Source organism: Zootoca vivipara, chromosome 2, assembly GCF_965207765.1.
Source record: "Zootoca vivipara chromosome 2, rZooViv2.hap1.1, whole genome shotgun sequence".
Taxonomy (NCBI): domain Eukaryota; kingdom Metazoa; phylum Chordata; class Lepidosauria; order Squamata; family Lacertidae; genus Zootoca; species Zootoca vivipara.
In genome coordinates, this window is record NC_142584.1 from 4,416,078 (window position 1) to 4,560,256 (window position 144,179).

The 144,179-nt window shown below is 44.2% G+C and overlaps 2 protein-coding genes across 2 annotated transcripts; one reads left to right on the forward strand and one right to left on the reverse strand.

The window, feature by feature from the left end:
- Positions 1-33,723: 33,723 nt before the first annotated feature.
- On the reverse strand, positions 33,724-43,546 carry LOC118081550 (gametocyte-specific factor 1). Its single transcript, XM_035108046.3, has 7 exons — positions 43,412-43,546; positions 41,879-42,012; positions 39,395-39,521; positions 38,128-38,214; positions 36,964-37,006; positions 34,733-34,780; positions 33,724-33,960 (listed from the first exon to the last, which is right to left on the reverse strand). The coding sequence occupies exons 2-6, from the start codon at positions 41,969-41,971 to the stop codon at positions 34,759-34,761; spliced, it is 372 nt and encodes a 123-aa protein (XP_034963937.2). The 5' UTR covers positions 41,972-42,012; positions 43,412-43,546; the 3' UTR covers positions 33,724-33,960; positions 34,733-34,758.
- A 4,406-nt stretch (positions 43,547-47,952) lies between these two features.
- NCKAP1L (NCK associated protein 1 like) lies at positions 47,953-120,775 on the forward strand. Its single transcript, XM_035101287.3, has 31 exons — positions 47,953-48,275; positions 55,324-55,434; positions 57,527-57,619; positions 60,538-60,594; positions 63,315-63,457; positions 64,912-65,002; positions 66,953-67,090; positions 68,196-68,244; positions 68,760-68,916; positions 69,647-69,703; positions 70,857-70,953; positions 73,072-73,181; positions 74,630-74,762; positions 75,885-75,966; positions 76,632-76,690; positions 79,580-79,725; positions 81,617-81,749; positions 82,933-83,052; positions 85,008-85,147; positions 86,707-86,838; positions 88,824-89,042; positions 89,879-90,009; positions 90,868-90,965; positions 92,289-92,382; positions 92,798-92,880; positions 93,088-93,168; positions 101,095-101,188; positions 104,859-104,975; positions 108,260-108,369; positions 114,337-114,426; positions 118,874-120,775. Exons 1-31 carry the CDS (start codon positions 48,174-48,176, stop codon positions 118,997-118,999), a joined length of 3,393 nt encoding a protein of 1,130 aa, XP_034957178.3. The 5' UTR covers positions 47,953-48,173; the 3' UTR covers positions 119,000-120,775.
- Positions 120,776-144,179: the final 23,404 nt, after the last annotated feature.

Here is a 144,179-nt window from a genome sequence, read left to right on the forward strand (position 1 = left end):
AATAAGCACCTTTGTAAAATGAGTCAAATTGAAGTAGAACACATTGTTGGAGTGTCAGACTGCATAGATAGAAGGCAAATAAGCGTTCCATGGCTTTATTTCACTTAGTTGCTTACTCTTGAGTAGAACTGCATATTCACTCCAGGAATAAGCACCTTTGTAAAATGAGTCAAATTGAAGTAGAACACATTGTTGGAGTGTCAGACTGCATAGATAGAAGGCAAATAAGCGTTCCATGGCTTTATTTCGCTTAGTTGCTTACTCTTGAGTAGAACTGCATATTCACTCCAGGAATAAGCACCTTTGTAAAATGAGTCAAATTGAAGCAGAACACATTGTTGGATTGTCAGAATGCATAGAAGAAAATTAAGCGTTCTATAGGTTAGTTTCGCTTACCGTAGTTGCTTACTCTTGAGTAGAACTGCATGTGAACTCCAGAAATAAGCACCTTTGTAAAATGAGCCAAATTGAAGCAAAACACATTGTTGGAGTGTCAGAATGCATAGATAGAAGGCAAATAAGCGTTCCATGGCTTTATTTCGCTTAGTTGCTTACTCTTGAGTAGATATGCATACCCTGTTTCTCATATTTTAAGACATACGCATAAAATAAGCCATAGCAGGATTTTTAAGCATTCAAGGAATATAAGACATACCCCGAAAATAAGACATAGTGATAGGTGCAGCAGCAATGCCGGCCACAGCAGGAGAAGGAAGAAAAAAATAAGACATCCCTTGAAAATAAGCCATAGTGTGTTTTTTTGAGGAAAAAATAAATATAAGACATGTCTTATAATATGAGAAACACGGTATGAACTCAAGAAATAAGCACCTTTGTAAAATTAGCCAAATTGAAGCAAAACACATTGTTTGAGTGTCAGAATGCATAGATAGAAGATAAATAAGCGTTCTATACGTTTATTTCGCTTAGTCGCTTACTCTTGAGTAGAAGTGCATGTGAACTCCAGAAATGAGCACCTTTGTAAAATGAGCCAAATTGAAGCAAAACACATTGTTGGAGTGTCGGAATGCATAGATAGAAGACAAATAAGCGTTCTATACGTTTATTTCGCTTAGTTGCTTCCTTTTGAGTAGAATTGCATGTTCACCCAAGAAGTAAGCACCTTTGTAAAATGAGCCAAATTAAAGTAAAACACATTGTTGGAGTGTCGGAATGCATAGATAGAAGACAAAAAAGCGTTCTATCCATTTATTTCGCTTAGTTGCTTACTCTTGAGTACAACTGCATGTGCACTCCAGAAATAAGCACCTTTGTAAAATGAGCCAACATGAAGTGAAATACATTGTTTGAGTGTTAGAATGCATAGATACAAGACAAATAAGCGTTCTATGAGTGTATTTCACTCGCTTACTCTTGAGTAGAACAGCAGATTCACTCCAAAAATGAGCACCTTAGTAAAATGAGCCAAATTGATGCAAAACACAATGTTGTAAAAGGAGCCAAATTGAAGCAAAACACATTGTTGGAGTGTTAGAATGCATAGAAAGCATGCATAGTTGCTTACTCTTGAGTAGAACTGCATGTGAACTCTAGAAATAAGCACCTTTGTAAAATGAGCCAAATTGAAGCAATACACATTGTTGGAGTGTCAGAATGCATAGATAGAAGACAAATAAGCGTTCTATGAGTTTATTTCACTTACTTGCTTACACATGAGTAGAACTGCATGCTCACTCCATAAACAAGCACTTGCAAAAAGAGCCAAATTGAAGCAAAACACATTGTTGGAGTGTCAGAATGCATAGATATGAGACAAGTAAGCGTTCTATGGCTTCATTTCGCTTAGTTGCTTTCTCTTGAGTAGAAATGCATCTGCTCTCCAGAAATAAGCACCTTTGTAAAATGAGCCAAATTGAAGCAGAACACATTAAGTGTCAAAATGCATAGATAGAAGGCAAATAAGCGTTCTATGGCTTTATTTCGCTTAGTTGCTTACTCCTGAGTAGAAATGCATCTGCTCTCCAGAAATAAGCACCTTTGTAAAATGAGCCAAATTGAAGCAAAACACATTGTTGGAGAGTCAGAATGCATAGATAGAAGACAAATAAGCGTTCTATACGTTTATTTCGCTTAGTTGCTCCTTTTGAGTAGAATTGCATGTTCACGCCAGAAGTAAGCACCTTTGAAAAATGAGCCAAATTAAAGCAAAACACATTGTTGGAGTGTCGGAATGCATAGATAGAAGACAAAAAAGCGTTCTATCCATTTATTTCGCTTAGTTGCTTACTCTTGAGTAGAACTGCATGTGCACTCCAGAAATAAGCACCTTTGTAAAATGAGCCAACATGAAGTGAAATACATTGTTTGAGAGTAAGAATACATAGATACAAGACAAATAAGCGTTCTATGAGTGTATTTCACTCGCTTACTCTTGAATAGAACAGCAGATTCACTCCAAAAATGAGCACCTTAGTAAAATGAGCCAAATTGATGCAAAACACAAGGTTGTAAAAGGAGCCAAATTGAAGCAAAACACATTGTTGGAGTGTCAGAATGCATAGAAAGCATGCATAGTTGCTGACTCTTGAGTAGAACTGCATGTGAACTCCAGAAATAAGCACCTTTGTAAAATGAGTCAAATTGAAGCAGAACACATTGTTGGAGTGTCAGAATGCATAGATAGAAGGCAAATAAGCGTTCCATGGCTTTATTTCGCTTAGTTGCTTACTCTTGAGTAGAACTGCATATTCACTCCAGAAATAAGCACCTTTGTAAAATGAGTCAAATTGAAGCAGAACACATTGTTGGAGTGTCAAAATGCATAGATAGAAGGCAAATAAGCGTTCCATGGCTTTATTTAGCTTAGTTGCTTACTCTTGAGTAGAACTGCATGTTCACTCCAGAAATAAGCATCTTTGTAAAATGAGTCAAATTGATGCAGAACACATTGTTGGAGTGTCAGAATGCATAGATAGAAGGCAAATAAGCGTTCCATGGCTTTATTTCGCTTAGTTGCTTACTCTTGAGTAGAACTGCATATTCACTCCAGGAATAAGCACCTTTGTAAAATGAGTCAAATTGAAGTAGAACACATTGTTGGAGTGTCGGACTGCATAGATAGAAGACAAAAAAGCGTTCTATCCATTTATTTCGCTTAGTTGCTTACTCTTGAGTACAACTGAATGTGCACTCCAGAAATAAGCACCTTTGTAAAATGAGCCAACATGAAGTGAAATACATTGTTTGAGTGTTAGAATGCATAGATACAAGACAAATAAGCGTTCTATGAGTGTATTTCACACGCTTACTCTTGAGTAGAACAGCAGATTCACTCCAAAAATGAGCACCTTAGTAAAATGAGCCAAATTGATGCAAAACACAATGTTGTAAAAGGAGCCAAATTGAAGCAAAACACATTGTTGGAGTGTTAGAATGCACAGAAAGCATGCATAGTTGCTTACTCTTGAGTAGAACTGCATGTGAACTCTAGAAATAAGCACCTTTGTAAAATGAGCCAAATTGAAGCAATACACATTGTTGGAGTGTTAGAATGCACAGAAAGCATGCATAGTTGCTTACTCTTGAGTAGAACTGCATGCTCACTCCATAAACAAGCACTTGCAAAAAGAGCCATATTGAAGCAAAACACATTGTTGGAGTGTCAGAATGCATAGATATGAGACAAGTAAGCGTTCTATGGCTTCATTTCGCTTAGTTGCTTACTCTTGAGTAGAAATGCATCTGCTCTCCAGAAATAAGCACCTTTGTAAAATGAGCCAAATTGAAGCAGAACACATTAAGTGTCAGAATGCATAGATAGAAGGCAAATAAGCGTTCTATGGCTTTATTTCGCTTAGTTGCTTACTCCTGAGTAGAAATGCATCTGCTCTCCAGAAATAAGCACCTTTGTAAAATGAGCCAAATTGAAGCAAAACACATTGTTGGAGAGTCAGAATGCATAGATAGAAGACAAATAAGCGTTCTATACGTTTATTTCGCTTAGTTGCTCCTTTTGAGTAGAATTGCATGTTCACGCCAGAAGTAAGCACCTTTGAAAAATGAGCCAAATTAAAGCAAAACACATTGTTGGAGTGTCGGAATGCATAGATAGAAGACAAAAAAGCGTTCTATCCATTTTTTTCGCTTAGTTGCTTACTCTTGAGTAGAACTGCATGTGCACTCCAGAAATAAGCACCTTTGTAAAATGAGCCAACATGAAGTGAAATACATTGTTTGAGAGTAAGAATGCATAGATACAAGACAAATAAGCGTTCTATGAGTGTATTTCACTCGCTTACTCTTGAGTAGAACAGCAGATTCACTCCAAAAATGAGCACCTTAGTAAAATGAGCCAAATTGATGCAAAACACAATGTTGTAAAAGGAGCCAAATTGAAGCAAAACACATTGTTGGAGTGTCAGAATGCATAGATAGAAGGCAAATAAGCGTTCCATGGCTTTATTTCGCTTAGTTGCTTACTCTTGAGTAGAACTGCATATTCACTCCTGGAATAAGCACCTTTGTAAAATGAGTCAAATTGAAGCAGAACACATTGTTGGAGTGTCAGAATTCATAGATAGAAGGCAAATAAGCGTTCCATGGCTTTATTTCGCTTAGTTGCTTACTCTTGAGTAGAACTTCAAGTTCACTCCTGGAAGAAGCACCTTTGTAAAATGAGTCAAATTGAAGCAGAATACATTGTTGGAGTGTCAGAATGCATAGATAGAAGGCAAATAAGCGTTCCATGGCTTTATTTCGCTTAGTTGCTTACTCTTGAGTAGAACTGCATATTCACTCCAGGAATAAGCACCTTTGTAAAATGAGTCAAATTGAAGCAGAACACATTGTTGGAGTGTCGGACTGCATAGATAGAAGACAAAAAAGCGTTCTATCCATTTATTTCGCTTAGTTGCTTACTCTTGAGTACAACTGCATGTGCACTCCAGAAATAAGCACCTTTGTAAAATGAGCCAACATGAAGTGAAATACATTGTTTGAGTGTTAGAATGCATAGATACAAGACAAATAAGCGTTCTATGAGTGTATTTCACACGCTTACTCTTGAGTAGAACAGCAGATTCACTCCAAAAATGAGCACCTTAGTAAAATGAGCCAAATTGATGCAAAACACAATGTTGTAAAAGGAGCCAAATTGAAGCAAAACACATTGTTGGAGTGTTAGAATGCACAGAAAGCATGCAAAGTTGCTTACTCTTGAGTAGAACTGCATGTGAACTCTAGAAATAAGCACCTTTGTAAAATGAGCCAAATTGAAGCAATACACATTGTTGGAGTGTTAGAATGCACAGAAAGCATGCATAGTTCCTTACTCTTGAGTAGAACTGCATGCTCACTCCATAAACAAGCACTTGCAAAAAGAGCCATATTGAAGCAAAACACATTGTTGGAGTGTCAGAATGCATAGATATGAGACAAGTAAGCGTTCTATGGCTTCATTTCGCTTAGTTGCTTACTCTTGAGTAGAAATGCATCTGCTCTCCAGAAATAAGCACCTTTGTAAAATGAGCCAAATTGAAGCAGAACACATTAAGTGGCAGAATGCATAGATAGAAGGCAAATAAGCGTTCTATGGCTTTATTTCGCTTAGTTGCTTACTCCTGAGTAGAAATGCATCTGCTCTCCAGAAATAAGCACCTTTGTAAAATGAGCCAAATTGAAGCAAAACACATTGTTGGAGAGTCAGAATGCATAGATAGAAGACAAATAAGCGTTCTATACGTTTATTTCGCTTAGTTGCTCCTTTTGAGTAGAATTGCATGTTCACGCCAGAAGTAAGCACCTTTGAAAAATGAGCCAAATTAAAGCAAAACACATTGTTGGAGTGTCGGAATGTATAGATAGAAGACAAAAAAGCGTTCTATCCATTTATTTCGCTTAGTTGCTTACTCTTGAGTAGAACTGCATGTGCACTCCAGAAATAAGCACCTTTGTAAAATGAGCCAACATGAAGTGAAATACATTGTTTGAGAGTAAGAATGCATAGATACAAGACAAATAAGCGTTCTATGAGTGTATTTCACTCGCTTACTCTTGAGTAGAACAGCAGATTCACTCCAAAAATGAGCACCTTAGTAAAATGAGCCAAATTGATGCAAAACACAATGTTGTAAAAGGAGCCAAATTGAAGCAAAACACATTGTTGGAGTGTCAGAATGCATAGATAGAAGGCAAATAAGCGTTCCATGGCTTTATTTCGCTTAGTTGCTTACTCTTGAGTAGAACTGCATATTCACTCCTGGAATAAGCACCTTTGTAAAATGAGTCAAATTGAAGCAGAACACATTGTTGGAGTGTCAGAATTCATAGATAGAAGGCAAATAAGCGTTCCATGGCTTTATTTCGCTTAGTTGCTTACTCTTGAGTAGAACTTCATATTCACTCCTGGAAGAAGCACCTTTGTAAAATGAGTCAAATTGAAGCAGAACACATTGTTGGAGTGTCAGAATGCATAGATAGAAGGCAAATAAGCGTTCCATGGCTTTATTTCGCTTAGTTGCTTACTCTTGAGTAGAACTGCATATTCACTCCAGGAATAAGCACCTTTGTAAAATGAGTCAAATTGAAGCAGAACACATTGTTGGAGTGTCAGAATGCATAGATAGAAGGCAAATAAGCGTTCCATGGCTTTTTTTCGCTTAGTTGCTTACTCTTGAGTAGAACTGCATATTCACTCCAGGAATAAGCACCTTTGTAAAATGAGTCAAATTGAAGCAGAACACATTGTTGGAGTGTCAGAATGCATAGATAGAAGGCAAATAAGCGTTCCATGGCTTTATTTCGCTTAGTTGCTTACTCGTGAGTAGAACTGCAGATTCACTCCAGGAATAAGCACCTTTGTAAAATGAGTCAAATTGAAGCAGAACACATTGTTGGAGTGTCAGAATGCATAGATAGAAGGCAAATAAGCGTTCCATGGCTTTATTTCGCTTAGTTGCTTACTCTTGAGTAGAACTGCATATTCACTACAGGAATAAGCACCTTTGTAAAATGAGTCAAATTGAAGCAGAACACATTGTTGGAGTGTCAGAATGCATAGATAGAAGGCAAATAAGCGTTCCATGGCTTTATTTCGCTTAGTTGCTTACTCGTGAGTAGAACTGCATATTCACTCCAGGAATAAGCACCTTTGTAAAATGAGTCAAATTGAAGCAGAACACATTGTTGGAGTGTCAGAATGCATAGATAGAAGGCAAATAAGCGTTCCATGGCTTTATTTCGCTTAGTTGCTTACTCTTGAGTAGAACTGCATATTCACTCCTGGAATAAGCACCTTTGTAAAATGAGTCAAATTGAAGCAGAACACATTGTTGGAGTGTCAGAATGCATAGATAGAAGGCAAATAAGCGCTCCATGGCTTTATTTCGCTTAGTTGCTTACTCTTGAGTAGAACTGCATATTCACTCCAGGAATAAGCACCTTTGTAAAATGAGTCAAATTGAAGCAGAACACATTGTTGGAGTGTCAGAATGCATAGATAGAAGGCAAATAAGCGTTCCATGGCTTTATTTCGCTTAGTTGCTTACTCTTGAGTAGAACTGCATGTTCACTCCAGGAATAAGCACCTTTGTAAAATGAGTCAAATTGAAGCAGAACACATTGTTGGAGTGTCAGAATGCATAGATAGAAGGCAAATAAGCGTTCCATGGCTTTATTTCGCTTAGTTGCTTACTCTTGAGTAGAACTGCATATTCACTCCAGGAATAAGCACCTTTGTAAAATGAGTCAAATTGAAGCAGAACACATTGTTGGAGTGTCAGAATGCATAGATAGAAGGCAATTAAGCGTTCCATGGCTTTATTTCGCTTAGTTGCTTACTCTTGAGTAGAACTGCATATTCACTCCAGGAATAAGCACCTTTGTAAAATGAGTCAAATTGAAGCAGAACACATTGTTGGAGTGTCAGAATGCATAGATAGAAGGCAAATAAGCGTTCCATGGCTTTATTTCGCTTAGTTGCTTACTCGTGAGTAGAACTGCAGATTCACTCCAGGAATAAGCACCTTTGTAAAATGAGTCAAATTGAAGCAGAACACATTGTTGGAGTGTCAGAATGCATAGATAGAAGGCAAATAAGCGTTCCATGGCTTTATTTCGCTTAGTTGCTTACTCTTGAGTAGAACTGCATATTCACTACAGGAATAAGCACCTTTGTAAAATGAGTCAAATTGAAGCAGAACACATTGTTGGAGTGTCAGAATGCATAGATAGAAGGCAAATAAGCGTTCCATGGCTTTATTTCGCTTAGTTGCTTACTCGTGAGTAGAACTGCATATTCACTCCAGGAATAAGCACCTTTGTAAAATGAGTCAAATTGAAGCAGAACACATTGTTGGAGTGTCAGAATGCATAGATAGAAGGCAAATAAGCGTTCCATGGCTTTATTTCGCTTAGTTGCTTACTCTTGAGTAGAACTGCATATTCACTCCTGGAATAAGCACCTTTGTAAAATGAGTCAAATTGAAGCAGAACACATTGTTGGAGTGTCAGAATGCATAGATAGAAGGCAAATAAGCGCTCCATGGCTTTATTTCGCTTAGTTGCTTACTCTTGAGTAGAACTGCATATTCACTCCAGGAATAAGCACCTTTGTAAAATGAGTCAAATTGAAGCAGAACACATTGCTGGAGTGTCAGAATGCATAGATAGAAGGCAAATAAGCGTTCCATGGCTTTATTTCGCTTAGTTGCTTACTCTTGAGTAGAACTGCATATTCACTCCAGGAATAAGCACCTTTGTAAAATGAGTCAAATTGAAGCAGAACACATTGTTGGAGTGTCAGAATGCATAGATAGAAGGCAAATAAGCGTTCCATGGCTTTATTTCGCTTAGTTGCTTACTCTTGAGTAGAACTGCATATTCACTCCAGGAATAAGCACCTTTGTAAAATGAGTCAAATTGAAGCAGAACACATTGTTGGAGTGTCAGAATGCATAGATAGAAGGCAAATAAGCGTTCCATGGCTTTATTTCGCTTAGTTGCTTACTCTTGAGTAGAACTGCATATTCACTCCTGGAATAAGCACCTTTGTAAAATGAGTCAAATTGAAGCAGAACACATTGTTGGAGTGTCAGAATGCATAGATAGAAGGCAAATAAGCGTTCCATGGCTTTATTTCGCTTAGTTGCTTACTCGTGAGTAGAACTGCAGATTCACTCCAGGAATAAGCACCTTTGTAAAATGAGTCAAATTGAAGCAGAACACATTGTTGGAGTGTCAGAATGCATAGATAGAAGGCAAATAAGCGTTCCATGGCTTTATTTCGCTTAGTTGCTTACTCTTGAGTAGAACTGCATATTCACTACAGGAATAAGCACCTTTGTAAAATGAGTCAAATTGAAGCAGAACACATTGTTGGAGTGTCAGAATGCATAGATAGAAGGCAAATAAGCGTTCCATGGCTTTATTTCGCTTAGTTGCTTACTCGTGAGTAGAACTGCATATTCACTCCAGGAATAAGCACCTTTGTAAAATGAGTCAAATTGAAGCAGAACACATTGTTGGAGTGTCAGAATGCATAGATAGAAGGCAAATAAGCGTTCCATGGCTTTATTTCGCTTAGTTGCTTACTCTTGAGTAGAACTGCATATTCACTCCTGGAATAAGCACCTTTGTAAAATGAGTCAAATTGAAGCAGAACACATTGTTGGAGTGTCAGAATGCATAGATAGAAGGCAAATAAGCGCTCCATGGCTTTATTTCGCTTAGTTGCTTACTCTTGAGTAGAACTGCATATTCACTCCAGGAATAAGCACCTTTGTAAAATGAGTCAAATTGAAGCAGAACACATTGCTGGAGTGTCAGAATGCATAGATAGAAGGCAAATAAGCGTTCCATGGCTTTATTTCGCTTAGTTGCTTACTCTTGAGTAGAACTGCATATTCACTCCAGGAATAAGCACCTTTGTAAAATGAGTCAAATTGAAGCAGAACACATTGTTGGAGTGTCAGAATGCATAGATAGAAGGCAAATAAGCGTTCCATGGCTTTATTTCGCTTAGTTGCTTACTCTTGAGTAGAACTGCATATTCACTCCAGGAATAAGCACCTTTGTAAAATGAGTCAAATTGAAGCAGAACACATTGTTGGAGTGTCAGAATGCATAGATAGAAGGCAAATAAGCGTTCCATGGCTTTATTTCGCTTAGTTGCTTACTCTTGAGTAGAACTGCATATTCACTCCAGGAATAAGCACCTTTGTAAAATGAGTCAAATTGAAGCAGAACACATTGTTGGAGTGTCAGAATGCATAGATAGAAGGCAAATAAGCATTCCAGGGCTTTATTTCGCTTATTTGCTTACTCTTGAGTAGAACTGCATATTCACTCCTGGAATAAGCACCTTTGTAAAATGAGTCAAATTGAAGCAGAACACATTGTTGGAGTGTCAGAATGCATAGATAGAAGGCAAATAAGCGTTCCATGGCTTTATTTCGCTTAGTTGCTTACTCTTGAGTAGATATGCATATGAAGTCAAGAAATAAGCACCTTTGTAAAATTAGCCAAATTGAAGCAAAACACATTGTTTGAGTGTCAGAATGCATAGATAGAAGATAAATAAGCGTTCTATACGTTTATTTCGCTTAGTCGCTTACTCTTCAGTAGAAGTGCATGTGAACTCCAGAAATGAACACCTTTGTAAAATGAGCCAAATCGAAGCAAAACACATTGTTGGAGTGTCGGAATGCATAGATAGAAGGCAAATAAGCGTTCCATGGCTTTATTTCGCTTAGTTGCTTACTCTTGAGTAGAACTGCATTTTCACTCCAGGAATAAGCACCTTTGTAAAATGAGTCAAATTGAAGCAGAACACATTGTTGGAGTGTCAGAATGCATAGATAGAAGGCAAATAAGCGTTCCATGGCTTTATTTCGCTTAGTTGCTTACTCTTGAGTAGAACTGCATATTCACTCCAGGAATAAGCACCTTTGTAAAATGAGTCAAATTGAAGCAGAACACATTGTTGGAGTGTCAGAATGCATAGATAGAAGGCAAATAAGCGTTCCATGGCTTTATTTCGCTTAGTTGCTTACTCTTGAGTAGAACTGCATATTCACTCCAGGAATAAGCACCTTTGTAAAATGAGTCAAATTGAAGCAGAACACATTGTTGGAGTGTCAGAATGCATAGATAGAAGGCAAATAAGCATTCCAGGGCTTTATTTCGCTTATTTGCTTACTCTTGAGTAGAACTGCATATTCACTCCTGGAATAAGCACCTTTGTAAAATGAGTCAAATTGAAGCAGAACACATTGTTGGAGTGTCAGAATGCATAGATAGAAGGCAAATAAGCGTTCCATGGCTTTATTTCGCTTAGTTGCTTACTCTTGAGTAGAACTGCATATTCACTCCAGAAATAAGCATCTTTGTAAATTGAGCCAAATTGAAGCAGAACACATTGTTGGAGTGTCAGAATGCATAGATAGAAGGCAAATAAGCGTTCCATGGCTTTATTTCGCTTAGTTGCTTACTCTTGAGTAGATATGCATATGAAGTCAAGAAATAAGCACCTTTGTAAAATTAGCCAAATTGAAGCAAAACACATTGTTTGAGTGTCAGAATGCATAGATAGAAGATAAATAAGCGTTCTATACGTTTATTTCGCTTAGTCGCTTACTCTTGAGTAGAAGTGCATGTGAACTCCAGAAATGAACACCTTTGTAAAATGAGCCAAATCGAAGCAAAACACATTGTTGGAGTGTCGGAATGCATAGATAGAAGACAAATAAGCGTTCTATACGTTTATTTCGCTTAGTTGCTTCCTTTTGAGTAGAATTGCATGTTCACCCAAGAAGTAAGCACCTTTGTAAAATGAGCCAAATCGAAGCAAAACACATTGTTGGAGTGTCGGAATGCATAGATAGAAGACAAAAGAGCGTTCTATCCATTTATTTCGCTTAGTTGCTTACTCTTGAGTACAACTGCATGTGCACTCCAGAAATAAGCACCTTTGTAAAATGAGCCAACATGAAGTGAAATACATTGTTTGAGTGTTAGAATGCATAGATACAAGACAAATAAGCGTTCTATGGGTGTATTTCACTCGCTTACTCTTGAGTAGAACAGCAGATTCACTCCAAAAATGAGCACCTTAGTAAAATGAGCCAAATTGATGCAAAACACAATGTTGTAAAAGGAGCCAAATTGAAGCAAAACACATTGTTGGAGTGTTAGAATGCATAGAAAGCATGCATAGTTGCTTACTCTTGAGTAGAACTGCATGTGAACTCTAGAAATAAGCACCTTTGTAAAATGAGCCAAATTGAAGCAATACACATTGTTGGAGTGTCAGAATGCATAGATAGAAGACAAATAAGCGTTCTATGAGTTTATTTCACTTACTTGCTTACTCTTGAGTAGAACTGCATGCTCACTCCATAAACAAGCACTTGCAAAAAGAGCCAAATTGAAGCAAAACACATTGTTGGAGTGTCAGAATGCATAGATATGAGACAAGTAAGCGTTCTATGGCTTCATTTCGCTTAGTTGCTTTCTCTTGAGTAGAAATGCATCTGCTCTCCAGAAATAAGCACCTTTGTAAAATGAGCCAAATTGAAGCAGAACACATTAAGTGTCAGAATGCATAGATAGAAGGCAAATAAGCGTTCCATGGCTTTATTTCGCTTAGTTGCTTACTCTTGAGTAGAACTTCATATTCACTCCTGGAAGAAGCACCTTTGTAAAATGAGTCAAATTGAAGCAGAACACATTGTTGGAGTGTCAGAATGCATAGATAGAAGGCAAATAAGCGTTCCATGGCTTTATTTCGCTTAGTTGCTTACTCTTGAGTAGAACTGCATATTCACTCCAGGAATAAGCACCTTTGTAAAATGAGTCAAATTGAAGCAGAACACATTGTTGGAGTGTCAGAATGCATAGATAGAAGGCAAATAAGCGTTCCATGGCTTTTTTTCGCTTAGTTGCTTACTATTGAGTAGAACTGCATATTCACTCCAGGAATAAGCACCTTTGTAAAATGAGTCAAATTGAAGCAGAACACATTGTTGGAGTGTCAGAATGCATAGATAGAAGGCAAATAAGCGTTCCATGGCTTTATTTCGCTTAGTTGCTTACTCTTGAGTAGAACTGCATGTTCACTCCAGAAATTAGCATCTTTGTAAAATGAGTCAAATTGATGCAGAACACATTGTTGGAGTGTCAGAATGCATAGATAGAAGGCAAATAAGCGTTCCATGGCTTTATTTCGCTTAGTTGCTTACTCTTGAGTAGAACTGTATATTCACTCCAGGAATAAGCACCTTTGTAAAATGAGTCAAATTGAAGCAGAACACATTGTTGGAGTGTCAGAATGCATAGATAGAAGGCAAATAAGCGTTCCATGGCTTTATTTCGCTTAGTTGCTTACTCTTGAGTAGAACTGCATATTCACTCCAGGAATAAGCACCTTTGTAAAATGAGTCAAATTGAAGCAGAACACATTTTTGGAGTGTCAGAATGCATAGATAGAAGGCAAATAAGCGTTCCATGGCTTTATTTCGCTTAGTTGCTTACTCTTGAGTAGAACTGCATATTCACTCCAGGAATAAGCACCTTTGTAAAATGAGTCAAATTGAAGCAGAACACATTGTTGGAGTGTCAGAATGCATAGATAGAAGGCAAATAAGCGTTCCATGGCTTTATTTCGCTTAGTTGCTTACTCTTGAGTAGAACTGCAGATTCACTCCAGGAATAAGCACCTTTGTAAAATGAGTCAAATTGAAGCAAAACACATTGTTGGAGTGTCAGAATGCATAGATAGAAGGCAAATAAGCGTTCCATGGCTTTATTTCGCTTAGTTGCTTACTCTTGAGTAGAACTGCATATTCACTCCTGGAATAAGCACCTTTGTAAAATGAGTCAAATTGAAGCAGAACACATTGTTGGAGTGTCAGAATGCATAGATAGAAGGCAAATAAGCGTTCCATGGCTTTATTTCGCTTAGTTGCTTACTCTTGAGTAGAACTGCATTTTCACTCCAGGAATAAGCACCTTTGTAAAATGAGTCAAATTGAAGCAGAACACATTGTTGGAGTGTCAGAATGCATAGATAGAAGGCAAATAAGCGTTCCATGGCTTTATTTCGCTTAGTTGCTTACTCTTGAGTAGAACTGCAGATTCACTCCAGGAATAAGCACCTTTGTAAAATGAGTCAAATTGAAGCAGAACACATTGTTGGAGTGTCAGAATGCATAGATAGAAGGCAAATAAGCGTTCCATGGCTTTATTTCGCTTAGTTGCTTACTCTTGAGTAGAACTGCATATTCACTCCAGGAATAAGCACCTTTGTAAAATGAGTCAAATTGAAGCAGAACACATTGTTGGAGTGTCAGAATGCATAGATAGAAGGCAAATAAGCATTCCAGGGCTTTATTTCGCTTATTTGCTTACTCTTGAGTAGAACTGCATATTCACTCCTGGAATAAGCACCTTTGTAAAATGAGTCAAATTGAAGCAGAACACATTGTTGGAGTGTCAGAATGCATAGATAGAAGGCAAATAAGCGTTCCATGGCTTTATTTCGCTTAGTTGCTTACTCTTGAGTAGAACTGCATATTCACTCCAGAAATAAGCATCTTTGTAAATTGAGCCAAATTGAAGCAGAACACATTGTTGGAGTGTCAGAATGCATAGATAGAAGGCAAATAAGCGTTCTATGGCTTTATTTCGCTTAGTTGCTTACTCTTGAGTAGATATGCATATGAAGTCAAGAAATAAGCACCTTTGTAAAATTAGCCAAATTGAAGCAAAACACATTGTTTGAGTGTCAGAATGCATAGATAGAAGATAAATAAGCGTTCTATACGTTTATTTCGCTTAGTCGCTTACTCTTCAGTAGAAGTGCATGTGAACTCCAGAAATGAACACCTTTGTAAAATGAGCCAAATCGAAGCAAAACACATTGTTGGAGTGTCGGAATGCATAGATAGAAGGCAAATAAGCGTTCCATGGCTTTATTTCGCTTAGTTGCTTACTCTTGAGTAGAACTGCATTTTCACTCCAGGAATAAGCACCTTTGTAAAATGAGTCAAATTGAAGCAGAACACATTGTTGGAGTGTCAGAATGCATAGATAGAAGGCAAATAAGCGTTCCATGGCTTTATTTCGCTTAGTTGCTTACTCTTGAGTAGAACTGCATATTCACTCCAGGAATAAGCACCTTTGTAAAATGAGTCAAATTGAAGCAGAACACATTGTTGGAGTGTCAGAATGCATAGATAGAAGGCAAATAAGCGTTCCATGGCTTTATTTCGCTTAGTTGCTTACTCTTGAGTAGAACTGCATATTCACTCCAGAAATAAGCATCTTTGTAAATTGAGCCAAATTGAAGCAGAACACATTGTTGGAGTGTCAGAATGCATAGATAGAAGGCAAATAAGCGTTCCATGGCTTTATTTCGCTTAGTTGCTTACTCTTGAGTAGATATGCATATGAAGTCAAGAAATAAGCACCTTTGTAAAATTAGCCAAATTGAAGCAAAACACATTGTTTGAGTGTCAGAATGCATAGATAGAAGATAAATAAGCGTTCTATACGTTTATTTCGCTTAGTCGCTTACTCTTGAGTAGAAGTGCATGTGAACTCCAGAAATGAACACCTTTGTAAAATGAGCCAAATCGAAGCAAAACACATTGTTGGAGTGTCGGAATGCATAGATAGAAGACAAATAAGCATTCTATACGTTTATTTCGCTTAGTTGCTTCCTTTTGAGTAGAATTGCATGTTCACCCAAGAAGTAAGCACCTTTGTAAAATGAGCCAAATCGAAGCAAAACACATTGTTGGAGTGTCGGAATGCATAGATAGAAGACAAAAGAGCGTTCTATCCATTTATTTCGCTTAGTTGCTTACTCTTGAGTACAACTGCATGTGCACTCCAGAAATAAGCACCTTTGTAAAATGAGCCAACATGAAGTGAAATACATTGTTTGAGTGTTAGAATGCATAGATACAAGACAAATAAGCGTTCTATGAGTGTATTTCACTCGCTTACTCTTGAGTAGAACAGCAGATTCACTCCAAAAATGAGCACCTTAGTAAAATGAGCCAAATTGATGCAAAACACAATGTTGTAAAAGGAGCCAAATTGAAGCAAAACACATTGTTGGAGTGTTAGAATGCATAGAAAGCATGCATAGTTGCTTACTCTTGAGTAGAACTGCATGTGAACTCTAGAAATAAGCACCTTTGTAAAATGAGCCAAATTGAAGCAATACACATTGTTGGAGTGTCAGAATGCATAGATAGAAGACAAATAAGCGTTCTATGAGTTTATTTCACTTACTTGCTTACTCTTGAGTAGAACTGCATGCTCACTCCATAAACAAGCACTTGCAAAAAGAGCCAAATTGAAGCAAAACACATTGTTGGAGTGTCAGAATGCATAGATATGAGACAAGTAAGCGTTCTATGGCTTCATTTCGCTTAGTTGCTTTCTCTTGAGTAGAAATGCATCTGCTCTCCAGAAATAAGCACCTTTGTAAAATGAGCCAAATTGAAGCAGAACACATTAAGTGTCAGAATGCATAGATAGAAGGCAAATAAGCGTTCTATGGCTTTATTTCGCTTAGTTGCTTACTCCTGAGTAGAAATGCACCTGCTCTCCAGAAATAAGCACCTTTGTAAAATGAGCCAAATTGAGCAAAACACATTGTTGGAGAGTCAGAATGCATAGATAGAAGACAAATAAGCGTTCTATACGTTTATTTCGCTTAGTTGCTTCCTTTTGAGTAGAATTGCATGTTCACGCCAGAAGTAAGCACCTTTGAAAAATGAGCCAAATTAAAGCAAAACACATTGTTGGAGTGTCGGAATGCATAGATAGAAGACAAAAAAGCGTTCTATCCATTTATTTCGCTTAGTTGCTTACTCTTGAGTAGAACTGCATGTGCACTCCAGAAATAAGCACCTTTGTAAAATGAGCCAACATGAAGTGAAATACATTGTTTGAGAGTAAGAATGCATAGATACAAGACAAATAAGCGTTCTATGAGTGTATTTCACTCGCTTACTCTTGAGTAGAACAGCAGATTCACTCCAAAAATGAGCACCTTAGTAAAATGAGCCAAATTGATGCAAAACACAATGTTGTAAAAGGAGCCAAATTGAAGCAAAACACATTGTTGGAGTGTCAGAATGCATAGAAAGCATGCATAGTTGCTGACTCTTGAGTAGAACTGCATGTGAACTTCAGAAATAAGCACCTTTGTAAAATGAGTCAAATTGAAGCAGAACACATTGTTGGAGTGTTAGAATGCATAGATAGAAGGCAAATAAGCTTTCCATGGCTTTATTTCGCTTAGTTGCTTACTCTTGAGTAGAACTGCATATTCACTCCTGGAATAAGCACCTTTGTAAAATGAGTCAAATTGAAGCAGAACACATTGTTGGATTGTCAGAATGCATAGAAGAAAATTAAGCGTTCTATAGGTTAATTTCGCTTAGTTGCTTACTCTTGAGTAGAACTGCATGTGAACTCCAGAAATAAGCACCTTTGTAAAATGAGCCAAATTGAAGCAAAACACATTGTTGGAGTGTCGGAATGCATAGATAGAAGACAAATAAGCGTTCTATACGTTTATTTCGCTTAGTTGCTTCCTTTTGAGTAGAATTGCATGTTCACCCAAGAAGTAAGCACCTTTGTAAAATGAGCCAAATTAAAGTAAAACACATTGTTGGAGTGTCGGAATGCATAGATAGAAGACAAAAAAGCGTTCTATCCATTTATTTCGCTTAGTTGCTTACTCTTGAGTACAACTGCATGTGCACTCCAGAAATAAGCACCTTTGTAAAATGAGCCAACATGAAGTGAAATACATTGTTTGAGTGTTAGAATGCATAGATACAAGACGAATAAGCGTTCTATGAGTGTATTTCACTCGCTTACTCTTGAGTAGAACAGCAGATTCACTCCAAAAATGAGCACCTTAGTAAAATGAGCCAAATTGATGCAAAACACAATGTTGTAAAAGGAGCCAAATTGAAGCAAAACACATTGTTGGAGTGTCAGAATGCATAGAAAGCATGCATAGTTGCTGACTCTTGAGTAGAACTGCATGTGAACTTCAGAAATAAGCACCTTTGTAAAATGAGTCAAATTGAAGCAGAACACATTGTTGGAGTGTCAGAATGCATAGATAGAAGGCAAATAAGCTTTCCATGGCTTTATTTCGCTTAGTTGCTTACTCTTGAGTAGAACTGCATATTCACTCCTGGAATAAGCACCTTTGTAAAATGAGTCAAATTGAAGCAGAACACATTGTTGGATTGTCAGAATGCATAGAAGAAAATTAAGCGTTCTATAGGTTAATTTCGCTTAGTTGCTTACTCTTGAGTAGAACTGCATGTGAACTCCAGAAATAAGCACCTTTGTAAAATGAGCCAAATTGAAGCAAAACACATTGTTGGAGTGTCAGAATGCATAGATAGAAGACAAATAAGCGTTCTATAAATTTATTTCGCTTAGTTGCTTACTCTTGAGTAGAACTGCATGTTCACGCCAGAAATAAGCACCTTTGTAAAATGAACCAAATTAAAGCAAAACACATTGTTGGAGTTTCGGAATGCATAGATAGAAGACAAAAAACCCTTCTATCCCTTTATTTCGCTTAGTTGCTTACTCTTGAGTAGAACTGCATGTGCACTCCAGAAATAAGCACCTTTGTAAAATGAGCTAAATTGAAGCAAAACACATTGTTGGAGTGTCAGAATGCATAGATAGAAGACAAATAAGCGTTCTATACGTTTATTTCGCTTAGTTGCTTACTCTTGAGTAGATATGCATATGAACTCAAGAAATAAGCACCTTTGTAAAATTAGCCAAATTGAAGCAAAGCACATTGTTTGAGTGTCGGAATGCATAGATAGAAGACAAATAAGCGTTCTATACGTTTATTTCGCTTAGTTGCTTCCTTTTGAGTAGAATTGCATGTTCACCCAAGAAGTAAGCACCTTTGTAAAATGAGCCAAATTAAAGTAAAACACATTGTTGGAGTGTCGGAATGCATAGATAGAAGACAAAAAAGCGTTCTATCCATTTATTTCGCTTAGTTGCTTACTCTTGAGTACAACTGCATGTGCACTCCAGAAATATGCACCTTTGTAAAATGAGCCAACATGAAGTGAAATACATTGATTGAGTGTTAGAATGCATAGATACAAGACAAATAAGCGTTCTATGAGTGTATTTCACTCGCTTACTCTTGAGTAGAACAGCAAATTCACTCCAAAAATGAGCACCTTAGTAAACTGAGCCAAACTGATGCAAAACACAATGTTGTCAAAGGAGCCAAATTGAAGCAAAACACATTGTTGGAGTGTTAGAATGCATAGAAAGCATGCATAGTTGCTTACTCTTGAGTAGAAATGCATGTGAACTCCAGAAATAAGCACCTTTGTAAAATGAGCCAAATTGAAGCAATACACATTGTTGGAGTGTCAGAATGCATAGATAGAAGACAAATAAGCGTTCTATGAGTTTATTTCACTTACTTGCTTACTCTTGAGTAGAACTGCATGCTCACTCCATAAACAAGCACTTGCAAAAAGAGCCAAATTGAAGCAAAACACATTGTTGGAGTGTCAGAATGCATAGATAGAAGACAAATAAGAGTTCTATGAGTTTCTTTCACTTACTTGCTTACTCTTGAGTAGAACTGCATGATCACTCCATAAACAAGCACTTGCAAAAAGAGCCAAATTGAAGCAAAACACATTGTTGGAGTGTCAGAATGCATAGATAGAAGACAAAAGAGCGTTCTATCCATTTATTTCGCTTAGTTGCTTACTCTTGAGTACAACTGCATGTGCACTCCAGAAATAAGCACCTTTGTAAAATGAGCCAACATGAAGTGAAATACATTGTTTGAGTGTTAGAATGCATAGATACAAGACAAATAAGCGTTCTATGAGTTTCATATCGCTTAGTTGCTTAGTCTTGAGTAGAAATGCATCTGCTCTCCAGAAATAAGCACCTTTGTAAAATGAGCCAAATTGAAGCAGAACACATTAAGTGTCAGAATGCATAGATAGAAGGCAAATAAGCGTTCTATGGCTTTATTTCGCTTAGTTGCTTACTCTTGAGTAGAAATGCATCTGCTCTCCAGAAATAAGCACCTTTGTAAAATGAGCCAAATTGAAGCAAAACACATTGTTGGAGAGTCAGAATGCATAGATAGAAGATATATAAGCGTTCTATAGGTTGATTTCGCTTAGTTGCTTACTCTTGAGTAGAACTGCATGTGAACTCCAGAAATAAGCACCTTTGTAAAATGAGCCAAATTGAAACAAAACACATTGTTGGAGTGTCGGAATGCATAGATAGAAGACAAATAAGCGTTATATAGGTTTATTTCGCTTAGTTGCTTACTCTTGAGTAGAACTGCATGTTCACTCCAGAAATAAGCACCTTTGTAAAATGAGCCAGATTGAAGCAAAACACATTGTTGGAGAGTCAGAATGCATAGACAGAAGACATATAAGCGTTCTATAGGTTTATTTCGCTCAGTTGCTTACTCTTGAGTAGAATTGCATGCTCACTCCATAAACAAGCACTTGCAAAAAGAGCCAAATTGAAGCAAAACACATTGTTGGAGTGTCAGAATGCATAGATATGAGACAAGTAAGCGATCTATGGGTTTATTTCGCTTTTTTGCTTACTCTTGAGTAGATATGCATGTGCCCTGGAGAATAAAGCACCTTTGTAAAATAAGACATCTTGAAGCAAAACACATTGTTGGAGTGTCAAAATGCATAGATAGAAGACAAATAAGCGATCTGACGTTTTATTTCGCTTATTTGCTTACTCTTGAGTAGATATGCATGTGCACTCCAGAAATAAGCACCTTTGTAAAATAAGACAACTTTGAAGTGAAACACATTGTTGGAGTGTCAGAATGCATTGATGCACGAGAAAATGATGGACGAGAAATAGGCGTTCTTTGGGTTTATCTCACTTGCTTGCTTGTTCACTCAAAAAATGAGCACCTTTGTAAAATGAGCCAACATGAAGTGAAACACATTGTTGGAGTGCCAGGATGCATAGCAACAAGACAAATAAGTGTTTTATAAGTTTCTTTCACTTACTTGCTTACTCTTGAGTAGAACTGCCAACATGAAGTGAAATACATTGTTTGAGTGTTAGAATGCATAGATACAAGACAAATAAGCGTTCTATGAGTTTATTTCACTTGCTTACTCTTGCGTAGAACGGCAGATTCACTCCAAAAATGAGCACCTTAGTAAAATGAGCCAAATTGATGCAAAACACAATGTTGAAAGGGGGGCCAAAAAGAGGAAGCAAAACATTTTACAAAGGTGCTTACTTCTGGCGTGAACATGCAATTCTACTCAAGAGGAAGCAACTAAGCGAAATAAACGTATAGAACGCTTATTTGTCTTCTATCTATGGATTCCGACACTCCAACAATGTGTTTTGCTTCAATTTGGCTCATTTTACAAAGGTGCTCATTTCTGGAGTTCACATGCACTTCTACTCAAGAGTAAGCGACTAAGCCAAATAAACGTATAGAACGCTTATTTATCTTCTATCTATGCATTCTGACACTCAAACAATGTGTTTTGCTTCAATTTGGCTAATTTTACAAAGGTGCTTATTTCTTGAGTTCATATGCAAGAGATTTGTAAAATGAGCCAAATTGATGCAAAACACATTGTTGGTGTGTCAGAATGCATAGATAGACGACAAATAAGCGTTCTATGGGTTTATTTCGCTTATTTGCTTACTCTTGAGTAGAAGTGCATGTTCACTCCAAAAACAAGCACCTTTGCAAAATGAGCCAACATGAAGCGGAACACATTGTTGGAGTGTCAGAATGCATAGATACAAGATAAATAAGCCTTCTATGAGTTTATTTCACTTACTTGCTTACTCTTGTGTAGAACTTCATGTTCACTCCAAAAATGAGGACCTTTACAAAATGAGCCAACATGAAGTGAAACACATTGTTGGAGTGTCAAAATGCATAGATACAAGACAAATAAGCGTTCTATGAGTTTATTTCACTCACTTGCTTACTCTTGAGTAGAACGGCAGATTCACTCAAAAAATGAGCACCTTTGTAAAAGGAGCCAAATTGATGCACACAATGTTGGAGTGTCAGAATACATAGATAGCAGACAAGTAAGCGTTCTATACGTTTATTTCACTTAGTTGCTTACTCTTGAGTAGATATGCATATGAACTCTAGAAATAAGCACCTTTGTAAAACGAGCCAAATTGAAGCAAAACACATTGTTGGAGTGTCAGAATGGATAGATAGAAGACAAAAAAGCGTTCTTACTTAGTTGCTTACTCTTGAGTAGATATGCGTATGAACTCTAGAAATAAGCACCTCTGTAAAACGAGCCAAATTGAAGCAAAACACATTGTTGGAGTGTCGGAATGCATAGATAGAAGACAAATAAGCTTTCTATCGGTTTATTTTGCTTAGTTGCTTACTCTTGAGTAGAACAGCATGTTCACTCCAGAAATAAGCACCTTTGAAAAATAAGACAACTTGGAAGTGAAACACATTGTTGGAGTGTTAGAATGCATAGATATGAGACAAATAAGCGATCTATGAGTTTATCTCACTTACTTGCTTACTCTTGAGTAGAACTGAATGCTCACTCAAAAAATGAGCACCTTTGTAAAATGAGCCAACCTGAAGTTAAACACATTTTTGGAGTGCCAGAATGCATAGATAGAAGACAAGTAAGTGTTCTGACTTTTTTTTCACTTATTTGCTTACTCTTGAGTAGATAATGCATCTTCACTCCAGAAATAAGCACCTTTGTAAAATGAGCCAAATTGAAGCAAAACACATTGTTGGAGTGTCAGAATGCATAGATAGAAGACAAATAAGCGTTCTATAGGTTTATTTCGCTTAGTCGCTTACTCTTGAGTAGAACTGCATGTTCACTCCAGAAATAAGCACCTTTGTAAAAGGAGCCAAATTGAAGCAAAACACATTGTTGGAGTGTCAAAATGCATAGATAGAAGACAAATAAGCGATCTATTAGTTTATTTCACTCACTTGCTTACTCTTGAGTAGAACTGCATGTTAACTCCAAAAACAAGCACCTTTGCAAAATGAGCCAACATGAAGTGAAATACATTGTTTGAGTGGTAGAATGCATAGATACAAGACAAATAAGCGTTCTATGAGTTTATTTCACTAGCTTACTCTTGAGTAGAACGGCAGATTCACTCCAAAAATGAGCACCTTTGTAAAATGAGCCAAATTGATGCAAAACACAATGTTGGAGTGTCAGAATACATAGATAGCAGAGAAGTAAGTGTTCTATACGTTTGTCTCGCTTAGTTGCTTACTCTTGAGTAGATATGCATATGAACTCTAGAAATAAGCACCTTTGTAAAACGAGCCAAATTGAAGCAAAACACATTGTTGGAGTGTCAGAATGCATAGATAGAAGACAAATAAGCGTTCTATAGGTTTATTTTGCTTAGTTGCTTACTCTTGAGTAGAACTGCATGGTCACTCCAGAAAAAAGCACCTTTGTAAAACGAGCCAAATTGAAGCAAAACACATTGTTGGAGTGTCAGAATGCATAGATAGAAGACAAATAAGCGTTCTATAGGTTTATTTCGCTTCGTTGCTTACTCTTGAGTAGAACTGCATGTTCACTCCAGAAATAAGCACCTTTGTAAAAGGAGCCACATTGAAGCAAAACACATTGTTGGAGTGTCAAAATGCATAGATAGAAGACAAATAAGCGTTCTATAGGTTTATTTTGCTTAGTTGCTTACTCTTGAGTAGAACTGCATGGTCACTCCAGAAAAAAGCACCTTTGTAAAACGAGCCAATTTGAAGCAAAACACATTGTTGGAGTGTCAGAATGCATAGATAGAAGACAAATAAGCGTTCTATAGGTTTATTTCGCTTCGTTGCTTACTCTTGAGTAGAACTGCATGTTCACTCCAGAAATAAGCACCTTTGTAAAAGGAGCCACATTGAAGCAAAACACATTGTTGGAGTGTCAAAATGCATAGATAGAAGACACATAAGCGTTCTATAGGTTTATTTCACTTAGTCGCTTACTCTTGAGGAGATATGCATGTGCACTCCAGAAATAAGCACCTTTGAAAAATAAGACAACTTGGAAGTGAAACACATTGTTGGAGTGTTAGAATGCATAGATATAAGACAAATAAGCGATCTATGAGTTTATCTCACTTACTTGCTTACTCTTGAGTAGAACTGAATGCTCACTCAAAAAATGAGCACCTTTGTAAAATGAGCCAACCTGAAGTGAAACACATTTTTGGAGTGTCAGAATGCATAAATAGAAGACAAGTAAGTGTTCTGACTTTTTTTTCACTAATTTGCTTACTCTTGAGTAGATAATGCATGTGCACTCCAGAAATAAGCACCTTTGTAAAATAAGACACCCTGAAGTGATATGCATAGTTGGAGTGTTAGAATGCATAGATAGAAGACAAATAAGCGTTCTATGAGTTTATTTCACCTACTTGTTTACTCTTGAGTAGAAGTGCATGTTCACTCCAAAAACAAGCACCTTTGCAAAATGAGCCAACATGAAGTGGAACACATTGTTGGAGTGTCAAAATGCATAGATACAAGACAAACAAGTGTTCTATGAGTTTATTTCGCTAATTTGCTTACTCTTGAGTAGATATGCATGTGCACTCCAGAATTAAGCACCTTTGTAAAAAGAGCCAATATGAAGTGAAACACATTGTTGGAGTGTTATAATGCATAGATACAAGACAAATAAGCGTTCTATGAGTTTATTTCACTTACTTAATTACTCTTGAGTTGAACTGCATGTTCATTCCAAAAATGAGCACCATTGTATAATGAACCAAATGACGTGAAACACATTATTGGAGTGCCAGGATGAATAGCTACAAGAGAAATAAGCGTTCTATGAGTTTCTTTCACTTACTTGCTTACTCTTGAGTAGAACTGCATGCTCGCTCCATAAACAAGCACTTGCATAAAGAGCCAAATTGAAGCAAGTGTCAGAGTTGGAGTGTCAGAATGCAAAGATATGAGACAAGTAAGCGATCTATGGGTTTATTTCGCTTATTTGCTTAGATATGCATGTGCCCTGGAGAATTAAGCACCTTTGTAAAATAAGACAACTTGAAGTGAAACACATTGTTGGAGTGTCAAAATGCATAGATATAAGACAAATAAGCGATCTGACGTTTTAGTTCACTTATTTGCTTACTATTGTGTAGATGTGCACTCAGAAATAAGCACCTTTGTAAAATAAGACAACTTGAACTGCACACTCCAAAAACGAGCACCTTCGCAAAATGAACCAACATGAAGTGAAACACATTATGGGAGTGTCAAAATGCATGGATACAAGACAAATATGCGTTCTATGAGTTTATTTCACTCACTTGCTTACTCTTCAGTAGAACTGCATGTTCACTCCAAAAACAAGCACCCTTGCAAAATGAGCCAACATGAAGTGAAATACATTGTTTGAGTGTTAGAATGCATAGATACAAGAGAAATAAGCGTTCTATGAGTTTATTTCACTCGCTTACTCTTGAGTAGAATGGCAGATTCACTCCAAAAATGAGCACCTTTGTAAAATGAGCCAAATTGAAGCAAAACACATTGTTGGAGTGTCAGAATGCATAGATAGAAGACAAAAAAGCGTTCTATACGTTTATTTCGCTTAGTTGCTTACTCTTGAGTAGAACTCCATGTTCACTCCAGAAATAAGCACCTTTGTAAAATGAGCCAAATTGAAGCAAAACACATTGTTGGAGTGTCAGAATGCATAGATAGAAGATAAATAAGCGTTCCATGGCTTTATTTTGCTTAGTTGCTTACTCTTGAGTAGAACTGCTTGTTCAGTCCAGAAATAAGCACCTTTCTAAAAGGAGCCAATTTGAAGCAGAACACATTGTTGGAGTGTCAAAATGCATAGATAGAAGACAAATAATCGTTCTATAGGTTTATTTCGCTTAGTCGCTTACTCTTGAGTAGATATGCATGTGCACTCCAGAAATAAGCACCTTTGTAAAATAAGACAACCTGAAGTGAAACGCATAGTTGGAGTGTTAGAATGCATAGATAGAAGACAAATAAGCGTTCTATGAGTTTATTTCACTTACTTGCTTACTCTTGAGTAGAAGTGCATATTCACTCCAAAAACAAGCACCTTTGCAAAATGAGCCAACATGAAGTGAAATACATTGTTTGAGTGTTAGAATGCATAGATACAAGACAAATAAGCGTTCTATGAGTTTATTTCACTCGCTTACTCTTGAGTAGAATGGCAGATTCACTCCAAAAATGAGCACCTTTGTAAAACGAGCCAAATTGATGCAAAACACAATGTTGGAATGTCATATAAGAAAATCTAGCGTTCTGACGTTTTATTTTACTTATCTGATTACTCTATAGGTTCTATAGGTTTATTTCGCTTAGTTGCTTACTCTTGAGTAGAACTGCTTGTTCAGTCCAGAAATAAGCACCTTTGTAAAAGGAGCCAAATTGAAGCAAAACACATTGTTGGTGTGTCAGAATGCATAGATAGACGACAAATAAGCGTTCTTTGGGTTTATTTCGCTTATTTGCTTACTCTTGAGTAGAAGTGCATGTTCACTCCAAAAACAAGCACCTTTGCAAAATGAGCCAACATTAAGTGGAACACATTGTTGGAGTGTCAGAATGCATAGATACAAGATAAATAAGCGTTCTATGAGTTTTTTTCACTCACTTGCATACTCTTGAGTAGAACGGCAGATTCACTCCAAAAATGAGCACCTTTGTAAAATGAGCCAAATTGATGCAAAACACAATGTTGGAATGTCAGAATACATAGATAGAAGAAAATCAAGCGTTCTAACGTTTTATTTCACTTATCTGCTTACTCTTGAGTAGACATGCATGTGCACTCCAGAAATAAACAACTTTGTAAAATGAGCCAAATTGATGCAAAATTCATTGTTGGAGTGTCAGAATGCATAGACAGACGACAAATAAGCGTTCTATGGGTTTATGTCGCTTATTTGCTTACTTTTGAGTAGATATGCATGCGCACTCAGGAAATAAGCACCTTTGTAAAATGAGCCAATTTGATGCAAAACACATTGTTGGAGTGTCGGAATGCTTAGATATGAGACAAGTAAGCGATCTATGGGTTTATTTCGCTTATTTGCTTACTCTTGAGTAGATATGCATGTGCACTCCAGAAATAAGCAACTTTGTAAAATAAGACAACTTGGAAGTGAAACACATTGTTGGAGTGTTAGAATGCATAGATATAAGACAAATAAGCGATCTATGTTTTATTACAGAGAAATTTCAGGAACAGACTGGAAAGGGAAGTTGCTGAATTGGAAATCATTACCAAGCTTAAAACCATGGAAGCACCTGGGATGAATAGAGTTATCGGATTCTTATCTCATTATGCATGATCAAGCTTTCTTTAGCACCTCAGCCCAGGACTAATTGCAGCCATCAGCAGCCATTAACACCCATCTACAGGTTTACCACTCCCATCAGCCCATCTCCCATTCCAACCACCCCCACCACCCTCTGTATAGGGTCTGACACTTCTGTTTCTAGTGTATCTGAAGAAGTGTGCATGCACACGAAAGCTCATACCAAAATATAAACTTAGTTGGTCTTTAAGGTGCTACTGAAGGAATTTTTTTATTTTGCTTCGACTCAGACCAACACGGCTACCTACCTGTAATTAAGGCTGAATGTTACTGACTAATGTTTATTGTAAAGAGCACAGAGGGTTTTCTATTTATTTTGAGCTGAAATAGTATTTAATGTGTTAAAGATCCATGTTGTCCCCACAACAACCCTATGTCAGGTTTCTAGCCTGTGTCCGGAGATACATTTTATGCCTTTAAATTATGTGATGGTAGGGACTAGGGAGACAAGACAACCATCTGTTCTGGGTAAAACGAGGGCTGCCAACATGGTGCATGGGGGCATACAGAGGCCTTTCCTTGCATCCACAGGGTCTCCTCCCTTTGCTAAAATCAAGCTTGAAATAATCATTGTAGCCAATAAAATAGGGGTGCAAGGTGTAATTGTGTGATGTCCTTGCCAGTTTCTTCAGTTTCAAATGCTCACAGGTCCAAAAATGATGGCAGCCCCTGGGCTAGGAAGTCTCCAGTTTATGTTGCACAAGTGAAATTCCTTGTGCCCTGCACAAAAAAACTTAAATGCACAGTGCAGATAACTGGATAACAACTCTTAATTGTATGAGAAACTGCTATTATATCCAGTGCTCACATCTGATAGCAAGGATGCAAATGGTGGCTTCTAAAGGCTACTTAATGAATTCATGGCTTTGCTGGAAGTTGAAGCTTGTAAAAGTCTGTTGACTACCCCATCCTTCTTTAGGCAAAAATGATTAGAAAAATAATTTTGCTGAAAAGACAATAGACAATCCAGCTGCAAAAGAGGAAGACTTTTACACCTTTTGTAATTTGTATGACAAAAGTAGCACCTGCTGAAATCCCCTTTGACACAACTATATCAAAGGTGTAAGAGACTCCTCTCTTGCATCTGGCTACCCTTGCTGGTTGTTTACAACCACACAAGTGGTACAATTGTTGTTGTTGTTTAGTCGTTTAGTCGTGTCCGACTCTTCGTGACCCCATGGACCAGAGCACGCCAGGCACTCCTGTCTTCCACTGCCTCCCGCAGTTTGGTCAAACTCATGTTGGTAGCTTCGAGAACACTGTCCAACCATCTCGTCCTCTGTCGTCCCCTTCTCCTAGTGCCCTCAATCTTTCCCAACATCAGGGTCTTTTCCAGGGAGTCTTCTCTTCTCATGAGGTGGCCAAAGTATTGGAGCCTCAGCTTCAGGATCTGTCCTTCCAATGAGCACTCAGGGCTGGTTTCCTTCAGAATGGATAGGTTTGATCTTCTTGCAGTCCATGGGACTCTCAAGAGTCTCCTCCAACACCATAAAGTGGTACAATAGCTACCCCTATAAACATTATGAGCGGATTTCAACTACTGTACAGTAATGAGTCCTGTTAGTAGAAGCCCTGTGCAAGGGCTTTTGCTGGCACATTGAGGCTTCCCTCCACACCTCCTGAAATTGGCTCTGAGGGGTTCAGGAGAGCCCCCAGAACAGCAGGCAGGGGAAGGATGTTTCCGTCTGGTAAGCTGAAATGCTTGTCCGGAGAGAAAAATTGCCTTAGGGTGGTGTTGAATTTCTTCCTATATTTCAGATTTCTTAAGATGCTGTTACCAATGAAGGACTGTGTGAGAGATCTTTAATCTGAGCAAAAGTACAGCCATGTGATTTGGTCATTGGGCAAAGGAGGGCAGGTAAGAAAATGAGGTAGATCAGCAGCCCTACAAGAAGTGAAAATGCTTTTGCTGCTCTTGAGCCATTGTTTTGACCTTCTCAAGGTTACAGATAAGTCCCGCGAGCAAATGAAAAGATCAGCCTTGGAGAGTGAATTGCTGTCTTGCTGTGGTGCACTTTCTCTCAGACTTGTGTTGCAATTCAATAAAATCTGAAACGGCGAAAGAACCTTGACAGGCGTATGTCAAAGTAAAATTACAGGGCAGTTGCTGTCTGTGTTCCTCTTTTCCACTTCACTGGTTTTAAGAATGCTCACTCTCTCTTGCAGAGAGCCTGCTGGTGGTGCAATTTAAAAATGCAAATGCCTCATAGACAGGAGGACTTTGTAAGAAGAATCACATTTAAACAAAAAGTATTTTACTTTAGAGAGTTGTTGAATTAGATTGACCACTTACAATCGATTAATCAATGACAAACAGTTTCCTCTGGCCACATGGTGGGAGTGTTGTCTAGAGGTTTGGCAGATTCTCACCCATTTTCTAAACTCTCAGATAGCCAAGAACTGGATGCAAGACCTAACACAATTTTGGATGGGAAGTACCGGTAGTCGGGACTTTCAGCTAAAAAGGCAACTTGGAACAGGCTGCTGGGATTTTTGTTGTGCTTTTGAGTCTAAAAAAGTGACTGGTTCAAAGACAAAAATGTGATATTAGAAGGTAGTTTTTATGTGATAAATGGAAGCAGCAACAGCAGCAGAATTGGCACCATAGGTGTGATGGGGGTGCAACAGGGAAGAATTTGGTGGCTGAGTCTGGTGAAAGCTCAAGTCTTCTGTTTTTTTGTTAACAGTCTCAAGATTGAATGGATGAATTTAGACTTCATTAAATCTTAATTAAGAGTATGTTCATGTTAACGGCTTAGATGCATCAAAGTCACACACTCCCACAGTGCATTTCATACTGTCTTTGCATGGTGGGGAATAATAATAATAATAATAATAATAATAATAATAATAATAATAATAATAATTTATTATTTATACCCCGCCCATCTGGCTGGGTTTCCCCAGCCACTCTGGGCGGCTTCCAACAGAAAAATAAAACACAGTAATCTATTAAACATTAAAAGCCTCCCTAAACAGGGCTGCCTTCAGATGTCTTCTAAAAGTCTGGTAGTTGTTTTTCTCTTTGACATCTGATGGGAGGGCGCTCCACAGCAACTTGGCTTCTCGCAATGAGGGAACCGCCAGAAGGCCCCCAGTGCTGGACCTCAGTGTCCGGGCAGAATGATGAAGGTGGAGACGCTCCTTCAGGTATACTGGACCAAGGCCATTTAGGGCTTTAAAGGTCAGCACCAAAACTTTGAATTGTGCTCGAAAACGTACTGGGAGCCAATGTAGATCTTTCAAGACCGGTGTTATGTGGTCTCGGTGGCCGCTCCCAGTCACTAGTCTAGCTGCCACATTCTGGATTAGTTGTAGTTTCCGGGTCACCTTCAAAGGTAGCCCCACGTAGAGCGCATTGCAGTAGTCCAAGCGAGAGATAACTAGAGCATGTACCACTCTGGCGAGACAGTCCTCAGGCAGGTAGGGTCTCAGCCTGCGTACCAGGTGGAGCTGATAGACAGCTGCCCTGGACACAGAATTAACCTGTGCCTCCATGGACAGCTGTGAGTCCAAAATGACTCCCAGGCTGCGCACCTGGTCCTTCAGGGGCACAGTTACCCCATTCAGGACCAGGGAGTCCTCCACACCTGCCCACCTCCTGTCCCCCACAAACAGTACTTCTGTCTTGTCAGGATTCAACCTCAATCTGTTAGCCGCCATCCATCCTCCAACCGCCTCCAGGCACTCACACAGTACCTTCACCACCTTCACTGGTTCTGATTTGAAAGAGAGGTAGTGCTGGTTATCATCCGCATACTGATGAACACCCAGCCCAAACCCCCTGATGATCTCTCCCAGCGGCTGCATGTAGATGTTAAAAAGCATGGGGGAGAGGACAGAACCCTGAGGCACCCCACAGGTGAGAGCCCAGGGGTCTGAACACTCATCTCCCACCACCACTCTCTGAACACGGCCCAGGAGGAAGGAGCGGAACCACTTTATAACAGTGCTCCCAGCTCCCAGCCCCTTTAGGCGATCCAGAAGGATGTTATGGTCGATGGTGTCAAAAGCTGCTGATAGATCCAGGACCAGCAGGACTAGGAAACAGCTCTCACCTTTGTCCCTAGCTCACCGGAGATCATCAACCAGTGCGACCAGGGCAGTTTCAGTCCCATGATGAGGCCTGAATCCTGAATGGAAGGGATCCAAATGGTCTGCTTCTTCCAGGCGTGCCTGGAGTTGTTCAGCAACCACTCGCTCAATCACCTTGCCCAAGAATGGAAGATTTGAGACTGGGCGATAGTTGGCCATATTGGCCGCATCTAAAGATGGTTTTAAGAAGCGGTTTAATAACCGCCTCTTTCAGCAGGTCTGGGAAGGCTCCCTCATGGAGAGAAGCATTCACCAACCCGTGAAGCCGGCTAGCTTTTATAAGCCAGGATGGGCAAGGATCAAGGAGACAGGTGGTTGGTTTCACTCGTCCAAGCAGCCTGTCCACATCCTCAGAGGTAACAGATTGGAATTGATCCCACACAACTTGACTAGACAGACCTCCAGCACTCCCCCGCCCCGGCCCTGCGCCCACGGTGGAGTCTACCTCTTCCCGAATCTGAGCGACTTTATCTGCAAAAAACTTTGCAAAATCGTTGCAGTGTAAACACAGCTTCAGTTGCAAAGCACTTCATCACTACCAGGATCCAGTGGTCTTTTCTCTTACATTATCTTGGGATGGAGATTGGGGGTGAGCATTGTGTGTGCTATTTAGGTTTTCAGGGTGAAGAAATTTCATACACTTGTTTCCTCTGTTTTTCTAAGGGACAGCACAAATTGGTGCCCTATCAGATACCATCTCCCAACTGCGTTACAGCTTCATCATCAGCTAAATTATTCAAGACAAATGTCTTCCTTATCCTCTTGTGGTTAGCACCTCAGTGTTTCTGTGTTATGAAAAAGGTTAGTTATACAGACCCAAGCTTTTCCTCTGCAATCACCCATCATGGCTGGATTAGATTAACAGAAACATATGCGGAGGAATTCCACTAACACAAATACAGTCATACCTCGGTTTAAGTACTCCTTGGTTTGAGTATTTTCAGTTTAAGTACTCCGTGGACCAGTCTGGAACCGATTAATCCACTTTCCATTACTTTCAATGGGAAAGTTCCCTTCAGGTTAAGTACTTCTGGAACCAATTGTGTTTGTAAACTGAGGTACCACTGTATTCCATTAGCACAAGCATTTTTGCTTGCCTGACAAAATGATCTCCCCTCTCCGCATGCTGATCTGGGGGCTTACCCGCACCCCCAGAACTGATTTGGGAAGCAAGTCCCATTAAGCTAGCAGGTTTGGTATTGGTTCCTGCTAGCGCAGCTACTTAGCTAAATCCGATCCATTGTATATTCCAGGGCAGCTTGCCCTATGTATGTCTCTCCTTTGGTCCATACCCAGCTTGTCATGACAGTCTGACTCTTTCTACTTGCCAAGTATTTAAAGGTACTAGGTCATTACAAACTATCACAGATCTCTAAAAATGTGTCTTGGCTTACTCTTGATTGCACTTGAAAGAGGCAGGAGTTCTCTAGCCTGCCTCAAGCAATTCTTGCACATCTTTTAGGTCAGACATATCCAACCTGTTGATCCTGATCGATCATTCGATCACAGGGTCGATCTTGGTCAATCGTAGGCCCAAGGCACCACGAGCACAACATGCTCCTCAATAGCCAGGAAGACAATGGCTCCTCTGCAGCCCAGGTGTGTGTGTGTGTGTGTGTGAGTGTGTGTGAGTGAGAGAGAGAGAGAGAGAGAGAGAGAGAGAGAGAGATGTGCTGGGTGTGAAGGGAGGCAGGGGGAGAAGGCAGGATCGGCATCATCCGCCCACCCTGCCCCCAGCCCTGGGTGGTAGATCACTGCCGGTTTTTATATTGGATCGTAGATCACACCCTACTTCTTGTTAGACATGCCTGTTTTAGGTCATTCTCATACTGCTTCCTGCTGTTGAGAATTCATCCCACTTTGTGAAATACATAGACCTCTATTGGAAAGGGAGTGGTTGCATAAAACAGCAAACCCTTTACTGCCCTGTGTTGCTGAACAGCCAGTTTGTTCTGCCAGCTATGAAATACCTTCCCAGTAAGTGAGGGAGTGCCAGAATAATGTGGTATATTGGTTGGAGTGTTGAACTTAGGACCAGTGAGAAAAGTTCAAATCTCATTCATATATGAAGCTCACCAGATGGCCTTCGGCCAGTCACTCCAAATATCATGGAGCTATTGTGAGGATAAAAGGGGAAAGGACCGTGCTTGCATGCTTAGCCACTTGGAGGAAGAGAATAAGGGGAAAATTGCAGGCAACTGGATTTATAGAAATTTTATTGGAAAAGTATTTTTCAAAAATTTTAAAAGCATTTCTTAACAAGCTGGGTTTTTAAAATGTATGTATTCTGTCGCTCCTTCTGGAGAATCCCTGTGGTGATCTTGCAGTGACATTTTGAGTATTTTTTTGCCACTGGCAGCCTGCCAGAGTAGCTTAGGATGGTCCCCAAACCGTTGCAGTAGCATTTCCCAAAGCTGATAAATTATAGGAGAGCCTCTGGAGAGAAGGACAAAAACTTTTTTCCCATAAAATGTAATTGTAAGCACCTCAAAATGGTTCACAACAAGAATAAAGTCACATCATTAAAAGCAGTAAACAGCTATTTAAAACATCCAAATAATAATAAAAATCTGTGATAAACTAAAAACAGATCAAAGCACCTGCAAACATTCCACCTAGCTGGGTAGACTAATCTAAACAAAAAACTGCAGATCAAAGCAGTTGATTAGGTACATATGGGATCAGACAATCTCAAAAGTAAGCTGGTTATAGTACCAAAATACATTCTCAAATCCATGTAGCATCAGTTGTGCCAAATTTGATGACGTTGGAAGGGAGAAGGGTCCTATTCAACCTGCTCCCATAAGAGCAAGATATTAATACAAGGATTTCTCATCCGGGCACAGCAGGAGCTAATCAATTGTTATTCTCACTCGCCAAATTGAACAGGTTTAACACTCCAGAAGATGAGTTCCTCAAAGTTTTACTTGTTTCCTACTGTACTTAAAAAAAATTGGGAAAGAAATTGAAATTTGGAAGCTGGGAAAGCAATGCGTAAGAAAAATGTGTTTGCAAGAAGACAGCTAAAGGAAGAATGGAAGTTAGTTTTGAAGAGCAAGAAGAATTGTGGATACAGTATGTAAAACCTGAAATGTAAGTGAGGATACAAAATATGGAAACAAGAATGTAAATAGTGTAAAATATGTTAACTATGGAAATGGTGGGAAATCAATAAAAATGATATTAAAAAAATAATAAAAATACTTACAGTTCAAAAAAGGAAGATGTGTATTTCTACCTCCTCTCACCAGAGTAGCTATATTAGAAAAAAAGAAAATGAAAGGACACACCCATTATAAACAAATCCTGTAGCTTTCAGAGGGGACTTTTCTTTATTTAGCTGATACTTCAGAAGGCCAAGTACGGTAGGTGTACTTAGCCCAAGGCAAGGGTGGCTAACACTTGGTCTGGATACCAGATCAGCCGCTGCCCCTGCAAATATTTCTGCAGTGGCAGCAAGAAAAAAGGTTGACACAGCTCTGTTGGGAATGCTAATTGTTTCCTCCCTGGTAATCAGATTTTCCCATCTGATGGTCATGGAGGGGCAGTAAACTCCATCCTGATCTGTCATGGACTGGTTGGACTCAGAGGAATGGTGTGAGGCACCAGCTGGGGAACCCCCTAAGGGAGGAAGGTTCAGAGCCCAGGGTTTTGGTGGTGGGACAACAATGAATGGTCAGACGAAGAAGACTGGGAGGTGGTGGTGTCAGAAGCTGAAGAGGTAACAGGCTTTAGTGAACAGGGAGAGTCTGTGGCAGATAGAAGTCCAGAAGCAGGAGAGGAGTGAGGCCAAGAGGCAGAGATGAGTCAGGCTGGTGAAGTAGCCAGGGTGTCTCCACTTCCTGCTGCGACAAGCTCCCCTCCTCCCTGGTTTCCCAGATCAGTTCTCTTCCACCACCACTTTCTCCCCCCCCCCCAGCAAAAGCTGCCACGACCACCCAGGTTTAGGTCTTGGGGAAAGACCAATTAATAAATCCCAATTATCAGGAGATTCAAGGGTGGGAGCCAAGAATTCATTCTTCACCACCAGGATCCTCTGTTAATCCCCATATTACATGGTACTCCAAGCGGCTCAGGCACCACATTCAGATCAAGGCAAATCCCGTCAAATACCCACACCATAATGCAGGCATCATTAAAGAATTTACGCTCCTCCTGCATAAACAGGAATTGACATTTGGGGGTAATTGAGAAGCATTCTACCTTTAATCCTCCGGGCTGTGGGAGGAGGAAGCAATGAAATGGCCAGAAGCAGCTTTCAGTTAAAGGCGCTGTGGACTGGGAAAGCCTTAATAGAACTTTACCAGTCCACATTGCAACACTAGCTAATTGAACTACCGTATAAAGTGACCACAAATCAGGTTTCAGAGATGGAGGAACCATGCCAGGGAGAACAAAAGAACACTGAAATGCAACTCCAATTGCTGAAGTGGATCCTCTGTTCAAAAAAGTAAACAAAAGGCAGCAGTTCCATAGACAGGGACTACTAGGGAAGCACCTAGTTGCGGAGCTGGAAAGGGGTAAAAACATACTGATTGAATTGTTCTCTGTAGCTGAATTCTATGTTTATGTGTCTAAAGTTGCACACCTGTTTATGAGTCTGTGTTCAGTAACTACTTACGCTGTCAAAGTTCCCCAGCTAACCATTTAAACCTTTCCCTGGCTTGTGTGTATAGTGTCCTTAGTCATTTATTTTAAAATAATGAGTCCTCTTCAGTGTATGGAGAGTCAAGGTAAGTGTTAAATATAGTCACAAAAGCCGGTTCTGTCAGAGAACAAAGCCACTGATGAAATATATTTGAGAGCTGAACTGATAATTCCCAGTAAGAAATGTTTTTAGGTCTGTACTACAGCCTGACAGTGTATAAAAAGTAACATCAGCCCACCTAGGTGTTAAAGCAGATGTAGCCAATGTGGTGTCCTTCCAAATTGTTGTAGTACTAGAACTCACATCACCCCTGACCTTTGGCGTGCATTGGCTGGGACCAATGGGAGTTGAAGTCTAATAACAGGCTTCCTCAACCTCGGCCCTCCAGATGTTTTTGGCTTACAACTCCCATGATCCCTAGCTAGCAGGACCAGTGGTCAGGGATGATGGGAATTGTAGTCTCAAAACATCTGGAGGGCCGAGGTTGAGGAAACCTGTCTAAGAACATATGATGGTTACTACATTGACTTTCCCTATGCTGCCAGGTGGGAAACAGGCACAACAGCAAAGTTACTTGAGTAGATTCCTATTTTATTAATAGCAGAAGTGAGTGGTGATTATTTACTCTTGGAAGTGGATGCGTCTTAAGAAGTGCCTCCAGAGGTTAGAGGGGAATATCCTCTTTGTTGGCATTTTTGCTCCATTGGCCTTTGTATCCCTGGTGTTTGCTAGCCAGGCTCTGAATACAATTAGATTTTCATGAGGCTACAAAGGAACCTATGTAGTCTTACCTGGTGCCAAAAACAAAAGGAGCAGCAGGATATTCATCAGCATCTTAGGAGAGAGTAACAAAACCATTAGGCAGGGTTCTCATACTGGCGCATATAATCCCCCTTGCCTTGCCACAGTCACTTACATATTATGGGAGTACTCAGACTCCAGATTGGATGGGCTTTCGGGAGAGTCTAAATTGGATCAAGTGACCCTTCAGAGCAGTGGGGTTTTCCTGATGTTCTTTGGAAAACCTGTATGAATTGTTTCCTTGAAGAAAAGCTACAAATTTGCTCTGGGACCACAAATGGTTGTAACACCCTCATTTGCCCTTACTACAGCATTATTCTATTTATAAATCAGCTACATTTTTCCAGGTACTATACCGCAATTAACAAGGTAATGGGGAGGACAGAAGAAAACAAAATTAGACTTCAGTTCTTAGGCTGTACCAGAGCACACACTGGAGACAGGGCTATTCCTATTAAGCTCTTTGGGGAGACCAGCCCTGTTGAGACCCTCTTTCCAATAACCATTTTGATTACAGCTGGTCATTTAATAATTACTATGCTATACTATAAAAATTTGAGCCTGAGATTATAGTATTTGTTTTCCTCTGGAGTCCACATGTATTTCCTTATAACTTGTGTCATTTTGATTGCAAGCCCATGGGCCAGGGGCTGTCTTGTTATAGTATTGCCCTTATGTAATAAACTGCTCCGATGCTTTAATAAAAGTTACAAGAAGCTATGTATTCTGCCTTCCCCAATACTGCCTCCTCAACAGAACAATCTGAAAAGGACAATGAACTTTGCAATTTCTTCCTCTGGTAAACTTTCATGTTCTGAGGCAGAACATGGGACAGACACTGGATGAGGTGCCATTGTCATCATTTCCTGCAGCATCTAGCAGGCCACTGTTTGAAATAGGATGCTGAACTCTTTGTCCAATTCAGCGGGGCTTCTTCATGCATGATAATTTTGCCAAAGAAGCTCAGTTCCTTATAAAAGTGCCAAGTTGGCTCCTCCAGGTTAAGCATGTTAGAAGGGGTGTGTGTGTGTGTGTGGAGGGGTATTCTAAATGCAGCTTTCTTCTAATAAGCCAAGCACACTCAAATTCAGCCAGGGTGTGGTGCAACCCAAAAAGTGTGTTTTTGCACAAGTGGAAGAAAAACAACAACTCACCAGCCTCCCAGTCTTCTTCTGGAGGGGGGCACTGCCAGGCTGTCACCTCTTTGATTCTGTTCTTTGGATCACCTCTGCTTGAAGTGACTGTCCAAGTATTAAGAAAAGAAAAAAAGTTAAGACATCTTGGTTTTGGAAGTTAGTTCTAGTTTCAGAGATGGCTGCTCCATGCATTGAGATTGTGTTTGTGTGTTCACATCAGGTGCATCTTTTCAGACTTTCCTGCTTAAACATGGGGAGACCAGGGGTGGAGTGAGCATACCTGGGGTCAGGGGCGCCAAAGTTTTGTTGTGGGTGCTTAGCACCCACACATCAGGGCCCCTGACGCAACTTCCGAGGTCTCGCAAGGCCTCAAACAGCATCTCAGAGGCTTCGTAACCTGATTTCCAGTGGCACATGTAATGTCATGACGTCATGCACACTGGGCACCCATAACCTGGGGCCCAAGTTGGCTCCCCTGCCTGGGGTGAAGACGACTGGTGCCCCTCCCCAAGTTACAGTAAACCCTCACCGGCTCTTTTGAATGCATGAACAGGGCTACAGTGAGCTATGGCTATATCAGTGTTTGTGTGTACAGCTATCACCACCAGAATATCCCAGTTTTCATATATGAAGTTTTATTTTAGGCTATCAAGTATAAACCATTTTTAGTGGAAGGCAGACATTGTATACTAGAGTTTTAAGCAAAGGCTGCTCCTTCCGGCTAGGGAATGGTGATAAATTGAATTCAGTTTGCATTTCAAGGCAAATCTACCCAATTTGCACTTTCAAAAATGCTACATGAACTGAAACAAAGACATCCTTCAAGATTCATTCTTTTCCAATTTTGTAATGTAGTTCTACAAGCCTGCCTTTACTTCATGTATTGCAGCCTCCTGTTTTATAGTTTGTGACATAATGCCTAGATCCTTACCTACAGCACTTCTCCCTTCACTTGTTTGACCAGTAAGTACTTCAATCAAGTTAGTCTTGAATTTTAATCCCATCTTCCATTACATCACACACTTCAAGAAATGAACTGGCACTCAGCTAAGTCACTCCCCACACCTGAATGCTACTTGTTACACTCACCCTGCTTAGTATAATCCATTCATTACTTCTTTCATCCCAGCTTTTACAACCGGTTGAATGCTCAGTATGCAGTACAATCAGAGCATGTATCTCCAGCTAGAGTGCCCAGAGTTTAAGTTTTCTTACATCAGCATCATCAATATTATACACACATGCTCTAGCTGAGTTTTAGAGCAGGCAGGAGCAATTCTCTTACCCTCCAAGACCTCTGGAGAAACTTTGTTCTCACAAGTTGCCATGTGCAATTTTAACTCCTGCTTTGGAACTCTGTGACGGGCATTGTAGGGGCATGTTGCAAGCTCTCTGGCGATCTTCTGGTTGTTCTGGAAAAAAGTCAAAAGTTAGCAGTGCAGAGCTAGGCCTCCATCAAACCCACCCATCACTCAAGAATGAAAGGGGATATTCTCTACTATGATAACATGCCCACTTAATCCATGTTGGCTTCATATGCGATGATTATAGATTCTATTTCTCTCTAGGGAAGAGTAGTAGAATAACTGAACCCAACATTCTTCACTGAATCCACCATGGCTTTCTTAGAAGACCTCGCTACAATAGAATCATAGAGTTGGAAGAGACCACAAGGGCCATCCAGTCCAACCCCCTGCCAAGCAGGAAACACCATCAAAGCATTCTCAACATATGCCTGTCAAGCCTCTGCTTAAAGACCTCCAAAGAAGGAGACTCCACCACACTCCTTGGCAGCAAATTCCACTGCCGAACAGCTCTTACAGCATTAGGAAGTTCTTCCTAATGTTTAGGTGAAATCTTCTTTCTTGTAGTTTGAATCCATTGCTCCGTGTCCGCTTCTCTGGAGCAGCAGAAAACAAGCTTTCTCCCTCCTCTATATGACATCCTTTTATATATTTGAACATGGCTATCATATCACCCCTTAACCTTCTCTTCTCCAGGCTAAACATAACCCAGCTCCCTAAGCCGTTCCTCATAAGGCATCGTTTCCAGGCCTTTGACCATTTTGGTTGCCCTCCTCTGGACATGTTCCAGCTTGTCAGTATCCTTCTTGAACTGTGGTGCCCAGAACTGGACACAGTACTCCAGGTGAGGTCTGACCAGAGCAGAATACAGTGGTACTATTACTTCCCTTGATCTAGATGCTATACTCCTATTGATGCAGCCCAGTCCTGGTCAGTCCTATTCACAGAGAGGAGACATAGAGGGGTGAAGAACCTGTGGCTGTCCAGATGTGGCAGGACTTCAACTCCCATCAGCCCCAGTCACCGGGCAATACGCAGGAATGATGGGAGTTGGAGTCCAGCAACATCTAGAGGGTCACAGGTTCCCCACTCCTGGATTAAAGGAAGGTTGTATATTTGAAAAAAACACAACAGTTAAGTAAATGATTCTTTACTCCACATTCCACTTGGACAAGTCCTTTCTCTATGAACAGATGTGCCAGTTAATAAGCCCCCCACCCCAGAAAAACCATTGTGGACTTTGTGAAGAATAGTTCCTATTTTTAGGACTGCTTTTCTCTAGAGCAGGCATCCCCCAAACTTTGGCCCTCCAGATGTTTTGCACTTCAATTCCCATCTTCCCCGACCACTGGTCCTGTTAGCTAGGGATCATGGGAGTTGTAGGCCAAAACATCTGGAGGGCCGCAGTTTGGGGGTGCCTGTTCTAGAGGACTAGAATACCGGTATCTTAATCTGTATTGACTTTACTTAGGAGAGGATTAATGGAGTGCTGGTGTAATTTGCAAATATGTGCAGAATTGCACTAACAGCTTGTTTTGTGTCTTTCCCAATGTCTGATTTCTGTTCAGAGTTAGGATGCCAGCTGTGGTGGGCCTCTGGAAACAGTTCAAGGCCACAGGCCTTTGGCAGGACTCATCCATCCCCCTTTCTCCAAGGAATGTGTGTCTGTGCATTGCCAGCTATAAAGCCAAGGCTGCATTCAGCAGCAAAAGGTAGTGCTGCATCTCTCCTCCAATGTGGACCTCTTTGCATATTTGGATCTCTTCAGTTTAATCTCTTAAGACCAGGTTACTACAGCATAGTTTATGATGCACGAGCATCTCTTAACTTTATATATATAGTGTGTTTGAACTGTGCTGTGTCTTGAAGCAATAAAACACTTTACACTGAACTGTGTTGTGGTCAAGGAGATTTCTTCACTGTTGACTCTGGAAAGGCTGACGGCTCAAAAGGGAGAGGACTCGGAAGCTTTGCTAGACTACTCTGCTGGTGCTGTGCAACTCTGGTGGTCACACTGATATAGGTGTGATACCAAGACACTATCACGGGGCATTTTATCAGGATTAAAAGCCGCACAATATCTCACTGCAAGGTCACAAAAACAAAATTATTAAAATTAAGAGTCCTTCCAATAGAAGACAATGTGTACCAAACAGGAGACTCTAGAGGACTCGCTCAAATGGCTTCATTGCGCAATTTTGTTTGAACTTGTTTACATTTGTTTGGATGTTCAACATGTCACATAACCTCAGATCAGAGCTAACTTACTCTGCTTTTGAAAAGGGAGCCAATGCACAAAGTGGTAATTAGATTTCTGTTTGCTTTCACCCATAGGAGCCAGGGTACCTCATTCTTCTCCGGTGAATTAACATACTTCAACCATTTCCTACAAATCCAAGATGTGCAAGGCCATTTTAAGAAGAGAAGTTATTTGTGGTACCCTACCAATGCCCTTCTTTTCTTACCTTTCTGCATTTCACCAAGTGGTAAGGTAACCTGCAGGCTCTGATCTGGTGGTTCTTATCATAAGGGCATTGGACAAGTCGTTCAGGATCCATGAAATTAATATAGGTGAGAGGACTGGCTGCGTACTGTGTTCCTAGCAATGTTTAAGAAAGAGATGTTACAAAGCATCAGGGCAAAACCATACAAGAGAGAGACATGGTCTGAAGCCTAAGAATCTGACCCTTTGCTGAGATAGCTTATTTGCTCAGAAGTGCTGCTTCTAAACTTATTTCAGACATTAGTTTAGAGCACAAGAGCCCTGGTTATCAAACCACATGTCAACCTAGTCTAGCCCATTTATACCAGATGGACGGGGTATAAATAAATTTATTATTATTATTATTATTAGCATCCCATTTCTAGCAGTTGATAGCCAGATTCAAAATCAACCGCCAGGATATGAAGACAAACGGCCCTCCCTTGTTAGCTGCCCCTTCCCCTCAAAGTTTTTGGAGGAATCATTGTTTAAAAGATTTGGAGATTACATGTATATTGATGCCAATGCTATTGTCCCACTCACTAGTCCTCTGTAAGAGTTAGTGTACAGAAGTGTACCTGGTGGGTGGATAAACTGGCTTCTGCTGGGGGCACAGGCTGGGGGGGGGCACCACAAAATTCACCTATCACTATGGAGTGTATGACATAAATGGCAACATGCCACTGCTATCATGGGGAGATCAAATGCAGAAGCAGCTTCCCATCCTTGCACCGCAGCACAAAGGCATACAGCAAAGGGGTTTTCTTTGGGTGGGCACAGGGGACCCTAGGTACACTTTTGTTTGTCTAGTCCCATTTTTAAAACCATCACATTTGGCAATGATATCCTTGTTCATTATGTGTTGTGAAAAATACCTTCATCACTCCTATATTTATGCGTTTAATTGGCTGACTTCTAGTGTTATGCATGGGAATAAGTTTGCCAACCATTCTGTTACCATTCATAACTCAAGCCTCCACTATATGCCCTACATTATTTTCTAAAGAAGGTATCTTCAACCAATATGGCCTTTCCCCATAAGCATCTGCACTGTCATTTTGATTGGCCCATTCCTTGCATCTTTTCCAGCTGTATCTCTCTTTTGGGGATGCACCAACCTCACAGTACAAAGCAATATAATAATAATTATCATATTTTAGCATAGTAGGCATTACAGTACACAAGGAAATTTGGGGTTGCCTTTTAAAGGGTAAAGTGACATCATGGTAAGTTACAGGTAGGTAGCCGTGATGGTCTGAGTCGAAGCAAAATAAAAAAATTCCTTCAGCTACTGAAGGAATTTTTTTATCATGGTAAGTGACACTGCCATTTTATTTCCCATTCACCTAGCTGGAAGAAATTACTTTGCAGCTGCTCACAGTCTGCTTTGGCTTTCACCATCCTGGTGACATAGGATTCCTCTTTATGCTTTTCAACAAAGACAGACTATGGGAGGGAGTTGTACCCAAGAGGCCCCCCCCCCAATAAAACCTGGCACCAACACACTCAGCCTTACCTACTCACACAGGATTGCTGCAGGGGGTTGTGGGGAAGAAGAATGTGTCCTTCTCACTGTCTGGAGGGATGTCAAGACTACAATGCAGTAAATAAAAATAAAGTGTGTGTGTGTGTGTGTGTGTGTGTGTGTGTGAGAGAGAGAGAGAGAGAGAGAGAGAGAGAGACAGAGACAGAGACAGAGACAGAGACAGAGAATGAGAATGACTATATAAGGCCTGTTGGAGTTATACTAATGTGACAGGAGGACCCAGCATTAGTTTCAGTAGCAAAAGTCAGCTATTGTTGCTATGTGTAGAGATCACACAGAGTTAGGGCAGCAATCTCCAGATAACAAAGCCTTTGCTAATTACTTGTCCTTGGACAAGGAGGATTTATAAGTTACTCTGAAAACACAGTCTGGGCATCCCGCTGGGCAGGACAATTCTGCTCAGCAGGAAACATTCTCAAGCAATAGTGGCAGAAAAAGCCTGATTAGAATTCCCCTCCCAGATTACTAGAAAGCCTACTTCAATAGGCAGCCAAGATCTTTTGAAGTCACTGAGGCAAGGACTGCTAGGATGTCTCTTACAGCAAAACACAACACAACACAACACAAAACAAAACAAGGAGTTCTGTGGCACCTTAAAAACTAGCAAATTTATTATGGCGTAACTTCCATGGACTACAGCCTACTTCCTCAGATGCAGCAAGGCAAGGACCACATCAGATATTCAGAGTCTATACCCCAATGAGTTTTGTGGGATGTTTCTTCAGCAAATATTAATCCTGGCTTTCCAGCACTAGTGCCCCAAAGTGGCTTAATAAGTGCTACAAAATATTTCAGGGTTTTGCAAACTGCAGTCCTATTGACACTTAACCTGGGAGTACAGTCTGCTGAATGTAATGTGATTTCTGAGTAAACATACATTAATTGTAATGTTCCTGTGCAATAGTCACATTAATTGTTCAGCTTTTTAATTTGTTCAACCAAGCAGCTAAAAACACGCTGGCCCCATGGTTTAACCACAAACCGAAGACTTAGCAGACTAGTTCAGATTTTTTTGAGTGGTAGTTCTGTGCTCCTGAATCCTAGCTTTGACCCACCACATAATTTATCTCTGACTGGCAGATTGATCATTTCAAGATTAACAATGCTATCTGATAAAACTTTTTTTTTTTGTAAAATGTCCACAAATGTGTGTGACACCCATCCACCGGGTCACACCCTAACCAGCGCTGCTTGTGGCCTCCTTTAGTGTTTGTGGCTGGCTGGAATGTGCCCTTGGAACTCTAATGATGCTTGCTTGCTGGATGGAGGGTAGAGAGAGGTGTGCAAGTGTGAATAAACTAGTTTACTAGACAGAGAGAAAAGTAACCTTTAACGCTTTACCTGCTTTTGCCTTTGGCCACCCACCCATGGAATGCAGCCCAAGGGAATGTGGCCTGGGGGCTAAAAAAAGGTTCCCACTCCCAGGGGGTAGGATTAACTTCTGTTTTTCAGATTAGAGGTTTATAAACTCTTGGTTCCTTGTTAAGTTTTCTGATTGTGCTCCATTTGGAACTTGTACAAATAAGCAACTACTAACCAGCTTCAAAATTGTACTTTGGGTGCCTTAACTCACCTAGAAACTTGCCTGGCTCCTTCAGCAATGGAATCCCCCAACTCAACAGCATTACAGTACTTGTCTTCTCTATATGAAGATTTTAAACTCATGGGATTGTCTCCAAATTAAGGTTAGACCCACTGAAGGCCCATGTTAGTCATGTCCTTGAATCTCAATGCATTTCCTCAGGCTGGGATTAACACTTGATTCACCCCATCAGGTCCCCTCACAGTCCCAGGATAATCTCCCGCAATTAAAATTATATAAAATTAAACACAACCAGAAAACCTGACCACGTACCATGTGGTTCTAAGGTGCAGTTTGAAAGCAACTCCTTGCTAAAGCTAAGTAGTACTTACCGTAGTACCGTAGGTAGGAGAGGATATACCATAAAAACCACATGCACAGCACTTTGGCTTCCAGGATAGAAGACACCGTAATACCAAGTCTTTCAGTTTACCTCCACACACACAGATTAAGAGCACCTTACTTTCTACTCAGGTTCGTTGATAGCCTTTTATACGCCCCAATCCCATTACCTGATAATAAATAGAAGCACTTGCCTTGTCTGCAGCTGGCTGGCTTTGAGTGGGGCAGACCAAATCAAAGCGGCTGGCTTCAACAGCAGCTGAATCCAAAGTGACTCAGGTTTCAATTTACCCTGCTGTTTAACTGTAAGTCCAGCCAATGGGATGGTGGCTTTCTGAAGAACTTTGTGACATCATTGTAACTAAGGTACCGGTACCTATTAAAGCCATAGATACCTGATAGATTTCACTCTTTCTCTAATGGCAAGTCTTGTCAGGATGGAAGGGAATTCGCATGGCCCTCTCCTCTCTCATTGAGAAAGAGCATTAATTTATACACATTGACCTGCAAAGGCGGCCGTGCCTTGCTTTTTGGTGGGAACTGGTACATTAGTCAGATAGAAGACTTCCGTACCTTTCCATGTGTAGGACTATTTTTTAAATTCAAAAATCATGTTCAAAATTTGGGGTTGTCAAACATGGGAATGTGGGATTGGTTGTGAGCGATTTTTGGCATTTCCTCTTAAAAAAAGCTCAACAACTTTGGAGGAACCCCTCCCCCCCAGTTTCTTAATTTTGAGTCCCCCAAAGTCTTATACATGGGGGCGTGTTATAAAAATATGGTCTATTTCCTCAGAAAATAAACCCCCATGCTTGATAGCAGAAATGTGTCTTCTTTCCTCCTTCCCCAACAGTTACCATGTTATTTGCAGTTTGAATTAAATAAGTGATTTAAATATTTTTATTTTTTACAGAAAGACTCATTCTTGCTGGTATAAGGTTTCATTTTTGGAATAATAAATTTTCAGAGTAGTTTTCAGACTCCCATGATCCCAAGCTAACAGGGCCAGTGGTCAGGGATCATGGGAGTTGTAGTTCCAAAACATCTGGAGAGCCAATGTTGCCTATGCCTGGTCTAACCCATGGGTAGGCAAACTAAGACCCGGGGGCCGGATGTGGCCCAATTGCCTTCTCAGTCCGGCCCATGGACGGTCTGGGAATCAGCGTGTTTTTACATGAGTAGAATGTGTCCTTTTATTTAAAATGCATCGCTGGGTTTTTTGTGGGGCATAGGAATTCGCCCCCCCCAAATATAGTCCTGCCCCCACAAGGTCTGAGGGACAGTGGACCGGCCCCCTGCTGAAAATGTTTGCTGACCCCTAAGTCCATTACGCTACACTAGCAAGTATTGTGGAGAAATATTTGAAAGTATCTCTTCCGAAGTGCAGTGGGACCTACTTGTATCATGTAGGTTTGTGTTGGATTGCAGTCTTGGGCTGAGGGAGACCTAAAGTCAAATCCCTGTTTAGCCATGATGCGTGCGGACAGCTTTTCTACCAATTACTGCCTCTCAGCCTAAACCACTTAACAGGCGGTTAGAATGTTGGACCAGGACCTTGGAAGACCAGGGTTCAAATCCTCACTTAGCCATGAAACTTATTGAGCGACCTTGGGAGCGGCTTATATTCGGGTATTGTATTTTTCTCTCCCCCCCCCCTGAATTTTATATTTGGGTGTGGCTTATCTTCGAGCCAATACGGCAAATAATAGCAACAACTGCCCACCCTTTAGCTCCTTGGAGGAAAGGTGGAATACAAATCTAAACATAAAATGGTGTAGCTCTCATAGTAAAAAGGTAAAGGGGCCCCTGACCATCAGGTCCAGTCGTGTCCGACTCTGGGGTTGCGGCGCTCATCTCGCTCTATAGGCCGAGGGAGCCGGCGTTTGTCCGCAGACAGCTTCCGGGTCATGTGGCCAGCATCACAAAGCTGCTTCTGGCGAACCAGAGCAGCGCACGCAAACGCCGTTTACCTTCCCGCCAGAGCGGTCCCTATTTATCTACTTGCACTTTGATGTGCTTTCGAACTGCTAGGTGGGCAGGAGCTGGGACCGAGCAACGGGAGCTCACCCCGTTGCAGGGATTCGAACCGCCGACCTTCTGATCAGCAAGCCCTAGACTCTGTGGTTTAACCCACAGCACTACCTGGGTCCCTTAACTCTCATAGTAAGTGCCCTTAACTGCTTCCCCAAAAGGTGGTTTGTGTGTGTGGGGGGGGGTATGGTAATTAAATCAGTCATTGCTGTTCTGTTTTGCCCCTGGTAAGTCTGATGGTATTTAACAGCTACTCAGTGGACAGAAGTTCAGCAACTAGTTGCAGCTTCATCTCCATAGTTTCTATCTGCTGTCCAGCTTGAAAAAGGCACCAGGATAAAATATGGTAGTTCTAATTTTACAATAGGTGTGGTTTGGCAGAAGCAGCAGAGTTAACTGTCTGGCAGGAAGAGGTTTGCTCCCACAGAACAAAACTAGCATGATCTGCAGATCTGCTTTGCAACAGAGCTGCTGTGCTTCTTAAGCGCTCCAGCCACAGGAAGTCCCAGCCCCCAAAGGGAAGCAGCGTTTATCGCTTCTCAAGGGGGAAGTGTCAGGAGAGAAGCTTGTGTGCAGCTGCTGGCCCCAGTGCGAAAGCAGCAACGCAGGCCCTCTGCAGCTTGTGTTGTTGGGTGTGGCCACTGCATGGCACCCATATCTCCTGCCCCCCTTTTTTAATTTTCCCCCTTGAAGAGATCACGGCACTGTATCGCGCCTCTAGTTTTGAGGTCTTGCTTCAAGTGAAGACTGAGAGGGCACTCAGAATTCAACAGGGAGATGTCTCTGCCCTCCGTGTATCAGCACAAGTTTGCGGAGAAGCTGACCATCCTCAATGAGAGGGGCAAGGGGGTCCTTGTTCGCATGTACAACATCAAGAAGGTAGGAGCTGAGGTGACCAGTGGGCAGGTTTTCGTGTTCTCTGCAGGGAAACGGATCTGTGCCCAACTTTGAGAAGGAAGTCATTGGGTCTAGTGTTTTGGAAAAGGGGTGGTGAGGTCCTCTGCCGTGCTCTGCTCTTGGCTTGGTACAAGAGGAGAGAATGGCTCTTACAGCCATGGGTGCAGGTAGCTAGAGATCAGGGCTGCTATTTACTTTTATTGGGTTGAGGAAATCCTAGTAGCAGCAAGGCTTCATTGGCTAGTAGACCCAGCTCCTATTTTGATCCCAGTTGTGAAAGCATGATGCTCACCCCCCCCCAAAAAAACGAATATGAACTGGGAAAGGTCCAAGGAAGCGTTCATGGCTCCTTAGTCAACTGCTGATGCCTTCTTAGAGGCAGCTGACAGTGGATCTACTGGGTGAATGGAGGAAACTAGGGATTCTGGATCTGCAATCGGTCCCAATTTTCTCTACCTCCCAGTCCCACTTCCTTGCTTTCATTGGTGCTAATCAAGCCCTTTCTTCAACTTCCACCAGAAAGAATTTTCTTTATTTGTCCAGCCGCTTTCCTTCCTCTCTTCAAGACTCATTTTTGACCAGCAAAAACCTTTCCTGAGCCACCTTAGTGTTCACATATCTACTGCAACTTTGTGTGTGCCTGACTATCCCCCTCTGTTTTAGCAGACAATGAGATACCACACGCAGGTGGTTTCTGTTCCTTTTGCCTGTGGGTGTTGGCTGAGGACTCTCTGAAGCTTCCTCTTTCTACAGGGGCAACAGCAGATCTGATCACAGCTTACAATGGAATTGTCTTGTTGACGGCACCACCTTTCCCCTTCCGGTTTTGATCATGATCTCTACTGCAAACTGTTGCAGGTTCCCCCACATGTACATCACTTGCATTTTACCTTAGTGAGTGATTTGAGCTTGCTATCTGATTACTGTGGATAGGCCTATGGTTTTTTCTTTAAAGTGCCTCTTGAATTAGAATCTTATATTTGACAAAACAATGTTATTTTCTTAAATGGCTGTGAATGGTCCTTTGAAAGGGTGGTTCACTGACAAAGGTTGGGATGGGAGATGAATGCTTGACCTTGGCAGATTCAGTATGACACTGACTAGCTGAACTGCTATTGCTCTTACCGTACTACTACGGTACAGAGAGAGTTGAGAGTTGACTGAGGGCTGTATGCTCTTTATGGTTTGTATGGGATTTGGAGTCTCTGTAGGGATCTGATGTGTGGTTATGGATCTGCTGATTTGTAGGAGTGCCTGTTGTTTACCTCCACTTATTAATACTGTTGCTATTGGTTATGATCTTGCCATATTAAATCTCTGGTCTTATTAGAGGAAAGGGAAATGTGTACAGCTTTTAACGCAGCTGCTCATAGGATAATAATCCGTAATTGGAAGCTAAAGAAGAGACAGGAGGAAAGAGTAATAGAAAAAATAATGGAGGACGGGAAAATAGAAGACCTAAAGGAAATCAAAGCAAAATTTATAAAGTACTATAGTAACAGTTAAAGAAATGAAAGTGAATCAGGAGGATATGAAATAAAAAAAAACATAATTGAGAATAAAATCCAGATAATAGGAGCAGAGAAAAGGGAACAATTAAATCAGCCAATTGCAACAATGGAGGTGCACCAAGCAATTACAAAAACAAAAGTAGGAAAAGCAGCTGGAACAGATGGTTTGACAGCAGCATGTTATAAAAAATTAGAGGAAATCTTAATAACACCAGTGAAATTGGTAATGAACAGAATTTAAAAATGTGGAATAATACCAGGCTCATGGGAAGAAGCCTTTGTCGTATTGATGCCAAAACAAGGACAAGACCTGACCCTAATTAAAAACAATAGGCCCATATTACTGCTGAACAGTGATTACAAAATATTTGCTGAAATTCTAGTCAACAGATTGAAAAAATTACTAAATGAAACTATACATAAAGATACATACATAAAGGCGCTACCTGACCTAAATTTATATTATGACGCTGCCTGTCTAAATTGGCTAAAAGAGTGGATTGTATTAAAAGATGGTGATTTGTTAGATCTAGAAGGCTTTAATAATTGTAATGGTTGGCATGCGTATTTAGATTATGAAAAAGGAAAAATTAAAGATTCTCAGGAAATTAAACAGCACCTTACGGGTTGGTTCCAATACCATCAGTTACATGAAGTGTTCAGGACAGATAAGAAAAAGGGTTTCTGAAACGAACCTTCATTATTAGAAAAAGTGTTATTACAAAACAAAACCAAGGTAATATCAAAATTGTATGATACATTATTGGAGTGGGAGGTCAAAGACAAACGGGTCAAGGAGGTAATGATCAAGTGGGCTTTAGATATTGGGAAAACCATTAACTTAACAGCATGGGGAGAACTATGGAAAAAGAACTGGAAATTTACAGCCTGTGAAGTATTGAGGGGAAAACCTAATCAAGATGTTTTATAGATGGTACTTAACACCCACCAAAATAGCTAAAATGTATAAGACAAAAACAAATCTGTGGTGGAGGTGTGGTAAAACAGAGGGGACACTTATACATGCTAAAAACTGGAAAAAAAGAAACTGTGCCAACCCCCCCCCCCAAAAAGGAATGGCAAGATAAAGTACATTGAACTGGCTAGATCAGGCACCCCCCAAACTGCGGCCCTCCAGATGTTTTGCCCTACAACTCCCATGATCCCTCGCTAACAGGACCAGTGGTCAGGGAAGATGGGAATTGTAGTCCAAAACATCTGGAGGGCCGAAGTTTGGGGATGCCTGGGCTAGATTAACAGAGGTACCGTGTTTCCCCTTTTTTAAGACACCGTCTTATAATTTTTTTTCTCAAAAAAACACACGGTGGCTTATTTTCAGGGGGTGTCTTTTTTTTTTTAAGTGCTGGTACAACTGGGTCCCACTGGCTCAGGACACTCAGCGCCCTCTTCCGCGCACATTTAAACACCACACTCTAGCCAACTGAGCTCTCCAGGTTTTACTGTCAACCAGGCTGGCAGCAGCTCTCCAGGATTTCAAACTTGGGGGTACCTGGGGGTTAAACCTGGGATCCTTCTGCATACAGAGCACAGGGTGCTCTGCCACTCTGTTATGGTCTTTTCCATTTTCTGCCTCTTCTATTTTTTCCCTTTCCCCTCCTACCCATCCTGAGTCAAGGGCTCTCCTTCCTTGGAGGCTTTTAAGCAGAGGCTGGATGGCCACCTGCCTCGGAGACAGATGTGCACACAGGGGGGGGGACTTTGTGAGGGAGGCTGTGACCCGTCCCACTCCAAGACGCTTGTGAGGGAAGCGCGAGGGGGATGAGGCTTGGGCCATGCCCCTGGCGCGCGCGCACAACCCCGACTGACGGACCAACTGAGGGAAGGGAGGGATGAAAGGGGAGGAGGGGGAGGGGAGCAGCTTCGGTCCTCAGTGAGGAGGCCGGGGCGGCTGAATGACGAGCCGAAGCGGAACCTTTTCTCTGTCGGGGGGGGGGGGACGCGCGCGCAAACACACAGAGACGCACGCACACACACACCCCGAGAGAGAGAGAAAGAGATGCGCGCGCACACACACACCGACACACTGAGAGAGAGAGAGACGCATGGGGGAGAGAGAGAGAAAGAGACGCGCGCGCGCGCGCGCACGCAAACACACACACACACAGAGACGGACGCACAGGGAGAGAAAGAAAGAGACGCGCGCACACACAGAGAGAGTGCGGCTGCAGCGCTGACAAAGCACGAAGCAGCGCTGCACTTAGGGGACGATGGCCAGGGAGGGGGGCTGCAGGGTTGAGGCAACGTGTGAAAGGGAGAGATGGCGAGGAAGAAGTGGGGAGTGAACTGATCGGGGCTTTAACATGCCCGCACGCGCAAAAGGGAGGCTCGGAATGTGGAGATCGGTTCTGGCTGCTTCTCTTAAAGTGTGTAAGCAATGAGCCTCTCTCTCTTTCCTCCTGCCGCTCATGCCCTGGGTGCTCCGTGCGGCGCTGCTTCACGCTTTGTCAGCGCTGCAGCCGCCACCGCTTCCGGGCACCGACCCGACCCCGCAGGCTTCCTCCTCCTGCCGCGGCCAGCATTGCAGGAGCTGGGTCCTGCTGGCTGGTGCTCTGTGCGGCACTGCTGCATGCTTTATCGGCACTGCAGCAGCCACCGCCGCTTCCGGGCACTGACCCGACCCGGCAGGCTTCCTCCTCCTGTCGCGGCCGGCATGCTGGGTCCTGCTAGCTGGTGCGGAAGTATGGCTTATTTTCGGGGTATGTCTAATAGCTCTCAAATGGTTAAAAACCCTGCCATGGCTTACTTTCTGACTACGTATTAAAAAAGGGGAAACACGGTAATTAGAGATCACACTAGGCAAGTTTCTAAAAGCATGGGGAAAATGCAGAGAATACTTCACAAAACAGTGCCCTGAAATACATGGACTTGTTTTGATTAATTTCTGCAGGAGACTTTGTGGATATTTAAGTTATAATTAGAAAAATCTTAATAATCATTCATAAAGGAAACAGTTTATAAGAAGTAAATAAGGAGGCCAGGTACAGGATAAAGGAAGTCTTTTATTTGGTTGTTTGTATAGTTGTATCTTATGTTCACTGTATGTTATGTTCACGTTTAATGAGGGTGGATTTGTGTTCTGGGGGTGGGCAGATTTGTGTTATATCCACGGTATATACAGTATAAAAAATGTAGGCATTGCGCACACGGATGAAACAGCCTTTCTCCATAACCGCTGAACTGAATTGAAACAAATTTGGGCAGAACGTACCTTGCCCATCAGGGAGGGATCTAGCATTTAAAAATTATCAAAAAACCACACCTTTCACACCTAAAACAATAATTAAACTCAAAAAAGTGACGCCCAAATTAGACGTCACCACCAGAAGCTCTGAAGACTCCAGCAGCTGCGCTGCCAGATGACATCACAAAATTCCACAGCAACCAACTGAAAACAGTCCTTTTGCAGCAACAAGGCCCAGCTTTTTCAATAGGCCACAGCATTGCCAAGCAGGGAAAAACAAACAGAATAGGGCCTTTCACAATCCCTGCACAGAGATGAGGCACAACAAAGGGAGGGGGGGAAACACATAGCCATGGGGGGAGGGAGGACCCTGAGTCAGCCAAAGCAGTGGGGGGTGGGTGGGTTGGGACAGGGAAAGCTGAGTAGGCCTACTGCCAAAATGGCCGTTCCACCTCCAAAGCCCAAGCCCAAAGCCTCTCCCGGCGGCTGCATTAATAAACGCCTTGCAGCATTAGGCAGTCGTTCATCATTTCCCCTAACACGCACTTGGGGGCACGGCGAGGGGTTTTTGCTTTTTAATTTAGTGGGCATTGTGTCACATGCGAGGCTACGGCAGCCATTTCAAGTAAGGGCAGTCGTGCCCCTTTTAACCTAGGCTTTATACTATGACTGATTGCCAGCCTCTGCGTCTTTAAAAAAAGCAACAACCATGCACTTTCTCTCCCCAGTTTAAGTCCTCAAACCAACACCACACCCTACATTCAAAACACCTACTCCAAAATTAGAAAATACAAATAACCAAAACAAACAAACCACAAAAAACACAACAGAGCCCAAATCATACAATACCCACCAAAATAAATGACAACCCCAAAAATAAAATTAAACAATAGTAACTTCTGCTTCTCATGTTCTTATTTCAATATATATGTGTGTGTGTGTGTCGCGTGTGCAGTAGCCAATGTATGGAGATACAGGGGGAGGGGCCAACACTGCTTGGGGACAATAGAGGGCTCAGACAAAAGTAAATACTGGGAAATAGAACCCAGAAACTGACAGTTCCTTATCCAAGGATGGGGGCCAATGTAGGAAGATACCGGAGGGAGGGGCCAACACTCCCCAGGGACAGGACAACAGAGTGCATGCTGGGAAATAGAACCCAAAAGCTGACAGTTCCTTCTCCAAGGGTGTGGGCCAAGGTATGGAGAAACAGGGGGGAGGGAGCAACACTCCCTGGAGACAACAGAGGGCTCAGACAAAAGTGCATGCTGGGAAACAGAACCCAGAAGCTGACAGTTCCTTCTCCAAGGGTGGGGGCCAAGGTATGGAGAAACAGGGGGAGGGGGCAACACTCCCTGGAGACAACAGAGGGCTCAGATGGGGTGGGGGGAGGAGGGGGCTCGATAGCTCATGAGTCAGGACAGGGTGGGGCCAGTCACAGGGATGTGCCGGAGGAGTGGAGGGAGACGGGGACTCGATAGCTCATGGGTCGGGACAGAGTGGGGCCAGTCACATGGATGAACCAAGGGGTGGGGGGAGGAGGGGCAGGATAAGTCATGTGTCCGGACAGAGTGGGGGGAATCACAGGAAAGAACCACAGCAATGTGTGGCCGGGCCAGCTAGTTGTAAATAAAATTCCAATAATTTTTTTAAACAAATAATAATAATCCATAATTGGAAAAAAAATGTGTCAACTGGAGGATTGGACATGAATGCTGACCCCTCTTATTTGCAAAGAGCTAGGAATCCCAAACCAACATCATGAAAGCAATGATCAACCAGTCAGAGTGAATCAAATTGAATTCTCTTCCTACAACTATGTTTCCTAAAGTGGTTTAACAATCTCTCTTCCCAGGGAACACTGGGTATTATAGCTATGTAAGGAGAACAGGGGTCTCCCGACAACTCTCAGCTTCTTAACAAACTGCTTTCTAGGATTCTTTGTAAAAAGCCATGGCTGCTTCAGGTGGCATGATACTGCTTTAACAGTGCTGTGCAGATGGGGACTTGCTTAAATTTAGTGAAGTCAGAAATTAGATGTTCTAGGAGACTGCAGTGTTCACAGGTGGTGTCCAACTTTTGTAACATCCCCCTTGCTTTGCTGTTACGCTTATAAGCGGGTCATATTGGCACCAAAAGGCACTCTCTGTGTGTGTGTTGCAATTGCAGTAGGGTAAAGGGTTAAACTTTCTTCTCCCCCCTGGATGCTGTATTCCTGATGAACAGTGCTACCCGCTTCCCCTAGAAATTAAATAGAGCAGCACAATTGGCATTGCCCGTTGCTCAGTTCTGAGTGCAGCTTTGTTGACTTTTGCAGACATGCATGGATTCCCGGACCAAGCCAAGCTTCTTCACGGAGAAGACCATGGAATCCTCTATCAAATACATCAACAAGAAGTTTCCCAACTTGGACACACGGAGTGGCACGGTGAGACCCCATGTCAGGGCTGGAGTGGGGAGTTGGAGGGATTGTATTCTCTGGGAACAGGAAGTGGCCATTGCTATTCTCCTGGCTTAAACAATAGTAGCTTTTGCATGAGAAGAATTGCTGCCATCCTGGGTGTATTATTCTAGGGGTTGAGTCAGGAGGCATTTTCTTGATGGCCCCAAATTCCAGTTATATTATATTAACTAGGATAGAGCATAGGTAGAAATATGTTCTATCCCTGAGTAATAGGAAGCTGCCTGTTACTGAGCCACACCACCAACCCATTTATTAAATGGCCTCGGTCCAGTATACCTAAAGGAGCGTTTCCACCCCCATCGTTCTGCCCGGACACTGAGGTCTAGCGTCGAGGGCCTTCTGGCGGTTCCCTCATTGCGAGAAGCCAGGTTGCAGGGAACCAGGCAGAGGGCCTTCTCGGTGGTGGCGCCCGCCCTGTGGAACGCCCTCCCATCAGGTGTCAAAAAGGAAAACAGCTATCAGATTTTTAGAAGACATCTGAAGGCAGCCCTGTTTAGGGAGGCTTTTAATGTTTAATAGTTTATTTTATTTCATTTTTCTTTTGGAAGCCGATGGGCGGGATATAAATAATAAATTATTATTATTATTATTATTATTATTATTATTATTATTATTATTATTATTAATTTAGCCTAGTAATGTCCATGCGGACTGGCAGCAGCTGTCCAGGATTTCAGGCAATGGCTTTTCACAACCCTATCTTGAAATGCATAGAATTGAAACTGGGACCTTCTACATACAAAGTATGTGTTTAACCATGGAGCTCCAGCCCTTCATAATACACGTGAACGTATGAAAATGCCCTATACTGAATCTAGTCAAGGGCGTTTTCCAATTGCTCTCCAAGGAGACCTTTCCATTTATAGCCCTGATACCTCCTGAGGTCCCTTCAGCTGGCAAGGGCTGAACATAGGACTTTTTTCTTGTAAACGTGTGTGCTATCACTATACCCCTCTGTACATATTGGGGAAGGCCTTGGTGATATTAATTGCTCTCCATGAATGAAAAGTTTGTAAAGCTGGATAAGTTCATTAGTCTCTTTAAAAAAAATAGTGAAAATGGTAAGTGTCAAGCAGGGGGGGAAGGACTAGGGCCTCTTCTCCCAGTGATGTGGAGATGCTAGGTAGCCATTGTTTATTTGTTCCAGTCTGGAAAGACTTGGCGCTATTGCCCTGTGGCCTGGAAGCAAGTTGTGATGTTATTAAAGGTAAAGGGACCCTGACCATTAGGTCCAGTCGTGACCGACTCTGGGGTTGCACGCTCATCTCGCATTATTGGCCGAGGGAGCCGGCATATAGCTTCCAGGTCATGTGGCAAACCAGAGCAGCACATGGAAATGCTGTTTACCTTCCCGCTGTAGCGGTTCCTATTTATCTACTTGCATTTTGACGTGCTTTCGAACTGCTAGGTTGGCAGGAGCTGGGACCAAGCAACGGGAGCTCACCCCGTCACAGGGATTCGAACCGCCGACCTTCTGATCAGCAAGCCCTAGGCTCAGTGGTTTAACCACAGCGCCAATAAGGACTAAAACATGCAAGCTTATTCTGAATTCATTCTTCCTGTGTTCAGTGGAGCTTATTGCCTAGTAATTGTGTTCAGGATTGTGGTGTCATACAAAAGATAATAATTAGCTGTAACGTGACACGAAAAAAATGAACAGAAAGAGTAAGCCTAAATGTAGCCAGAGTGTGACTAAAATGAATCCAATAGTTTTCGGATCGAGTATTTTACCTGATTTGTTGGTGTTTCATTTTTGTTTGTTTGGTCAATTACTTTGCCACTTGAGTTACCTGTATTTCTGGACATGCAGCCCTAATAAAACTCAATAAATATATTTTGGTTTTGCAAAAATCATTCTGAAATTAAAAGAAATATAAGCTCATTTCTTTAAAATGATGGTGGTGGTGGGGAACCAGGGGCCAGATAGATAGCTTTAGGGAGTCCATTCCCTAGCAAGGGAGCCACTACTGAAAAAGCCCTGCTCTGTTCCCCAGAGGAATGAGGTTGCTGGTGATCAGTCATACTTATCCATGCTTTGTTTGCTTTTTCTTTACAGCAACATTTGGGACCAGTACACAAGGAGAAAGCAGATATTTTCCGGGTACTCACTTCCTATTATCAAACCTTTGCGGATGTAATGGAATTCCGGGTGAGTGTTAGTAAGGATTTGAGATGTTGCTTTGAGGCTGCTATTGGTTTGCCCTGGTCTGACTGGAAAAGCCTTCTACCTTTTTGAAAGAGGAGAGCAGTTGTCCTGTAGTTTTTCTTGACCCCTTTGTGTGAATGACAGGGATGCCTGCATCTGTTGAGTGCTAAGCCTCTGTGGAGTCTTTACTAGGCCAGAAGTCTTCTCCTTGCATATTATAACTTGGCTGACCAGATGAAAAAGAAGACCAGACTCCTACACCTTTCATAGCTGTGCAAAAGTGGTCATTTCAGCTGATGGGTAAGTTATAATAATGTGAAATAATAGTCATAATGCCAAAAAGGGCATCAGAACATTTCCCACTTTAAAAATTCCTTCAGTAGCACCTTAAAGACCAACTAAGTTTTTATTTTGGTATGAGCTTTCGTGTGCATGCACACTTCTTCAGATACACTTGAAACAGAAGTCAGTCCCTTATGTATATACAGAGGGTGGGTGGTGGGTGGGTGGGAATGGGTGATGGGCTGATGGGAGTGGTAAACCTGTAGATAGCTGTTAACAACTGCTGATGACTGCAATTGGTCCTGCGGGGGGGGGGAAAGCAAGGACCAATTGCAGTCATCAGCAGTCGTTAACAGCCATCTACAGGTTTACCACTCCCATCAGCCCATCACCCATTCCCCCCACCCCCCCCTCTGTATATACATAAGGGACTGACTTCTGTTTCAAGTGTATCAGAAGAAGTGTGCATGCACACGAAAGCTCATACCAAAATAAAAACTTAGTTGGTCTTTAAGGTGCTACTGAAGGAATTTTTTTATTTTGCTTCGACCAACACGGCTACCTACCTGTAACTAAATTTCCCACTTTGGCATTGCAGAATTTGGGTCATGGCTGTTGTCGGAGCTAGTGCTTTCTACATTATTACATCATCATTATTATTAACATCATATTTGTATCCTATTATATTTATATCTCGCCTTTCCTCCAAGGAGATCAAGGTGGGATACATTGTTCTCCTCCTCCCCATTTTATCCTTACAACCTACCCTGTGGGGTAGATTAGGCTGAGAGACAGTGGCTGGCGAAGGTGAGCTTCACAACTGAATCCTGGTCTCATGTCTCAGCCCAGCCCTCTAACTGCTATGCCACACTGTCTCTAGGTGGATTTTAACTTGGACACTTTATTTATTTTTATATTAGCAGTCTCATACTTGCTGTTGCTTGGGAATTCTAAGAAACCCAAAAATCATGCAGATTTTAAATCAGTGCAGTTTTGAAAGGTTCAGTTGCCATCTTGATTTGAAATGGCGTCCAATTGCCTCCAAACATAAATGAAAATCTGTTCCTTGATCCCAAGAACCATCGTGCAAAATTTTGTTGTGATATCTTAAATGTATGGTGAACAAACAACTTCCCAAAATATATGGTAGATATTTTATCCAGTTCTCCTTCCCATTTTATTCCCCAGTCCTTCCTCACAATAAAACTGGAATGTAGGCTAGGCATGATTACCCAGTGAGACCAATCAAGGGGTGGGTGGGGTGGAGGCATAGCAACACCCCCTGGCAATGCAAAACCTGTTCAGAATAAAACCAGAAAACAAATTCTACTGTACAAAAATAGAATTAAAATGAAAAGGCAGTCACTTTTGTGGACAGGACATTTGCTAAATAAGCAAAGATAGCAGCCAAATAAATAATCCTGACACATTTGTGCTTAATAAGAAGGCCAGCCTCAAGAATGGAAGGAACAATTTGTTAAAAAAGAAAGAAAGATGAAGTGTTCATGTCTGTTTTAATGCTACACAGAGTTTACAGTTGAATTCATAATCAGGTAGATCTTTAATGTCCAAGGACAGAAACACAAACATCTGTCAGTGTCATCAGCAGCAGTCTCGAGCAAAATCCGAGATGATTCATACAGCTTTGTGGGGGCATGGAGTGGGGAAAGGTAAACAGTTTCATGCTGGGTTGATCTTTCTAACCAGACTGTTTCAAATTGGTGTGGGCGACTGTTGTATAAAACTGGAGGTTGGCTTTTGCTGCCCAACTCCCCAAAGGACTCTGAGCCCCCTATATCAGTTAGAGAAGGATGGATGGAAACAGGATCCAGTGAAAGCAAGGCAGATCTTAATTTTTCTGTTGCAACAGAGTCCCACCCCCCTCCTTCCAAGGAGGTGAGAGAGCCCAAGAACAAAGTGTGCAGGAACCTTTAAAGACTTCAGACATTTCCCAACCCCTTAGCCAAAGAAGACCCTAAAAGCACCATACATAAATCACAGAAATTTGAGAGTGTGGGTTCTCTCCTGTCTGCCAAGATACCTGATAATGTTTTACTGATTGCATTACATGGGCAGTCTGGACTTTCTTTTGAGAGAACTAAATGCCTTAGTTCTTGAATCCTGGTCATAAGCCCACCCTATCCATACATCAAATATGGCCTTAAGACAGGATTTGTAAATGAAAGAACTACTGGAAAAGGTGTCTCCAAGTTATTTCCTTCTGCAGAGGAAAATATTTATAGTCATTAGGAGAACCAAGATGGCTTTTTGGATTGTTCTGTGTGCTAAAAATAATGTGTAGTTTTTCAGGGAATATTTCCTGCATTTTGAAGGGTAAAGGCTTGGTTTTACGTGAAAAGTGTGTGTTTGCTATGTGTGTGTCCCCTAAAATTTTATAACGGCGACCTTGGGCCAGTCAGTCTCTCCATCTCTCTCCTCCCACCCTCTCTCTCTCTGAGTTTAACTCGCCTCACTGAGTTCCTGTAGTAACGTGGGGAGGGGAAGAACCCAGTACAGCCCCTTGCAGGAAAGGTGGGCTATAAATGCAGTAATAAAAATGAATGAGATGCAGCAATGGAGTGTGTGGAGCCCAGTTCTCTACCATAATAGCTTCATTAATGCTAATATTTCTTCTTTAGGACCATGTCTATGAGCTGCTGAACACTATGGACGCCAGCCTGTGCCACTTTGACATTGTGAGTATCTTTTGAATAAAGTATGGATGTGTTGGCTTCTGAGAGTTAAAGGCAGATGGGCATTACTTTTAGTTTAATGCAGAGAGGATCTGCAACTGTGGCCATTATGCCTTATATTTTTATCTTGATCCTGGGCCATTGGCAGCTTAGAAAATCAGTTGGGGCTTCCGGTTCCTGTCTGCCTTAATGGAGTTATCTTCCACGACAATGGGAGATTGTTGGCAAAGGTTAATCAAGGATGATTGAGGATAATTATCCTTGGAAACGGGCTACACTCGCAGATCCTCTTGGTACCTGCCTCCCTCTCTGGCATAGAACGCGGGAGGCAGGGAGGCACTGAGTGCAAAAGCACTTCGCCTCTTGGTAACCCTCCAACGACGCCATTCAGAGCAGAGGTTCTTCTGTTCATTAAAGATTATTTGGGATTAATGTACAGACGTGTGCTGGAAATGATGGGACAAGATCAAAAACTGCCAAATTGAAACAGCTACAAGGTCGTAAAGATTTGAATTGGAAAGAAGACTTCATTCAATCTAAAAGACAGTATGGTGGGGGGAAGCCAACGGCTTCATTGTAAATCCTTTGTTACATAAATGACTTGGCAAACCCCCTGAGAATGCAAAAAAAATAAATTTCATATAGGAGGTGAAGATGAAGGGAGACAGGAGTATAGATAGATATGGATTACAATGACAAACAGAACTGTAAAGAAAACATAATAATATGGAATAATTTTTAAAAGACTTGGAATGTCTACGAAGTTAATTTTTATTTTTTCCCCTGGCTGAGGGGAGGACAGGTTGGACTTTGAGGACTTGCCAAGGCTTTGGCAGGGCGCCAGATCACTCTTCTACAAGTAATTATAGCTAATTTCTTCAGTTGGACTGAGAAGAGTGAACTTGGAGGCTTGTCAGGGATTCGGCAGGGTGACAGGCAACTCCCCTCCTGGGGCTGGAAGTAATGGTGATGGAATCTTACAGCTGCAATCAGAGGGGCTGGAGAACAAAACAGGAGAGATCTATCTAGTGACACCAAGTCAACAGTGCCGCAAGGCATGGCAGAGACCGGGAATAACCAAGATGGACATAATATTTGACAAAGACATAAAGGAACAATTGATTAAGATTAATACCTCACACAGGAAAAAGGAGAACTTCACTAGTGAACTTACAAATTACTAAATGTGTTAATATGAATTGAAGTTAAAACATTGTAGCTGTGGTATAAGGGATTTGATCAGGACTGGATTGTAATTGGATGGAGCAATAGTTTGTAAGCAGAATGAAAGGGAACTAGTAGACCTTGAAGTCCAGCATGCGGGTGGCCACCTAAATTTTATAATTGGCCGTGTGATTTATTTGTATTTGAATTGTAATTGTAATTTGGTATTGATATTATAAGGCTTATATTGGATTTTTGTAATTCAAAATTAATAAAAAATATTTTATAAAAGAAAAAAAATCAGTTGGGTGGGAATAAGGAGTCGAGCAGATAGGAACCAGCTATAGCTATAGCAGAAATCGTCACTGCTCCTGCTGCCCAAGCGAAGCTCAAGCCTGACCTGAAAGCTTTGATAGATCCCTATCAGGTCAGGATAAATCAGTGGGCTGCCTGGCTGGCTAGAGTCTTACCAGAACCTAGAAGGAAGTTAGAGCCCCTTTCCTGAATGACTTACCACAAGGGGCAGCCAAGCATGGATCCTTAAATTCCCAGCTCTAGCTCTGGACAGGAAGTGAATGTCCTCAGTATGTGAGAGGGAAATGGAACCTTTCTTCCCATGCCTTTTTCTGATGAAAACCTCACTTCCTGAAAGCTACTGTTTGACTTCGTAGGGAAGCTTGCTATTGGTGCAAATGGACCACAATTCAAACTTTTTGGCTATTGACAGTTTGCTAACTGAACTGTCAGTATGATTCATCTAACACATGAATGCCTGAGGAACTGTGTCTTTTTTCCATCGAATCGTAAGTTTGAAAGGGCTGGGCAAGGAGATTAATAAATGTTCTCTAGTACATTTTTTAAAATGTCCAAGTAAGGAAATTTTCATTTCATTACCTCTCAAGTATGTTGCTGAACTGATCTTGTAGCATAGAAGTTTCCCCTCTAGACTTAGCAGAGTCTTGCACTCATTGGGAAGGATTGATCTCCTCTTCCTTCTGCCATTAAAAGAAAAGTATTTTGAATTTTGAATTGCCTGTTCTTCACAACCTTTTTGTAGCCTTCAAAGCAGCACTTACTTCATCAGCCGGAAGCAAGACCCCACCTAGTGCCTGTTTAGTGCTAACCATAGTTTGCCCCAATGTCTGAACTGGCAAATTATGGCTTAGTGTTTGTCCTCCAAAACAGAATTGGGAACTAGAATTTAAATGCATTCCTGATTCTGGCAGTGGAAGGCAAATACTACGGTAATTGTGGTTGACACTTGGCACAGTGTGGCAAACTATGGAAAGTAAGAGAGAAGCTGTTTGTCAGAGAGGTGGGGGATTCATGCCGCCTTTTGGCTCATTCACAATCCTCCAACATGGCTTGGAGAATCACACAAAGCGAGCCATTGTATAAGACAGGGAATGAGGAATGTCTTACAGTCCCATCACAATCTGCTTAGATAAGGGATGGGGAGCCTGTGAACTTCCAGGAGTCAGAATCTGCCCAGAGTTTATGTCAATACATTTCCCTTTTTATCAGATAAATAAAACTGATTTTTTTCTTTCCTTCTGCAGCATCTAAACTATGATTTCACCAAGAATTACCTTGACCTGATTGTCACCTACGCATCTGCCATCTTACTCCTTTCTCGTATTGATGACCGCAAAGCCCTGATTGGCCTGTACCAGTGTACCCATGAGATGATCCATGGATCAGGGTCAGTATCCATATATTCCACTCCCTTGGCCCAATAGTGCATACCTAATGCCTAAAGCAGGGACCCAGGTGGCGCTGTGGGTTAAACCACTGAGCCTAGGGCTTGCTGATCAGAAGGTCAGCGGTTCGAATCCCTGTGACGGGGTGAGCTCCCGTTGCTTGGTCCCAGCTCCTGCCAACCTAGCAGTTCGAAAGCACATCAAAATGCAAGTAGATAAATAGGAACCGCTACAGCGGGAAGGTAAACGGCGTTTCCATGTGCTGCTCTGGTTTGCCAGAAGTGGCTTTGTCATGCTGGCCACATGACCTGGAAGCTATACGCCGGCTCCCTCGGCCAATAATGCGAGATGAGCACGCAACCCCAGAGTCAGTCACAACTGGACCTAATGGTCAGGGGTCCCTTTACCTTTACCTTTTTAATGCCTATAGCAATCCCTAACAGGTGGATATCTGGCCTTTTCTTGTCAAGTATTGAGGCAGAGGTAACACTTCCCCCACCCCAACAGCTATTTTGCTGTTGTATCCTATTACCGGTATAGTTAGACGACCATTCCTACCCTTTAAGCTAAATATGCCATCTGTAGCTGAAACCTACCATTTTCTCCTCAAAGATATGGGCCTTTCCAGGTGCTCTGTTGTTGCTTGGCTTTTGTGGGAGATTCAAATGCAAATTATTTCTTTTATTCTGTATTAGTATTGTTTTTGCTTTGTAAAGTGTTATGAGAGCTTTGGGTTGAAGAGCCGCTAATAAAGAATGTAAATAAACAAATCCCGCCCTGCCCCCCAAGCTAGCCCATCTATTGAAAGGAAATTGCATTAAACACCAGTATTTTGATATGGGAAACACAGTTCCTCCCTCTGCTTTCCTCGTTAGCAAGAGGACTGCGTGGAATGTCCTTGTGCACACATTTCATTCTGCCATGCCTTCACCCTTTTGAGAAATTTTCAAAACAACGCTTTTGATTTGTTTCTACAAGTTTTCTAGAAATAGGCCGCTCTATGATGCCCCTTTCCACCAGCAGCACTCAAGTCGTCTCTTTTCCTGGAGGAGAAACACCAGCCAGGCTTCCTCCTCCTCCACAGCAATCCCCTTGCTTTTCTTTATTTCCCTCACCCCACCACCAGCATGGGAGCACACATCTTCTTCAAGAAGGAAGGAAAGAAAAAAGCAGTTAAATAGGCCAACCCCACCCCATCATCCTGTCATCACCACAGCATGAGAACCCCTTCTCCTGCAAGGCAACCCTCCCACACTATTGGAGACCAGATGTTGCATTCTCCTGTATTTTGCGTTGTTGCCTGGATTGGCCCAATAAGGTTCTCTGGAGCCCAGGGCTTCTGTCATTGGAGCACTCTTGTCATGCTCTTGCAGTGAAATGGGTGGGCACTGTCAGTGATTGAGGAGGGCTTCTGTTGCTGGCAAACACCTCTGACTCATTCCTTATCTGGCTATAGTGATGCCAGTTTCCCTCGGTTGGGTCAGATGATACTGGAGTACGAGAATCCCTTGCGCAAGCTGATGGAAGAGTTTGGGCCCCATACCAAGGTGAGATTAAAATAAAGAATGAAGTGGGAGGCTTGGGAGGCACCAAAGGGGAGTGTATGGGGACAGTGTGGTGCCCACAGGCATGGCGTTGGGGTCTCAGCATTAGACTCCATCTCCATTAACTTCTTAGCACATCCAGATTCACATTATGATTTTGTAACATGCATTCTTCCTGCATGTGTTGCTGTGTGCTCAAGGATGGGAGTGTTGGTTTCTATGCAGTATCATTAAGCTGCTTTGTGCTGAATCAGACCAGTGGCTCATCTAGTCTTGTCAAATTGTAGAGTGTGACTGGCAGTGGCTCTCCAACATCTTGGAGATCTTTCCCAGTGCTTGGTCCTGTGAGATCCCTTTTGTTAGAGATGTGAGGAATTGAACATACAAGGTGTGACTGGAAAGTTTGGTGAGTGGTCGCAGAAATCAGACAGCAAGAAATATTTGAACATACAACCGACATCGGAAACCCACAAAATGCTCACCATTGTGTACGGAGATGAAGCTGTAACTCGAAAGACAGTGTATGAGTGGTTTAAGCGTTTCCATGAAGGGCGGCAACCATTGAAGATGACCCTCGGTCTGGCAGACGGTTGATGAGCAGAACGACGGCAAATGTTGACAGTTCATGAGTTATTGATGTGGGATCGGTGTTTGTCCATCCGAATGATGGCGGAAGAATTGCATATTCCGTGTGAAATGGTTACTGAGTTGTCGCACCCTCCATACTCTCCCGATCTGGCCCCATCAGATTTCTTTCTTTTTCCAAAACTGAAATCTGCTCTGAAAGGGCACAGATTTCCCAACATTTCACATGTCCAAGCTGCTGTGACGAGGGAACTGAAAGCAGTACGAAAAGAGGACTTTTCCAGAAGTTTCCAACAGTTCTACGAATGTTATCAATGGTGCATTGTATCAGAGCGGGCCTATTTTGAAGGTCTGTAAGGTATGTATGTTCAAATATTTCTCGCTGTCCGATTTCTGTGACATTCACCGAACTTTTCAGTCACACCTTGTAGAATCATAGAATGGTAGAGTTGGAAGGGATCCCAGGAGTCATCTATTCCAAACCCCAGCAATGCAGGATCTCAAAGCACCCATGACAAATGGCCATCCAACCTCTGCTTAAAAACCCCCAAGGAAGGAGAGCCCACCACCTCAGAACCTGGGAACTGATGTGTGCAAAGCATGTGCTGGACCTCTGCATTGTGGTTCCCTGGAGGTGAATGTGGTTCTGTAGTTGGTTGGAGAGAATGAACATTCTTTGCTCCAATTTTTCATGGTGTTGGTTGAAGGGGTAGCCCAATTACAATTCTTATTGTGAGCTTCTTCCCTTTTCTTTTGCTGTTTCACAAGTGCATACAAATAACATTTTGAGAAATGTGTGGGGAGTTTTGGTGGCAGCCGTGACTGGAACGGGAAGTAAAAAAGAGGGAAGTAGGTGAACTGCAAAACCAGAAAAAGCTAAAAATCAAGTCATCTGCATGCCTGGGGGGCGGGGGGGTTAGAGAAGGGATAGGGGAGGAAGGACGGCAAATTTATCCAGCTTTTGAACCAACACTGGGTGATCCCAAAGCAAGCAGGAGTTAGGTCTGTGTTGCAGAATTGGTCAATCCAGTTAAAAATTTCGGTTAATATTTGGATGCTAGTTGTCTGCCATCTGTGGGTAGAGTACAAGTTGAGGAAAACACATAAGTGTGGGGCACTTGTAGGGGAGAAGTAGTGGGTGACCAGGGGATACTTAACTTTCCCTTGTAAATGCCTGAAATCTGGCTGAAGCTGAGCTGTGGGGGAAATTCCTCTAGGGGAGCATTAGCAAGAGAGAAAAAGCAAGTATGGGAAGATTTAAGTGCTCCTCCCACCTGCTTGATGCCAAGGGTAACATGTAGTTCTGCTTTCTCTCTCCCTCTCTCTGTATTTTGTCATTTCGTGCTGCTAACAGAGTTCTCTTTCCAGGCTGTGAGCAATGCACTCCTTTCGCTGCACTTCCTCTTCGCCCGTAGAAACCACTCAGCTGATCAGTGGCAAAGTGACCAACTCTTCAGTCTGATCAACAACCCGGCGAACATGCTAGCTCCTGCCAGTTCAGACACGGTGAGTGTGTCTGTGTAGAGAGAGACAGTGACACTTTCGCTACCTGTCCAGCACAGCCCAAACTCAGGCTTCTGGAGCATCTTAAAATCAGAGGCCTGCATTTTGGATCAGCACTGCTACCTTTTACAGAGCTCATATACGCAGGCTCTGCCCCCTTGTAGATGTTTCTTGAGTTTCAACCGACTTCAGAGAGGTAATTCACTGTTTCCCAGCATGCAGTGCAAGCTGACAGGTCTTGATTGTGATGTCATTGAGGCTATAATGCTGACAAGTTCTGTTACTGTTGGCAGTTGAGCTAGAGCAGGGATGTGGAACCAGCTGGATGGTAGTGCTTTGTGGGCAACCTGCAGGGTGGGGGTGAGCACTTGCCACCCAGGTGCACCAAGTGATTTTCAATGAGGGTGCTGGGCCCCTCAAAGTTCTGCAGCAGCTGTGCATGCACACTGTGGGGTGTGCTCATGTCATAGGAGTAAGTCGTGGGGTGTCCCCACGATAACATCATCACTTGTGCAGGCTGCAGGAGGGCACTGGCATCATGTGATGTTGTAGGGCGTGCTGGTGTTGCATGACCGTGGCCCCCTCGATCACAGCCACGGCCCCTTCAATCATGATGCTACCAAAGGGGGAGGCCACAGAGACAGAAAAGAGAGCAGGGTAATGGATGTGAATCTTAAGTTTGTATAGTGGGCTACTTTCCACCTATAGACAAGTTAAGGTTCAATGTGGGCAAGCAAGAGGTTCCGGGCAATTGAAAAAGGCCTGAAGCAGGGCCAGTGAAGATCTAGAGAGAAGGGGTTTGGCCTTGGGAAGAGATACGGCTTGGGGAGAGTCCCAGAGGCTGCAAAAAGGGCGTCTGGAGGGCTGCAGGTCTGAGTTCCCCCTGCCTCTAAGCAAGAGAGTGAACTGCTGCAGCAGACTGTAATGCTGGCTGTTCTACCAAATGGTTCCCATGTGCACCCAATGAGGCCTTGCTACTCCAGACCTCCTAGGAAAATTATGCTGCACACATTAAAAAACCTTAGTAGAGGCACTGAGTGTTTAGGAAGGAAGATGATGATACCAGATTTCTGTAGGCAGAAAACACATATTTCTTTCCTCTTCCCAGATGGCCTGTGAATACCTTTCTCTGGAGGTTCTTGAGCGTTGGATTGTGAGTAAGTCGCCACATTGTTCTTTGCTGATCTGGTAGGCTGGGGAGGATCCAGGCTGGGTGGTCAACCTGGAACCTTGACTCAGTACAGCAAGTACTGTAAGTGTGCATGCGCACGAAAGCTCATACCAATGACAAACTTAGTTGGTCTCTAAGGTGCCACTGGAAGGAATTTTTTAAATTTTGTTTCAGTATAGCAAGAAATCTTATCCAGAGCTGACCCCTTTCTCATAGCCAAAAGGTGCAGAAATTGTCCAAGATCATCTTCATTGGCCGCAGTGGGCATAGGGAGACATATGCTTGTGCTCTGGGTTCCCCACCCCCTGCCTCACAAATTTAGCACCCAGGTAAATTCTAGGGCAAGAAATGCTATGGTTTGTAATGCATTTGCTTGATTTGCACAATTCATTTTGCTCCTGGAAGTGGGTGGCAGGGAGCGGCTAGCTGCTGTACTGAGCAGGGAGGGTCAGTGTCCATTGCTTCCTTATCCTTGCCTTTGATCAACTTCTACGCCTGCAGTTGGGTTCTTGCTGTGCCACAGCTGCCTGGGCACTACTCAAAGCTGTCTGGATCTGTGGCGGGCAGCGCTCCGTGGCTCTCTCTACATTGCTCTAGTACGAGATGAAGTGCTTTCTATTCACAAAGTGGCGGAGGAGGCCTTCAGCAGCATCAAAGGGTAAGAGACATGTGGAGGTGAGTTAGACCCACAGGCAAATTTTGGCAGGTTTGAATCCCCTCTTTTACACTAATGTTAGAAGTACAGGAGTGGTACAGTTGTTAAGACTCCCACTTGACTATGAAGCTCACTTGGGTGATGCTCTTAGACTAAGCTACCTCACAGGGTTGTTGTGAGGTTAAAATGGGGGTGTTGGGTTGATGAAGGGCTGTGCATACCACCTTGAGCTCCTTGGAGGAAAGGCAAGTTATAAATGTGCTTATGAGTGGGAGCGTCCTCCTGTTTTGTATTCGTTCACCCTCTGTATACATGAAACTGCCATCCATTGAGTCACACCTTCGGTCCTTCATGGCCAGTACTGCTAATTGTGACTGGCAGTTGTTGTCCAGAGAGTCAAATGCAGGTTGTCTTTCCCATACTTTCTTCCTGACATCTTTATCTGCAAATGCCCTGGATTGAACTTGTGACCTTCTGCACGTACAGTATGTTCTCTGCTCCTGAGCTGTAGCTCGTTCTGGAAAACATCACAAGAGACAAGGAAGCTTTGGTGTAGCCATTTTAAAGTGACGGGTTTGCCACTGGAATCTGATTTTAAAAATCATTCAATTTTTTAAAAACTTGTCCTTGCACAAAGTTGGCTTTGCTTGGATGGACGAAGCAACAGAACATAATGTTTTGGAGGGGTTTGGCTGTGATCTCTCTCTCTCTCTCTCTCTCTCTCTCTCCACAGCAATGGAAAACGCATAGCTGATATCAAAGAATGTAAAGAGCACGCTGTAGCAAACAGGTAGGAACGACCCTTTGCTTTCTTGCTCATTGCTTTGTCTGCCGTATTACTGCCTAGGTCTGCACTTTGTCTGCTCCAGGGTTTTGCCTAGTAGGTAACCAGATCTCTTCTGCTTAATACTTTGCCTCACTAGCTTTACCTTTCCCCTCATGTCTGAAATTTGCTTCCCAGCCCCATTTGACCGATGTCCCCATCATCCCTATTTCTTCAGTATATCCCACCAGCTACCCTTTGTTGCCACCTTTTGCCTTATACACTAGATGTCCTCCGTTAAGACTGTGGTCCTGTACATCAGGGGTAACTAACCTTTTTTGGCATCTCGATGCTTTCAGCCATGGCCAACCATGCAGTTTCATGCAGGCCAGGGGCAGGGGTGGCTAAAAGTTGGTGTATCCATCCCACACTCGCAGGCACACACAGACACTTACTTGCCCTCGACATCAGCTATCTGTGCAAAGAAGCTGTTAAAGACACAAGCTCCCTCTCTGCTCACCTCATCTAATGATGGGTCTAGTAGCCAGGAAGGAGACAGTATGACTCCCCATTGGAAAAACTGAACTCTGCCCAGCCCCGAGCTGTGTCTGCTTTGTTAAATATGTTTCTGCCACCACTACAAAAATCAATCAGTTCTTGGAGGGCTTCTAAAATCTGCTTGGAGGACTGGATCAGACTTCCAAAACTGGGGTTAGCCACCACTGTCGTACGCACTTACTCCCAGTTTGAAGCCCCACTGAAGTTAGTAGAACTAATTCCTGAATAAACATGTACATGATTGCACCATAAATCTCCTTTGGAGAAAGGGAAAAGGTAGCCCCACTTTTCTGCAGCTCCTCCTGCATGTTCCCTCTGAGGTCCTGCCATCCACCTGCTCCCTCATCTGTTGCACAGCACACCTAGGAGTCTGCCCAGCCTGAGCATTTGGTGGACAATTCTAGGCATCATGCGAGGGCATCCAGTTGTTTGTCATTTTAGATTATGGTGCTTTTACTGCAATTTTCTGCGTCTAGTTCCAAAATAACTTGACCAGCCTTGGATACTATGTACCTTGACTGAGTAAGTGGGCGTTGTCATTTGCTGCTGCTTGTGGTGTGTCAGATGGGGCCTGGGGCAGCTGTCATCTTCATGTGTGAACCTTCCAATGGTGTCTTGACAGTGGGCAGCTGCATCGAGGTCGGCGCCATTTCCTGAGGAATGCTGTACGGGAGATGGAGACCATTCTGGCCAACGAGCCAGGGCTTTTGGGGCCAAAGGCAAGTGTTGCCCAGAGACAGTGGGGTAGACAAGAGCTGGGAATGTGGGAGAAGACAGTCTTGCATGCATGATGTGTTTGAGTTGGGCAAGTGGGCAAACACGTGTGTGTGTGTGTGTGTGCACACACACACGCGCGCGCGCACACACACACGTCTATATACATTTGCCTATGCAAGTGTGCCTGGGGAGAAGAAGCCAAATGTAAGGGTGTGTATACATATTTTTTACCTATTAATTGAAAACAAGCAATTACAGATTGATTTTCAAATTAAAATAATGAAATGTTAACATAAAACCACAGCATAAAAACAGTGCAGAACCAGAAGGTGGTGAATTTCAATCTGAATAATCGCAACCATGCACCTGACGTTAAACTCCAGCAAAGCCGGGATGAAGAAGCCAAGTCCGTCTTGACCCCTGTCATAGCAGGGAAGCTGTCCCAAAGCTGGGGCACCATCACCACCGAGGAGCTTTCATCCCATGTTGCTGCCAAATGCTGTGTTGACCTTATATTTGAGTCTGACTTGATACGAATGTGGTCCTTACCTATATTGGCTTATTTTTTGACATCATACAAAACCACAGTAGAAAGGGGTCGGGCAGGAAGGGTTGTCTAAAAAGCAGTGCCTATTTTTATCCTGAAATTCATGTAGTTTCTGCCTCTTGAGAATCAAATCTTTTACTAAAAAACAAACCCATCATAGTTCCAGCTTTCCTGGTTGCTTTATCTTTATACTGTAATGTATCTGAACAGTCCCAAGGGTATTTGCAGCAGTCACTAGAAGCCAAACTATATGCAGCAGCAGCAGCAGCAGCAGCAGCAGCGGGTTATATGTTTTAACCACCGGCTGCTCCCTCCAATCATGAGTAAAATGAAAAGTGTGATTTAAATGGCAAAGGGGGCATTAGGGGAAGGGAGCTGAACCCTCCCCTCCCCACTGCTTCTCTTCCTTCCAGCAGGTTTTCTTCCAGTTAGGTAGAGCTTGAGGGAAAATGGCACTGAGAGTTTCCAGGAGGGTGTGCGTGTTGCGTGTGTGAGGAAAGAAATCCCGTATAGGAACATTTATGTATTTCATGCATAAGTATTTATGTTTCCAGTTTTTACCCTTCTGCTTTTCTCATCTTTGCATATTGATGGTCCTCTCAGGTCTCTCCTATTCCATGTTCCCTTTCTCCTTCGTCACTATAGTGGCAAAAGGAAAATTTGAAGCACAGGAAAACATAAGTTAGAACAAGCTACAATCAACAAATGTCATTACAGTGGTACCTCGGTTTATGAACACAATTGGTTCCGGAAGTCTGTTCATAAACTGAAGCGTTCATAAACTGAAGCGAACTTTCCCATTGAAAGTAATGGAAAGTGAATTAATCCGTTCCAGATGGGTCCGCAGAGTTCGTAAACCGAAAATTCGTAAACCGAGGTGTTCATAAACCGAGGTTCCACTGTAATTAGCATGATGGATCTCCCCACCCCCGCCCCCTGTTTTAGGCTTCTCATTACGCAACATACAATTCAAGGCATAGCTGCCAAGTCTCCCGTCTTTCGCGGGAGACCCCTGTATTTTGTTACCATTTCCCGCTGTTATCCCGAATTGATTATATCCCATAAATATCCCGTAAAGCTCCTGCCAGCGGCCATGTCCCGGCTCCCGGCTGTCTGCGCATGTCTGGACATGCGCAAAAGAGATTTCTGGTGCCCAGACATGCAGACACAGGCAGCCCGGCACCAGAAGTCACTTCTATGCATGTCTGGACATGCGTAGAAGCGACTTCCGGTGCCGCTCTGCCCATGTCTGGGCACTGGAAATTGGGCAGCGCTGGCATTGGAAGTCGCTTCTACTCATGTCTGAACATGTGTAGAAGTGACTTCCGGTGCCGCGCCACCGCGTAGAAGCGACTTCCGGTGCCGCGCCACCGCTGATCTCGGATTTTTCAATCCGGGAGTTGGAGGGAATGATTTAAGGACATCGGCTAAGTAGAATACAATAGCTTTTTTAAAAAGTTAATGTGCAGTGTTGGGCCATATTGAATGTCCCTTTCTTGAGCTGGCCTTACTGATTTGAAGGGAGGGAATATTTTTCTCATAAGGTCCCTTCTCCCTCTTTTCCCCACAACAGGCTGTTTATGTCTTCATGGCCTTGTCGTTCTGCCGTGATGAGGTAACCTGGCTTTGCCGACACAGTGAACATGTTAGCAAGAGCAAGAACCCAGAAGAATTCACTGACAGGTACTGATTTGGGTGTTTTTTTGCTTAAACTATTTATGAATAATCATTATATATACACGTGACCCTGAAAATCAATACACAAATCGTAATTACCTTCCGATATTAAAAAGTTCTATGTCTGCATCTGTTCTAGAATTAGAGTCCAATTTTCCTGCCCCTGAAATGTCTCTTTGTGTGACATGTTTTCTTTCCCACAAATCCTTTTATGACATGTACTGATGGGGTGGGTTCCAAGAATGGGGGTGTGGCTTGAAGATGGGGTGGAGGGGATGGATCCCAGCATGCTGAGCACAGGTGGATCTTGCCCCTCTCCCCCAGTTCTTGACCATATAGTGCAGAGTGAACCCGTGAAAAGGAGGACGCAGCTTCCATACTCCTAATAGTTAGGTAGGGAGCTGCGTATGTTTAGCCTGGAGAAGAGACGGTTAAGGGGTGATATGATAGCCATGTTCAAATATATAAAAGGATGTCATATCGAGGAGGGTGAAAGGTTGTTTTCTGCTGCTCCAGAGAAGCGGACACAGAGCAATGGATTCAAACTACAAGAAAGAAGATTCCACCTAAACATTAGGAAGAACTTCCTGACAGTAAGAGCTGTTCGGCAGTGGAATTTGCTGCCAAGGAGTGTGGTGGAGTCTCCTTCTTTGGAGGTCTTTAAGCAGAGGCTTGACAGGCATATGTCAATAATGCTTTGATGGTGTTTCCTGCTTGGCAGGGGGTTGGACTGGATGGCCCTTGTGGTCTCTTCCAACTCTATGATTTGATTCTAGGTGGAAGGGGGGGATTGCAACAGTTTTCCTTGGTCTCACATTTTGGGGCAGTGCCATGTGTGGGTGGAGGGAAGGGAAGAACCTAATACTTGTTGGAATTGGGTAAAATCCTCTGGCATGAACTTGGGGAGTATTGTATCCAGGCTGGCAGGTCAGAGGTTTGTCTTTGTAGGGGTCAACAGCCAAGGGAACCTCACACATACAGCATACTAGGACACCTAGTTCATAGAATCACAAAATTGTTGAGTTGGGGATCATTGAGTCTAACCCCCTGCAATGCAGGATTATGCAGCTGCCCATATGGAGATTGAACCTGCAACACTGGCGTTAGGAGCACCACACTCTTAACCAACCGAGCTATCCTCTCCCTATATTTCATCCAAAGTCTCATCTATCCCCCCTTCAATGGCATTCTGAAAGTTAGTCATAACCTCCTTTTTTAAAGAAGGCATTTGGGTTGTAGGTATCTGCTTTATTTATTGTATTGGTTTATTAATCTGCTGAAATGATTCTGTGGGTGTACAGTGGGGCTGTGTATTCTTCCTCACCCCACTATTTTTTGTGTTCATTTCTTGAAATGATATTTTAAATTCGCCAGCTGCCTTTTTATAAGGGAAGGTGGGGTTCCAAATGTTTCAAATAAGCAAACAAACATTCTGTCCTGCCTCTCACCAATAGCTACCTGGCTGAGCTGCTGTTTCTGATGGAAAAGCTCTGTCGCCTTGTCCGACGGCACCAAAATATCCTCCAGCGCTACCATGTACAGTACTTGTCACACTTCGATGCCCAGGTGCTCAGCAACATCATCCAGGTATGGGAGCTGCAAGGAAGGAGGAAGACGTGTGGTTGATGGGACTATGAGTGGTCGTCTCTAGGAGCTCCCAATTCCAGTGAGATTCCTTATGTGAGATCTCCAGATGTGAGATCTCCAGATGTGAGAAAGGAGAGAATGGACAGAGAATAATTAAAATGCTGCAAATTAGGCATATCTCAGTGTTAGGGATTCATACCTTGCATGCAAATAGTCCCTGACAGTCTCCAGGTTCCCAGGTTGCAGATACTAGAGCAGACTGCTAGTGAGAGTCAACAAATCTGGACTGGATCATAGAATCTAAGAATTGTAGAGTTAGAAGGGTCCAAAAGCCTCATCTAGTTGAACCCTCACAATGCAAATAGAGCAGCTTTTCTCAACCCAGTGCCCTACAGATGTTTTGAATTACAGCTCCCTTCAGCAATGATGGGTGTTACAGTCCAAAAACATCTATTCTGGAGGGCATCAGGCAGGGCAAGGCTGAAATGGACCAACAGACTGGCATGGTATAAAGCAGCCTGACACCGTCTGCTGTGATGCTATAGAGCAGAATCCTGTTCACAAGGCGGGTGCTTGCATGAAGTAGGGTGAAGCAATTTCCCCTCGGCGGACAGTGCAACCTCTGCCCCTGCTGTCGCTCTGCCAACAGCCCCGCCACAGCTTCACCTGTGCCACTGTCGCTGCCACCACAGTGCCCTTGCCCTCAGCACTAACACATCCTCACCCCTGCCATTGCGTCATGGTGGCAGTGTGGGTGCTGCCATGGATGAGGGTACAGCGTGGACACAATGGTGGGGGCAGGGAGAGGTGCCAGATCTGCTGGGGGTGGGGGCAACACATTTTGCCTACAGAGACAAAACATCCCAGGCCTCCCCACAATTCACAAGCCAGAAATTATACAAGAGAACAAAGGGGGCACTCTGGGATTATATCCTTGTCCCAAGGCCTTCGTTTCTTGAGTTTATGAATAGCCTCACTGCCCAAAGACACTCAAGGGATGTACAAGTTTAAAACTGCCACATCAATTCATTAAATAATCACGTTCACTGAAATCCATTGCAAACAAGCTACTGTATATAAATGCAACTAAAGCACTGGCCCCTTCTCTGTTGCCTCTTGCAGGACCTGACTGTGTGCCCTGAAGAGGAGTCTGTGATTATGTCATCCTTTGTGAACTCACTCTCATCCCTAACCATCAAGCAAGGTAGTTATTGTGTCAGCTGGAGGTTGCTACGGATGGATGTGGGCATTTTAACCCTTCCTGTACAAGAGTGACTCAAATTGAGTGCCAAGCGAGGGTTACGCTTTGTGATTGGAATATTATTTGCCAAGTTGTGCATAATTTGTGTGGTTTTGTTTGAATCCTGCTTGTGTTAGCAGTGGGGTTGGGTTAAAGCTTTCTGACTGAAGGAAGCTCTGCTCAGCTTTGGCTTCTGAGAGTTGACCCACGGAGGCTTAGCCACATTCAAGTCTATGATGAGTCATAAAAGTCAATGGTCTCCCCGTAGGAGAATCAAACCCCGGTCTCCGCATGACAGGCGGGGATACTTACCACTATACTAACGAGGAGTTGACAGGGTCCTGATGGACCTAGAGCAAAGCTGTTGGCGTTTGATGTAAGGCCAGATTGTAGGTGCGAGTAAAATCGGAGCCCACTGCATCCAGGAACAAAGGGATGGTACTTAACCAGCCTATAAACTCCTCTAGAAAGGGCTGTCAGAAGGCAAATCATTTTTCTAGGTGGAGGCCTGTCTTCCTACTGCATTTCATCCTAACTTTTCTCATCTGTGAGGCCTATGAATGGTGGAAGAGACCCCCGTGGCTCTTTCTAGCAGCTTTCCCTCTGTTAAATGCTTTTCTTCTTTGCAGTCGAGGAGAAGGAGAAATTTGAATTTTCTGGGCTGCGGCTGGACTGGTTCAGACTGCAGGTAAGATTCTTTGCCAGGATTTGCTCCACTTCCTCTTCTGTCCCAGCAACATGCTGGTGGAGATGGTGTCCTGTGCGGTGGGAGACCTTGCTGCCTCTTAGGACTTTGCATGCTGCCTGCTTGGCCGAGGGGCTGAGGCATCTGGAGGGGATCACAGTCAAACACATAAAGGAGTGCTGGCTGGTCTTGTTTATCCCCACTTGAAATCTATTTTTTCCTAGAAGTTGGGAGAAGGAGCAGGGTAAAATAGCTGCTTAAGGAGAGAGGTATGAGAAGGAAAACAACAGACAAAACAAGCTGCCCAAGTCTCCTCCTTCCCTGTGTATTTAAATCTTTTCCTGCTTTCACTGTTGTTGGTGCTGGGAGACTGCAGACACCCCGTGGTGCCAGGCTGCTTTCATGTGGGGAGGGCTCTGAATGAGGTATAACTGAATCACTCTGACATGACAAACCCTGTGTTGCAGTTCACACACTGAGTAAGTAGGGGCTAAAGAGTCTTTTGCCTGTGCTGCTGGCCTGGAAATACATAGTTTATTCATTTATTTATTTGATTTATATACCACCATTTATATACAGTGTAGCGCATTAAGAACATAATTTACAGAGCAGTTTTAAAAAAGCAGTTTAATACAGAGCATAATAATAGATAGCATAATAATCCTAATTACAGCCCTCCCCCCATCTAACAGGCCATAGATTATTTAATGGTCAAAGGCCGGTGTAAAGAGGAAGGCTTTCATCCGGGGGCTAAAGACATGTAACCATGCAAAGTCTAAGTTGTTGGCCCTTCAGCCTTTGCCAGCTTCAATATACATCCCTGTTAGGTGCATCAAGGCTGCCCAGCCTTTGTTTGAAGACCTCAGGTGGCCTTTCTATTGACAAATGCTGTTCCTGTCATCAAGAAGCATTTCTTGATGCTTAAGCTAAAGTTCTGTCTGTCTGTCTGTCTGTTTCTGTCTCTCTGTGTGTATTCTGATTTATCTGGTACATCTCTGGTAGTGGATTGGCTTTCTGATTTCTGCCATTGTCTTAACAGTAGCAACAATTAAAAACCTTTCCTAAATTCAGCTGCCAAAAAAGAATGCTTTGGGGGATATCCAAAGCAGTGGGTTAGCCCTCAAGAGTCTGAAGGCACAGCGGGGCTTTGCTCAGGCTGCCCAGCCTCCCTGCCTGGCAACTGGTGTGCAGGGTAGCACAGCTGCAGCCACTTTCCTGCATGTCCACCAGCCTGCTGCCGGCCCCAGAGCTTTGGTTCTGGTTGTGGATATTTTTGGATACAGTATTTTTGGTATGTGTTGGAGAAAGAGTGGCAGAGAGGGTGTTTAGAGGGTGCTCCCCACTTCACACGATTTCACTTACACGTGCAGGAGCCTGGACCATAATCCCCATGTAAGTGGGGATCCCCTGCATAGTGCTTGGTTGGGGAACTTATCACAAATTCCTGAGCATCAGAGGCATCCTGTTCTTTAATACTTAGCATGTGTTTGCTTGGCTAAGTCGCTGTTTTGGACCTGCTTCTTGTTGATGGATCTCAAGGCTCTAGTACAGGCATCCCCCAGATGTTTTGGCCTACAGCTCCCATGATCCCTAACTAACAGGACCAGTGGTTGGGGAAGATGGGAATTGTAGCCCAAAACATCTGGAGGGCGAAGTTTGGGGATGCCTGCTCTAGTAAGTAACAAAAGCAGATCCCACATTCCTGAGGTCTGAACCTGCATATTCCATAATGACTGAGTCTAGCATTATTGTGTGTGTGTGTGTGTGTGTGTGTGTGTGTGTGTGTGTGTGTGTAAATGAGCCATTACTGCAATACAATTTTACTATTTTTTGATTAACACTCAAAATGTAATATTGCTCATCTGAGGCAGTCATGTGTTCAGTTGAGAAGCGTCAAGTATTGTGTGATCAAATGATGTATACATGTATGTGAATTGGCCCTGTCACTCTGTAGTTTAGAGCAGTGTTTCTCAACCAGTGTGCCTCCAGATGTTTTGGGACTACAACTCCCATCATCCCTAGCTAGCAAGACCAGTGGTCAGGAATGATGGGAGTTGTAGTCCCAAAACATCTGGAGGCACTCTGGTTGAGAAACACTGGTTTAGAGCAATCTTGCTGATGGGGCTCGTCAACCTGGGAAGGTAGCCCATCCTAAACCTCTGCTGCCCAGTGGCTATACTCATTCATGAGAAAGGCTTCAGGAGTAAACCTCAAGGAAAAATCCTGCAAGAAGATTCCCCAAGGAAAAATCTGTACCCACTGCCTTGTGGAACATGTTTGGGAGAAGCAAATACTAAGGAGTAAACTCTACACCAGGCATCCCCAAACTGTGGCCCTCCAGATGTTTTGGGCTACAACTCCCATGATCCCTAGCTAACAGGACCAGTGGTTAGGTATGATGGGAATTGTAGTCCAAAACATCTGGAGGGCCGAAGTTTGGGGATGCCTGCTCTACACAAATCTGGAGTCCCTAAGATGGTTGGTTGGCCTTTTGTATGCCTCCTTCCAGCAACTCCTACAGTCCAGCTGGTACCAAATGTGTTACTCTGCTTTCCTTTAGACTATATCAGTGAGGCCAAGAGGTCTTGTTGTCTGGGCAGTCCAGGACCTCTACACACGCTGCCCAGGCTCGCACCCTGGAGAGGTCACTTCAGTGTTGCTAACACAGCAAAAGTAATGTGGGAGGCAGCAGTTACAGGTTGCTGGCCTCGACAGCCACAGCAGGTGCTGTGATTCTCCAGCAGTTTGGCTTCGCCCCTGGAGAAACACCCCATTGTCTTGAGACAGATGGATGCCAACAACAGCAATGTACTACTCTCAGTATTTAGGGTGAAGTGTCAGAGAGCATGGGTTCTTTCTCCCAAGGGATCTCTTTTTCCCCCCTCCCACTAGGCATACACCAGCGTCAGTAAGGCTCCCTTGCAACTGCGGGAGAATCATGACATTGCCAAGGTGATGAATCTCATCGTCTTTCACACTAAGATGCTGGACTCTTTGGAGGACTTGATGGTCGAGACATCGGACGTCTCCATATTCTGGTGTGTATATGGTATGGAGGAAGGTAATAGTGACAGCAAAGCAGATTTGGGGCACACAGGGTGGAGCATGTCGGCTACCAGAACACATGCATCCTGGCATAATTTGCATCAATGCATTTAATTTGCATAGTTGTCTGGTTTGGTATTACATGGCAAATGTTGGGTTTTGTTTCTAAGGGAAGGTTAGAAAATAAAGGCCCCACCATAGGTAGGTTCTCTGGGTATAAAGAATGGTGAAAAGAGGGTGCCAATTCACACAACCATCCTGGCTGCAGTGTGGTACTGTTTGTGGCCAGCTCAGATTGTGCTAAGGAAGTAATGAGCAAGTGTGTGAAATGGGTGTGTGAGTTGAGAGTTGAGAAAAATAAGGATGAGGGACTAAGAAAAAGGAGATAAAGATGAAAACGGTGGTGCAAAGGGGTTTGCAAAAAAGGAGGGAGTAGGAGGCATGGGAATGGTATTGGGGATGAAAGCAGGGATATGAAAGGGTCTGCAGAATTGGAGAGGATGGTGGCTTCATCATTGGGCAGAAGGGGAAAATGGTGCTTCGTAGTTGCAGCACAAGGCTCTAGGTGTGTGCAGAAGGGGTTGCACAAAAGGAGTGGGAGGAGGAGGCATGGACATGGGGATGCAGAATACGCGAGAAGAGTGGGTTCAGAAATAGGCTTGGGAAGGTGAAAAGCCAGCTAAGTAGTTGCATGGCATGAGAAGGGGTTAATGGGGGGACAACACAGGGGGCTTGATGAGCAGAGCGGTGATGTGTATACTGCTTACGTGCCTGGCAAACGGTGCAGTGTTTCAAAACTTAGGACAAAAAAAATGTGTACACTGTGAGAAGCAAGACTACTCTCAAACCAGAGAACTTCCTTTAAAGTTCACACATTCATATCGGTGCACATTGGCACATAGAAGCACCTATGCTTCTATGGGGAACAACCATAGCTCAGTGGTAGACCACCCGCCTTGCTTGTAGAAGGTCTCAGGTTCAGTCTCTGGCATCTCCAGGTATGACTCGGAATAACCTATGTCTGAAATTCTGTTGAGCTGCTCTAGTCAAGCCCATACCTGCCAAGTTCCTCTCTGAAAAATAAGGGATTGGACCGGAAGTAGCATACCGGAAGTAGCGCTGCCGCCATTTTGGAACTGGGCGGAGCATGCTCAGAAGTAACTTTTGATGCTGCTGTGCCCAGTTCCAAAATGGCCGCTGCACCAGAAGTCGCGCTGCAGCCATTTTGGAATTGGTCAGAATTGAGTATACACTTCCAGAGTTAACGCTAAATACCTTACCTCTGGTAAATGAGCCATGTAGCAGCTAGAGCAGGCATCCCCAAACTGCAGCCCTCCAGATGTTTTGGCCTACAACTCCCATGATCCCTAGCTAACAGGACCAGTGGTCGGGGATGATGGGAATTGTAGTCCAAAACATCTGGAGTTTGGGGATGCCTGCGCTAGAGAGCTGTGGAAGTTTGTGTCTTGGGCTTTTTAGACTCGTCTGCCCATGTACTATCTGAAACCAAAGGGGTGCATTGGTTGCCACATGAATTTCCCCCCAGCTCCCCTACCCCCCCCGCCATGGCTTCTCAACTTAAAAAAAACCCACCCATTTTAGCTAACTTTGACATTCCATACACACACTTTGAACCTGGCTTCCTCCCTTCCTTTTATTTTAATTTTCTGATAGATTGAAATTTTGTGACTTTTAATTATTTACAGTACTTACTTTTTGCATACTGGTAATTTTCAGAAACACTCCTTCCCCACCCAAAAATATTTATATGCAATGCTGAGCTCAATGGACTTACAGTCTTACTCTGCGTAAGGCAACTTCCACATGCGTGCCATTGATTGCTCCCACTTGCCCTGGTTCCTGATGTCTCACTTCCTTTAACAGTTTCTATGTGCGCCTCTTGGAGAAACTCTTTGCATCCACCATGGAGGAACCATCAATGTTGCGCTATTCCATTGCTTTCCCGCTTCTGTGTGCCGATTTCAGAAATGCCTCCCATCCATTGTGCCCCGAGGAGGTGCGTATGCATGTGCTGGGGAGGGCGTGGAGAAGCAGCTGGAGCTAAGAGAGCAAAGACGCCAAGTGTGAAATCATTGAGAGTGCCCCTACTGGGCTTATATGAGTTCAGCTTTCATGCCCCTGCCTTGTAGTCAGAGCTGGGTCTACTTTGAGATAAAGATAAAGGGACCCCTGACCATTAGGTCCAGTCGTGACCGATTCTGGGGTTGCGCGCTCATCTCACATTATTGGCCGAGGGAGCCGGCGTATAGCTTCCAGGTCATGTGGCCAGCATGACAAAGCCGCTTCTGGCGAGCCAGAGCAGCACATGGAAACGCCGTTTACCTTCCCGCTGTAGCGGTTCCTATTTATCTACTTGCATTTTGATGTGCTTTCGAACTGCTAGGTTGGCAGGAGCTGGGACCAAGCAACGGGAGCTCACCCCGTCACAGGGATTCGAACCGCCGACCTTCTGATCGGCAAGCCCTAGGCTCAGTGGTTTAACCACAGCGCCACCTGGGTCCCTTAGCTACTTTGAGATAAAAAATGTCAAATCCTGCACCAAGATAACCAGAAAAGCAGAACTCTGTCCACTGTATTCATTTATATAAATGAAGTATATTATTTGAATAATTTATTCTGTGTGGGTTTGAAAATACAGGGCCAGAGTCAAGTAACCTGGTGCACTAGTACAAGGACTCCCATGAAAGCAATAGGACTTTCCCCACTCTCCTCCTCCACAGTTCCTCCAGAACTATGGAGAACCCCCAAATAGCATGGGGAGGGGAGGGGAAATTGTTCCATCTGGCAAGCAGAAATGCTTTTGCTGACGGACTGATCGTAATAGTGTGACGCTGAATTCCACCCTTACTTTTGTTCAAGCTGCAACTTTCTAGGAAGTAAGCCTTACTGAACACGGTAGACCTTTCTTTGGATTAAAAAATGCATAGGATTAAGCTGGTAGGACTGCAGATTTATGATCACTTTACTCAAGAATAAATCCCACTGTCGGTGGACAGAGAGCTTTGCACTACTGGAGGCTACAGTGTCAGCAGGCTTTTGGAGCACCATTCTTGTGACAATGAACCAGAAAAGTGCCCACTCACAGCCTCTCAGAGGGGCAGCAAGCAGAGACTTGCAGCAAGCATGGCACCTAAGGCTCCCTTGTAGATCTCAGGTGCTTCTTTCTTTTCCTGGTTCAGTATCCTCATCTGCAGAGCTGTGCCTTGGGCCTGTGCAACAATTTCCTGGAAGAGATGGCAAAACAGGCTTGCTCTTGTATCCTGGATGCCTCTGCCGAGCAGTGCAACCTGAGTGAGCAGGTAGGAAGCCAACTCCTTTATGGACGCTGGGGAAAGGGCATCAGAGGCAGATCTGGGACTGGCGTGAAGAAAGTGGGGGAAGTGGCAGTATCCTTGTGGAGTTCTGTGCAGCCTAGGATAGCGGAATCACTATTCTGTGATTGGGGCATATGGGGAAGATTGGGCAGAATGTATGACTAATTCAGCTTGCCAGACATTTCCTGGGCATGTTGAACTCAGAAATGATGGCCGGCCAAAATGGAATGAAAGAGGGGAACCCAGGTAGATAAAATCTGATTTGGAAACTAGAAGATATCTTGTACTTTGAATGACAAGCTTGAATCCTCCTGTTTTATTATTGTGTTACATTTATTTCCCACCCAATGCAGCTCACAGTAAAATCCAATGTCTCATAAAGAGGCAAAACTACCTACAATAAAATGGTATAAAAATCATATGAGAGCAGATAAAAATAACAAAAAAAACCTGCATGGATTGTTGGCTTGATGAATCTGATTTGTTCTTCCTCTCTGCATGAGGCCTATGTTATGTACTTGTTCTGCAGAATGAGCATTGATGTGCAAAGGATCTGACTGTGGCATAGCAGGTTGATAATCCAATCTCTTCTAGAACACATTCAAGTAAACATCAAGAGCAGAGTTAAAATCTTACCCAAAATGCCATATCCTGGTTGCAGACTCTTGGGCAGGACAAAGGAATGATAGGATTTGATTTAATATTCCACTTTTCCAATAACAAATGTTGAGCTCAGAGTGGCTCACAATAATCGTCATAACATTGCAATCCCTGTAATATCAAACACAGTTGCATGTGAACGAAGCAAACAATTAATACAATTCAATACCGTCAAAACAATTAATACAATTCAATACCGTCAGAGTCAATCAAAATATCAGAAAGAGCTGCTGAGCACAAGCCCTTTCTCTCTGGGAAAGTGATTCCTTCTTCTGTCAGTGCAGCAGGCAGCACTCTCCCAGGTAGTGAGATCCTCCACCCTTTTAATGGAATGCAACCCAGGGTGAGATTATGCGAATGAGGCTGTGTAGCTATATGATGAAAGAGGTTGACTCAGTTCTCAGTGGCTCCTGTTAAGTCTTGGATAGTTTGGGAAGGAGCAAAAACGGCACACTTACCTGGCACTGAGAGAACACTCCCACATGCAAGAGGAGTGCACTGTGACCCTAGGCACAATGCAAAAAAGGGGGCAGCTGGAGTGAGGAGTCCGCAAAGGATTTATCAGAATGACTGCCTTGTACAGGTTCCTGGTGACCAGAGACCATGCCCGGCTGTTGAAGCAAGGATTGCCCAGGGAATGATTTTTCTCCACCCCCACCTCACCCCTGCTACCCTTGTGTTCTGAACCACAGACCCCAAGGAGGGCTTGCGCAAGTGATTTGATGCAGAGTTACGAAAAAAGGACGCCTAGAACGCCAGAATAGCCAGTTCTAGCACTTTATTAAAGAAAGATGTAAACTGATAACACAGCGTGCAGGGCCTCACTGCCTTTACAGACCCGGGAGGGGCACCACAACAGTGAGAGGTCATCATGACTTGTCTGCGCCCAAGCAAACAGGCCTTATGCGCAAAGCAGCATATGTCAGTTTCCCCAGAACCTCCCATCACACCTGGCTGGTGAGGCCGTAGATGGCAGCTATCCAAAGCTTCCTTCTCCCCTCTCTGGGCCTAGAACCCAGCATCCCAAGCAAGGCCAAAGATAAGCACAGCATCAAAGCAAGCCAATTAGCATATATCAAAGCAAGGAAACGTAAATATAGACGAGCTCATTATTTCAACAACTACCAGTTATTTTTGGGGTCATCTTGACTACCAAGATGGCGTTTGCAGGGCTTCCAGAACATTTCACCTTTGGTTCAACGCACCTTGCGATTTGCAACAGACCCTTTCTTAATACACCCACCCACACATAACGCCCTCGCCTCTTTTATGTCTCCCAGCTCTTACCCAAGCACTGTGCTGCCACCATCAGCAAGGCTCGGAACAAGAGGACCCAAAAAGCATTGTCCAAGAAGGGAGAGCCAGAGAGGGACAAGCCTGGTGCAGAGAGCCACCGGAAAGACCGCAGCCTGGTCACCAAGTAAGTCCACAATGAACCCATGTAGCACGTCATGGGCAGCGTTAATGCTTAAACGTCTCCATACCAGCGTGATTGAAGCCTTACGGCAGTGTCTCCACCTCTTGTTGGACTACAGCTTCCATCAGGGCCGTCTTGAGCCTATCTGGCGCCATGGTGCACAGATCCCTCCAGCGCACCCCACCCCCACCCCTACGTTTCCCTCTGGGCAGGCAACAGCTGGAGGGCACGCCGGGGCATGGCGGGTGAGGGCAGCGCTGCCAGCAGGGCTGGAGGGCAGCTCCTCCAGCAGAGAGGAGACTCCAGCCGTGGCACGGCATGGCGGGTGAGGGCGGTGCTGGAGGGCAGCTCCTCTGGCAGGGAGGAGACTCCAGCCGCGGCGCACCATGGTGGAGGCGGGTGAGGACAGCTCCTCTGGCAGGGTGGAAGCTCCAGGCACGGCATGGCGGAGGCGGACGAGGGCAGCAAGCTGATGCCAGGAGGTGCTGCGTCCAGCCTCCACCTCTTCCCTGGCACCCTCCAGAACTTGGTGCCGTGGTTCTCCGCACCACTAGCCCCTATGGCTAAGATGCCCCTGACTTCCATCATCTCTGACCACTGGTCCTGCTAGCTAGGGATGGTGGGAGTTGTATTCCAACAACAGCTAGAGACCCAAGTTTCAGAAACACTGCCATACGGTTAAAATAGGATCAAGGGTGCACTTATAATGACTTGCCAGTCAGAGGTGGAATGAATGAGCTCCAATTTACCCAGCAGTGTGGTGCAAGTCTGACACTGGGAACATCCATAGTTCCTATTGTGTGTTTGTGGGGTGGGGTGCTTCCCTGAAGGGAAAACTAGAATGGCGGTAGCAAGATGTGATTCTGGTGTCCTTAGGGAACCAGAGGACGGAATAAATGGGAGGACCCAAACCAGCTACACTCTGTTTTTGGGGTGGAGTGCAGGCTTGGGAGAGTGGGTGATCGATAAACTACAGTCATATCTCGGGTTATGAACACTGCGGGTCGTGGACCGCGCCAAACCCAAGTATAGGAACAGGTTACTTCTGGGTTTCGGCACTCGTGCATGCGCAGAAGCACAAAATGATGTCATGTGCAGAAGTGTTGAATTGTGTCACGCGCGTGCGCAGATGCATGCTTCAGGCTGCGAATGCTGCAGGTTGCGAATGTGCCTCCTGCATGGATCACGTTTGCAACCTGAGGTATGATTGTAATGGCATTTTATGCTTTAAATTACTTGCTACATGTTGAATATGCAATATAATTGGGCCTGTTTTATCAGAGATAGGGCATTTTGGGTATAATACGTTGCATTTTCATATATACATATATTGTGTGTGTGTGTGTGAACAGACATGATCAGAAGAGCAGGGAATGGGAAGACAGAGTATCTTGCTGCCCCTCCTTCTGTCCTTGGCTCTTACATCTGACCTGCGAAGTTGGACTGATGAGGTTCTCACCTGGCCAGTACTCCTGCTCTTCTATTCTCTGCCTCCTGCAAACCAGGCAGTTGGTATCAATTGCTCTAACCCACTATCATCTTCTCTCCACCCCCACTTCCAGTCTGGACAAGCTGCACCTGACACTGACTGAGATCTGCTGGAGCCTAAACAACGTGACCAGTTTCCTTGTTTTTGAGCACACGGTGACTCCAGCAGAGTACCTCAGCAGCCAGCTGGAGACACGCCTTAGCAGGTACAGGACGTGAGGGACACAGCAGGAAGTGATGTGGCAGTATTCATTATGCGTCTGTTCTCGAGAGAAGCCATAGAAGTACACAGCTATGGCGCGTGTGCTACAGCTTTTGCTCAGTAGTGCTGATGATGTGGGATAGGCAGGAAGGAAGGTGGCAGTGGGGTGGATTTGTTAGATATTGTCAGGGGATTGTTGCGGCTACTCTCAAGTAAAGACGCTCCAGTCTGCTCTGTCTTTAAGAGCTTTATTGTGCAGATTATTTACAGTGCAGAGATATCAGAAAACATGACTGCATAGTCCGATTCAGAACCCGGCAATGGCTTCCTTCGCGTCTTGGACCAGCATAAAAGCCTGGGCACCCCAAAGCGCCACCCCCTAGCCCTGCGTGTGGGCGCGCGCCTCAATTTGGGCACCAGAAGGGGCTGCGTTCCTTCTCCCGTCCTTTGGCTGGAGCGTTGCAGAGGCTCAGACACCTCGCTGCGCTGTCCTTCCTCCTCTGGCCAGCTGGGTCGGTGCCGAGGCTCTGACACGTCTTGGAGCCCCCTCTCCACTCCGTTCCATTCCTCATTCCCTCCTGCTGACCCGCTGCTAGCGCTGTCACTGGGCAAAGTGCTGGTCAGGATGACTGGGGGAGGGTCCCTGTAGGGAGTCCGCCTGACAGATATGAACACTTGAGTTTTGCTTAATTACACTGAAGTGTACTTACAGTGATGTGTAATTAAGTTGGAGGCCCCCAAAGTGTTGTTGCTGTCCTCTGTCCCATGCACTTGCTACTGTTGGCTTAGTGCAGGCATCCCCAAACTGCGGCCCTCCAGATGTTTTGGCCTACAACTCCCATGATCCCTAGCTAAGAGGACTAGTGGTCAGGGATGATGGGAATTGTAGTCCAAAACATCTGGAGGGCCCAAGTTTGGGGATGCCTGGCTTAGTGCTTCAGTCCGGGTGACTGCATCTCCTGAACATGTGCTTGTAAGATTTCACAATTTGAGCTAGCTGACCTCGTATTTAGCAAAACTTAACTTAATCGGCAAAGCTGCTAAGGTTAGGTTTTGCAGCAGGTTCTGACAGCTGGCTTTGACTAGCCATGACAGAGGCGAGAATTTTTGCCATTTACCATCTAAGCCAAAGGGTGTTTCCTCTGGGGACTGCCTTCTGCTCTTTTAAAATGCCCATTCAGTTACCAACACCTGCTAGGTTGCTCTCTTCCCCTTAGTAATGACATAGTTATTTTGATAGTGGGGGCTTTTTTAAAGAAGCATGTATCTGTTATGAAACTGTTTTGATTTGTCTTTGTGGAAATATTATGGGTAACAATGTATTGTAGGTGTTTTCATATTTTAATTTTTGTTTCGTCATTCTTTGTGGCAAAGTGATTATGACTAACTGTATACAGAAAGAGCAGTCAGCGAATCAAGTGATTGCTGCAAAGATTAAAGTCCCAGAACAGAGCTGGCAGGATCACAGCGAAGCACTTGATATTCTCATCACCCTGACAGGAGCTGGGCTGGGCTCAGTGCTGGCTAATGAGTTGAGCAATGGGGAGCAGATGCTCAAACTTTGCTAATTTCCAAAGGACCACTATTTCCCCCAAAACAACAGCATTAAGTCCTTGCAATTCTCCCCATGGCTGCTTCTTGGCAGCCAGCTGGAAAACTCAGACTTGTGTCTCCTTCGCTGGCTACATTTATGTTTTTCTCGTACTGCCACCTACCTCCCCCCCTGCCGCTGCCAGTAGAGCACAGATTTCTGTCCCAAACATGCAAGTAGATATGACCTGTCTTCCTGGCCTGGAACATCACCTGATCCTCAGTGCTCATTGAAAAACCAAGCTATTCAGCGTAGCACTATATATTGGGAAACTTTAGCTTGAGAGGTAGGCAGAGTGATGAACATCAAGCTGCCAACTATGTAGGGGCTGTGGTGTTTGGGTGCTTTTTTCTTTTGGCCAATGTACATCCAATAACCATTTACATCCCCACCCCCAGGTCTTTGGTGCGGCTGGCAAAGCCAAACCCAAGCTCCCCAGAACTGGCACGTCCCTCAGAAGCATTGGCAGGTGTGCAGGCCTATACCACTTTCCTGGTTTCACTGATGCATCACATAGGTCTGGATACTGGGCGCCTCCTCCGCAACGTGCTTCTGCAGCAGACCCAGCCACTGGATGCAAGTGGAGAACAGACCCTCACCACACTCTATACCAACTGGTATGTGGCTGGGAAAATGGAGGGGCTGGTTGGGGCACTGTACTGTCATAGTAGGTAAAGGTAAAGGGACCCCTGACCATTAGGTCCAGTCGTGACCGACTCTGGGGTTGCGGCGCTCATCTCGCGTTATTGGCCGTGAGAGCCGGCGTACAGCTTCCAGGTCATGTGGCCAGCATGACAAAGCCGCTTCTGGTGAACCAGAGCAGCGCACAGAAATGCCATTTACCTTCCCACTTGGAGCAGTACCTATTCATCTACTTGCACTTTGACGTGCTTTCGAACTGCTAGGTTGGCCAGGAGCTGGGACCGAGCAACAGGAGCTCACCCCGTCACGGGGATTCGAACCGCCGACCTTCTGATTGGCAAGCCCGAGGCTCTGTGGTTTCACCCACAGCGCCACCCACATCCCACGTACTGTCATAGTAGGCAGGACATAATTTGTTTCAAGACTCCCCAGGACGAGCCCCAGAGTCTGCTTTAAATGCCAATATTTCAGATACTAATGAAGAGAGTTCTAAGTATATGCAGAGAGCTTTCCCAAAGTACTGAGCAGCCCCACTCATGCATATGGAAACAAAGGATCAGCAGATATGGCTCAACTCTGTCATCTCTGTCTCTGTTTTAAAAAAAGGTCGGTGGCAGTAGTAAGAGGGGCAGGTAGGTGTCAGGTGGTTGTTACTTTGGGCCAAAGTCCTGTTTAAGAAGGTTTTCCCATAGGCATGGCTCCCCTCCCCCACCCGCTAATCAGCTGTAGCACATGCACCATAGCTATGACTCCTTCAGCAGCATTTTGTTGAGCTAAATTATTATCATGTTTCCTTTGCTGTCACTCCCAGGTACCTGGAGTCACTATTGCGCCAAGCCAGCATGGGCTCCATTGTCCTTTCCCCATCAATGCAGACCTTTGTCGGTATACCCAAAGAAGGGGAGCAGGCCTTCAGTGCTGAAGAGTTTTCTGATGTTTCAGGTAGGTGCTCACATGCCCAGCCTGGAGCACCCAAGGCTTAGTTGCAGTGGTAGTTCTTGAGCTGAATTTGGCAACAAGACTGACCACAGTGACGCCATGATGAGTGGTTATTTGTCCAGGAATGGGGAGGGGTGGGGACATGATCTCACTCTTCAAATACCCAAGTGCCTGTCACATAGCGAAGACTTGTTCTTTCCCGCCCTAGCCATCAGGACTAATGTTACTTTAGGGAAAACCTTAATGGTAAGAGCTGTTTGACCGTGGAACCATTGGTGATTGGCTCTCCCTTGTTCCTTTGGACAGACATCAGTTTATGATGCTCTTGCATTGTGCATTCCTGCATTGTGACAGTGGTTGGACTGAACTGCCTACAAGGTCCCCTCCAACTGTATGTTTCTGTGACTTTGCTGCTCATTAGAAGCCACAAAATCCACCAGCAGGCCCATTTTCTTTTATCTTGGGCAAACAGTCATGTGGATTATAGTGGATGTTTAAATCTGAAGACGCAATCCATAGAAGCTGGAGCTCAGGAAGTTGGAGGAAGCAGAGATTAATCCTTATCTGGCTGTCCAAATAGTCATGGTTAGGATTTGACCTGTCCTGCAAGGAGTGTTCAGCCAAATGGAAGACGGGGCTTAGAGAAGCCAATGAGAGCTTGAGACGTCCTGCACAATACAGAGAAAGGTGGGCAAGGCCTCTCAGTTTGTCTAGCTGGCATAGGCCTCTGTTGCTGCCTGCATAGTCAAGAGAGGAACCAGCACTTGGCAGACATCCACAGGGAACAGCAATAAAGAATTGGTCACACTACGGCTGCTGCTAGTCTGCAAAGTATGCTGTTGCCTTTTCCTCCCTCTGCAGAGATGCGAGCCCTGGCAGAACTCCTCGGGCCCTACGGGATGAAGTTCCTAAGTGATAACCTCATGTGGCACATCACCTCGCAAATGGTGGAACTGAAGGTATGAAGTCAGGAGGAGAAGGGAGCTTGCTCCATTTTGCTGTCCTGCAACTCAGCTCTGACATATAGTGTGAACAGTGGTTCAGGGGCCATAGCTGCCAAGTCTCCCGTATTCCCTGGGAAACCCCCGTTTTTCCAGCTGTTCCCAGCTGAAAAAACGGATTTTTTTGTTCCCCCCCGGTTTACTTACCAGCCGGGGGAGGCTCCTTCTGCGCATGTCTAGAGTCTCTGGACATGCGCAAAAACGATTTCTGGCGCAGCGTCTATTTTGGAACTGGGCGGAGCATGCTCAGAAGCGATTTTTGATGCTGCTCTGCCCAGTTCCCAAATGGCTGCAGCGCAACTTCTGGCACGGCGGCCATTTGGGAACTGGGCAGAGCAGCATCAAAAGTCGCTTCTGAGCATGCTCCGCCTAGTTCCAAAATGGCGGCAGCGCTACTTCCGGTCTGCTACTTCCGGTCCGACCCCTTATTTTTCCGGCAGGAACTTGGCAGGTATGTCAGGGGCACTGATTAGAACAGAGCATCTGAGTGTTGTAAATGTCCTTGTGTTTTGTGGGAAGGAATGGGCAGGTTGGAGCTGGACTGCTTTTGTCAAAATGAGCTCCCCTATGTCTGTGCCTCTGTTGATTCACATGCATCAGTGGAACCAACCAATTTGCTGTGTGCTGTGCTACCGCTGGGTTCTCCTGTGCAACTGATCCACAGGGTTGAGGGAGTTGGTCACCCACTGATGAGAGCACAATCCTAGTGTACAGGGTGGTGCATCAGGCTCCACTCAGTTGAACACTTAAGGCTATCCTTTGTTGTCAACCAATTGCTCAAGGCCTCAGAAGGAAGAAAAGAGAGTTATCTATTAACTATGTGCCTTCTCATCCTAGTTTCTGACTCTGAAACAAGCTCTGGAGATCCTTCTTCCTCAGCATGTCATTCTCTTGTATAGCCACATCCATTTCCTGTGAGTGGGCCTTTAGCAGACCATAGTCCCTTCTCTTGGCTGGGGAGTGTTACTTTGGGGCCACAAGGATGGCAGCATCAAGCTCCTTCCCTCTGGGTTGACTGCCAGGGAAGACACAACTGTCCATCACCTCTCTGGCTGGGCTTTATGGTTGGCCCCTTGGACTCAGCCCCCATCTCCTTTCCCTTCCACCCTCTCTCAGCATCTTGCCACCTCTCACCACCACCTTAGTGTGGGGTGGTGGGGGTATTTCTTGGACTCATGCACAACATCAGGACCATGGTTGGTGATGACCTGCCCTGTCAGGACATCATCTGTATGGCCAGTTTTCAGTCTATGTGATAGAACTTAATTTTCTTCTTTTTAGAAACTAGTGACAGAGAATATGGATGTACTGGTTCAGATCCGATCCAACTTCTACCAGCCAGAGCAGATGGCTGCACTGCTACCCCGCCTAACTGGTAGGTGACAGGCAAAGGTGTTGCACAGCCTCAGTTCTTCTGTTCTCTGCTCCAGAAGCTACCAAGCAGCCTTTTGAATGGAAACATTTGGAGTGAAGCACAGCTGAAATAATCCTTTGCTGCTTGTGAGCAGCAATTTTTAAAAAGCCGTTGCAAATAGGCAAAGGAATTCTTGTGATTGTAGGTTTGTATAACTCTGTAAAGTTCAGAAAACCCTCTAGAAGGTGTAGCGCTGTAAGAATGCCTGCTCAAATATCCAAATAACGAAACCACATTACACATCCCTACTGGGGTTTCTGTCCTAAAGTGGGTTGGACTGTACTGTTTTCCATAGAATTAACCAAGCAAGTTATGCACATTCAGGAATTCTGTGGCTGCTAGAAAATTGGGACCAATAATAATGTACTCTCCACAGCAACAGAAAATGTTCTGAAGAGGATGACCATAATTGGGGAGATTCTGTGGTTCAGGTCCCTGGCGCAAGAGGGCCTTCGAGAGGTGAGTGATCGCAAATCTGTGTATGTATTCCCAGAGCAAAAGCATTCATTCCTGCTCCTTGATTTCCTTTCGATCGTGCTGGATGATAAAGTATAATGGTTTTATGCAGCAGGACTTATGGGAAGGGAAGGCAATATGGCATAGCAAGCAAGAAGAATCAGCACTTCTCCTCTGTTGCATCACTTCTTGCATTCTGACTCTTGGCAGGTGTTCACCAATCACTGCCCTTTTCTGATGGGCCCCATCGAGTGCCTGAAGGAATTTGTTGATCCTGACATGGACATAAAGGTGAATTTAACTCTATTTGGTATTAAAAATGCCTGGGAAGAGTCTGCTATATAACTTAGCTTCTGCCAGGTGAGTCAATTCTCCTGCGTGCTTCCTGAATGCTGCTGTGAGAGTAGCTTTGGTTCTTTGAATCCCACATTCCCTGGCTTTGTTGTTGTTTAGTCGTTTAGTCGTGTCCGACTCTTCGTGACCCCATGGACCATAGCACACCAGGCACTCCTGTCTTGCACTGCCTCCCGCAGTTTGGTCAAACTCATGTTGGTAGCTTCGAGAACACTGTCCAACCATCTCGTCCTCTGTCATCCCCTTCTCCTAGTGCCCTCAATCTTTCCCAACAGGGAGTCTTCTCTTCTCAGGAGGTGGCCAAAGTATTGGAGCCTCAGCTTTAGGATCCGTCCTTCCAGTGAGCACTCAGGCTGATTTCCTTCAGAATGGATATGTTTGATCTTCTTGCAGTCCATGGGACTCTCAAGAGTCTCCTCCAGCACCATAATTCAAAAGCATCAATTCTTCGGCGATCAGCCTTCTTTATGGTCCAGCTACTGAGAAAACCATAGCTTTAACTATACGGACCTTTGTCGGCAAGGTGATGTCTCTGCTTCCCTTCATGGATCAATACCCCTTCATGGATCAATGCCTTGTCATGGCGAAGGGGCTTGAATAACTCAGAGAAGCTATGAGCTATAATAATAATAATAATAATAATTTATTATTTATACCCCGCCCATCTGGCCGGGTTCCCCCAGCCACCCAAGGAGGGCCACCCAAGATGGACAGGTCATAGTGGAGAGTTTTGACTAAACGTGATCCACCTGGAGAAGGAACTGGCAAGCCACTCCAGTATCCCTGCCAAGAAAACTCCATGGACAAAGACAACAGGCATATTCCCTGGCTTAGCATGCCTGTTTCTCCTCAGCCTCCACCTGACACCCCCCCCCCGGGCCCTAAACGGTGTTTAGATGGTGGGTGCATGTATGGCATTATCTTGGGTGGAGGTAGGGAACCCTTTTCACCCCTAGGTCTGCATTCCTTTTTTGGTGAGCCTTCTGGGCCCCACAAGGCAGTGAAACAATAAATGAATTTTTTAATCATTTTTCGGGAGGCTTGTGTCTATGCACACTCGCCCATTCCTCTCTATCCTCCACCCAGGCAAGCAAGAATCATTATCAGAGTCCGAGGACACATTCTAGTCAGGCATAAACACCCAAGGAAGATGCAGAACAGGGCTGATAAGGGGTGTGGCCTCAGGAGTGTCCCGAGAGCCAGATAAAGAGGCAGTTGGGGTCTGAAGCTCCCCCTTCCCAAGCTAAGAAGAGGCAGTGAAAATTAATGCATGGATTGAAAGACTAAATGAAGTAAAGTCATTGCTGAGTACGATGGGAAAAGCTGCTTGCTGGCAAAACAGACTTGATAAAGAGACAGACATAGCATTATATTTTTCTGCCTGGCACATGTGCTGCTTTTGCTAACACAACTAGGTACAGCTGGACTGCTCTGCATGATCGCCAGCTGCATCCCTCTTTCCTTACAAACTTAAATGTGCTCTTTAGTTACAAAATGATGGAAGTTCCTAAATTATGCTGAGTCCCCTGACTTTCTTCCTTGGTCTGTGACACCTCCCTCCTCCTCCTCAATAAAAATGAGGAGACTGATGAATTCCTAGGCAAGGCGGTTAGGGCTCTCTACCTACTCAACTCCCCCCCCCCCATGCAGCCTGAGAGTTAATTACAACTATGTGGGTGAATAGAGAAGACTAATTTGCATCCCCAGCCACTTGCAGGGGGAAAGGTATTTTGGATTGTATCAGAGAGATGGTGAACATTTCTCCTGAGCAGAATGACAGTGGGGGCACCAATCAGTCTCTGTCTGGAGCAATCCAGAACAAGAGAGACACAGGCTTGTGGGAAACCAGGATCATGGTCAGGTTGTTCCCTTAGGAGTTGGTTGCAGCAGACATGGAAGGCCCTTTATACAAGACCAGGGCCAACTATTACAGGCCGTGGGCGTGGTTTGGTGGGAAGCTGGGGGGCGGCAGCTGTTAGATAGGAAGCCTCCACTGATTCCAAGCTGACTAGTGCGAGAAGGACATGGCCAAGTGACTGGAAAGAATGGGGAAGTGGAGAACCTGCATACTGCTGTGCAGTACTTGAATTGTGAGAGCAGGGCAATGGAGTCGGAGCCCCCCTTGGGAGGGCATGATTTGGCTAAAACTGGAGGGAGGGAGGGAGGCAAAGGGACTTTATTAATACAGCACACACCCCAAGTTCAAGCACTGGTGATGTGAAAAGCTCCAGGAAAAGGATGAACACCGTTAAAGTGATTAATTTTCTGTGGTTCTTAATCACTCCAGCACATGCACAAGCCACAGCTTGGTCATCACTATTATGTATCTACAGATGTGTGCTCTCTCTCTTTGCAAGATCTGCAGTGTGCTGTGTTTAGATTTAAAAAAATGCCAGGACTCAAAGGAATTTTAAATAAGATATTACCTGTAGGAACCATACATGTGCTCACACATGCATGCATGCAAGGGCTTCCATGCCAAAGGGGTGTTACTTCAGGTGGGCTTGATCTCAAGGACTACCTTCTCAGAGATTAGGCATCCCAGTGTTGTATCTAGCCTAGGGGACTATTGGGGTATCCTGCTTTTGTCGCCCCCTGCCCAGTTTTTAACTTCCATTATTCTTACTGTCCAGTACATAGCTCCCTCCTCCTATACAAAGTCTTCTCACAAGAGCCTGAACAAAGTTCCATTACCCAAATACAGCACCACATGCATGAGGGTGTCTGATTTCTATTGCATGATTTGCGTTTGTGCTGGAGTCGAAATAGGTTTTTTTTGGAACTTGCAGCTCTGCACACCTCCTGACTTCGGGCAGCCTGCAACTGCCTAAATTTAGAATGTACTACTTGGCAACGGCTTTGCTGCTTTAACTTAGAGGTGTGTATGTTTTGCTGTTACTGACAAGGACCAGCTCCGTAGTGGTGCTGGCCTCAGTGTTGCCACATCAGCATCATCTGGGGCTTCCGGGAGGCTGTATACATGCTGATGTTGCAGCCTCAGGTGTCCCCAAGGCGGGCTTAGCTGGCTGAGTGCAGGAATCCAGCTGAAAGGAACTGATGCCCTTGTTGCATAGCTACATGTAGCCCTGCTTAGCTTCCCTGCAGTTCTGCTGCCACCATCTTCTTTTCAACTGCTTAGAGACATCAGCTCTTCTCTGGGTTTCTTTCAAAGCAGCATTTCTCCAGGGTAGGTGGGCAGATCTGGCACTGTAGGTTTCTCTTTCCCTTTGAAGAGTAAGCTTTTTTCTAATGTTCCCTCCCTCCTCCACCTTTTTTGATAAAAGGAAAAGCAATGGCAGCAGAGTCTCAACTGTTGCACTAATGAAAAAGGCCATGTCCCACGGAGCTTTTTAAAAGCCGTTCGTGTGCATCTTAAAGGAGTATTTCCTGGCTTATCCTGGTGTCACTAGGTGGTGCTGTTTCACGCACCTCTCTCAATTCCTCATCATCATCCACACAAGCAAATGCCTTTGGGAGCAAAGACATGGGTGCTCTCAAGAAGTAGGAACAGGCAAGTTCCCTCAAATGGGCTATGGATCAAATTGGAAGGGAACCCAAACTACTTTTTGGTGGGAGGAGCTGGGGGTTGGGTATTGATAACTGGGAGATCTGCCTTCTGGTTTCTTACGTGTGTGTGTGTGTGCTATTTGTATACAAATAGCATTGAGATAGACCAGCAGGGAGGGTAATGGCACCGACACTATGCAGGTTGTTGTTGCTGTTGTTAATTTGCCATGCCCTCAGGTCAGGACACATTTCCCGCCACACACAGGTGAAAAGTGACAGTTCAGGCCAAGCCATGCGGCATATGCTTTGGGTAATGGGGATGCCTGCTGCATATACATGAGATCGGAACACTGGGGGCCAATGCAGGCAATCAGCCACTGAGCATCTACTATGGAACTGGAGCTTGTAAAGGTCTGGTTTACAATGCCCAGCAGGAAGGAGTCAATCCCCCTTTGTTTGGCTGATTCCAAAACCAAACGTGGCTAGAAGGACTTGGCCAGCCACACATTTTGTAACCCTGCTGTGTAGGGCTAGCCTTGCTACCCAGAAATTTGTCTTCCAAGAAGATGGAGGGACACCCAGATAGTCTTGTTTCAAGCCTCGGCAGTGAGTTTCCTTTTCACTCCACAGAGTTCTCTGATCTTTCACTAGCTGGAGAAGACAGAATGTGAAGCAACACCCAAGAATTAAGAGTTAGAAAAATATTTAGAAATAAGTTGCAATGTTTAACCACAAGGGTGATTAATTGGCACAGGCTGCCCAAGGAGGGGGGTGGATGCCCTGTCATTCACAGCCTCTTGCTTCAGATAGCGCACAAGAGTGGGCTCAAGGCAGCTGTAGCTGGTTGCTTCTGCTTTTAACAACTATAAATGTTTTAAAACTTTTTCCAACCCCCAACTGCCTACTGTGCCAACTTACATGAAATCTGCAGAAGCCTTTCACGTTTAGTTAATTTCTCTTCTCTTTCTCTCCCCACAACTCCCTCTTTTCTGGAAGCAACTGGACATGCGATTCCATTTCATAAGTTTACAGAGCTAGTACTGCGGCCCAATTTATGTGATGCAGGAGCAGTCATGGGCCCCACCTCCCCTGTCTCCACACATGAAGTGTTCCTGCCATGCAGCAGCCGATACACACACATGGAGGACTGATTCACATGGTTCTTCCCCCTTATAGAAAGGAGGTCATGCAACTTGGCTTTACACACTTAAGGGCTTCTGCATGAAGCATGTTGCATTGCATGATACATTATGTCAGTGTGCCTGCGGTAAAACATGCAGAGACTCAATAGCCAAATAATTCAGCAGCATACTATTCACATCTGCAAAAGTTTTGGAGCCGTCATACTGCTTAATTTCTAACTAGAGCATATCTTATAACTTCCTGCTGAAATCATGTAACTTTTCATACCACAAACATTCTTTCCTCCCTCTTGGTGTGCTATAGCTGCTGAACAACCATGATGGGGTAGCATTGGGGAAGCTAATAAAGCAAAACAAATCCACCAATGTAAAAAAAATTCCTTCAGTAGCACCTTAAAGACCAACTAAGTTTTTATTTTGGTATGAGCTTTCGTGTGCATGCACACTTCATCAGATACCAGGTCCACCAATGGTCCACTATTATTGTGTGAAGAACATATTGCAGGATTGTTGTTGTTTAGTCGTTTAGTCGTGTCCGACTCTTCGCGACCCCTTGGACCATAGCACGCCAGGCACTCCTGTCTTGCACTGCCTCCCGCAGTTTGGTTAAACTCATGTTCGTAGCTTCGAGAACACTGTCCAACCATCTCGTCCTCTGTCATCCCCTTCTCCTAGTGCCCTCAATCTTTCCCAACATCAGGGGCTTTTCCAAGGATTCTTCTCTTCTCATGAGGTGGCCAAAGTATTGGAGCCTCAGCTTCACGATCTGTCCTTCCAGGGAGCACTCAGGGCTGATTTCCTTAAGAATGGATACCGGTAGGTTTGATCTTCTTGCAGTCCATGGGACTCTCAAGAGTCTCCTCCAGCACCATAATTCAAAAGCATCAATTCTTCGGCGATCAGCCTTCTTTATGGTCCAGCTCTCACTTCCATACATCACTACTGGGAAAACCATAGCTTTAACTATACGGACCTTTGTCGGCAAGGTGATGTTTCTGCTTTTTAAGATGCTGTCTAGGTTTGTCATTGCTTTTCTCCCAAGAAGCAGGCGTCTTTTAATTTCGTGACTGCTGTCACCATCTGCAGTGATCAAGGAGCCCAAGAAAGTAAAATCTCTCACTGCCTCCATTTCTTCGCCTTCTATTTGCCAGGAGGTGATGGGACCAGTGGCCATGATCTTGGTTTTTTTGATGTTGAGCTTCAGACCATATTTTGCGCTCTCCTCTTTCACCCTCATTAAAAGGTTTTTTAAATTGCAGGATACTGCAGGATATTGCAGGATACACTTGCCTAAAAACACCAGTCTAGTGGTTCCCTTTGTGCCAGTGGTGCAGGATGTGTTGTTAGTGCATCCCACCTCCACGCCCAGAGGACTTATAAGCTACACAAAATGATTCACAGGAAAGGAGAGAGAGCAGGGATTTCCAGTGAACAGTGGAGATGTGCTAGAGAGAGTGATGATGGCAAAGGGAGTAAAGGGTGTTTCAGGAAGGTGAATTAAAATTCCTGAAAGGGGGCTTCCGAGGTTGCAGTAAAATCAAGGACCTAAGCCTTCGGTTGTCTCGTTTCATGTCTCCTGTGATTTGAGTGTCAGTTCCCCAGCTTTCATATCGATCGTATTCATTGCTGCTGCCAGGGAGAGGGAACACGAGGGAGATTTCTCTGACTGCTCAGATCCAGGGAAGCATGATAGGGGTGAAGAGCTGTCAAAAAGATCCTAGTGTGGGAGGAAGGGAGTGTCAACATGCCTGCTTCCCTAGCATATTTCTCAGCTAGATTTTTATGTCAGCACATTTGCCTAGTACAAGGAATTGGAGGGCCCTAAATTGCCTTCTGGACAAGATCACACCTGGCAGCCTTCTCTGACCATTGCTCAAGGCCTCTACATCTACTTATTCTTCTTATTCTTTTTACCCTTGTCCCTGGTACTTGCGGTGACTGCTGGATCCCATCCGCCATTTTCCCTTGCAATATTGCATATGCATACATAGGCACACTTCAAAAGAAAAGTCCCAAATGGCCTGGGCCCAGAATAACACAAGGAGCATCTCCTCTCTTATGAACCACTCAATAATACAGACACTCTATCAGGCATCCCCAAACTTCAGCCCTCCAGATGTTTTGGACTACAATTCCCATCTTCCCCAACCACTGGTCCTCTTAGCTAGGGATCATGGGAGTTGTAGCCCAAAATATCTGGAGGGCCGCAGTTTGGGGATGCCTGCGCTAGATCTCTTCTCTTTAAGAGGTTATGCTATCTGTGACCCAGAGTGTAGCATTCTCAGTGGTGACACCCCAACTTTGTAAGGAGTCCTCTAAGAAGGCTTGCCTATGCCGGACCCTGGGGAGTTTCTCAGCCCTTGAATGGATACTTACTTAGCTTCTGAACTCTCGGGACAGCTTTTCAGCTGCCAGCGCTATTCATATTGGGTATGGTTTTTCTTAAGATGATCCTTTATGGTTTTGCTCATATTGTACTACAGTTTTATTGTGGATATGTGTTCTGCCTTGAACAGCTTTGTGGTTGGAAAAGCAGCTGACCATTGTGAAGGACCAAATCAAATAAATTCTTGGGCATATATATGGAAGGATAGTAGCTAGGCTCAAAACTGTGGGTCCGTAAGAGGTTTCCTCCCCCCGACTCCATTAATAAATCAGGAAGTGTGTTCCCTTGCTCCACAGTTTGTTTGATTCTTCTCAGTGGGACTGATTCTGACACATGATATTACTTGGTGTTCCCATGCTAGAAGCCCTGATTTCATTGTTTATGCTGGGTACTTCTGGGCTTTAGTAGGATTTGTCTCCATGTCTGTATATGCCATTGAGGCAGCAGGTAACGTATTTACCATATCTGAAATTCTGTTAAATAGTGCAGTGGTTTTTTTAAGCTTGAAATTAGGTGAAATGCCATGTCTTAGCTAGCTTTGTCTCTTGCGTGAGTCCTCCTATTTTTTTGTTTGCCCTCCTTAGGAAACTAGTATAGCAGGAAAGTACTACCCTTTCTCCATGATGTGTGCTGCCTCCTTTTTTTAAGTGCACATGGAGAGCAGTAAAAGATTATATTCCCCACGTGCAGTCTTACAGTCCAGAATCTTGCCACCTTATTTTTGTACATGTTCCAACCAGGTCCGATATGTTGCAGTGAGACCAAGAGACCAAGGCCCAGCAGCAGCATTTCTAACACCTGGTTCTGCCCTTTCCCCCTTCTCTTCAGGTGACCTTGAGCATCTTTGAACTAGCCACAGCTGCAGGGGTCCCTTGCGACATTGACCCAGCCTTAGTATCCGCCCTTTCCAACCTCAAGAAAGGTAAGAGCCAATGTTTCCGTGTACTGTTGCGATAAGACTGAGCTGTAGGGCTGTAAAATGTCTTCCCTTTATCTACTAGGCAAGAGAATCCCAGAAGGCAAGCATTCCTAGTGTCAGGAAAGCTCTGCTTTCAAAGGAGCTGCACGGGGAAACTTGCCAGGCAGTACATCATCTCAGCACTGATAAATATTTAACTCTGTCTCTAGGAGGCTGTCGCTGCTTGGATGCTGTCGCGGGTTTGTTTGTGTTTTAAAAGGCCCACTCCCAGGCTTCAGCCAAGAATATCAGCTTTCCTGAATTTTGCTTTGTGTCTTTCCCAGTTGGCTTTGGCAGTGGCAAGCTTTTGATCTTCCAGTACATGCACAGTCATTTGCACACCTGCATCTCACCAGTGGGCTGAATGTTAATCATAGAATCATAGAGTTGGAAGAGACCACAAGGGCCATCCAGTCCAACCCCCTGCCAAGCAGGAAACACCATCAAAGCATTCTTGACATATGCCTGTCAAGCCTCTGCTTAAAGACCTCCAAAGAAGGAGACTCCACCACACTCCCCTACCTGGAGAACACCCATGTACAGTATTAAATAGCTTCAGGCCACAGACACAATTGATGCAATTTGTCTTCCTCCAGAGCTTTGCTTCTCTGTGCTGCTTCTTCCTCTTCTTCACACTGGACCCAAAATCCAGATAGTTTAGGCCTAGGGTGGGCTGTGCCCCCCCTGCATTTGGCCTGCCAGGCCATTGCTCCCAAACCACGCCAACCTGTCCAACACCTCATATCACCTGTGATGTCTAGTATGCAGCAGGTAGAGAGGCAGTTGGGCAAAGCAGGATTGAACTCACTGTGTGTCAGCTGATGCCCAGGGAGTTCAATCTTTCTTAGCCCTCTCTCCCCAGTGACCTAGTGCCTGGGATTACTCAAGGCCTACACAAGGATAACGTCATGCTGGTACCATCTGCCAAAACCAGGGGTGGGGAATCTGGTTGGCCCATTGGGTAATTGGCAGATGGGTGGCCCTGCCCATCTATCAAAGTTGGCCTGTGAGCTGAAGGTGGGAAAATCTGGCCCACTGGGCCAAGTGTCTCAGCCCTGGTTTTGGCAGATGGTATCTGTGTGTGACATTGCCCTCCTAAAGGCGTTGAGGCCTTGAATAATCCCAAGTGACTGCAGTAGCTAAAGCTCCTCTTCTGGAACCTAGAAGAAGTCTGTCCTTCTCTTAAAATAGCAGACCAGAATCAGATGAAGTGTTCTTATACTGAGTCAGACCATTGGCCTGTCTAGCTCAGTACTGTCTGCAGTCATTGTGCAGGGAGGGGCCTCCGGTTTTCAGACCAAAGTCTTTGCCAGACTTACTTAGATATGCCAGGTATTGAACTGGAGACCTTCTGCATACAAAGCAGGTGAAGTGTGGCCCTTTCCTGAGCTTCTCTGATGAGATAGCCTGTGCTCCATTGCCTTCAGGGCAACCGTCTCTTCTTCCTTCACCACAACATGGACAAGAGACATAGAAACCCAGAGTGGAGATCAGACAAGGATTTGGAAGACCAGTGTTCTAATACCCACTTGGCCATGAAGCTCATTGGGCAGCCTTGGGCCTGTTAACCAGCTTGTAAGCCTAGACTGCTTCACAGGGTTGTTGTGAGGATAGCATGGAGAAGGAGAGAGCCACCTAAGAGAAAAGGTGGGAATACGAATGCAACAATAAACAAACAAACTTGCCACCTTCACTGGTGCAGATTGCAAGAACCCTAGGAACACTAGAGCACAGCTAGCCAGTCATAGCTTTGCTGGGGTTTTATTGACAGCAGCAATAATAGTGGCCCATGTGCTCCAGTCTAGCCCTTCCCTCTCTGCCCTTTTGAGACTCTTGTTGGTACCTGAGCCTCTTAAAGCAGGCATAGGCAAACTCAGCCCTCGAGATGTTTTGGAACTACAGTTCCCATCATCCCTGACCACTGGTCCTGTTAGCAAGGGATCATGGGAATTGTAGGCCAAAAACATCTGGAGGGCCGAGTTTGCCTATGTCTGCTCTGAAAGAATTTCTCCAGCCCCTGCCCCATAATTTTCTTGTCTAAATCAGTGTCATTTTTCATGCATCAGAATGCAGCTGTGTTTCTTCCCAGCCTGGTGGCAAAGCAAAGAACAGCAGTAGCTTAATCTCCCTGTTTTAGCTGACACAGGGACTGATCATGGGGGTTTGAGGCTTCCATTCTTTACTTCACTCTTTGGTTGCTTGTAGTTTCTGCTTTCACTCCTCTTCCCAGCTTTGCATCTACAATCACTAAGAATCATAGAATTGTAGAGTTGGAAGGGACCCTGAGATCATCTAGTTCAAGCTCCTGCGATGCAGGAATCTCAGCTAGATCATCCATGACAGACGGCCATTCAACCCCTGCTTAAAAACCTTCAAGGAAAGAGAGTCCCTGCCTCTCATGGGAGTATGTTCCAAAGTTTTGTTTTTAGCCAACCAAGCAATTGCCTCCCTGCTGTGCTGGCCTCAAACGGAGCCTGTGCTATTCCCTAACATGCTCTAGGACCAGGCGGGGGCGGGGCACATGTCCTTGTCTGAATCCTTTTGAGAGCTGCAATCAAAAGTGGGATTAGTAATGGATATAACCTAGTTACAGGTAGGTAGCCGTGTTGGTCTGACGCAGTCAAAACAAAATAAAAAAATCCTTCCAGTAGCGCCTTAGAGACCAACTAAGTTTGTCATAGGTATGAGCTTTCGTGTGCATGCACACTTCTTTGCAGCCAGGGAAAAGGCAGAGGTTTCTATACTGTCCACAAATAGGAACATCTCTCCATCCAGGCAAGTGAGAAGCATTTTCACAGCTCAAGGAGCCATTCCAACAAGGCAAAAGTACTCAAGGAGGAGTGGTGGGGCGGGAGGGGCCTGGGGGAGAGTCTGGAGGGCTGAATAGAGATGCCAGGAGGGAGCACATTTCTACCCTTGGCCTGAGTCTCCCTTCTGTAGAACCTGTCTTTGTAAAAGAGGTTTTTCACAAGGCTGGCCAGCCTCTCAAAAATCTTGCATACTATTTTTCCTGCTGCCTTGGGATGCCATAGTTCTGTGGCTGCAACTAGTCTACCTCTTAGTCACTGGCTACATTTGCAGGGCAATTGTTGTACAATCTCCCCGCCACTGCCCCGCCAGCCCAAGGCTTCTCTCCATGCGGGAGGGCTGCTATCAAAGAGTAGTGCTGTCCTGATTCTCCCTGGTTGGAAGAGGGGTGGGCTGGCATTTCTTATGTTCTGAATCCAAGCAAGTCAGACACAGATGCTCAATGGTCCATGCTGCTGGGCGCACCTGGCTGTCTAAGGTGCAGTAGTCCAGAGTCCCTGCACACCCCCACACCCCACTGCCAATGCTGAACTTTTTCTCTTCGTTTCTTCTTCCATGTCTCACCGACACACACGTGTGGATTCAAGCGGAGCCAAGCCGTGTCAGTTCTCTTCAGCTCACCAGCTCCATCCATCAGATAATTTATTGGCCTGTCACAGCTGCTACAATTGTAAAAAAAACCACCACCCTTTTTCTGCTAGGGTTCCCCCCCCCCCGGTCAAGTCTGCCGAGCAGCCGAGCTGGGGGGAGAGAGGAACCAACAGTGCAAATCAGGCTTATTACTGAAATCTCCTCCTATACATCATTCCTTTTGCCTCCCTGATAGACAGCTCTTCCGCAGAGGAGGACTACAAGGCTGCCTGCTTGCTGCTGGTCTTCATAGCCGTGTCTCTGCCGCTGCTGGCCACAGACCCTTCCTCAGTCTACACCACCGAGATAGACGGTAAGAAGCAGGGTGCAGGCTTACAGCTCCCTCCCCAAACCTCCTGTATCGATCCGCTCACTCATGGAAAATCTGCAAGGCAGAGACGCCTGCCAAGTATTAGTCACAGTGACTGCAGGTGGTGATAGCTTCCTGCTCAGCACCTCCTTTTGCTTAGTGATTTGTGATATGATGCTCTCATTGTCTGTATCTCTATGGAGGCCGGCATTTCATCCCAAAGAAGAACTCAGGATAAGGCTATGCAAGATGAAAGGGCAGGGCAGGAAGTAGGTTTGTCCCTCATCCTCATGCAGGGGTAGCCCACAAGTAAACTTCAGACAGCTTTGGGCCACAGCTCCAATCAGCCAGCATGGCTAGTGGCGATGAATGGCAGGGGTTGTAGCCCAACACCATGTCAAAGGGGCTGTCTCTGCCCTGTGGGCATCCCTGAGTGTAGCTCTTTGCTTTCTCTCATTCTATGTGGCAGCTAGCATGGTGTGGTGGTTAGAGTGCCATACTAGGGCCTGGGAATGTGGGTTCACATCCCTAATCAGCCACAAGGCTCACTGGATGATGGATGAGCCTGGGACAACCACTGTCTCTCCACGTGTCCACATTACAAAATTGTGGTGAGGGTAAAAATGGGAGCGGATGGAGAACAAAACCTCCTAGCACAGCCAGTGGCCTCTTTATGCACTGTTCTCATCCCTCTAATGCACCTCCTCCTCATCTAGATAAGAGCTTTGTGCGGAGTGTGGTGCTTAAACATTGTTGGTCCAGCTGATTCTGGGGTTCAGTAAGGTTCTCCCAGGTGCCAAACTATATATTATATGAAACAAGTTTATTTAAAAGTAAGTTTAGAACTGGCCATTCTCTTTCTTTGGAAAAAGCCAGCATGGGTAAGTGGTGGGTGGGAGAGAAAATCTGGATCAGTCCTGAGGTCAGGGGATGGGGAACCACCCTGAGACCCCTGGGTATAGGGTGGTATATAAATTCAGTAAATAATAATCTATATATATATAAATGTAAACTGGGCATGTGTGTTCGTCTCCAATGTTCAACGAAACCGCTTGACCGATTGCGTTCAAATTTTGACACAAAGTCAAATGTGACTACAAGAGCAAGCCCATACCGTTTTCGAAGACAGATGTCACACCTGTGCAATGTAAAAACCCCAAAACCCCGTGTTCAAAGTCTCCCCACTCAGACGAAAGTGCATGCTGGGAAATAGAACGGAGAAGCAGCGTCTCCATTGGCTGCAGACAATCAGTGACATCACATAATCCCACGGCAACCAACTGAAAACAGGCCTTTTGCAGCAACAAGGCCCAGCATTGCCCAGCCGACTGAATAGGCCACAGCATTGCCCAGCCTAGAGAACTGACTAGGCCGTAGCATTGCCCGGCCGGGAGAATTGACTACGCCACACCATTGCCCAGCCGGGAGAACTGACTAGGTTGCAGCATTGCCCAGCCAGGAGAACTGACTAGGCCGCAGCATTGCCTAGCCGGGATAACTGACTAGGCCACAGGCCACAACCAACTGAATATGGGCCTTTTACAGGGCCGTGCCTTTGGGTAGGATAAATGTGTCGGGGTGGGGTGGGGGGATTTTACAGAACACGCGTGGGTAGGGGAGTCAGGGTTGGGAAAGGGCAAAATTTTACAGAACACGCGTATGATTGTGTGCAAATTGAAGGGGGACTCTCAAGGTCCATTTAACATAAAAAAGTCCATTTAACACAAAAAGCCACAGCAACGTGTGGCAGGGCCAGCTAACAACCACCACCACCACCACCTTGTCACAAGCCAGTTACATATTGGCTGAACAAGAAGTGCGCCACCGAGCTGGAATCCCCAGGAACATAGGAAGACCATTAGTCTGTGTAGCTCAGTATTGTCTACACAGCAGCAGCTTTCTGGGGTTTCAGACAAGAGTCAGCCCTACGTGGATTGAACCTGGGACCTTCTGCATGCAAAACAGATGCTCTTTCACTGAGCTATGGCCCTCCTCCAATTGCTGTGAGGGTACGGATAATTCTTTTTTTGTGATCTCTGGGAAATTTGTTAAAGTTTGTTTTTTTAAAAAAAGATTTAGGTCCCGCCTTTTAAATAGAAACTTTCTCACAAGGTGATACACATGTAATTTAGCTGAGGCAAATATACAACAATATATAAAACAGATACTTTTAAACTAAAACAATAACCCTAAAAGTAATGGGTGTAAGAAATATATAGCCAGTGAATACTATCAACACTAGCAGAATCATAAAATTCCATTACAACGGCAATAAAATAGCACCGTGGATTTCAGGCCAAGTTAAAATCAATGCAATAAGGTCACAGTATACAAATAAGCTTTCAGTGCCTGTTTGAAGTGATGGAGTTTGTGTGATCACACTTGGAACAGAGTTCTACCAGCCCTGTTGCTCATGGATAAGCATGCAAGTCAGGACTTGGGAGCAGATCTCGAGTGTATAGACATAATGATGATGGGAGAAGGCAGTTCTTCAAGTAACCCAGCTCACAACTGTTTAGGGCTTTGAAGGTTAAAATGAGCAGTTTAACTTGGAAATGGCATCATACTGGCAACTAGGGCAACGGGTATCATATTGGTGTTGTGTGTTGTAACTGTATGGGCCCCACCAGTACCCGGGTGGCTGCATTTTGCACCACTTTAAGTTTCTGGAGCATCTTTAAAGATAGCTACACACACTACAAATTACAGCAGCCCAGCCTGGTGTTTCAAAAACTTAGGTACAGTGGTGCCTCGCTAGACGAAATTAATTCATTCCACGGGTCTTTTCTTATAGCGAAAAATTCGTCTAGCGAATCCCATAGGAATGCACTGAATTTTTTTCGACTTTTTTTGCCCATAGGAACGCATTAATTGAATTTCAATGCATTCCTATGGGGAAACTGCGATTCGCTAGACGGATTTTTCGTAAAACGCATTCGTCTAGCGAGGCAAGCTCCGCTCGAAAAATCCTTTCGTTAAGCGGAAATTTCGTTAAGCAGGGCATTCGTTAAGCAAGGCACCACTGTACCAGGAACATTTAATAGGAGCCACACAGGAAGGTGGGAGAGATGGAGACCTGAATGTAACAGGGAGAAAAGTGATCTGGTTTGGTTTGCATCAGTCCATTCTGTTGTGAGTGTTGTGAGTGTTCCAAGGCCGTGCTTAACTGAGAGGGGTCAAGGCTCGCACTTACCTCCATAGACAAGTGCCAGTCCCCAGGTCCACTTAGCTGTTTAAAAAGTTTGGAATTGGTGTAAGTTTCCCCCCCCCTGTGTGTTTGTGCATAGGCTTCATCAACAACACCCACTGCCTAGCCAAAGCCATCATCCAAGTATCGGCTGCTCTCTTTACAATCTACAACAAGAACATTGAGATTCATCTCAAGGAATTCCTGATGGTAAGTGAAGCTCTTGATTTTCTGTGGGCGATAGCATGCATTGAACACATTGCATTGAATGTAGAGCTTTGGGGGCCCTGCATAGCTGGGGTTATCTATCCACAGACAAAGCCTTCAACCTTGATTAGTTTAATGCTGCTTCTAAATATAAGGTGTGCTGTATAAACAAAGACAAAATATAAGGCGTGCTGTATAAACAAAGACAAAAGCCTGGAGAGAGGTTTGCATAGCATAACAGTTAAAAGAATAGACTACTGTATATTTCTGAATATAAGACTACTTTTTAACCCAGGAAAATCTTCTCAAAAGTCGGGGGTCGTCTTATATGCTGGGTCGTATTTCTTTCTTTTTTTTTTTTTAAAGATTTTTATTGATTTTCAAAAAAGACAGACACAGACTAAACATACAATATAGCACTGTCCCTTCATTTTCCCTCCACCCACCGGTCCACTTCTGCCACCAGTGGAACCCGTGTGCTTTAAGAATCAAAGGGGTCCAATTGTGAGTTGAGTTCAGCTTCCCCCCTCCCTCCTCCCCCCCTATCCCCCCCCTGCCACTGAGAGAACAGGGAGGAAGGAGTTATGGGGATTTGCATCCCCCAACTCTTTCATAATCATATTTACAAACATACAACACCACAAACAAAAAAGAAAAAAAAGAGAAAGAAAATTGGGAAAAGTTGAAACTTCCCAGTTCTTGTTATTTTAACATTTTAATTGCGACTCCCTCGATAGTCTTCCTCATGGTTTTCCTAACAAATTCTGATTACTTGTGGCGAATTTTCCAACTCAGTTTCAAATCTTAATCTTATAATATTAACTCAATCCTCCTCCTTTTTCATGCTGCCCTCCCACAGGTCCCCTCCTGCCACAAGAGGAACCCGCAGGGCACAGCACTTCCAAGGTTCCATTTCCTCCTCACCCATCTGGGCACCCCCTGCCACTGAGTGCCTCAGAATAAGGAGAGGGGGGTAGGCAGCTTTCTTGCCTAAACACTTCACTTAACTTACAAAAATTTACAATAACTTAAAAATTTTTTCCCAAACCATTCTTATCCTCCCTTAAGAAAACATAACTTTTTTCCCTTTCTTTTTTACATTCCATCTCCTCTCCCTAAGTCTTTTCCCCCCAATTGGTTCAGCGTTTCCATTATCATGCCAAGATTTCGAAAACCGTCTTTCAAAAACCAAAACAATACCTTTTAACTAGAGTTTTTACCCCACACCCATTCTTTCCCAAATCCATCTCCAGACCTTTGCCCCCCCCCTGCCCCTGTCCTTCCCATCCCTCAAAAACACCACTCCACATTTTAACCCCTCCAGGATCTTCAATTCCCTTAGTCTTTAAGTTCCTTTGTCTCTCATCTTCTTGTTCTGCTTGTTTTTCTTCCTTTTGGAAATCATATTTTGCTTCATCCCAAACAAATTTGTCATAGTCCAAGTCCTCTTCAATACTTTCATCCAATTGTTTCTCCTCACACACAGTCTCAGATTCAGCAGTCTCCAAATCTAAATTATCCTCAAAGTCCTGGACTTGGACTTCAGTCTCGACTGGCGATAAGTTGAGATGTTGCCGTTCCTTGTAAAAGTCTTCCCATGACAGCAAATAGTTCAGCACAGTCTCCTGGAAGGCTCGAGAAAGCTTTGTTTTCATACTTCTTGTAACCACAGATAAACAGGGGGTAGGGAACAATGGGTACTGGAAAATTCCTTTCTCAGACGATCGACTCCATTTTGGCTGTTCTTTTCCTTAGTTCTTAACTCAATCCCAAATCCGTTCTTACTTCCAATTTAAATGGTTCTATCACGTTTTCAAACAATTTTTAACTGTTCAACAATGCAATCAATCCACCCGGTCTTTTAACAGTTTGACAGCTTTTGACAGCTGTCAAACACTCTTCCCCTTAATGCCGCTGTACCTCAAGGGGTGCCGGACTCGGGGGCTGAGATGGTTCCAAAAAAGTCTTTTTTTCCCTCTCGGGTCCACAACTCCAAATTCTTTCGTTGTTCGGCTTAGGTTTTTTTTTTTAGATCGCCTCCCAGTTTCCCATTAGGAAGAGACCGACTTCCGTTACTTTACAGTCTCTCCTATTTTTCCAATCAGCAAATTTAAAGTCCAGATCAAAGTTCCACTTACTTCTTTGGAAATCTTTAATTTAAATCGGAAAAATCCGCCGCTTGCCGGGTCAGGACTCGGAGCTTCGCTTCCCGGAGGTAAGATGTGGCCCAAAATGGCTCCCGCGGTTCAACCCCGCCGGCTCACGATCGCTCTATTGAGCTCTCGGGCGGCGGGGGATCCGCCGAACGGAGCAGCCGCTGGACGCCTAAGTCATCGGAACTCTCTATCCGATGCTTTTACGGGGAGTCCGCTCGCTCTGCGGACTTCCCCCCCCTCCGAGAAGCCAGGGACCTCGGCACGCGAAGTCCCTGCGTCCTTCTCACCGCCGCGACGAACCGGAAGTCCGTATTTCTTATACGACGAGTATATCCCAAACTCTATATTTTAACTGGGAAAGTTGGGGGTCATCTTATACGCCCAGTCGTCTTATACGCCCAGTCGTCTTATACACCGGAATATACGGTATGTTAGAAGTTGCTGATTCGAGTCTCAGCTTAATTGCCGACTCCTTTGCAGCACCATCCTATACATGTCTACACGGAAGTAAGGCCCATTGTGCTCAATGGCACACACTCCCAGGGAAGTGGATATGAGATTGCAGTCTTAAATAAGCCTCAGCATTCTTATCTGCAGTATTAAGGTGGCAATATTCATATTGGACCACCTCGCAGCACTGTTGTAAGGATTAATATGGTAATGCAGGGGAAATGCTCTGAATGTGATAATTGCCTGTTTGTTGTTTTTAACAAAAGCTGCTGTCTTCATCTCCAGCTGCATGCTCCTGTGCAGGCTGGAACTCTGTGTCATGTGAACTAAACTTTAAAATCAGATGCAATGATTTCTTTCATACTGTAAGATCTGCCTCTTTTTATCAGGCTTTAAAAAGCACTCATCCTGGGACTGCATGATAAAAATGTTGCTTGCCTGGTTTTTGAGAGTCCTGATAAGGGGAGCATTTACAACAGATGCCTTCTGCTGTTCTGAACAAATGCTCAGGAATGTGCCATTCAGCTAGATATACTGCATTTGTGGTACAGGTGGCATACTAGAAGACCCCCCCCCACCTGTCTTTTTCAATGCCCTAATAATAAGACAAAAATATTCCCTTGCTTACTGGAAATTTTGCTTGCTAGTGAGTTGTTGATTACTGAGAAGCAGTTTCTTTTTCATTTCATTTTCATTTGCTGCAGAAACGCTGGGACTATGTGGCCTTATTACATGGTGGGCAGATCTGAAGTCTCCTGGTTTTTTTTAATTATACAGCATTCTTCCAGTGTGGTCACCATGGAAATGTTACATATGGGACTGATTGTGGTGTGTGTGTGTCTGAAAATCCATTGCCACTCACCCATCACATCTGCTGGGGTCTTAACAGACCATTCTTTGCTTCCCCTTTGGCCTGCTCGAAACCCCACTAGGGCATTGCTCACAGCCAGACACAAAGCTTGTTGCCTTCTTATCCTTGCAAGGAAGGTATCAAGCCTCTTGCCTCCCATAGGCCAGAAAGAGAGAATGCCCATAATCTGGGCTACCACTTGGTGCAAAAGGGAAAAGGGAAAAAGCAGCCTGCGAATTCACAGGTGTGACCAAATTATCTGCTGCTCCAGAGAAGCGGACACAGAGCAATGGATTCAAACTACAAGAAAGAAGATTCCACCTAAACATTAGGAAGAACTTCCTGACAGTAAGAGCTGTTCGGCAGTGGAATTTGCTGCCAATGAGTGTGGTGGAGTCTCCTTCTTTGGAGGTCTTTAAGCGGAGGCTTGACAACAATCTGTCAGGAATGCTTTGATGGTGTTTCCTGCTTGGCAGGGGGTTGGACTGGATGGCCTTTGTGGTCTCTTCCAACTCTATGATTCTATCTACTTAGAATTTTTCAAGAGTTGGCAGACAACTCATATATTGCTTCCAGGAGCACTGAGACACCAGATTGAATATGACTGCAATTTACTGCTGGCTCCTCCATGGACTTTAACTGCCTGTGTGCTCAATTGGGGATGGATCCCAAGGCCAACAGATAGCTTTCTTCCTCTAACATTTAAGGCTGCTCATGTATCACGCAACTGTATTATCCCATGGCTGGCAGTATGAGAAGAGTCGATCCCGCTGGCTGTGGGTGATGGATAGAGGGACCGCTAAGCATGATCACTTTCTTATTTCTGGCCTGCAGGAATTGGTATGATTTATCTGTTGATTAGCTGCAATGGCAGTTCATGTTTCTGGCACCATCACACCAGGTGAAACGTTTCCTTGCAGCTAATTTCAGCAGAGATCCCATAGTAGGCAGTCAGGTGCATTGGAAGTTAGTGTACTGGCCCCTGGATAATGTCACCACCCCTCTCCCATCTCCCCCAACAAGCAGAAATTCAACAAGGGTAGCTTTTCCCATGACCTGGAGGTGAAAAGATGGAGAAGCATTTCACTGTTTGAATTTCTGCCTGTTGTGTAGCAGATCTATCAGAACAGGAATGGCAAAAAATACCTGGAAAATATGTTCTTTTTGCTCTGGCAAATAGAATTAGATATGCTGCTGCTGAGATTGTGAACCAATTAAAGATACCCTAGCTTTTAACTTGAGCTGATTAAATTGACATATTGCACAAAAGAAAGGTGCTTTTATGAAGATTCTGAAGAAAAATGAGAGTTTCTCTTTGGCATGTAATACACTGGGGTTTTTTTTAAAGGGTTCTTCGTTTTAAAGAAAGAAAAGTCATTTTCATTATTTTACTCACATCTGGTGGAAGGGTGAGCCCTATGCAGCTTGACCCTCTTTGGTTGCTGCATTTGACTGCTGATTGTTTTAAATCTGTTTTTTTTTAAATCAGCCCTGTATTTAACAACTCATCTGGTAGTCATAGGTGAGCCAGAATTGTATGCAGGCAAGAGAGAGGGCTGGCAGAAGACAGGTCCACTCCATTTCAGCTCTGCCAGACTGTTTGGTTTCCATCTTAGCTGTGGAGGAAGAAAAGTCCCTTCCACCACCACAAGCATGGAAAGCACAATGTGCTGGCGGAGGCAGAATAGAGTGATCCATTCCTCACCCACCAATCCACTTGGCTAGAAGTAAGCACCCACTTTTTTTACCAGCTTAGGAGGCTAGCAGCCTGTGTTTTCCTGCTGGCTGTAGAGGAGGGGCCTTTGCAAAGCTAAGCATGCTACTACCGGTAGCAGCTGCCCCCATCAAGTAAAGCAATAGAAATACTTAACTAATTGACCAATTACGTTGGTTCTGCCCCCCCCCAAGTCCTGCTCCCGCCCTAACAAAAATCCTGGCTATGCCCATGCTCTCTCCCACGTGGAAATTAATTTTTTTCCTAGTGGGGAGAAAAACAGATTGAGGAAGGCAATTTTGAGCAGGAAAAAATGGCTCCAGGCATTAAGCATCTAATCTCAATACCTTTGGCCTTCCTCTTTTTTGAATGCAGCCTCCCCCATTGCTTTTCATTTTTTTTAAAAAAAGTGGTTCCCTGCAACTGTGCTAGCTTGTGTTAGAGAACACAAACATTTCTTTCTTTGGACCCTATATTCCTTTGTTTAAGCGAGGGTTGTTAAGGGCACAAAGCCTGGAGACTTCCCCAATTGAGCCAACCTACAAGTTAAACTCTGATTAATTGCACCCGTTAAATTATGTATTTATTTATGTATTTATTTATTTATTATATGTATTACATCCCACTCTTCCTCCCAAAGGAGCCCAGGGCAGCAAACATCAGTGATAAAACAGTTTTTTTAAAAAAAAATCTTTAAAGTGATTACAGTGCAGGTGCAAACTGGAAAGATTTTCCATCTCTAGTTGCTGTTGACCACAGGTTTGACTTGGCTTTTATTGTCTTTTTCCCTGTCTTCCTAGCTGGCCTCTGTTAGCCTCTTACATCTGGGACAAGAAGCTGACCGGCTGAAAACCAAGAACAGGGAATCCATTTCACTCCTCATGCACTTGGTGAGTATCCTAGTATAGGGGAAGGACTTTGAACAGGATGGGGGCTTCCTCTGAACACTGGTGGAGGAAGGTGGGTGCGGGGGTGTGTGTGTGGTGCACACCGGGTGTCAGCCGTGAGGGTGGGTGACATTACCGCGCCACCCCTGCACTCACTGTGTGGGCCACTAGGGAGGATGCTGCCGCAGGTGGCTACTGGCGCCCTTCCCCATGCGGGCGGCTAGCAGCGCCCCCCCCCACTCGCCGCGCAGGCGGATGGCTAAGGATGCTCGCCGTGCAGGGGGCTCACCATGTGGGTGGCTAGCCCTGCCCCTCACCGCTTCGGTTGCCGGGGCAGGTAGCTCCACCCCTGCCTCATATGAGAAAAAAGAGGGCCTCCTATGAGAATACTCATATATAATTTTTTCCAGTTCCAGCTCCTTTAGAGTTCAAAGTAAGGCAGGTGTGTGTCCAGCAACAGAAGTTTCAAAGAGCACAGACTTGTTGGGCAAGCAAGAAAAGCCTGATGATGATCTAGAACAGGCATGTCAAACCTGCGGCCCTCCAGATGTTTTGGCCTACAACTCCCATGATCCCTAGCTAGCAGGACCAGTGGTTGGGGAAGATGGGAATTGTAGTCCAAAACATCTGGAGGGCCGCAGGTTTGACATGCCTGATCTAGAAACTATTATAAGGATCAGGGAGCACCAGCTACCCCACACTGTCCTATTTTCCCTCTCCCTCATTCCTTTTCCCTTCTAAATTGTGTCCCTTACATTGTGAGCCAACGGGTACTACCGGTAACAGCCTTGGTTTTTAATTTCTGCACAACACTTAAAGCTCTTTAGAAACGGCCCCAAAGTTCCCTCCTTTGGCTGGAGGTGGGTAGGAGCAAACCACCTGAATGCCCACCTGGCAATCCTTAGGTCCTAGATTGAAGGACCTGCAGCAGCTTCAAATCCTTGCATCTTTCCATATAGGAATCAACATGCAAATCTTTTTTGGTGTGTGTTGTGTATGTTCTTGCTCATTCTGCTTCATAGTCCTGCCCTGACAACACCTCTACTGCTCAGTCCTCTCCTTCTCTACCTTTAAAATGGGATTAATTATCCCTGAATATTGCAAAAAAGAATAATAGCTTTATTTTTAAACACTTAAAATAGACATTGGTGCCCATGCTTTTTTTCTGGTGGTACACAACAGTACACAGTACCGGCACCTTTTTTCTAGGAAGAAACTCTCCATATATATATTTGGGTGGGTGTGTTTGTCTCTTTGCCAGCCGTCAGGTTGGCCATTGAGCCTTCAGCTGCCACCTCCCTCCATCCCCCCCTCGTCTGTCTTACTGTCTGTCTGTCTGTCCGTCCCGTCCCCCTGTCCCCCCCCCGATCTGCTGCTCGCTTGTGTCTCAAGATGTATTAAGATGTTGGCCAACGTGGGATTGATGTTTCAATATTGGAAGTGCCTTGATTTACAGTAGCTGCAGTTCAGGCTCCAGGATCCGCTTCTGAGTGGGTTTCCTGTCCATATCCCCCCCCTCGCCCCCCTTGTCCTCCCCTTCCATCCCCTTTATTTTCCCGCTTTCCCCTGAGGTGTGTGTCTGTGTGCCCCCTTTCCCCTCACACCCTCCCCCTTAAAAAACAACTGCCACCCCGCTTTAAAAATAAAATAATAATGTCCTGGCAGAAACAGCGGCTTCTCCATCTCGCCCTTGTTCCTGGCTCCCCTTCTTTTTCTGCCCCCCTCCGGCTGGCCAATCTGCCTAGGCTGAGCTCTCTTTTTACCTTGCATCTCTGTCATCATCACCCTGCTTTGCTGCTTTGAGGGGTGGAAGATAAGTATTTTCTTGATTGAAGCTTATTTTATCGGTCTGCAGGAAGTCATCTGGATGCATAAATGGGGCCCCAGAAGCAGAAAAGTCAGACTGTCCTCTAGGCTGCCTTCTACAGCCTGTGAGGAGGAACTGCTTTGTAAAGATGCAGCAGATCAGGGCTTGCCATGCTTCCGTGGCTGGCTAGGAACAGAGCTTTTGTGATTAAAGCACAAAATTAAACTCTGTTAGAAGTAGGGTTTTAAAACATCTGAAAGGACACATAAATGAGTAGGATGACACACACAAGATTTTAACGCACTCAAGCAGAAATTATGATACCTACTCTGGATTTATCCTCAATGTTTGAAATATGCTTCTTTCTCTCATTACGGAGCCCCATGATTTCCACCTCTCTTGGTTATGTGCATATGCTAAGTGTCTTCTGAGCCAGCCTTTCCTCCATAATGCTCACAACACATCCTGTTATAACCATCCAGTTGGAACATTATAGCCTCCTTGGTGCAAAGTTTCTGTTCCTTTTTCTTCTATATTTCCTTCTCTTTTGCACAATACTCCAAACTATGTTTTTAAGAAATAGATAAACAAGTCGTCTGCTCAGGAGGGGCAATGGAAAGGTGAAGGCCCTGGTTATATAGCAGAGACTGCTGAGAAGGACTATGCTGTTGGCTTTTTGTTGCAAACTGGCAGCACAGGTGTAGTCCTTTGAAGAGGAGCCTCCAGTGAGGAGAGAGCCAAGTGGTCTCAGGCCAGGTGAAGAGATCCAGTCTGTAGAAGCAAGAGGCCACACTTTGGTACCTGAAGCAGTGCAGGTGATGCATCTCCATTAGGCGCTCCCATGGCAGTGGGAGATGGTTATTGATTCTTCTACTGATGGTAGGAGACATCTCAGCTAGGGAGTGCCTGGATTCCCTGGAGGGATTGATATTCACCAGGCGAACTGCTTTTGCGGAAAAGCAATTTAAATGCAAATGTTTCAATCTGGAGCTTGGGAATGAGCTGGCCAGCATGGCGTTCACTCTCTGTCCCAATTGGAGGGCTGGGATAGCTGCTGCTCTGACACTGGCTTAGGCAGAACCTTGCTGCCTTTTGGCTTGCTAGCAGGATGAGAGGGGGGAAATGTGGCTCTTGGCTGATAGCTGGGGTGGGTTGGAAATGCAGCTCAGTGATGTCCCAGCTTCTAACCTGTTCAAAGTGGGGGAAGTGATTCCACAGAGCACAGACCTGCTTGGCCCTTTTGTGCAAAGCTCCAGGGAAAACAGATCCCCAAACCTCCCATGGCAGGCTGATAGCTATTGCAATATGTATCTTCCTGCCATGGAAGGTTTGGGGATCTGCTTTCCCTGGAGCTTTGCACAAAAAGACCAGACAGGTCTCGGTCAGGGATGCCTTGAGGTATGGAGTTAGATGATCTGACCTGTATGAGCACTTCTAGTTATCTGATACCTTCATCATCCTCTGATTTTCTGTTCCCTATCTATCACAAGGAGTTGAGAGGTTGCAACTTACCACTCCAAATACTCAAAGCAGCCAGACCTGAGGTTTGACATAGTCTGTCCAAACTAAGAGCACCTTTTTTTTGTAATATCGTTGAGAGGTGGGAATGTAAACATTGTGTTATTTATTTGGAATTCAGCACCTGAACATCCTGGGCTAATGGCAGATCATATTATGGTGGTTTTCCCTCTCTCTCCAGAGTTGAAAGCAGGTTTGAAAGAGGACTTTCTGCTTGTGGTGTATATACACTCTTACCACTTTTTCCTCTGATAAACTAGTATTGTAATCTGTACGAGAGGAGAAAGTGCATCAGAAGAAAAGTGTGCACATTATGGGAAGTGAAGTCTCTCCCCACCCACTTTTGCCTCTCTCAGAAACCTGCCTCCTGCCTTGGTGTCAAGCTTACAGTATGCCAGCCAGCCAGCCCATATCCAAGGCTCCATGGTTTTTCCATTGGACCTGTCGAATTGTCATAGAAACAGATATCATAACACAGCAAGACTGCAGAGTTTACCATAGTTTTTAGGACTGTTGAAAGTGGTTTGACACAGGTTTCATTTCCCTTTCCCTACATTTTTTGCCCTGCTGTGTCAACTCTGAGGTAGTGGTGTCATTGGTATCATCAGGCAACACCCAAAATATACTTGGGGGTGCAGAATCTGGATACAGTGGTACCTCGCAAGACGAATGCCTCGCGCAACGAAAAACTCGCAAGACGAAAGTGTTTTGTGATGTTTTTGGTGACTCGCAAGACGAAGTTTTATATGGCCGTGCTTCGCAAGACGAATTTTTTGGCGGGTTTTTTGTTGTTTTTTGCTGCAGCAAACCGCGTTTTGCAAGACAAAATTATCGCAAGACGAAGTGACTCGCGGAACGAATTAATTTCGTCTTGCGAGGCATCACTGTATTTTCTGCCCCCAGTATGCACCATGCCGTGGCCCTTAGGCTAGCTGGCAGTACAAGGTAACCACGTACACCAGGCATCCCCAAACTGCGGCCCTCCAGATGTTTTGGCCTACAACTCCCATGATCCCTAGCTAACAGGACCAGTGGTCAGAGATGATGGGGATTGTAGTCCAAAACATCTGGAGGGCCGAAGTTTGGGGATGCCTGACGTACACATTTCCCCTGCCTCTTTTTCAGCTTGTGGAAGAATCGTCCTTCTTGACCACTGATATGCTGGAGACCTGCTTCCCTTACGTGCTGCTGCGCAATGCATACCGCGAGATCTCCAGGAGCTCAGCCTTGAGCCGGCTTCCTACCCATTGACAACCTTTCCCCTTCACCAATATCTCAGAAGGTCACAAGCTGCAGCTACGCACCACCACTTAAATGCAGAACTACCTTAGAAAAGATAAGCAGGGTAGCAGAGGGGAGTTAGAATTGATGCTTCTCTTATGTGCCTTAAGTTACGATCTAATGGCAATAGTGTTGAACTTCTAGATGGTTCTGCAAAAGAGCCGCTGGTGAGCTTGCTTTGGCTTAAATAATTGCTTGTTCAGAAAGCTGAGCAGTGGGCAGCAACATACTAATTTTGTATGCCACTTCCATGACAGTTGCCAGCCCCGTCAGGCTGCCTATTAGCTCCAGATATGCCACAGGCTCTGCCATTTGCAGCTTTCATGGTTTTGTTAAAAATGTGCCACTTTCCATTTGCCAGGTTTGAGATCCCATCTAACCCAGAACTGCCCATGCCATCACTTTGGGCTTAGTAGTTGCCCCTGCAAAGAAGCCTAAGTAAAGACATCTGCCCACATTCTTCCTATCTTCCTCCTGTCAAAATTTAGATTCTAAGCTCCTTAGCAGCAGAAAAGCAACCTCAAAACAATAGGAGTATAGTGTCTAGATCAAGGGAAGTAATAGTACCACTCTATTCTGCTCTGGTCAGACCTCACCTGGAGTACTGTGTCCAGTTCTGGGCACCACAGTTCAAGAAGGATACTGACAAGCTGGAACGTGTCCAGAAGAGGGCAACCAAAATGGTCAAAGGCCTGGAAACGATGCTTTATGAGGAACGGCTTAGGGAGCTGGGTATGTTTAGCCTGGAGAAGAGAAGGTTAAGGGGTGATATGATGTTGTTGTTGTTTAGTCGTTTAGTCGTGTCCGACTCTTCGTGATAGTCATGTTCAAATATATGAAAGGATGTCATATGGAGGAGGGAGAAAGATTGTTTTCTGCTGCTCCAGAGAAGCGGACACGGAGCAATGGATTCAAACTTCAAGAAAGAGGATTCCACCTAAACATTAGGAAGAACTTCCTGACAGTAAAAGCTGTTCGACAGTGGAATTTGCTGCCAAGAAGTGTGGTGGAGTCTCCTTCTTTGGAGGTCTTTAAGCAGAGGCTTGACAACCATATGTCAAGAATGCTTTGATGGTGTTTCCTGCTTGGTAGGGGGTTGGACTGGATGGCCCTTGTGGTCTCTTCCAACTCTATGATTCTATGATTCTATGAAAACATAAATTAAATCTTACATTCTGCAAAGCGTCACAAACTTCAGTAGCTCTATGTATTGTGAATAAACAACAACAACTCCTCAAAAATGTATTGAGACATACACGTGCCAGAAATTTAAGCTGGCTTTCCTGTCATGCCTTCCTTATGAAAAATCCTGGTAATTGTAACTTTGTGAAAGCAATGAGGTGAGATGGAGCCAAATAAGCAATCCCACCAGGGTAAGTATGGCTGATAGGTAAGGCCTGCGTTTTTGTGAGTAGCAGGGCTTACTCAGGTGCCATGCTGAGCCCTGCAGAGTGAGGCAAAAAGTGGCTCAACTCTCCTTATTGCCAGGCCAGGTGACAGAAGCGTGAGAGAGTTCTATAATTTAGAATCATAGAGGCTTTGAGTTGGAAGGGGCCTTGCTCATCAAGTCCAGCCTGGTTCTTTTGGGCAAAAATAAACAAATGGTCCTTGTCTAAACCCTTTTGTATCTTTTTTCTGAATTACCTTTATCATATATGTCTTTATTTTTTGCTTTGGACATTTTCAAATATGAAAATGCATTCAAAGTCACTTGGTTTTAAGAAATAATAAATACCTTTAATGGAACCAGTTATCTCACTTTTGATCTGTTTTCTCAGTGCTTCATTGTGCTTTACGTGTAAACAGTTTATGACAGATCCCTTTTTAATGTTTTATTTGCACATTTAACGAGAAAAAGGGGAAAGCTAACAAAGAGGGGGGAAGTGAAGGGTGGGATTCAACTGAGCTTGTGTGCACAGAATGCTTGTGCAATGGGACTCACCTTCACCTTGAGAACACACAGGCGCTGATATTGTTAACAGCTTTTTAAAACAAAGAAACAAGTACTTTTTTACAGAATGCACGATGAACTATGCAGCTCATTTTGCCAGCTATTTGTAACATCTACTAGCATAATTTTTAAAACTTAGACTTATGTATGACTTACTGGCAGCTGAACACAATGGCTGGGTTAGCTCAGTTGGTAGAGAATGAGACTCTTATTCTCAGGGTTGTGGGTTTGAACCCCACATTTGGCAAAGGATTCCTGCATTGCAGGGGGTTGGACTAGATGACCCTCGTGGTCCCTTCCAACTCTACAGTTTGATGATTCTACATCCTCGGTGGTCGAATGTCACATGTGTCTGACGACCAGATGCTGAGTTAGGTGTGAACATTACCATTGTGTCTTTCTTATGAATCTGCCTTCTCCAGCATCTGCCTGGCCTTTGGGGAAAGATGAGGCCTAAACAGACGGTTGGTCCAACTCCAGATGTGCTTATGTTCAGACTGCTCCTTCCGAGTCCCGAATCCCCAGAAGAGCAGTTGGAGCATGATATTACTGCAAGTATGAACTAGAGCCGGAGCCCTTGACTGAAGAAGCAAAGAGGACATTTCTCAGTTCTTTCGGTCCATCTTAAGGGGTCCAGAGCCGCCCTTGGGTGGCTTCTCTTCCTCCTCATGCCAAGTAGCTAAGGAGGAGATTACTGCAGTTCCTTCCACAGGCATAGCAACCATATTGTTCTGCTTCAGAGGGGCCAGACAAGCTGTAAAACGTCAGTTGTAAACCTGCCTATTCCAGAGCTGACTCATTCCTGAGAAACTGCAGGCAGCCAAGAAGAGACGGACCTGGCACACACAAAAACGTCAGCAAGACCCTTCTTCGTGTAGAGTTGACTGGAGTCAGGAGTGGGGTGGGGTGGGGATCACCAGGAATCATCAGATGTAGAGGTGTATATCCACAGGAGTGCACCAGCCTCAGGATCCATGTCCAGCCTGGTGACTGTTCCTCTATGCCAGGCATCCCCAAACTTCGGCCCTCCAGATGTTTTGGACTACAATTCCCATCTTCCCCGACCACTGGTCCTGTTAGCTAGGGATCATGGGAGTTGTAGGCCAAAACATCTGGAGGGCCGCAGTTTGGGGATGCCTGCTCTATGCATACTACATAGAACTAAGGATTTAAGGCTGCAATCTTTTGCCCTCTTTTCTAGGAGAAAGCCCCTTTGAACTTGGACAGACCTTCCACTTTGAGCAGGCAGATACAGGATTGCACCGCAGTCTCTTTAAAAAGATATGTACCTCAATGGAGCTGTAAAGCACACTCCTGAAAGACTCCCCTTTGGATAGTAGTTCCTTAGGGGCAAAACTACTTGTCCATCAATCAGGTTTGCAGCAGCACAAAAAATAGGAGCAAATTAATGAGATGATCTACCTGCCATGATTTGTGAGTTACAGTAGCAGGACGAGGGGTGGGGGAAGGGGCGGATGCAAGCAAAGTGCCTCTGATGGTGAACATTACACACAGAGCCTTTTCTTGTAAGTATTCATTTCCAGGCACTCAAGCAGAGCTTCCTATATTCTTTTGAAAGACGGCAAGCGGCACTTCCTGGCTGCCAAGATACCTTTATATTAGAAATGTTTTAGAAAGGAAATTTACAGTGAAGTCTCTGCCTGCACTTGGACTTCCGTGTTGCTTTTCACTTTGCTTCGATGCTGCCTGGTTTTGTTAAGAATCCCACCCCCTGGCCAGAAATAAAGGAATGGAACACAGTGAGAATAGCACATTGCACCTGCTTGCCAAGAGGGGAGTGGGGATGAATCCAGGCAATGAGCCTCTCTAGGCAGGTATGCAGTCACTCCTGCTAGCACCCTGTATGTATAAAGCACTCTGGTGTCATTTTAATAATAATAATTTATTATTTATACCTCACCCATCTGGCTGGGTTTCCCCAGCCACTCTGGGTGGCTTACAACAGAAAAATGAAATAAAATAAACATTAAAAGCCTCCCTAAACAGGGCTGCCTTCAGATGTCTTCTAAAAATCTGGTAGCTGTTTTCCTCTTTGACATCTGATGGGAGGGCGTTCCACAGGGCAGGCGCCACCACCAAGAAGGCCCTCTGCCTGGTTCCCTGCAACTTGGCTTCTCGCAACGAGGGAACCGTCAGAAGGCCCTCGGTGCTGGACCTCAGAGTCCGGGGAGAACGATGGGGGTGGAGACGCTCCTTCAGGTATTTTAACTGTCATGGCTTCCCTTAAGGCTTCCTGAGAACCATAATTTGTGAAGGGTGTTTGGAATCATAGCTTGGGCAGGTGGGTCACCTGATGAGGGTGCTGAAAGTTAACAAACTACAGTTCCCAGGATTCTTTGGAGGAAGCTTAAAGTGCCTTGAATGCATGGTGTGAATGTGGTCTGTATTAGCTCACAGCCCTTGGTACATGTTAGGCTAGGATGTGACAGAGCTACTAGATTATTTTACAAGACAGGCTTTTTAATGGACTAAACCGACAGCTGCCTCAGCTGTGGAAAAACTAGGTTAGGCTGGTACAAATTAAACAAATGAGAAACTGGCAAACCCAGGGCCTGTGCAAATGAGCCGTTTCTTTCAAAGATTGGGTGCTTTGGATTCAGCTTGCCTGCGAACCATGGCCTCTGAACTCTTAAGTGCTTTCTTTCCTCAATTCCAGGGATATGGACAGTCATTACTCAGGCAGCATGCATGTTGTTTAGTTGATTAGTCGTGTCTGACTCTTCATGACCCCTTGGACCAGAGCACGCCAGGCCTGGAATGTCATCAAATTCATGTTGGTAGCTTCGAGAACACTGTCCAACCATCTCGTCCTCTGTCATCCCCTTCTCCTTGTGTCCTCAATCTTACCCAACATCAGGGTCTTTTCCAGGGACCCTTGCGCATGTGACTCTACACCAGCATGACCGCCCTCCCCCAGGGCGGAAACTAGGCTTCATTTCACCCGCGCACACCCCCAAGTGCATTTGCGCATGTGCACGCACAGACACATGTCTCCAGAAAACTGCCTGTCTGAAACCCTGGAGGGCCACTGCCAGTCATTGTAGACCAGGCATCCCCAAACTGCAGCCCTCCAGATGTTTTGGCCTACAACTCCCATGGTCCCTAGCTAACAGGATCAGTGGTCAGGGATGATGGGAATTGTAGTCCAAAACATCTGGAGGGCCAAAGTTTGGGGATGCTTGTTGTAGACCCTACTTCGATAGATGGACCAAGAGGTCTGATTCAGCATAAGGCAGCTTCCTATGTTCCAATGTATACCTCTGCCTTTTGCATGGCTGGAGCATAGCCTATGGTATAAAGTCACAGCTGCTGCTCCACCCACTTTTGCATCTGGCCCCGCCCACCACTGCTATGTGCCACCCCCTCCAGAAGTTGCCAAGGAGAACATGTGCAGAAAAACGTTCCCCACTCTTGATCAGGGCACGAGGAGTGGACTGTTCTGGTGCAAATGGCACAGATGGCAGCCGTTCTCCAGAGACGCATCTTTAGCAGCAATCCCTCACGAGAGGAGCTGGAGTACTGAAGCCACCTTGTCACGGCTCAGCTGACACATTATCCACAATGACGCATTCACTTTTCAAGGAGAGAAATAAGGTCAGTCTCTGTGTCGCAACCTGTCTGTGGGGCTGTGATTTACATGGTCCTTGGCTAGGAAACATTGGCACGTGTTTGGGCGCTTGTGACAATAATACGCTGTTCCTTGCGAAGGCCAGGAATCCCCTGGAGAGCAGAATGGGGGCCATGGCAGTCAATAAAGCTTGCTTTTCTTTGTTGCCCTTCCTTTCCTTCCATCCATGGGTTGAAGTCAGTGGACAGCCTGGATTTTAGCAACCTCTTTGATGTGCCTTAAGCCAGAGCCAGGGGGGCGCTAGCCAGTTTTTTTTGCCCCAGGTGAAGCCTCCAGAGGGGTGTCATTGAGGATCCTGCAGGGTGTGTGCGCGCGTGTGCGTGTGTAAAAATTGGGATGCAAAAGACAGCCCTGATATTTATATGTGGATGTATACTAAGTCAGAATGCAACCCCCTCTGAGCTCCGATGGTGGCTGATAACAAACACACACAGTAATTAAAGCCATCAATTCTTCCTGGCATCGGTTGCCTGTGTCTGGATCACAGCAGTTTCCAGTCACAGCACGACGGGCTGGGGGCTGTGGATCATCGTCAAGCCAAACACTCTGGTTTTGTAGGTGTCTCTTTTGAATATTTAATTTGGCACATGGCAAATGCGTGGTTCTTTGGAAACTGGCTGAAACATCCCCAAAACTAAACAAGAACAGTCCTAAGCCACTCTCTGGCATAGAGTTCATCCACACCTACTTTGCCCAGCAGTTTTCACCCAGGAAAACCTGCGCTTCAGTGCTCAATTGGAAAAAATGGCAATTGGGTTTTCCTGGGGAAAGTGGTGGGGCAAGGGGAAAGCCATTCAGACCTGTGCCTGGAAAGCACAGGACAAACGGAAAACTGCTCAGCCCCAGGCTTTCTAGGCCCAGGACAAGCAGAAGTGTGGACAAGCCCTCAGTACCAGGATTAGGATAGGTAATAGATGACCTCCTGGATCCCTCAATGGAAGACTCTTGAATGCCCTTCCCTGCCTGCCCATCCTTCATGCTTCTCCTGTGGGCCTTGTCCCTGCCCCAAGGATCCCATCAGGTGTGCTCCTGCTCATGGCTTAAGTTGGGAAATCTCTCTTGTCTTATATATATGACAGGGAGAGTGGTGTTTGTTGAAAGAGGATAGCTTCCGTTGCAACAGAAGAGACCATCAAGGCAGTAACAGAGCCAAGGAGACAGGAACTAGTTTTGATCTGGGTTTTTGACAAGAGGGTCCCCTTTGAGGAGAGGCACTGTGGGTGGTTGACCAGGCCTCATAAAGTGGACTGTCCATACTGTTGTCACAGCCACCTCTCCATTCACACATCTCTCTTGCCTCCGGTTGGGAAAGAGGAGTATGAGACGGTGCTCCTCATTGTGGCTGTATGGCTGTATGGCTGTGGCTCCAGGGCTGCCAGTTTCTGATCCCAACAAAAAGCATTACAGAGTCAATGAAAGTCTGAGAACCCACCAAACATTTTCTCATCTGTCATGGGCGTAGGCAGGGGGGGCAGGAGGGGGCAGCTGCCCCCCCTAGAAGCAAAAAATTAATGTATTTTACAGACCATAACCAGCACTTTTCCCCTCCAAAAACTGAAGTGGAAAGGGCTTTGCTTTAGCAAGAGCAGCTAAGTCTCCGCTTGCTGGGGGGGGGGGACACACAGCTGTAACAAAAACACATCAAATAAATAAAGCAAAGTGGCTACCAGAAGTTAAGCAGTTAAGACAATGGAGCAGATATCCCCAGGCAAGTTTCGATAGCTGACCAATTCACCCTATTGTTCTTGAGTGGGAGTTGTTAATGAGCATTCAGGAATCACATTAAGAGTTCTATTGATGATTTAATGAGGGTGCAGAGGATTCAATTTGACTAAGGTGGCTCTGCAAGGCTAAAAGGAAGTGAATAAGAAAGGGGGGGCTGTAACTTTGACAGACACATTGATGTTTATAAAAAGCACAGGTGTTCCAGCCTGCCCCTCCTCCTGCATCTGTATACTGTAAATCAGGGGTGGCCACCTCCCAAGAGACTCTGATCTACTCACAGAGTTAAAAACTGGGAGTGATCTACCCCCTTTTGGGGGGTTCAGGTCAAAGCTGTTGAGGTTTTTTAAGGAAGGGAAGCCCTGTTTTTGGGGGTTTAGGTCAAACTTGTTGAGCTTCTTTTAGGAGGGAGGGAGGCCCATTTTTGTTTAGGGCTTCAGGTCATAGTTCAACTTTTTTAAGGGAGGAGGAAAATTTTGGGTGAGCTTTTTTTAGGGGTGCCAGTGACCTACCAGTGATCTACCACAGACATCCAGTGATCTACTGGTAGATCACAATCTACCTGTTGGACGTGCCTGCTGTAAATCAAGCAGAGAGAAAGCTGCTTACAAGACTCCTCTTGCTGCAGAGTTCCAGCATCACAGCATCACCCAGAGGCACCCAAAAATATGAGTTATCCCTCTCTCTATTTCTTCCTTCCTTCCCTCCCTCTTCCATCCTTAATAAAATACTGGGGGGGGGCATATAAGCCCCACATAGAAAGCCCATCAACATGGGGGGGTGACTCTTTCAAATACGGTATTTACCAGTAATTTGGGGGGGGGGGGAAAGAGGCACCTAGGCCTCTAGGAGTTGGCTGCTATGCCTAGGAGTAGGACAATTCAAGAAAGCAGAATGATGCATATGCTATGGTAATATATCAATAGAATCATAGAATTGTAGTCGGAAGGGACCACAAGGGTCATCTAGTCCAACCCCCTGCAATTCAGGAATTTTTTCCTAAGGTGGGGCTTGAACCCAAGACATGGTTGAAATATTATGCTGATATGCAGCAATTCCTCGGAGCTGTCGTGACTGCGGCCATGCCTTGCCTCGCCCTCGCCCGCCCTGCCACCCTCTCTCGCCTGCCCGACCCTCCCGTCCTCTTGCTGCAGAGTTCCAGCATCACAGCGTCACCCAGAGACACCCGTAAATATGAGTTATCCCTCTCTCTATTTCTTCCTTCCTTCCCTCCCTCTTCCATCCTTAATAAAATACTGGGGGGGGCAGATAAGCCCCACATAGAAAGCCCATCAACATGGGGGGTGACTCTTTCAAATACAGTATTTACCAGTAATTGGGGGGGGAGGGGAGAGGCACCTAGGCCTCTAGGAATTGGCTGCTATGCCTAGGAGTAGGACAATTCAAGAAAGCAGAATGATGCATATGCTATGGTAATATATCAATAGAATCATAGAATTGTAGTCGGAAGGGACCACAAGGGTCATCTAGTCCAACCCCCTGCAATGCAGGAATTTTTTTCTAAGGTGGGGCTTGAACCCATGACATGGTTGAAATATTATGCTGATATGCAGCAACGCCTTGGAGCCGTTGTGGCTGCGGCCGTGCCTTGCCTCGCCCTCGCCCTCGCTGCCACCCCCTCTTGCCTGCCCGACCCTCCCATCCTCTCCAGCCAAGCAGGGTAGCTGCCAACGCTGCCAGCCCCAGAAGCACAAGGTGGCCACTGCCGCCGCCGCCACAATGTCATTGGGCCCACTGGCCCTGTAGCCCCGCCCACATTCTCACTTCGTGGCCCCTCCCCTCCCGTGCCTTGGCCCTGCCCCTGAACGACCATGGCTTGCCCCCCCCCCCTAGTTTTGATCCTGGCTACGCCCCTGTCATCTGTTTTACAGAGTGGCTCTGTGCACGTGGAGAAGGACTTTCCTGCAGCACTGAGGCTACATACACAACACACATTTAAAGCACACACCTTCCAAAGAATCCTGGGAACTGTAGTTCACCCCCACAGAGCAGCAATTCTAAGCACTACAGTTCTTGGGATTTGGGGTGTAGGAGGGGGAAAGTGTTTAAATGTATGGTGTGCATGCTGCCTTGTCGACAAAGATCCATATAGTTAAAGCTACGGTTTTCTCAGTAGTGATGTATGGAACAAAATAAAAAGATTCCTTCCAGTAGCACCTTAGAGACCAACTAAGTTTGTCATTGGTGTGAGCTTTCGTGTGCATGCACACTTCTTCAGATACGCTGAAACAGAAGTCACCAGTGAGAAGATGGGGACGGGTATTACTCAGAAAGGTGGTGGGAATGGGTGATTGGCTGATAGGTGTGTTAAACCTGTTGAGCACTGTTAATGACCGACTGTAATTGGTCTTACAGGAAAAAGCAAGGGGTGAGATGGCTAAAAATCTCATGTATAATGAGATAAGAATCTCATTGATGTATGGAAGTGAGAGCTGAACCATAAAGAAGGCTGATCTCCGGAGAATTGAGCCTTTTGAATTGTGGTGCTGGAGGAGACTCTTGAGAGTCCCATGGACTGCAAGAAGATCAAACCTATCCATTCTGAAGGAAATCAGCCCTGAGTGCTCACTAGAAGGACAGATCTTGAAGCTGAGGCTCCAATACTTTGGCCACCTCATGAGAAGAGAAGACTCCCTGGAAAAGACCCTGATGTTGGGAAAGATGGAGGGCACAAGGAGAAGGGGACGACAGAGGACGAGATGGTTGAATAGTGTTCTCTAAGCCACCAACATGAGTCTGACCAAACTGCGGGAGGCAGTGGAAGACAGGAGTGCCTGGCGTGCTCTGGTCCATGGGGTCACGAAGAGTCGTACACGACTGAATGACTAAACAACAACAACAACGCTGGTTTGACAGCCATGGACAGAGGGTGGTGAAGACAGCACATGATATCATGGGCTGTCCCCTGAGTTCGCTAGATGACATCGCAGGAGACCGCCGCCTCAGGAGAGCAAGGAAAATTCTCAGGGACGACTCACACCCCGGCCAGCACCTCTTTAATCTCCTACCTTCGGGCAGGAGATACAGAAGTATAGTCAGCCGCACCAACAGATTATAGAACAGTTTTATCCATGGGCTGTTGGGCTGCTGAATGGAAAAAAATAGTGGTGCAATTGACTTCCGACAAGCACACAGAGTGCAAACAAGACTGAGTGTATTGGGGGGGGGGCTCGTTTAATTAAGGTGGTGTAGTGACAATAAAGATTTATTATTTATTATTAGTTATGGTCATACCCACACACCTTACATCTAAAGTTCATGGCTTCACCCCAAGGTGCTATCTCTGCCCATTTCTGAGGCCACCTGCAAATGCTGGAATGAAGAAGTACTATGGCTGATTCCTTGCTCTTGGCTTCTTTCTAAGTCCCATACAAACAGGGATTATCTGGGACATTGTTGGCTGCCGGAGGATGGAGTTCATTCCATCACACACCCTGGCATTTGTGTGCCAATATACAGAAGCTTAATCAGACACAAAGCGGCCTCGGAAGCAGCTGGTAAGCAGCTGGAAGGTTGGGCTCCTGCCTTGTCCTGAGCCAGATGGGATTTTCTGACATGCAAATGGCACTTTTCATGCTGCCAGGCTCCCTCAGGAACATGGCCGTGGCAGCATCTGTGCCTCCGTTGGCAAAACACAAGCAGCAGAGCGAAAACACCTGGAATGGGATGTGGGTAGAAGTGCTCCAGTATCAACATGATGAATGTGTGCCAACTCAAGCCAAGGGAATTCAGAAGCTAGTGAAAATGCACAGGGCTACTGCTTTGGAACTCTTATTTTTTTTTAAAATGTTTTTTATTTATTTCAATCTTTAAAACCATACAAAAGAATGAACAAACAATGAAGAAAAAAAAAAAGAAAAAAAAGGGAGGGAAGATTAAGAAAAAGAAAAAGTGGTTGTATTTAGCATTCCATGTCCTAGTCTATACACAAGTTATCTTCTCTACACAACCTGAATATAGGGGGAAAAAATAAAAAATAAAATAAAATAAACTTACACAAAAAATGAATAAAAAATACATAAGTAGAAAAAAAAACACAACGGTCTTCCAATCATGTCCTATACAATTTACATTAATCCATCTTATTATAAACAAAAGGTTCACCTCTATTTTTCCTTTTATTTTCCAATAGGTTCAGTTCCAATCTGCTTTCATAATCATGTTGCTTTACTCATTGATATATAATCATCAAAAATCCTCCATTCCTCCTTTATTTTTTGTTCTGATTGTCCTCTAATTCTCCCAGTGACCCTGGCTAGCTGTGAATACTCCTTCATTAAAATTTGCCAATCTGATATGTTGGGTGTGTTCTTATTTTTCCAGTTTCTAGCGATTAGGACCCTCGCAGCTACAATACCATACATAAGTAATATTCTATTTGCACTTTTTATTTCTTCTGGTATTATATTTAATAGGAACATTTCTGGTTTTTTTATAATCTTGCATTTCAACATTTTCTTTAATTCTTCGTAGATGTTATTCCAATATTTGCTTATCTCAGCACATTTCCACCACATGTGCATTTGTGTTCCTATTTCCTTCTCACATCTCCAACAGTTTGGTGACTTGTTCTTATACATCTTGGCGAGTTTTTCAGGGGTCTGATACCACCTGTACATCATCTTAAAAATATTTTCCCGCAAATCATAACAGGCGGTAAATTTTATATCTTTTCTCCACAGCCTTTCCCATTGTTCTATAAGAATGTTATGACCAAGGTCCTGGGCCCATTTTATCATGGAAGGTTTAGTCTGCTCCTCTTTTAGCTCCCATTCCAGTAACAGATCATACATGCGTGAGATTAATTTTTTATCATTATGTATTAACTCTTTTTCAAATTTAGACCTCTCCTTCGCAATTCCCAGTTTTTTATCCTCTATTAGGCCCTGATTAATCTGGAAATATTGCAGCCAGACCGAAAGATGGTTCTTAATTTCCTCATACCTTTTTAATGTTGGTTCATTCTGTATATTTTCCAATAACTCGTGATATGTGACAACCTTTTCTTCCATATTTACTTTTTTAATTGTAATTACATTTATCGGTGATTTCCACAAGGGTATCTTGGGTTCTAATATGCCTCTGTATTTCACCCATATCAAGTACAGAGATTTCTTTATTAGATGGTTTAAGAACCCCTTATGTGACTTGACTTTCTCATGTAACAGGTAGGAGTGACATCCAAATCTATTTCCTACCCCCTCCAGGTCTAGGACCTCTGGCCTCTCCAGGGTTATCCAGTCTTTTAACCAGACCAGTCCGGCTGCTGCATGGTACAGCTCTAGGTTGGGGAGGGAGAATCCCCCTCTTTCTTTCCTGTCTGTTAATAACTGATATTTGATCCTCGGTGTTTTGTTATTCCACACAAATTTGGTGAGGTCTTTTTTCCACTCGGCGAAACATTTTATTCCTCCCAAAATTGGTATTGCCTGAAACAGGTATATCAATTTCGGGAGTATATTCATTTTCACTATTGAGACTCTGCCCCAGAGGGAGAGATGTAGTTTACTCCACTGTTCCATTTCCCTTTTGATCTCACTCCACACTTTTTTGTAGTTATCCTCATAAAGATTTAGGCTTTTTGCTGTTATCCAGATACCTAGGTACCTAACCTTCTTTTTTAGTTCCAGACCTGTCAATTGATTTAACTCTTCCCTTTCCTTTTTATCCAAATTTTTAGTTAGCAAAGTAGTTTTTTTGTAGTTTATCTTCAGTCCCGCCACCTTCCCATATTCTTTTATGGTTTTTAACACTCTTGGGATAGTTTCTTTTGGGTCTTGCGCTGTTACTACTATATCGTCCGCGAAGGCACGAATTTTATATTCTCTTTTTCCAACCGTTATTCCTTTTATCTCTTTTTCGCTTCTAATTTTGTTTAATAGCACTTCTAACACTAAAATATACAGCAGGGGAGAGAGAGGACAGCCTTGTCTAGTACCTTTCTCTATCCAAAAAGACTCTGTCACTCCTCCGTTTATTATCAGTCTCGCCTTCTGTTGTTGGTATACAGCTCCTATAGCCTTCTGCATCTTTTCCTGCAGACCAATCATGCTTATTTGTTTCTTCAAAAATTCCCAAGAGACATTGTCAAATGCCTTTTCGGCGTCTAACATCAATAAGGCAGCTTTTTTGTCTATTTTAAATTCCAGATATTCTAATATATCTATTATATTCCTGGTGTTGCTGAATATCTGCCTCCCTGGGAGGAATCCTGCCTGGTCTGGGTGAATAATTTCCTAAGTATATTCTTTAGTCTCTGGGCTATTATCCCTGCGAATATCTTATAGTCGCTGTTTAATAGAGATATAGGCCTGTAATTTGCCATTAGTTCCAAATCTGTATCTCCTTTGGGAAGGAGCGTAATATACGCTTCCTTCCATGTCTCAGGTATTATACCTTTTTCTAGGGTTTGATTCATTATCTCTAGAAGTAGAAGGCCCAGGGATCGCTCTGAGTGCTTAGAATTACACAACCGTTTTGAAGTGCTCATGGAAGACGAGAAACAGACTCCACCTGAGGATCTCTCCCTCATCACAGTTGATGAGGAATATGAAGACGAGCAACCAAGTCAGTCCTCTGGGAATATGCAGGTAACCTTGGAAGGGACAGCACATGGAAGAATCCCAACCAAGCCTATGAAGAGGCGTGTAGTGGTGATTGGGGATTCCCTACTGAGGGGTACAGAAGCAGTAATCTGTGGGCCTGACAAGATGTCTCGAGAGGTGTGCTGTCTACCTGGGGCCAAGATCAAAGATGTAACAGAACGGCTGCAAGGAATCATAAAACCCACTGACAAATACCCCTTCCTTTTGGTGCATGTGGGAACCAATGACACTGCAAGCCATAGCTTACAGAAGATCAAAAATGATTATGAGGCTCTGGGCAGGAAGTTGAAGCAATTAGATGCACAAATTGTCATCTCTTCTGTCCTCCCAGTTGAACGACATGGCCCAGGGAGAGAGGGAAAAATAGGGGAAGTGAACAACTGGCTTCGCAAATGGTGCAAACAGGAACGGTTTGGATTCCTAGATCACGGTCTGCAGTTTCTTGAAGATGGACTTCTGGCAAGTGATGGACTGCACCTCACAAAAGTTGGGAGGAATGTTTTTGCCACAAAACTCAAAAACCTCATCAGGAGGGCTTTAAACTGACTTATGTGGGGGAGGGAGACAGTGGTCCTGAAGGTAGGAGTCTATCAAATGCTGAAGATGATCATCCGAATGTCAAGGACCAAATGGAGCAAGCAGCATGCAGACCTAGTGGTGGGATGAAAATATCCTTAAATAAGAGAGATGGGGGAATGATCAACGGTCTTCAATGTCTGTATACTAATGCACAGAGCATGGGAAATAAACAAGATGAACTTGAGCTCTTGGTACAGCAAACTAAATATGACATAATAGGCATCACTGAAACCTGGTGGGATGAGTCTCATGACTGGAATGTAGTAATAGAGGGATACAATCTATTTAAGAGAAATAGACCAAACAGGAAAGGAGGAGGAGTAGCTTTATATGTTAGGGATATGTATACCTGTGAAGAGATCCAGGATTTAAAACTTCAAAGCCAAATTGAGAGTATCTGGGTCAAAATTAAGGGAGAGAAAAACAACAGTGATCTCATTGTGGGAGTTTACTATAGATCCCCAAGCCAAACTGAGGACACAGATGATGCCTTCCTGGAACAGATGGCCAAGCATTCCAAAGGAAGTGAGATAGTAGTAATGGGGGATTTCAACTATCCTGATATTTGTTGGATGTCAAACTCAGCCAAGAGCATAAGGTCGAAAAGATTCCTCACTGGCCTTGCAGACAACTTCATTGTCCAGAAAGTGGGAGAAGCAACAAGAGGATCAGCCATTTTAGATCTGGTCCTAACCAATAGTGATGACTTGGTTAGTGGGGTAGAAGTGGCAGGATCATTAGGTGGGAGTGACCATGCTCTTCTGGAGTTTATTATCCAGCGGAAAGGAGCAACCAAGCATACTAAGGTCCAAATTCTAGACTTTAAGAAAGCCGACTTCAGAAAACTTAGGGAAACGCTGGGTGAAATCCCATGGACAGTAATACTAAAAGGGAAGGGAGTTCATGATGGTTGGGAGTTTGTTAAAAGGGAGATATTAAAAGCACAACTTCAGGCAATACCAATGAGACGGAAACATGGAAGGTGCCTAAAGAAGCCAGGCTGGCTATCTAAAGAACTTTTGACTGAGTTAAGATTTAAAAGGGATATGTACAAAAAATGGAAAAGGGGGGAAATCTCCAGAGAGGAATTCAAACATATAGCCAGCACGTGTAGAGACAAAGTCAGAAAAGCTAAAGCACAGAATGAACTCAGGCTCGCCAGAGAGGTTAAAAGCAACAAAAAGGGCTTTTATGGGTATGTCCGTAGCAAAAGGAAAAACAAGGAAACAGTGGGGTCACTCAGAGGAGAAGATGGTGAAATGCAAACAGGGGACAGAGAAAGGGCAGAACTCCTCAATGCCTTCTTTGCCTCAGTCTTCTCCAAGAAAGAAAAAAACGCCCGACCTGAAGAATATGGAGCAGATGATTCAGCAGGGGAAACACAGCCCAGGATAAGTAAGGAGGTAGTACAAGAATACTTGGCTAGTTTAGATGTATTCAAGTCTCCAGGGCCAGATGAACTACATCCAAGAGTATTAAAAGAACTGGCAGAGGTGATTTCAGAACCACTGGCAATAATCTTTGAAAATTCCTGGAGAACAGGCGAAGTTCCAGCAGACTGGAGGAGGGCAAATGTTGTCCCTATTTTCAAAAAGGGGAAAAGAGAGGACCCAAACAATTACCGCCCAGTCAGCCTGACATCAATACCAGGAAAGATTCTAGAGCAGATCATTAAGCAAACAGTCTGTGAGCACCTAGAAAGAAACTCTGTGATCACTAAAAGTCAGCATGGGTTCCTGAAAAATAAGTCATGTCAGACTAATCTGATCTCATTTTTTGACAGAATTACAAGCCTGGTAGATGAAGGGAACGCTGTGGATGTAGCCTATCTTGATTTCAGCAAGGCCTTTGACAAGGTGCCCCATGATATTCTTGTAAAGAAGCTGGTAAAATGTGGGCTAGACAATGCTACCATTCAGTGGATTTGTAGCTGGATTACTGACCGAACCCAAAGGGTGCTCATCAATGGCTCCTCCTCATCCTGGAGAGTAGTGACTAGTGGGGTGCCACAGGGTTCTGTCTTGGGCCCAGTCTTGTTCAACATCTTTATCAATGACTTGGATGATGGGCTTGAGGGAATCCTGAGCAAGTTTGCAGATGACACCAAATTGGGAGGGGTGGCTAACACCCCAGAGGACAGGATCACACTTCAGAATGACCTTAACAGATTAGACAACTGGGCCAAAGCAAACAAGATGAATTTTAACAAGGAGAAATGTAAAGTACTACACTTGGGCAAAAAAAATGAAAGGCACAAATACAGGATGGGTGACACCTGGCTTGAGAGCAGTACATGTGAAAAGGATCTAGGAGTTTTGGTTGACCACAAACTTGACATGAGTCAGCAGTGTGATGCAGCAGCTAAAAAAGCCAATGCAATTCTGGGCTGCATCAATAGGAGTATAGCATCTAGATCAAGGGAAGTAATAGTACCACTGTATTCTGCTCTGGTCAGACCTCACCTGGAGTACTGTGTCCAGTTCTGGGCACCACAGTTCAAGAAGGATACTGACAAGCTGGAACGTGTCCAGAAGAGGGCAACCAAAATGGTCAAAGGCCTGGAAACTATGCCTTATGAGGAACGGCTTAGGGAGCTGGGTATGTTTAGCCTGGAGAAGAGAAGGTTAAGGGGTGATATGATAACCATGTTCAAATATATAAAAGGATGTCATATAAAGGAGGGAGAAAGGTTGTTTTCTGCTGCTCCAGAGAAGCGGACACGGAGCAACGGATTCAAACTACAAGAAAGAAAATTCCACCTAAACATTAGGAAGAACTTCCTGACAGTAAGAGCTGTTCGGCAGTGGAATTTGCTGCCAAGGAGTGTGGTGGAGTCTCCTTCTTTGGAGGTCTTTAAGCAGAGGCTTGACAGCCATCTGTCAGGAATGCTTTGATGGTGTTTCCTGCTTGGCAGGGGGTTGGACTGGATGGCCCTTGTGGTCTCTTCCAACTCTATGATTCTATGATTCTATGATTCTATGATTCTATGATTCTATGATTCTATGATTCTTTTAAGGGGTTTAGGAGGATGTTTTCCATCTTCTTGTAGTATTCTATGGGGAGCCCGTCTGGACCTGGCGCTTTTCCTGACTTACTTTTCTTCATTGTCTCTTTTATCTCTTGTACAGTAATTGGTTTTTCTAATTCCTTAGCTTTTTCTTTAATATTAATTTTCAATTGGTGTTTCTCTAAATATTTATTGATCTCCTCCTTATTTTCCTCATTTTTCTTATATAATTCTCCATAATATTTTACAAACTTTTTCATTATCGTCTGGGGATTATCTATTATTTTTGTTCCTTCTCTTAATCTGTTTACCAATTTCTCATTTCTTCTCTTTTTAAGTTGCCAGGCCAGGTATTTGCTTGGTTTATTTCCGAATTCGAAATTGTTCTGTCTCCATAGTTTATGTCTCCATTCCATCTCTTGTTCTATTTTGATTTTATATTCCGCTTTTAATAAACCAATTTCTTTCTTTATTTTCCCATTGTTGGGGTTTTTATTCAACTCTTTTTCTTTTTTCTCTAGTTCTTCTGTTATTCTCTTTTTTTCTTTTTCCTTTTTGTTTTTTAGCATGACATTCTGCTTAATGAAATATCCCCTTATTACCGCTTTACTGGTATCCCAGATGGTCTTAATATTTATATTATCATTGCTGTTTAACTCAAAAAACTCTCTCAGCGTTTCTTTGGCCCCTTCTATGATTCTTTCATCGTACAGCAGTGCATCATTTAGTTTCCACCTTCTCATTCCCGTCTTCCATTCAGCCCTTAGACACATAATTATAGAATTATGGTCTGATAGTATTCTGGGTTGTATTTTAACCTCCTGTATTCTTCCTAACATTTCTGTCGATATCCAGATAGCGTCAATTCTGCTTGCCATGTTTTTAGAATTAGAGAAATAAGTGTACTCCTTTTCCGTTTCATTCTTGTGCCTCCAAGCATCTTTCATATCTAGAATTCTTACTAAATTGAAAAAGGTTCGCGGTAGTCTCCCTTTCTTGCTTTCTCTCCCCTTCCCTGTTCTGTCTTTTTTTGGATCACATACTCCATTTAAATCCCCCATTAGTACCATTTTCCCTCCGACATATTCCAACATTTTCATCTCCACCTTTTTATAAAATTCTAGTTTTTTATCGTTTGGCGCATATATCCCCATTATGTATATCATTTCTCCTAGATATTTTATTTTTATCATCACCATTCTACCTTCTTGGTCCGTATATACTAGTTCCGGCTCCAAGCTCGCCCTTGCGTAGATCACCACCCCTCTCTTTTTCCTCTCGTCTGCTGCTATAAATTCCATTTCTAATTTCGGGTCTATTAATAGTCTTTCATGATCTTTCCTAATGTGGGTTTCTTGCAAACAAATAATATCTAATTTTTGTTTAAGTAATACATGTCTTATTCTATTTCGTTTCTTTTTATCATTTAAACCATTCACATTCCATGTGATTAATTTGAGATTCATTTTATTAATTTCAGTACACGATACCTTTCAACAAAGAAAAAAAAGGAAGAGAAAACTAACATAAAATTGAATTTCCCTTTTATTTATTTATTTATCCATTTTTTATTTTTATTTTAAAAAAGGGGCTTCTAACTTTCGTCTTCACTGTCTGTGTAGGTGTTTTCTTCTATCTGCTTTTGGTGGGTTTCCTTTCCTATCTGGCTTTTGTCTCCTCCTAATTGCGATTTGTACCTTCTGTAGAAAATGTCAGCAGCTTCGGGTGTGACAAACCTTCTCTTTCTCCCCTTGAAAGTGAAGATAAGTCCTTCAGGGTATTCCCATTTATAAAATATAGATTTGGCATTTAGGGCCTTTGTTAAAAAATGGTATTTTTCCCTTTTTTTCAAAATGCGTGGTGGCACTTCTTTCAACACTATTATGTTTACTCCTTCAATCTTTAACTTATCTCCCCTCTTCTTCTGAAACATTTTGCTTTTCAATCTAGTTGTATGTAGTGTGATCAAACAATCTCCTGGCCAGTTGTTTTCTTTAGCCTTCTTAGAGTTAACTCTGAATAGTGTTTCTATCTCCTCCATCACTTCCTCTTCTCCTATTTGCAACCACTCTGCTATTCCTTTGGGTATTAATGTGTATAGGTTCTCTTCCGGCTTTTCCGGGACCCCCCTTAGCCTGAGAGTTCGTTCCCTAGCCTGCATTTGTAACAGAGCCATCGCATCCCAAGTGGCCTCTTGTCTTATTTTAAGTTCATCCCTCTCTTTTTTGGCTGTTTCACATTCCTTCTTACATTCCCTAATTTCCTTAAAAGCCTTCTTAACCAATTCCTCCATTTGCTGTAATTTTTCCTTATTTTCTTGCACTACCTTGGATGATTCTTTACCCTCCTCATCTAACTCTTTAACCTGCGTTTTTAACTCTGTTATTGCTTTTGAGTTTTCATCTACTTTCCCATTCATTTTATCTAATTTTTCATCCAATCCCTTCATCTTATCATTTACCTCCATTTTCAATTCCCCAAAGTCCTTTCTCATTTCCAGAATGTCCCCTTTCAGACTCAGGATCAGTTCCCTCATGTCCATCTCTCCTTCTGCTCCTGAGTTCCTTCTTGCCTGCTGGTTGTATTTTTTCCCCGCCATTTCCTTGTCGCTCTTAAAAGTCCCCTTACAGTTCTTAAATTGGCCTCTGGAGATGCTCTTCCCCCTGGTCCAGCAAACTTTGGGGATCTCTCTGTCGCTATTCTCCTCCTGTTGTTTTGCTTCTTGCCACTTGTATCGCTGCTTCTTTTCTCTCTCATGCGATGGTTCCTTCTTTAGTCTTTCCTATCAATCATTTCCTTGTTGCTTAACAGTCCCCGCCCTGCTTTGTCCCACGCCGCTCCATCTTTGTTTCAGGTATCGCTCCTGAACCTCAAGTCTTTGAATTAAAATTCCATTATCATGAGGCTCTGTCCTGCAATGGGTAAGTCTCTCTTTCCTAGCCTCTGTTCCGCTTTCCTTGTTCTGATGTTTAGATTTCAAACCGCTCTTTCCCCCTTCTCCTCCTCCTCCTCTCCTCCTCCTTTCTCACAGTTTGCGGTTGGCGTTTAGCGGCTGAAGCTTTCCTTGTTGCAGTAATTCCTTCAATTATCTTTCCTGTTTGTACTGTACCTTTCCAATTTTTATGAACACTATCTTTGCATAGAAGATGATTTTCTATTCTCTCTCTCTCTCACTTTCGCCCAGTTGTTTGCGTCGCTCTAAGTTACCACGGTACCGCACTTTCTTTCTTTCTGCCTCTGATTTTATCTTCTTAGTAATTTCCTTGCCTATTGTCCTTAATTTTATTTTTATCGGTACCGGTATTTTAATTGGGTTAAGATTCTGAAAGTTTTTACCGCTCTTACGCCGATCCGGACTTTGGGGCTTTTGCTGGGAGGCGTTCACATCCGCATGCGTCTGGTTCCCTCTGCTCTCTTGCCGCTGGCTTGAGAATGCTGAGGGTCCCGTCCAACGCCGCCGGATTTCTTTCAGTTGGGGGTCACCCCCACCAACTTTTCTTGGGGTCGCGCAGCCCTCGCTACCCCCAAAAAGCCTCACCAACACCGCTCACAGCACAGAGCTTTGGTGGAGCGCTGCCGTTTCGGAGGCGGTAGAAACCGGAAGCCCTGCTTTGGAACTCTTAATTGGCAAGAGATATTTCAAGCCCCCTTCCTGAAAATTCATCTCTTGATTTCACAGGGTGGGGCAGGAGAGAGGGAAAGGGCAATTCTCACGAAGGCCAAGGGCAGTGGTGCAAGAAGAGAGGGGGGGAATTGGCAACAATTTCATCTGCCCCAGCTTTATTTGCAGACATCCATGGCTGATAATGCTTGTCTCCGCGTCATGAAAGGCATCGCCTGCAGAGCAAGCTCCCATTGAAAGCACAGGAGCAAGCCAGCTTGCTTTTTTGTCTTGGTCAGTTGGCAACCTCACATGTTGGCACTATCAGTGCTGAGCTTGTAACTCCGCTCCTTGGAACTTACCCATTTTGCATCATCCTCTGTGGCCACACAGAAAGAGAACCATTAACCCCAATAGAACACACTGTTATTATTCTTCCATATTTTTTGTATTGTTACAACACCTGCAGAGTCTACCTAGTACAGCTGTACTGCAGGGTTAGGGAACCGCTTTGTGTCTAAGGGCCACATTACCTTCTGGGCAACCTTCTGTGAGCCACCTGTCAGCGGCATGTAAAGCCAGAGGCAAAAGGAGCCACAGCAATGGCTGCAAATGTTGTTTTTTGCACACTAGACTAGTTACAAGAAATACTCAAATGTGTTTCCCCATCCACATCTTGCCTGTTTGCTCTACACAGAGGAGGGAGAGGGCCTGTTGCTGGACTACATTGCAGGCAATCCCTGGCCCTGGTAGTTGGCCATGCTGGCTGGGGAAGATGTTCAGATGTTCAGTTGGAGTTCAGCAACATCTGGAGAACTACAGGTTCCACACTCCTGCCCTTGAGAGCATTCGGCTCTTGAGCTAAAATGTTTCCCCATTTGGGCAAATAGCATCACCTGGTATCAGGCAGCTTGCTAAATCCCAGCGTTCCTTGGAGATGAGCTGGGTGCTTCTTACACTGAGCCATGGAGTATTTCACCCATGGTTGAATCCAACCTCAGAGACCCTCTTTATTGGGAATGACTGCACAGAGCCAGAAATTCACCCAAGTCCCCAAACTGATTCTCCACCAATTGGGATGCCATTTTATTGCATGGCAAGGTGGTCTGGCAATATAAATTATATATTTCAACAAACAAACAGGAGGCAGGATTAGTTCGTGCAGAGGTGATCCACATAAATTTCTCGTCTTGAAGCATGGCTGTCATTCAATGCTTTGAGGAAAAGTCAAATGCTGCATTTGGGGACAATATCATAGTTACGGGGAGCGTGCAGGGGGGGGGAGGTGTAGTTTAAACCCCATCAACTGGACCTGTCTCTTGGTAGCCCAGCCACCACTGCCAAGGATCCAGCAGGGGGCACACTCTGTCTCTACATGCAAAGCCCATGGGATGTGCAGCACCCACCAGGTGTCCTTGCATTAGACAAGCTGTCCTTCTGCACATGCATACCACCTGTCACAATGACAGGCATTTGGCAACAGATGTCCTTCCTTTCCTGCTGTCCACCCTCCTCGCTCATGTGTTTAAAAGGAAAAGATGGGCTCCGCTGAGAGATTTACAGCCAGTCATGGTCTACTGATTCATCGCTTCCCTACTGGGTCTTCTGGTAGGCGTTCTGTGCCCATGACAGAAGGACTGCAGGGTATGAAGAACCATTGCTTTTGGAATGGCAATTTGTTTTGGAATGGCAATTTGTTGCAATTTGAAGCACGTTCACACCGTCGATGTGTCTGCAATGGAAGAAAAGCTGACCCTCCCTCACCAAGCCCCTGTATGTGGGTGGAATTTAAGCTGCAGGGGTGTTGGGAAATGTATCTTGCAATGGAATGTTGACAGTGCCGTATCAGCGAGGGAAGTGAGAGGCCATTTTGGATGGGAGGGTAAAAACAACAACCCTGGGAGCAGGAAGAAGTGCTCTTGACAGAAAGTAGGGGGCAGAAGTAGAATTGGGAAGACAAGCAAGAAAGCTGAGAAGGCCAAGGAATAAGAGCTAAGGGACAGGAAACTCATTGGCAGGAAGGGCTAAAGGGTAGGAGATAGAATAAGCAGAGGGCTGAGAAGCAGGGACCTGAGCCAAGTGTGGGCAGAAAAGGAAGAGGGCTGAAGGGGATTGACAAATGAAGGAACCAATGAGAAAGGAGCTCAGGAAACAACAGGTGATGGGTGGAACCTGATATATGGCTCAGAACCTGGAAGTGCCTGTGGGTAGCCAAGATGGCGCCTTCCAGATGCTTTGGACTCCAACTTCCATCATCCCTGACTGTTGGCCATGTTGACTGGTGTTGATGGGAGTTGGAGTCCAAACAGCTGGTGGGCAACAGATTGATCACTCCCGTGTTCTGTTGGTAAGAAGCAAGAGGTTAAGAAAGGAACCTGTATCAAAAGCAAAGCAAGGTCAATGTGGGGTTGAGGTGAACTGCAACAGTTTCAGCAGCTTGTCCTACACACTGGTATCATATTCAGTCATCTATTTCATACGGCCAGGATGACTTCTTCTTCTACAAAATGAACCGGTGCCCTGTATAGAAGAAATTTGTCTCCGAGCATTCTCTTTGCATGCCAAATCACCACAGCCCCAGTACTTCTCAGCTTAGGGTGCAGCTCTGTGAAGTGAACCTTAAAAACCAACCGTGTTTGAAGAGAGGAAAATGTCAGCCTCCTCAAGTGGAACACACTCTGGCCTGCCCTCTGCTGCACTTCGCCCTTGCCTTGCCTGCTCTCCGTTGGACGCTGCTGAAGTGAGCGTTAATGCCAGTGGGTGAGGGGAGCACTTTTCTTTGAGTCCTTCCTGATTTCATTTCCCTCACGTTGCACACTCCAAGATTCCAGGAGGTTGACAGGGCGGTATATATAAATATGCGCACCTCCTCCTCAAAACTCAGCAAATGACTCATTGCCGGAGATCGATCAACCAGGGGCACATGGCAAAATTTTAACTTGCCACTTCAAAGTCAAACTTGCAGCCTCCCTCCCTTATATTTCTCATGGAGCAGAACAAGTTTGATGCCTTCTGCCACACCACAGAACTGCTGTACTGCTGTCTTGACAGCACCATCCAACAGTGACCTTTCCACCTAGCAACGAGGAGATAAATAAGCATTTTCCTGAACACGGGAGCCTTTATGCAACCCACATCACGTCATTCTTCAGTATGTTTGCCAGGGCTGGTTCCAGGCTTGAGGGGCTCCTCTTGTGGGCCTCCTCCTCCACCACCACCATCACCAGCAAGGGAACAGGGGCAGAAGCAATGCCTAGACCAGGCAGCTCAGTCCAGCTGCCATGTTAATTTCCCACATGCAGCCATGGGGGATGTTAGAATTTTATGTGGTGGTGTTGGAAACACAATGGGAGATCCAAGTATGGATCTCCTGTGTAACATGTAGTTTGGCCATTAGTCACTACAACTTGTTTTCATGGAAGACTGAATTGTTGGTGGCTACAAGTCTTGGCAGCCGGAAGAGGAATATTTTTTTGTGGTGAAATTTACTTATGAGTACCAAATGCTAGGAACTGGAAAAAGGGGCGGATTTTACACCCTTCTGAAGAAAGTGGCGCTGACTGCCTTTGGAAGGCAGAATACAGAGCTGGATCAACTTTTCATGAGATCTGATGTCCCAGTTCTTAAAAAGTAATGCGTGTGAATGGGAGGATTTTTTTGTACTGCAACAGCAAGAGGGAGCTTCCTGAGCAAGCTGCACTGTGGATTTCATAGTCTGGAACCTGTGAACCAGTCACAATGTGTTCGGAAGCCTCCGGGTAACTGTAATAGCACTTGATAAATGATTACAGGCATCTATGCAGGACCATCTTCAGAAGTAATAGCCCCAAGCACTAGGTAAAGGTAAAGGTAAAGGGGCCCCTGACCATCAGGTCCAGTCGTGTCCGACTCTGGGGTTGCGGTGCTCATCTCGCTCTATAGGCCGAGGGAGCCGGCGTTTGTCCGCAGACAGCTTCCGGGTCATGTGGACAGCATGACAAAGCTGCTTCTGGTGAACCAGAGCAGCGCACGGAAA

Excerpts from the sequence above, each read along its gene's own strand:
- LOC118081550 (XM_035108046.3), bottom strand. The coding sequence starts at position 41,971 with ATGGATCCTGAACGACTTGTCCAATGCCCTTATGATAAGAACCACCAG. Across the intron at positions 39,522-41,878 it reads ACTTGGTGAAATGCAGAAAG|AACAACCAGAAGATCGCCAG; the intron begins GTAAGAAAAGAA and ends ACTTTTTTCCAG. Across the intron at positions 37,007-38,127 it reads AGAAGAAGACTGGGAGGCTG|ATGCTGATGAATATCCTGCT; the intron begins GTGAGTTGTTGT and ends CTCTCTCCTAAG.
- NCKAP1L (XM_035101287.3), top strand. The coding sequence starts at position 48,174 with ATGTCTCTGCCCTCCGTGTATCAGCACAAGTTTGCGGAGAAGCTGACC. Across the intron at positions 48,276-55,323 it reads GCATGTACAACATCAAGAAG|ACATGCATGGATTCCCGGAC; the intron begins GTAGGAGCTGAG and ends TGACTTTTGCAG. Across the intron at positions 75,967-76,631 it reads ATCCCTAACCATCAAGCAAG|TCGAGGAGAAGGAGAAATTT; the intron begins GTAGTTATTGTG and ends TCTTCTTTGCAG.